General features: G+C 43.8%; 2 protein-coding genes across 8 annotated transcripts; one reads left to right on the plus strand and one right to left on the minus strand.

Annotated features, from left to right (window-relative positions):
* The first annotated feature begins 8,191 nt into the window (after positions 1-8,191).
* Positions 8,192-52,497, plus strand: LOC140453182 (microtubule-associated tyrosine carboxypeptidase 1-like). Of its 7 annotated transcripts, none has more exons than XM_072547676.1 (7): positions 8,192-8,523; positions 20,261-20,872; positions 25,272-25,415; positions 41,763-41,895; positions 43,027-43,332; positions 48,522-48,619; positions 49,182-52,497. In XM_072547676.1, the coding sequence occupies exons 2-7, from the start codon at positions 20,315-20,317 to the stop codon at positions 49,344-49,346; spliced, it is 1,404 nt and encodes a 467-aa protein (XP_072403777.1). In that variant the 5' UTR covers positions 8,192-8,523; positions 20,261-20,314; the 3' UTR covers positions 49,347-52,497. The 7 variants fall into 7 exon arrangements, with proteins under 7 accessions (XP_072403777.1, XP_072403780.1, XP_072403776.1 ...); XM_072547675.1 differs by lacking the exon at positions 8,192-8,523 and adding an exon at positions 8,538-8,955; XM_072547673.1 differs by lacking the exon at positions 8,192-8,523 and adding an exon at positions 9,039-9,472.
* A 33-nt stretch (positions 52,498-52,530) lies between these two features.
* Positions 52,531-113,485, minus strand: LOC140453184 (endonuclease/exonuclease/phosphatase family domain-containing protein 1-like). Its single transcript, XM_072547680.1, has 8 exons — positions 113,289-113,485; positions 90,714-91,569; positions 82,918-82,969; positions 74,990-75,100; positions 69,143-69,277; positions 59,271-59,391; positions 57,277-57,471; positions 52,531-54,954 (listed from the first exon to the last, which is right to left on the minus strand). Exons 2-8 carry the CDS (start codon positions 91,553-91,555, stop codon positions 54,809-54,811), a joined length of 1,602 nt encoding a protein of 533 aa, XP_072403781.1. The 5' UTR covers positions 91,556-91,569; positions 113,289-113,485; the 3' UTR covers positions 52,531-54,808.
* Between the last annotated feature and the right edge of the window lie 29,530 nt (positions 113,486-143,015).

The raw sequence follows: 143,015 nt of genomic DNA on the forward strand, positions 1-143,015 counted from the left end.
AAACAGCCTACAGCTTCACTAGACACCAAATTGTCCCAATTCCTATTTGAGTAAAGGACCACCCATCATGCATCATTAGGGATAACTCCAGCAGAGTTGCTAATCGGCAGAAGATGCTACACCAGGTTAATTCTGATCTTCCTGGACCTGGGGGGAGGATTAAATACATCAGAATGCCAATGTCAGACGTAAGACTCCATTAAGCGAGAGAGGCAGTTTACTTCAGGGCACCAAGTTTGGTGTAGGAACCACGGCAATGGCTCTGCTTGGATAAGGGCATGGTCAACGTAAGGTCAGGTCTAGTGACGTATAAAGTTCAGGTAGGTGCAATGGTCCTGAGCAAACACGTGGACCATATGAAAGTTGAAAACTCGCAAACGGTGTGGAAGCAAAATGTGCCTGGCCTCTCGACTGTCTTTCCTACTGCTTTAGAATCCATGTGTTCTCCCTCTCCATCAACTTGGAATCTGAGATGGACACGATGGATGCTGCTGCCTCAGCAGAAGAATGAACTTCTTCTGAGACAGTCCGGGCACAAGAGGTAAGCTACACGCTGCCTGTATCTGAGACAAAGTTGGAGGAACCTGACCCTGTGCTAAAACACCCCAGGAAGACCTACAAAAACAGCTATGTCCTCAGACTCTGGGATGGTGAGAGATGTAGCAATTGTAACAAGGTCAGCAAGGTGGACCCTCATACAATATGAGTTCCCTGATTGGGGCTCTTAACCTGGTCCAATCAGGGAGCCCTGGCTGACAGAGATAAACCAGAATATCAGAGGTTCTGTTCACTCTGAAAGCTGGCTCTGAGGGAGCTGGATAAGTGTCAAGGATTCTCTATGTGTACATATTGGGTGACTTGGAGACTAGTTTCTGTGGATTTAATTGAGTTCCCTGTCTTCAATTCTCATTTCATTAAACTCAGATAGGTATCCTTCTGAATTGCCAACCATTTTAAGAGATCTGGTAATCACTAAACCCAATATTTTAAATATGTTACCTCTCTAAAGATCAATCTCTTAAAGCAGCATGACCTCAAAGACCTTCAAGAGCATTCAATCCACTTTCTATGATTAAACTTTAATTTCTAAAACTAAAAATGATATACTGAAATACACGAACCAAGAATAATATATTTGCAACAACATTGTGTACATTCCTGGATGAGTGCAGTTCCAATGACTCTTGATGAGCTGAATGCATTCTATTCTTGCTTTGAACAGAAGGTCAGGGTAACGATATCACCTATCCCAACAGCCTCAGCTGTATCTGCACTCTCGGCCATCACCGCAGACGTCAGACTGGCCTTCTTGAGAGTGAATCCATGGAAAGTGACTGACCCAGATGGGGACCCCTGGTATGGACTCAGATCCTGTGCAGGCCAGCTGGCGGAGTATTTGCAGACATCTTTAACCTCTTCTTATTCGATATGAAGTCCCCACCTAAGAACACCACCATGATCCTGGTGACAAAGCAATATCATGCAACATGCCTCATTGACTACTGTCCAGTGCTCTGAGCTCCACAATTATGAAGTGCTTCAAGAAGTTAGTCATAGCTCATATCAACTCCAGCCTCCCAGATTGTGTTGATCCCCTGCAATTCACCTACTGGTACAACAGGTTCATGGCAAATGCCATCTCCTGGCCTTACACACATCCCTGGGAGCATCTGGATAGTAAGGATACCTATATCAGGTTCTTACTTATTGACTAAAATTCCACCTTCAATGCCATAATTCCAAACAAACTCATCTCCAAGCTCTGAGACTTAGGTCTCAGCTCCCTCCTCTGTAACTGGATCCCCAACTTCCTGTCCCATAGACTGCAATCAGTAAGAATAGGCAACAACATCTCCTCCACCATAGCCCTCAACACTGGTGCCCCACAAGGCTGTGTACTCAGCCCCCTTACTATATTCCTTATACATGCACGGCAGTCCGTGCCAATTCCATTTACAAGTTTGCTGACAACACCACGATTGTAGGTCAGATCTCAAACAGTGGCGAGATGGAGTACAGTAAGGAGATGGAGTACTTGCCGCCATGGTGTAAAGACAACAATCTCTCCATCGACATTAGCAAAATGAAGGAGCTGGTCATTAACTTCAGGAAGTGAAACAGAGGGCACACCCCGGTCTGCATCAATGGTGCTGAGGTGGTGATGGTTGAGATGTCAAGTTCCTGGGAGTGACGATCACTAACAAACTGCGCTGGTCCACCCATGTGGGCACAACGGTCAAGAAAGCATAACAAAGCCTTTATTTCCTTAGGAGGCTAAGGAAATTCAGCATGTCCACAAGGACTCTTAGCAATTTTTAGAGATGCATCCAATCTGTATGCATCACAGCGTGGTCTGGCAACTGCTCTACCCAAGACCGCAAGAAACTACAGAGATTTGTGAACACAGCCTGGTCTTTTTTTTTTGTTATTCAAGGGGAAAGCAAAAGAAAACTCTCCTCCAAAACACTGGAACCAACAGTAGCAGGAACACACTGACTGTGACCCAGACAGCACAGAGTCAGTTCCCTAAACTGAGGATCCCTGATTACATTTTTTTTTATTTTACGCCCACTACTGCCTAACTGCAGTATTGCTTATATTTTCCCCAGCACCCATGTGTGTGTGTGCAGGTGTGAGACACAGTGAAAGACAACAGCTGTACAAATCTTTATTCAATTTCCACCACCAGGAAGAAAGGAAACACCCAAGTGACAACCCAGTGACAAGCAATGCCCTTCTTAACAAAGGCAATGCTGTGTGATCAAAAAAGTGAAGGAGAGAGGCAGGGATTAAATCAAAATAGAGTTGGAGGGGGAAATAAAACACTCTACTCCCTGTGGTGCCCACCTCTCCCTGAACAGCTCAAGTGAGGTGGTATACACCACATCCTCGTTCTCCAGAGACACCCGGGGTCGGAGAAGAGGGGCAGGCAGTCGGCCCTAATGACTCCCTCCGTGGCCCGCTGCCTGAACCTGTTTATGGCCAGTTTGGCCAGTCCCAGGAGCAGACCCACGTGGAGATCCTCTGACCTACCCTCCACCCTCCGCACTGGGTGCCCAAAGATCAGGAGCGTGGGACTGAAGTGCAGCCAAAAGCAGAGGAGAAGGTTCTCTACAAAACTGAAAAGGGAGTGCAAAGACCCAGACCCCGTACATACATGGTCCACGGACTCCACAGCACCACAGAACAAGCAGTTGGGCTGGGAGTCTGTGAACCACTGCAATCTGCAGTTGTAGGGGACTGCTGCGTGCAGCACCCTCCACCCCAGATCCCCAAGAGAGAAAGGGGGAGGACTCCCACGTAGAGAGCCCTTCACTGGGGATCCCCACTACCCGGTGGCAAATGGGCACGCCAAGGTGTGTGAGGGAAAAGATGGTGTGCAGCAGCAGACTGTACAGGGCTCTCTATGATACGTTCCTGAAGGGGAAAAATTAAAATTCCAGATGTGGCTCAGGTTGTGGGGCACTGGTTCCTGCGAGAAGTATGGGGCCTTGGGGCCAATGTGAAATTCTGTCCGGGCTGGGGTGAGCGCAGATGGGATTCCACCACACACCTGAGCATCCTCCAACTGGTGCACTATGTTGGGTCCGAGCCCCGCCATCTTAAGGCGTCGAATGGCAGTGGCCACGAACCGTATGTCTACTGCTGCCCTGCTCGCTATATCCTGTGGCAGCATAGAGCCCAGACCCCCGCCACACAGCACATCTCCGACCCTGTTCACCCCCGCTGCCCCAGCCCTCCCCTCTGACAGCCGCTTGAACCTGCGAGAACGGATTCCTGATGACAGCCGCTAATCCTGTGATTCAACCACATTCCAGATAGTGATCAGGTCCTGGTAAAAGACAGGCAACATCCTGAGAGCGACCTCCAAACCATCATGGTCGATGAACAGGAGCTGCGTGTCGTTGTTGAGGTTATGCACCTGACAGAAAAAAAACGTCGCCAGGGTGCACCACCTAGGAGGAGGCGCTACATAAAGGTATCGCTGCAAAGTCTGAAGGTGGAAAATCCCCGCCGGGGTATGAACGCACACCAGCGACTGACTACCCTCTTCAATAGGGAGACTCAGGACCTGTGCAGTGACCCAGTGTGTCTTTTTGTCACAGCCCAGTCCATTTCGCAACCAGCCTTCCATCTTTTTTTTTGTGAGACACAGTGAAAGACAACAGTGATACAAATCGTTAGTCAATTTCCACCACCAGGAAGAAAGGAAACACTGGAGTGGCCAGTGACAAGCATTGCCCTTTTCATCAAAGGGCAATGCTGCGTGATCAAAAAAGTGAAGGGGAAGGCAGGGATTAAATCAAACTAGAGTTGGAGGGGGAAATGAAACTCTCCACTCCCTGCTGTACCCACCTCTCCCTGAACAGCTCCCAGCCTTCCATCTATTGGCTCCATCTTTTCACTGCCTCAGAAAAGCAACCAAAATCACCAAAGATTCCTCCCACACCTATTGTACACTTTTCCACCTTCTTCTACTGGGCAGAAGATAAAGAAGTTTGAATACACATATGAATAGATTCAAGAACAACCTTTTCCCCACTGTTATCAGACTTTGAATGCACTTCTCACATGGTAATACTCCAGCTGTGCACCTTCTCTGCGGCTGTAACACTGTATTCCACACTCTGTTCTGTCACCCTGATGCACCTTGTATGGTACAATCTGTCTGCACAGCATGCAGAACAACACTTTTCACAATATCTCGGTACATGTGATAATAATAAACCAAATCAACTCCAGGAGTTTTGATATCATCCAAGACAAAGCAGGCCCCTCAATTGGTAACCCATCCATCATCTTAACATTCTGCCTGATACGGTTTGTCAGCATGTGCTATACATTAAGGACCAGGTTTCTTAGACTGTACCTTCCAAACCCATGCCATTTACAACCGAGAAGGACAAGGGCATCAGACGCATGGGTGCATCACCTTGTACAGGTTCCTTCCATCACACCATTCTGACTTGGCACAAGGTCACTGTTCGCTGTAACTGGATCAATTCCCTTCAAATGCCACAACAGTAGCATTCACAAAAGTAGCTCAGCTACTCGCACAGGGACAATTAGGGATGGACAACAAATGCTGCTTTGTCAATGATATTCACATCCCGCAAAGAAATAAAATCAAAACTATTGTGCTGTGATGTATATTGCTCTGCCGTTCGCTTTGCCAAACATGGGCTCACTACCTGCATCCCCATGAGCATCAGAAAACAGTTAGCTTTGTGCCATAAACATGAATGTATCTCACTGCAAACATTGAAGACTGATACTTCATGGTGCAAAGATCCCGTCAATTCCATGATTTAAGTCCACAGAATGAAGCTCAAACTTGCAGTCCTGAAATGGCGAATAATTAAAACTGTCAGGTCTCACTTCAGCAGGCAGTAAGATGTTCATAAGCGATTTTTTTTCTGAATCATTTTCTTTCCATTTCTTTATTTGTCATTCTATATCTAATTTGACTGTAATTCATCCTTTCCCCACTACTGCTTTGTTCCCTTCTCTATCCTTAATTTTAATTCACTTTATAGATGGATCATTGGATTTAATGTTCAGGTTGACCTCACTTGGGGGGGGTTGTTATCAGCTAGACTTTTCAACAATTTGTGGCCAAACTAATGCCGTCACTAGTCACAGTTAAAAGTGCACCCTTTCCTTCTTTTATTTTTGTAGCCAGGACTTCATTCTCAGAGTAAGAAATTGTCACAAGGGAACAAAAGAGGACCGAGAATGGGAAGGAAGGACTACTTCTACTTGTCCCCAATTTAAGTAACTCCCTTTAAGGGCTGCATGCCATAGATTTATGATATTTGTAAAAACTCTTAACATTTTCTGTACCTATTAAAGTTAACACAAGTAACTGTTAAACTTTGATGTTTGAAGCTTGTGGTCATTATGAGTGTAGTAGGGGTACTGACTGATGGTGGTGAGGTGAGGGAGAAGTGGTATCGGAAAGAGGAGTGATAGCAATGAACACTGTTGCAGTTGCAGGGAAAGAGGAGTGAGCTTTGTGGGGAGGACGCAATTGAGGCGGACCAATGTTGTCAGGGCATGCAGTTTCATGGGTGTGTGAGGAGAGTGCTGCTGGGGGTAAGCATTATTGGGAGGGAAGGAAGCAGTGTATTGGGAAAATGAGGAGGTGGTCAGCATTGTGAATGTTAATTAGGGCATGGAGCAGGATGAACATTGGCCTGGATAAGGGGGAATAGCGTTGTTAGGAGGAGATCGGGATCTAAGCATAATGGAAGGTATTGTGGAGGTGAGCCATGTCAGGAGAGACGTGAGGTGTGAATATTGTTTGGAAGGGGCTTGGGGTGGGCATTGCTGAGGATATGGGAGGTCAGTTAGAGGGTGGTGGGTTGCTAGGCCTTCATGAGCAGCTCCTGCTGTTGACCACTGTCCGTCACCTCAGATTAACAGTAGGACAGTCCCAGGATAAATATCCAGGTAGGTATAGGCATAAAGCCCAGATCTCTACCTCTGAGGATGCCTACAGTGTGGAAAGAGGTCATTTGACTCATCATGTCTGCACCAATTCTCCAAACAGCAGCCCATTTGGACCCCCCCATCCTATCCCTGCAACCCCACATCTCCCATGGCTAATTCACCGAACCTGCACATCCCTGGACTCTATGGGGCAATTTGGCATGGCCAATCCATCTTTGGATTGTGTGAATAAACCACAGCACCCGGTGAACCCACACAAACATGGGGAGACTGTGCAAACTCCACACAGTCACCCAAAGGCTGGAATTGAACCCTGATCCCTGGTACTGTGAGGCAGCAGTGCTAACCACTAAGCCACCATGCCCAAGGTCAGGGTCTGGGACATTCTTCGAAGACCCTTGTCAGTGTAATTTTGCCCATTGAAAGTTTAACATTCCTGAGTTAACTGTACAGGTCACACCCCCCTCACACACCGCTTTGCAACAGCATCTGAACAAATGCCTCTGGTGCCACTATGAGATCAAGATCAAGGGGCTGATATTTTGCAGTCAAGGGTGAAGATATAGCTCAAGTCCCTGATCTTGAATAAAGTACTCTGCAAAATCTGGCTGTCTCAATGTCAAAAGTTTCACCTCTGTCCTTGTGTTATTGAGTGTAGCTTGATAAATGTGGGAAGGATTCATCCATAAGCCCAGAGCCCTCGCAGTATCTGATGCACCAGCCATTGTCGGGCCTACCTCTTCTTTACAGGCATGATGTGAAGGTACCAGTGTTGGCCTTGGGCGGACAACGTCAGAACACACCATCAGGTTTTAGTGCAACAGGTTTATTTGAAATCACAAGCTTTCAGGGCACTGGTCCTTTGTCAGGTGAAGTGACTGATGAAGGAGCAGTGCTCTGAAAACTTGTGATTTCAAATAAACCTGTTGGACCATAACCTGGCGCAGTGCGACTTCTGACTTTAGTTACAGGCACTAGTCCTGAACGCTGAAAGTGTGTGCAAATTCAGACGGGTGATGGCAACGTTAAAAAAATACCCTATGAATCCTGACTCTAACTCAAATGTGTATGAAAATGACCAATTCACAATGCTTAGTGAGGCATTTCATTCATTCATTTCTGTTCCTTTGTTTTACTGATATTTACTGATATTTACAGATACTACTTAGTGGACAAAATGTCAGCTTCGGCAAGGCTAACAAAACAGAGTGAGGTGGAAAATGGGGACCTCACTCTCTGTAGCACTCCAACTTGTTGGACTATTTGTTACCACTGAATATAGGAAAAGAGAGAAAACAAGACCGGAGTAGGCCAATTAGCCTTCTGCGCCTGCTCCTCATCTCAACACGAACATGGTTGAGGAAACAGTTTCTATCTGTTCCCCTCCTCCTCCCCAAAATACTTTATTCGTAAAATTTGTACCCCCCCAAAAAAATCCATTCCAATATTACAAAACTTGCAAGGAAATTCGGCTGGTAAAAGGTAAAGTCGCCACAGTCCCAGAGGACCATCTGTCATTAAAGAGAGACGACGGTGGTCGGTTTAACCCGTGGGCTTGCTGCATTCCGTACCATTGCCAAAAATCTGACGGTGCCACAAGCCAAGTGTGACCCGCCAGGATCGGTAAAAGTGGCGAGCTGGCAGAGGAGGGCTGAATCTCAGACTCTCCTGGCGTTTTTTTTTCAATTCATTCGTCCGCGGCAGCCGCAGTAATCCCCGCCCTCTTGGCTCAGAGCTGCGGCTGCTGTGTGTGAGTCTGTGTGTGTATATGGGGACGGTTAAGGTGGGCCGCACTGTGAATCCCTCTGAATCTCATTCCTGTGGGAACGGGGCAAGTCGAATATCCTGCGATCGTCTGCTCCATGTCTTGAGTTAATAATAGCAAGCGTTGTCAGCTGCTTCCCTTCATATCCTTCCCCTACTCTGTCTTAGAATAGCGCCTCCTGCTTCCTCTGCACAGAAGATAAATCCTGCAAATGGAAGGTTTTTAAGCCAAGACTCTCTCCACCGCGAGAGGCTTTATCTGTATATGTATTTTTGGAGGGAGCACGCTTTTATAACGGCTGTCATGTAAGTGGGACGATTTTATATCCTCTTTCCCACCTCCAAAAAAAAAGTCCCAGATGGGACATTTATCCAGGCACTGTCGCTTTTCTTAAGGAAAGTGATATTTTCAGATATGTCTGGGGCAGTTTGTGGGGGAGAATTCTGCGGCAGGTGGGATTACAAAGAGTGCTAAAATCGGCTGAGGGAGAGCCAGCATCGATCGTTCAGTGTGTAAGAGAGAAAGGGACTGTTTATTGTGGGGAATGATTCCCGCTCTGTACTGTATGAACGGCATTGTCTAACAGTCTGTTAATTGGACAATCAGCAGGCGGGCCCATTGTGAGACCCGCCCTTACACACTTTTGCCACAGAGTTCACTCTGATTCCTATTGTCCGCCGGGCTTTGTTTACCAAGGAGCGGTGCAGATGCTGAAATGATCTGGCAAGCGGAGCAGTGTAAGTTTATGTTTTGCTTGTCTGTGTTTTGTGTTTTATTTACCTGCTGTCCAGGGCTTGACTCCCCCCCCCCATCCCTTCACCATCTGCTTCTATTGTTTGTCCCTGACCCACACCCAGTGTCTGAGATTGACTCGGTGGCCGCACTGAGGAGCAGTTGTCAAGTTGCAAGCAAAGGCGATGACCAGGGCTCCAGCAGACTGATGTATGTTTGTGGAGCCCGGAGTCAGGCAAAATCAACGCCCAGTGTTATTGTCTGCTCAGCTTTGAAAGGGTTCAAAAAGCTCTCTATTTCCACATTGTTTCAACAACAAAAAAGAACTATATTCTAATCTGTATGATGTCGACTGACAGATCTCAGCAATGCCTAAACTACGGGTCGTAGAATGGCAAGTTCGTGTCCGTGATTTTGAAAGAGGGAGAAAGATTTTCAAAAGATTGATGTAGTTGAGTCTACAATTAGAGACACACAAATACTGGTACTCAGGATTCAATCCTCTCGACCTCCAGAAGTATGGTATGTGCAATCTGGATATGTACAAAATGTTTTTTAAAGTGCAAGAATTTATTTAAAAAGCCAGAACATACAATATATGCAATCTGAATATGTATAAAACCTTTTTAAAAATTCAAAAAAAAGAGCATGCAGTGCGTGCATTTAAAAAAAATCAAGATTTTATTTAAAAATTCAAAACATACAATATACAAATTCTTGAAAAAAAAGAATTTATTTAAAAATTCAGAAGAGTCACTAGGTTGCAATCTGAATGTGCACAAAACGGTTGATTTTTTAATTTAAAAATTTCATGAATAATGGTCAACATTTCTGGGATTTCGGATCTTCAAAAGCCCACAGTCCCTCTGGAGCGCTGGACTGAAGGATAGAGAACAGCTTATTAAAACAAAGAGCAGAACAAAGAACATGGGGAGGGGGCGTGGGAGACAGCGCTTGTGCGGACACGAGAGGAAAATGGAATTTCCCAAGAAATGCTTCAGTAGCGGTTCGGAGGGGGTTACGTTACAAGGACGGGCGAAGGAATGAGGGACTGAACAGCTGGAGGCGACACAGAATATGAGAACAGTGCAAGATTGATAGGAGAGTCGAAATGGTAAGAGCGAGAGAGATTTGATCCGGGCTTGAGGGCAGAAGATGTGCTCATCCCAACAATCTCCGAATTTGTGTGCAATGTGAAGGAGATCACACTCTGCAGGATCTGCCATATTCCAGATTGGAGAAAGTCAGGGTAGGCAGGCAGATAGTGCAGTTCCTGTTACTCGCACGGGAAAGCGCCTGGGCTATAATAGAAGCTGGGGTGGGAGAATGATCTAAGAGTTTCGCATTGGGACTGGTGCTATTTGAATGCTGGCGCTGTGCAAATGCAGGATATAACGGAAGAAGGTTGGCCGTATGCAGAGTTTGATGGGTATAGAAGATTTGTTCTTGCGGTGCACAACTGCTCCCACCCCACTGTCTGGCATCCAAACTACTCCCTGAAAACAGAGACTGAGCAAAGTTTCTTTTCTCTCTGGTGTGCCTCTGGTACTAATCTTTCTGAAAAGGTGCTAGCAACTTGAGTCCTTGAGTAGATAGAGTTTTGAGGTTACAATCAAGGCTTGAGTGTCCGATTTGTACTTGGCTCCACTTTCCTGCCTGCTCTTTCTATCCCTTCTGAGTTAGAACCTGGAAACAGGCCATCAACCCACCCCCACCCTCTGAAAGGCATCCCAACCAGACCCAAGCCATCCCTGTGACTCTGCATTTCAACCTAGGCTGCACCTCCATTGACACTCCAGGCCAATCAACCTAACCCACATACGTCATTATGAGTGTGGAGGAAACCCACATAGAAACATGGAGAACGTGCAAACTCCATACTGACAGTCACCCAAAGCTAGAATCGAATGTAAGACAGCAATTCTAACCACTGAGCCGCCATGCTGCCCATTCCTTGGAAGTCCAATGATCTGTTTATCTCAGTTCGAAATATATTAGGTGATGCACATCCACAACCCCTGGGGTAAAGATTTCCAAAGATCTCAACCCTTTGACTGAAAACTTCCTCCTCATCTCAGTCCTAAATATTTGGCCCCTCATTCTCAAACTTATGCCTGATTGCCGAACCAGGCAAGAACATTTCAGTATTTACTCTGTTTAGTCCCTTCGTAACCATGAAAATTTCAGCAAGATTACCACTCCATCCTTCTAAGTTCACATCAAGGGACAGCACTGTCATCACTGAGACAAATTATGTGATCTTTTACAGCCTGCAATCCAAGTACTGTCCTCCTTTAAATATGGAGACCAAAACTGCACACCACTTTCCAGATAATCTCACTGTAGAAAGATGTTGTACAGCTTCTCTTCCAATCTGGCTGTGATTAAAAACCAACATGTGATTTGTATTCCAAATGGCTTGTTGTACCTGCATTCTGATGTTTTTTACACTGCATGAACAAGTGCACACAGGTCTACCTAGATGTCAACTGTTACAATTTTCATGCTTTTGGGGAAAACAAACCTGCCTTTCTATTCGTAAAACCAAAGTGAATACCCCCCCTCTCTTAACATAATTATACTCAATCTGTCATCTTGTCCACATGCCTAACATACATGCAATTTTCAAGGTGAAAGTGGGGACTGCAGATGCTGGAGATTAGAGTTGGGAGTGTGGTGCTGGAAAAGCACAGCAGGTCAGGCAGCATCCGAGGAGCAGGAAAATCAAAGTTTCAGGCAAAGGTCCTTCATCAGGAATGAGGCTGGGAGTGTCAGGGGGTGGAGAGATAAATGGGAGAGGGGTGGGGCTGGGGGAGAAGATAGCTGAGAGTGCAATAGGTGGTTGGAGGTGGGGGTAAAGGTGATAGGTCAGAGGGGAGGGTGGAGTGGATAGGTGGGAACCATACTTGCAGCATCAGTCAATATATTGCTCTCTGTTTCTTTGGATAAGTCATTAATATTGTCCACTGTACCAAATGTGGTCATAATCTGTGAGTTTTTGTTGCTCATTAGCCCCCTTCTGGTTTTTCAAGCTTTCAAATTTAAAAATAACCAACAGCAAAGTTTTAGTCTTAAAAATGCTAAAAGTTTATTTTATTGCACAACTATTGTTGCATGTTATTGAGTAAAGTGTTCAATTTATTCACCCCCAAACAGGTACAAAGATTAAAAGTAGGTCTAGATAAGTGACACTTATAAGGGTGGAAATAAGATCAGCCTATTGTCATTGCAAGCCTGGGTTGATTGAAGGTTTTTCTTTCCAATGTGAAGGGGTTGCAAACTTGAGGTCAGAATTCAGCCGCCACAATGCCTTCTGTATTTGAATAGTTGGAGGTTTATTGTCAGAGGTACTGCGTGGAAGAGAATGCTCCTTTTATTTTGCTTCTGAGGCATCCAGATTGGTAGACTATTTCAATAAGGCAGATCTTAGCTGGTTTGTGATTTTCCATCCTCCCGTCCAAGACTCTTTCTCTCTGATTTTGTTCCTCAGAATTCTTCTTGCAGTTCTGATGAAATGGTGTCTCACATAGCTTGGCTTTATCACAACCAAAGCAAAATGGCTGCTAAGTCAACTTTTGTAGTATTTTTCCACAAAACAAAGTCACTTCATACTGCAGTTCCCTCACGTTTCTAAATGTTTATCACTTTTAAGAGCAAACATGTACCAAAATATAATAAAATTTGATACAATGTTCAGCAAGTGAAACTCTCAGATTCCCTGTGTCAAATATGGTTCAGTGGCAGTGTTCTTGGCTCATGAGATAGAGGTTTCTGGGGTTAAATCCAACTCTCCAACTTGAGTACCTAACCCTGTGTGTCACTTGAGAGAACACTGCACCAACTAGGAGATAGTGAGGACTACAGATGCTGGAGAGTCAGAGTCGATAAAGTGTAGTGCTGTATAAAGCACAGAAAGTCAGGCAGCATCTGAGGAGCAAGAGAGTCAATTTTCCAGGCATAACACTTAATCAGAACTGGGGAGGGGAAGGGTGGCTGAGAAATAAACGGGGTGGGGGGTGTGGGGCTAAGGGAAGGGTAGGAGGTGATTGTTATGGGTCAGTGAGAAGTGTGGAGCAGATAGGTGGGATGGAAGATGGACAGGTAAGTCAGGCCAAGAGGGTAGAGCCGAGTCGGAGGGTTGGATCTGGGATGGGGTGTGGGGAGAGGAGATTTGGAAACTGGCAAATTCAATATTGAGGCTGTGTGATTGTAGGCTCCTGAGGTGGAAGAGGAGGTGTTCCTCCTTCAGTTTTCATGTGGCCTTGTTTAGGTGGTGAAGGAGGCCCAGAATGTCATGAGGGGGAGTGGGATGGGGAGTTGAAATGGATGGCCACTGGAAGGTGGGGATGGTTGGTGCATACAGACCAGAGATGTTTTCTGAACCATTCCGTGAGTCCTACCTGTCCATCTTCCTACCCACCTATCTGCTCCACACTTTCCACCGACCTATCACCATCACCTCCTACCTTCACCCACCTATTGCCATTCCACCTACCTTTCCCCTATACCCATTTATTTCTCAGCCCCCTTCCCCCTTCCCAGTCCTGAAGAAGGGTTATGCCTGAAACGTTGACTCTCTTGCTCCTCAGATGCTGCCTCACCTGCTGTGCTTTTTCCAGCGCTACACTTTTTCAACATAGGCACTGCACCATCAGAGTTGCTAACTTTTGGATGAAAAGTGAAATCAGAATTGTGCCTGACCTCTCTGTTAGGTGCAAAAGATACTGTGGTGCTATTCAAAGAAGACCAGGAGAGTTCTCAGTTGCCCTGGTCTACATTCATCCCTCAACAGATACCTAAAGCACATTAGAAATTGAGACCCTTCTTCTTTTTATTCATTTGGGGGGGACATGCTGGCTAGCCAGCACTTATTGTCCATCCATAGCTATCCTTGATTTAGGTGGCGTGGTAGGCCATTTCAGGGGGCAGTTGAAAATCAGCCACATTGCTGTGGGTTTAGAGTCACATATGGGCCAAACCAAGTGAGGACAGTAGTGAACAAGATGGGGTTTTCCAACAACCAGCAATGGTTTCATGGTCATCAGTAGATGCTTAACTCCAGACTTTTTTTATTGTTGAATTCATCACATGGAATCATCTGCCATGGCAGGATTTGAACCCTGGTCCCCAGAACATTAGCTGAGTCTCTGGATTAATAGCCCATTGATAATACCATTAGGCCATCGCCTCCAAGTACGAGGGCTGTGTGGAATTCAGTAGAGCCACGAGAGCAAGATCAAATGTAATGGAGCCTAAGTGATAACAAATCCTTCTTTATGAAGGTTGAAAATGATGTATTGTGTTTGCTGTGATGACAAGGCACTAGAAAAATGGAAGGTTATTCATGGTAGCTGCCCCAAGGAAGGCTTCCATTATCAGAGAGATCAGCTTTAAAAGGAATTTTGAAAAGCACATCAGAGTTGATCTTTCTGAATCAGAGCTTCTTACAGAACAAAGAACAAAGAAAATTACAGCACAGGAACAGGCCCTTTGGCCCTCTGAGCCTGCGCCAATCCAGATCCTCTGTCTAAACCTGTCACCTAATTTCTAAGGGTTTGTATCCCTCTGCTCCCTGCCCATTCATGTATCTGCCTAGATACATCTTAAATGATGCTCTCATGCCCGCTTCTATCACCTCTGCTGGCAATGTGTTAAAGACATAATTGCAGCATGTGGAGTTATTGATTTTCATTAATACATCATAGCCATTTCCAGCCCATTATATACAATGAAGAGCAAGATATTATTAGTAGTCAAACAAATGTCTGATAGTTTAAGGGAACAGAGCATTTATGGACCGAATACCAATCATCATTAGCTATCTGCATCAAAAATAATTATGAGCTCTTTCTCCTGCCTCTGTTAATCACAGATAGCCAGTCACATTTCACAAATGAACTCAGCAGCTTTGTGTTCTACTAACTATGGCTTCAGATCTGTTATCTCTCTCCTAGTTCAGGAATTTTTTTTGATGTAACTAGTTGACAGCTTTTGCTAAGAGATTTCTCCCCATATTTTTTACGTTGTAGTTGGAAAATAAAATTCTCCAGTGTCCAGTGTGTGGCTTAAAGACTAACTTAAACTCTCATCTCACCCAGTATTTTCTTAACAGCAGTTCGACTTGAAGGCCTGAAAGGCATACATTCTGCTGTACATTGTCTTCATTAAACAGTCTATAGCACAAGGTACTGTGAGAAACCTATATCTGTCCATGTCCACGGTCGATACTGTAGCTCATCAAGGAGCAGTAAGGAGATCAGGAGCGAATTGCAGCGAGAACTTTACTTATCGACTGGGGAAATAACTGTGTAATAAGCAAAGGGTTAGAGACAAAAAAAACTGCAAATGCTGGAATCCAAAATAGGCAGGCCTGAAGAAGGGCTACACCTGAAACATTGACTTCTCCCCCTCCTGATGCTGCCTGGCTTGCTGTGTTCTTCCAACCTCCTGCCTGTCTATAATGAGCAAAGGGGGCAGGAACTCCTTAAAAGTGTACAATAATAGTTTTCATCAGTGTACTTTCAACCCAATGAGGAAAGAATGAGTGATAGACCTGGTTTGGGAAATTACATGGGACGAATGGCATATATTTCTTTGGAGTGTGTTTTGGACACAGTGGTCAAACTGTTACAGCACAGAAACAGACCCTTCGGTCCAACCAGTCCATACTGAACATAATCCCAAACTAAACTATTCCCACCTACTTGCTCCTGGCCCATACCCCTCCAATCCTTTAATATTCATGTACTTATCCAAATGTTTCTTAACCGTTGCAATTGTACCCACATCCACCACTTCCTCAGGACGTTCATTCCACACGCGAACCACCCTCTGTGTAAAAAAGTCCCTCATGTCTTTTTTAAGTCTCTCTCCTCTCACCTTAAAAAAATGTGCCCCCCTAGCCTTGAACCCCTCCCCCATCCGAGGAAAAGGACAATTACCATTCACTCCAGCTATACCTCTCACTATTTTATAAATTTTTATCTGGTAGGCTGTCAACCTCCTACAGTCCAGTGAAGAAAGTCCCAGCCTACCCAGCCTCTCTTTATGACACAAACCCTCTGTACCCAGCAACATCCTGAAAAATCTCTCCAGCTTGATGTTATCCTTCCTAGATAGAGTAGCCAAGGAAAGTACAAAGAAATTCAAATGTGGAAATATTCAGATGGGAGCAGGGTGAATTTTACTGAGTTATAAAGGGATCTGGATTGGAATTGAAAATGATCATGTTCAACAGTAAATGAGCAATGGGAGGTCTTTAAAGAGGATGAAGTTGTGGGAACAGGACTTTAGGAAAGATGTCAAAGCTTTAAAGTGGGTACGGAGAATATTTACTGACATGCTATCAGGGGATGAGGATCTTCAGTTGTGTGCAGATAGAGTAAAATAAGGAGAAACAATTTCTAATGGTACGAGTGGTACTATCCAGAGGACACAGAATTCAGGTTGACAAATGAACCCAACGTGACAGGAAAGAGCAATAAAGCTAAAGAAGTTCTTTGTTGTGATTTGGAAACAAAATTGGATAGTTTATTCACAGTGTGGGAATGGGCACGATAGGCCAATTTGGTTGCCTTTTAGAGTTATAGAGATGTACAGCACAGAAACAGACTCTTTGATCCAACTTGTCCATGCAGACCAAATATTCTAAATAAATCTAGTCCCATTTCCCAGCACTTGGCCCTGTCCCTCTAAACCTTTCCTATTCATATACCCATCCAGATGCCTTTTAAATGTTGTAATTGTACCAGCCTCCACCACTTCCTTTGGCAGCTCATTCCATACACGTACCACCCTCTACGTGAAAAAGTTGCCCCTCAGGTCCCCTTTAAATCTTTCCCCTTTCACCTTAAACCCATGCCCTCTGGACTCCCCCACCCCATGGAAAAGACCTTGTCTATTTACCCTACCCATGCCCTTCACAATTTTATAAACTTCTATTAGGTCACCCCAAAGCCTCTGATGCTTCAGTGAAAACAGTCCCAGCCTATTCTGCCTCTCCCTCTAGCTCAAACCCTCCAATCCTGGCAACATCTTTGCAAATCTTTTCTGAACCCTTTCAAGTTTCACAAAATCATTCCTATAGGAGGGAGACCAGAATTGCACGAAATATTCCAAAAGTGGCCTAACCAATGTCATGTACAGCCGCAACACGACCTCCCAACTTCTATACTCGCTGGTCTGACCAATAAAGGAAAAGATACCAAACCTCTTCTTCACTATCTTATCGAACAGTTACTCCACTTTCAAGGAACTGTGAACTTGCATTCAAAGTCTCTTTGTTCAGCAACACTCCCCCACTCCTTACCATTAAGTGTATAAATCCTGTTCTGATTTGCCTTTCTAAAATGCAGCACCTCACATTTATTTAAATTAAACTCCATCTGCCACTCCTTGGCCACTTGGCCCACCTGATCAAAATTCAATGAAATAAAAAAAATTGAGGTCATTCACATCCCAACAATAAAAGGGGAGGTGATGACCAAGTGATATTATTGCTGGACCATTAACCCAGAGACCCAGATAACATTCTGGGAATATGTGTTCAAATCCCATTGTGGCAGATGGTGACGTTTGAGTTCAGTAATAAATCTGGAATGAAGAATCTCATGATCGTGACAACCGTTTCCAATCATTAGGAAAATCCCAGCTGCTTCTCTAATGTCCTTTAGGGAGGGAAACTGCCATCCTTACCCGCATCCTGGCCTGCATGCAACTCCAAACCCACAGCAATGTGGTTGACTTTTAACTGCCCCCTGGGATAGGCAATAAAACCTGGCCTAGCCAGCGAAATCCACATCCCATGAATGAATAAAAACAACCTAACACATATAGTGGGAAACCTTTGGGTTGAATTATCTGAATACTTTTTACATCTCAATGTTTTTGTTTATTGTTAACGCTGCTGGAAGTGGATACGATCCCATCATTTTGTTGAATTAGTTTTCAGCCAATTCAGCACCAGGTATTTGGTTCTTACTTTGACTTCCAAATGGCAATACAGCTTTGTTACTTCCTAACAGAATCGACTGAAGGCCAAATCATGGTCCTCAGACAGTCACACAGTTTTGACTGGGACTCTGGGTCCCCCTCATTGTTGAAGTATCAAAGCTGCATTGGTTCAATAGTGAGAATTTGGGAAGTGACAGGAAATAAAGCTCCTAACAGCTGGTGCAGTGCTAAAGCCAGCAGCAAGCAGCCTCCTCCAAATGTAGACTTATCCGGACAGAAGCAGATTTTAAATTTAGATCACTTGGACTGCAGTCAAATGTAAATCAGCACACCTCTTATTGAAACATGTGTTTTTCTTAACTGGTTGAATAACTGCATACTGTTTATGCCACTGTAGATATCTCCTCTTTCAAGACATTCATTTTTGGCTCACGCTTTTGACGTAATAATGTCAAATTTAGTCTCAAACTTTTATATCGGATATAATGCACAGAAACCAGCCATTTGACCTAACCAGTCCATCCTAGTGTTTCTGCAGGACCGAAGTGTTCTCTTTGGTGGAGACAGGGGTGCGGTGACAATGTCACTGGACTAGTACGTCTGCTCTGGAAATACAGGTTCAAACCCTACCATGGGATTTAAGTTCAATTAATGAATAAATCTGGAATTAAAAGTGAGTCATAGAGATGTATAGCGTGGAAACAGACCCTTCGGTCCAACTCGTCCATGCCGACCAGATATCCTAACTCAATCTAGTCCCACCTGCCAGCACCCGGCCCATATCCCTCCAAACCCTTCCTGTTCATATACCCATCCAGATGCCTTTTAAATGTTGCAATTGTACCAGCCTCCACCACTTCCGCTGGCAGCTCATTCCACACACGTACCACCCTCTGTGTGAAAAAGTTGCCCTTAGGTCTCTTATATCTTTCCTCTCTCACCCTAAACCTATGCCCCCTAGCTTTGGACTCCCCAACCCCAGGGAAAAGACTTTGTCTATTTATCCTATCCATGCCCCTCATGATTTCTCAGTGATGGTGACCATGATACTACCATTGGTCGTTCCAAAAAAAAATCCATCTGCTTCACCGATTCACTTTAGACAAGAAAATCTACCACCCTTACATGGTTAGGCCTCCATGTGATTCCAAGTTTGCACCAATGCGATTGAAATTTAAATGCCCTCTGAAATAGACTTGTAAGCTGCTCAATTCAAGGACAATTAAGGCTTGACCTTGCTGTTGATGCCCCACATCCCATGAAAGAATAAGGAAAATGAAAATGCTCCCGTGAAGGGCCTTGAGCTGTTCTGCTTCATCAGAGGTCCTGTGTTAATTGTTGTTGTAAAATACAACACAGCAAGACCCAACGAGGCAAAGGAATTACCTTTCGATAATCTACGTATGCACATGTTGATCTGCCAGTATTTGAAATACACTTTACAAGTATTTGAGAATATGATGTTGCATAAAGTCAAGAGGATTAGACCACAATCCACAATGCATTATCCTGCTGGTGAGACAGAGATGGCCATGATTCGACATGGGGACTTCCTTCTCATGCACTGTAACTTTTGTGAGCCCCTGCTGGGAGACTTCATGGAGGCCCAATTTGAACCCTTTGTCTCAGTGCCATAGGAAGTTAGCCACACCCGGAGGATTTCCAGGGTCTGCTGTGTGCTTCCCTTTTAAGACTCTGAAGTCTATTTGCTTTAGAGTTCTCATTTTGCTGTCCAGTTACAGAATGGAACCTGCAACTTCCAAAGTAAGGTCAGAGAAGCGTTAACTGTTTTCCGCTCTCCGCAAATACCTGCTGAGTATTTCCAGCGCTTCCTGTTTTTATTTCAGGTTTCCAGTACCTGCGAAATTTTGCTTTTGCGAAAGACAGTGTGTTGTCTCATTGTTGCTAAGTGATCGGGAGTGATTTCTGAAACTGACACTGAGCCACTTTGCCAGATGGTCAATTTCAGTCTCGAAAACAGTGCTAAAGATTCCAATCATGTAGCTTTCCTACAGCTTTCTTGCAAGATATTGACGAGCAAAGCCTCTGATTCAGAGTGGCTTAGTGACATTCTGGAGGAAGGCTTGTGTTGGAAGGCCATAAAACCTAGTTATAATGTCCATAGACTTTAATAAAACCAATGTGTAATCCAGCACGAGGATATCTGGCTTTCTGGGGTATTGGAGGAAGCTTTGGTGTATTTTTAACTTTAATCATGGACTGAGGTCATAGTTTCCAGCTCATTTTAAGATGGCCAATTCCACTTCCTTGGGCAGGAAGTGAGGTTTCAAGTTAAAGTGGATGTTGACTCAGTTTCACAGAGGACGTGATTTCATTTCTTTTCTTCCATTTGTGCAGAGGGGTAGATCGTTAAAGTTCCACTTCCCAAAATACTGCCTCCTGGCCTCGGCGATGGTGCTTGACCCAACGGCTCAGGCCTTGGCTGGGCCTCAGAAGAACAAGAGGGCGGGTCCGGCCAAAGTGCTGAAGAAAGCAGCCGAGAGGAAGAGCAGCGAGAAGAACGGGGTCTGCTCGCAGAGCAGCCCGGCTGCTCCACAGGCGGAGGGGCCTTTAAGGACTGCGTCACAGACTACAGGGTCGCTCACTTGCAGCCTAAAGGTCAACCGGGCCCTTGGAGCAGGATCGTGCCTTGTCGGTAATGGACACTGCAGCTGGATGAGGCGAAGCGAGAGCTCGTACAGTGTAAACAGCATGGGCTCTGATTGCCCCAGGACCAGGATCAGGAATGCCACGTCTCTCCCGCACATAGCTAGGTACAGTGCCCGAGAGCCACCACCCGTTAAAAGCCCCTGCCTCTTGGTGGCGCTGCGACCAATAAACGTCGACAAAGAGAAAGAGCTGTTTTTCCAGTCTAACTACACCTACAATCCCCAGTTTGAGTACTGCGAGCCCCTCAGCAGCAGCATCATGAGCAAGTACAGCGTGGCCTCTGATCGCTTCATTGAACAGGTACGAACTTCTTCTCAAGTCACGAGAGTCATAGAGTCCTAGAGATGTACAGCATGGAAACAGACCCTTCGGTCCAACCCGCCCATGCCGACCAGATATCCCAACCCGATTTAGTCCCACCTGCCAGCACCCGGCCCATATTCCTCCAAACCCTTCCTATTCATATACCCAACCAAATGCCTCTTAAATGTTGCATTTGTACCAGCCTCGACCACTTCCTCTGGCAGCTCGTTCCATACACATACCACCCTCTGCGTGAAAAAGTTGCCCCTTAGGTCTCTTTTATATCTTTCCCCTCTCACCCTAAACCTATGCCCTCTAGTTCTGGACTCCCCGACCCCAGGGAAAAGACTTTGCCTATTTAGCCTATCCCCCTCATGATTTTGTAAACCTCTATAAGGTCACCCCTCAGCCTCCGACGCTCCAGGGAAAACAGCCCTAGCCTGTTCAGCCTCTCCCTGTAGCTAAACTCCATTACTTCCACACTTTGGCCAGCTCCAGAATTGACTGTCCAAAAACTCTCTCGGCCCAACCCATGCTCTCTCGTTTTGTACTCCCCTACCCCGGGGGAAAACACCTTGGTGATTTACCCTGTCCAAGCACTTCATGATTTTATAAACCTCTATAAGGTTACCCCTCAGCCTCTGATGCTTACCATGCATTTCAGCTCATTGATGAATCCTGCTGCCCACTTCCTAACTTACACCATGCCCCGTTCAGCCTTCGACCTTGCTCTCACTGACCCACATTGGCTCCAGGTCTGTCAACCCCCTAACTTTCAAATTCTCCTCCTTGCGTTCAATCCCTCCACAACGTTCATAGAGTCATAGAGATGTACGTCATGGAAACAGACCCTTCGGTCCAACCCGTCCATGCCGACCAGATATCCTAAATTAATCTAGTTCCAATCACTAGCATTTGCCCCATATCCCTATAAACCCTTCCTAATTATATACCCATGCTGGTGACTTTTAAATGTTATATTTGTTATAGCCTCCACCACTTCCTCTGGCAGCTCATTCCACACATGCACCATCCTCTGTGTGGAAAAAGTTACCCCTTAGTTCCCCTTTAAATCTTTCCCCCTCACCTTAAACTGCGCCTTCTAGTTTTGGACTTCCCTGCCTTGGGAAAAATACCTTGGCTATTCATCCTCTCCATGCCCCTTATAATTTTATAAATTTCTATAAGGTAATTTCTTGACCTCTGAAGCTCCAAAGAAAGTAGCCGCCGCATATTCAGCCTCTCCCTTCAGCTCAAACCTTCCAACCCTGGCAACATCCTTGTAAATCTTTTCTGAACCCTTTCAAGTTTAACAACATCATTCCTGTAGCAGGGCGACCAGAATTGAACACAATATTCCAACAGTGGCCTTACCAATGTCCTGTACAGCTGCAACATGACATCCCAACTCCTATACTCAATGCATTGAAGTGTACCAAATGCCTTCTTCACTACAATGACTTCAATGCTCCAATTCTCTCTACCCTCCTCCAGGTCAACAATTTTTACTGATCTTTGAACTTCCCTGATTCTGGGCTTCTGTGTGCCTCTAAATACCAATGCTCCACCTTTCAGACTGAGCCGAATTCCCTCCTTAAGCTTTGTCCTCTCCCTATTTTAAGACTTTTCTTCCAACCTACCTATTTTGTTTTATCATTTGTCCTCATAGAGTTTTATGTATTATTCTGGTGATGAGTCACTGGACCCATAATGTTCACTCTGCTTTCTTTCTCCACAAGTCCGGCCAGACCTGCTGAGTTTCTCCAGCTATTTCTGTTTCCTTCCAGATTTTTTTTTTGTGTGTAATCTTATTTGCTGATCTGGTGAAAGACCTTGGAAATGTTTACTACATACAAACAGAATTAGGCCACTCAAGCCCATTCTGCCATTCAATACAATCCTGGCGGACAGAGCACAGCAATGCCTTTTGCCCACCCCATCCCTGTACACTGGTAGTCAGAAATCTATCAATTCCTCCCTCAAGCATATTCAAAATGAGCTTTCATTGTGATAGAGATTACAGTACAGGCACTACATTAATTTATGTTGCTGTTTTAGTAGTGTGCTTGCCATCAGCTGTGTAAGAACTGTGTGAATGCCTCAGGAAAACAAAGTCACTGTAAATAATTCTGATGGCAAATTGGGCATATGGCATCGTCTGGTATGGTACTAGTTTCCACAGGTCAAGAAGATAGCAGGTTCTGTGATGTTTGGCTATACGCCCTGCTGGGTGATGGGTAGAGGGAATGAGGTTCTGAGATGGTGTTTACAATTGGGCTACAGTTGTCTGCAGTTTCTACCTCGGTTTACATTAGCACCATCTATCCGTTATTTTGTGGCTCATTTGGACCTGTCAGTCCGCAGTTTCGCGTATGATTCAATTGGACAATTAATTCCAAACTGCAGTCTGAAGAAAATTTTGTACTGCCAGGACAATTAGATTTGCTGCCTCTCGCTGATCATAGGTTGGGTTTAATGGGTTTAGTTTATCAACTTTAATTTTCTTTGTGCTGCTCTGAAGGCTGAGTCATGGAAAGATTGAGGTGCACCCTGTTGCTGAATAAAGCCAAATTTAGTCCTTGATCTTTGCCCTGTTCAAAGCACATGACCGGGTTATCGGTGGCGCAACTACAAGTGATATTATTGCCCTTTGGTTTGCCACGTACAGTCCATTAAAAACAACAAATAAACAGCAGAGTCAAAGAGCATAGATTAAGAAAGGTTTGTTTAACAAAACAATATTACCAAGGTAAGTTATTGCATTGAAGGTCTTATATTTAATTCAATTTTACATGCATATGCCTTTATGTATTTTATTTCTGCTTGTATCTTTTACTACCACTATCCATCTCTGTTTTTCCCTCTCAAATTTTTTCATTTATTCCTTGCTCTCCTGCTTCCCCAACAACACCCTCCACCCCAATCCAACTTTGCTTTCTCTGTCACAATCTCTGTTTAACTAAAAGACCATAAAGCCATAAGCTGTAGGAGGAGAAGTAGGCCATTCAGCCCATCGGGTTTGCACATTACCTCATTGCAATGTGCTGCATTTCCAATATTACAACACTTCAAAACAACTTCATTTGTTGGAAAGTGCTTGGGCATACCTCAGGTTCCTAAATGGCACTATATAAATTCAAGAGTTTCTCAAGGGCTATTAAGGGTGGGCAATCCAGTGATGAATACAAGCCAGGACTTTGTTACATGTGATATCATTGCCCTTTGGTCTACCACATATAGTCCATTAAAAACAACAAATAAACAGCAGAGTCAAAGAGCATAGATTAAGAAAGGTTTGTTTTTTAACAAAACAATATTACCAAAGGTAAATTATTGCATTGAAGTGAAGGCACAGGACTTACATTTAAATCGGTTTTACATGCATGAATTGATGTATTCAGTGAGATCATGGCTGATCTATAGATGCTTAATCTTCTTCTTTTCTTCTGCTACAGATTTCCAGTTTGCCATTTGCCTACTATTGGTATAAGGCGTGCAAATATTGTAATTTCTCCAGAATGTTTGTCCCTTATGTTTCCTGTGTATTTGAGAATGGGGGCATGGGCCTCGGCTTGACGAATGGTCCAAAAGCTGTCCTGTCAGCCCGAACAATATGGCATCCCACCATTGCATTTAAAAAAAATTCTTAATTTGTTCACAGGAATTGTATATTACTGGGTAGGCCCAGCATTTATTGTCTCCCTTTGTTCCTATCCCGAACTGGGCAGTTAGAAGTCAACCACATTGCTGTCAGTCTGGAGTCACATGTAGGCCAGACCAGGCAAGGTTGACAGATTTCCTATCCAACAAGACATTAGATTTATGATGATCGGGAGCAATTTGGTTGCCGTAGAGCCAACTTTTCCCAGATTTATTGAATTCAGTGCTGTCATTCAAATCTCATGCGTCAGAGGGGGATTTGAACCCATATCCCCTGAACATTAGACTGGGATTCTGGATGACCTGACCTTGACACCATTGCACATGTTCATTCTGTCCAGCAGTGGTGCCGGGCAGAAATCAAGCAGTGGAAATCCTGGCTGATTTTCTTATCCTCTGAGCTTGAGGATGTCATTAAGGTTTCTCCCCTGCCCCCAACTCAAATTGATTTCACCTAACTCTGCATGACACTGATATCTGTTAGTTGGCAGTGCTCAGCACTGCAGCTTCCCTTGTGCATATTCACTGAGTTGTAGGTAACCAAGGAAAACTATTTACCAGTTTATTGACTCCTTGTTAGACCTCCATCTTTGGAAAAGTCGAGTAAGAAGTAAGGAGTGCTCCATCAGATCATTAGAAACCTGTGTAAGACTAGATGGGACGCGACTAACTGTGGAAGAGTCTGCAGAAGATGCTGTGAAGTAACCAAAACTCCATTCCCTCATCTTTCTTCCAGGCTGTTCGGATCATGAAGAGTGTGGTGAAGATGTATGGCAGCTATGAGAACTTTGAGGTGGCCACCGGGGGCGCAATGCTGTCAAAGAGTAAAATATGGACCTGTATCAGAAGTTACATGAGGAAAGAGGGGTGCTCTGGAGAGGTGAGGGAGATGATATGTCGAATATGTCTGAGTCATCATGAAATGTGCATGCCTGCACACAAATATCTGACTGTTTCGTGTGTGTGTGTGTGTCTGTGTGTGTGTGTCTGTCTGTGTCTGTGTGTGTGTGTGTCTGTGTGTGTGTGTGTGTGTGTGTGTGTGTCTGTGTGTGTGTGTGTCTGTGTGTGTCTGCACGTGCATGTTTGCTTTTCCAAACACCAGTTAGTGTGAGTCATACTTTGTCGCTGGTGTTTCTCTTCAATGTGATTCGTTCATCCTCGGCTATGGTATTTCATCATTTAAAGAATTTTAAAAATCATTTCCTGGCTTGTATTCATCACTGGGTTGCCTATCCTTCATAGCCCTTGAGAAACTCCTGAGTTTATATAGTGCCGTTTAGGAACCTGAGATCTGCGAAAGCACTTTACAATGAATGAAGTTGTTTTGAAGTGTTGTACTATTAGAAATGCAGCACATTGCAAGGCCCCACTAAGGGCAATGAGGGCAATGACCTGATAATCTGATCATTTTTTATTTCATCTTTCAAATGATCTCAATTGAGGGATAAGTATTGGTCTGAACCCCTTTACTATTTTAAAGTATTGGTATTGGATCTTTATGAAAGATAGATCCGAAGGACCCTCTGTCTATCATCTCATTTAAAAGGCAGTATCTGCAGAAGTGTACCATTCAGTAGGGCTTCGCTTTGGTGACTTTCTCAAATGGACGCAAAAGATCTCTGTTTTGAAGAAAATCGAGGGAGTCTCCCTTAGAATCACCATCAACATTGAGCCCTCAGTCAACATGTGAGAAAGTTAAAAATCACACAATACCAGGTTGTAGTCCAACAGGTTTATTTGGAAGTACTAGCTTTCAGAGCACTGCTGCTGCATCAGGTAACTGTGGAGTAGGATAATAAGACATAGAATTTATAGAAAAAGGTCACAGTGTCATGCAACTGAAATGATATGTTGAAAAGATGAAGTGATCACCACTATTACATTACTCTTTGGTACTCTGATCTTTTTTTTTATCTCCCTGTTCCCTTTCTCTCGCTTTCCTGCTCTTTAGTGTGAACCTTTCCATGTATAGATTGTCTGCCTCCTTTCATATCACAGCAGTGACTACACTTCAGAAGTTCATTGGTTGTAAAGCAGGTTTATGAAGACACGAGGCTGTGAAAAGTGTTATGTAAACATAAGTTTAAAAAACATCTGAGTTTCTTTCACATTTTCTTTTCCTCTGTTCTGCTTTTGGGCTATCTAAATTTTGTTTTCTATTAACAATGTTTTCTATTGCATTTTGATCTCTTTTTATATCTCCCTGTTCCCTTTCTCTCTACCTTCTCCTTTTATACTCTCAAATTTCCTTTTCAACTCATTCCCTTTGTTGCTCTTACTCATTTGAGCTTTCCCCATTCCTTTTTTTCTTTCCTTTCCTTCCGTCCTGTTCTACCTTAACTCTCAGTTCTTATCTCCTTTTTCATCTCCTTGCTCCATTCTTGCCTTCCTGCATTGCAATATTTCTCTAGTGCCTCAGCTGAATAAGGCATTGTCGATTTAAAGTTGAATCCGGGAGCCCCAGACAAAGCTTCCCTGAGTGCTATGCAGATTCTTTGCTGTATAAGTTACTGTCTGCTATTGTTGAGTTACTGAAGTACGGGGGTGTGTCACAAGTGAATGTCGATGTGTCTTGTTGCTGCAGTTCTGACAATAAAACTGGGAATCTGACGTCAAGCCTAAATGCTGCAGTTTTCCATCATTCTGGTGACAACAAAATCTGCTCAATCTCCTTTCAAGATCAGTTAGTCAGGAGCATCCTGCGTGCAAAAGAATGTGCACATCTGAACTCAGTCACTCTGTGTCTGCCTTTCTTTGTATCATTGTTGCTGAGACTTATTAATCATTATGTACAGATTGTGCACTACAGCTTTTCTGTCATTGGTCTCTTGCCAAGGTGGTCGGTAGCTCTGCTTCTCTGCAACTTTGACCGAGTGCCAGGGAGTATCCACCAGAGAGCAGACAGAAGCAGACAGCTATATTCAACTTTCATCCACCTGGATCTCTGCCTGTGTCTGATTTTTTTAGGCTATTTTGACTGAGTTGAACTTGTGCTCAGTCTAAGGCAGTCTGTATGTGGAACTGCTCTGTGTTTTAATGAACTGCCGTTGTCTCACTGAACTCTATCTGAACCATGAAATTAAATAGCGAGTTTCCCTCTCACCGCTAATCCTGGTAAACCTGTTCTAGCCAGGAGAGAAAATCTTTTTGCTATGTTCATAATGTGGAGTGAACTGAATGCATCTAATTGACTGATAGGGATACTGGAAACTCCATGTATCTATAACTTATCTTTGTAGCTTAAGCCAGCGCCAATCTTTTCGCTAATGTTGGGTCCTCAATCGAAGGTTTGTGTATTCAGTTTCTGTATTGACTGTGATCTAATATAGTTTCTTCCCTTGAAGTGTAACCTGTTCAGTTTGCAATCAGATAACATACTCTGTTAGAGATTCTATGATTGAGACTCAACACCACCTCCCTTGACCCTATATTCACTAACTTAATGATCAACCAGTTTTCTGTCCCAACAACAAAGGTTACCTGGTATGAACAACGTTGTCCCTCTGCCCTCTCAAATATGCTGCAATCACCTGTTTCAAACAGCTTGTTCCACTCTCTTTGTAATCTAGTATCCCATCTCCAATACCATTTCCTCTTCCAGTTCACTGAATGTGTCGTTAACTTCCCTTGTATTTCCTGGAATTCCACATTGAAAGCCCTCCAGTCAGCTTTCTGTTCATCACTGAAATAGTCTGGCCAAATCGCCAATGTGTGACTATAGCACAAGTCCTTCTTGACCTGTCTGCAGCCTTCGATATGGCTGACCACACTACTCTCCTCCAACACCTTCCCACTGTCATGCAACAGGATGGCACTGCTCGTCTAGTCTGATCCAATTGGGCATGGTGGCTCAGTGGTTAGCACTACTGCCTCACACCATCAGGCACCTGGGGTTGATTCACCATTGGGTGACTGTGTGGAGTTTGCACACTCTCCCTGCATCTATGTGGATTTCCTCAAGGTTCTTCAGTCTCCTCCCACAGTCCAAAGATGTGCAAGTTTGGTGGATAGGCCATGCTAACCTGTCTGTAAAGCCCAAAGATGTACAGGCTAGAGGTATTAGCCATAAGAAACGCAGGCTTACAGAGATTGGGTAGGAGTCTGGGTCTGGGTGAGACGTTCTTTGGTATTCGGTATAGACATGATGGACGACATGGCCTCTTTCTGCACTGTAAGACTCTGATTCTATAAAGCATCGATTGCAAACACATCTCTTCCTATTCCTACAGCATTACTATTAGTTTCCCCAAGCCATCCATCCACATTTTCATCTACATACTGTCTTTAGGTGACACCATTTTGAATCAAGAGTGTGGTGCTGAAAAAGCACAGCAGGTCAGGCAACATCCAAGGAGCAGCGAAATCGATGTTTCAGGCAAAAGCCCTTCATCAGGAATGAGGCTGGGAGCCTTGGGGTTGGAGAGATAAATGGGAAGGGATGGGGCTGGGGGAAGATAGTTGAGAGTGCAATAGAGGTGGGGGTAATGGTGATAGATCGGAGAGGAGGGTAGTGCAGATAGGTGGGAAGGAACAGATGGGACAGGTTAAGAGGGCGTTGCTGGACTGGAAGGTTGTAACTGGGATAAGTTGGGAGGAGGGGAAATGAGGAAATTGGTGAAATCTACATTGATGCCTTGGGTTGGAGAGTTCCGAGGCAGAAGATGAGGCATTCTTCCTCCAGGCATTGGCTGGTAAGGGAGTAGTGATGGAGGAGGCCCAGGACCTGCATGTCCTTGTTGGAGTGGAGGGGGAGCTAAAGTGTTCGGTCACGGGACAGTGGGGTTGGTTGGTTGATGCGGGTGTCCCAGCGATATTCTCTGAAGCACTCTGTGTGTAGGTGTCCTGTCTCCCCAATGTAGAGGAGACTGCATTGGGAGCAACGGATGCAGTAAATGATGTGTGGAAGTGCAGATGAAACTTTGATGGATGTGGAAGGCTCCTTTGGGGCCTTGGACGAAGGTGAGGGGGAGGGCGTGGGCACAGGTCTTGCAATTCCTGCGTTGGTAGGTGAAGGTGCAGGGATGGACACCATTTTGAAGCCTAGCACCATGCCCTGCATACTGACAACACCCAGCTCCATCTCACTTTTACCCTTGCTTACTCCTCTATTGTCTACAAATTTTCAGCCAGCTTTCAGCCTGCCATCCCGTGTTGGATGAGCAGAAATCTTCTCCGCTTAGATATTGGGAAGACCAACACCATTGCTTCTGGACTCTGCCACCAACTCCAATCCTTAGTGACGAACCTCATAAGAACAAGGAGCAAGTGTAGGCCATCTGGCCGTTTGAGCCTCCTCCGCCATTCAATAAGATCATGGCTGAGCTTTTCGTGGACTCAGCTCTACTTACAGTCATAGAGTCATAGAGATGTACAGAATGGAAACAGACCCTTTGGTCCAATGCGTCCATGCCGACCAGATATCCTAACTTAATCTAGTCCTATTTGCCAGCACATGGCCCTTATCTCTATTAACGCTTCCTATTCATATACCCATGCAGATGCCTTTTAAATGCTGTAATTGTACCAGCTTCCACCACGTCCTCTGGCAGCTCATTCCATTCTCATACCACCCTTTGAGAGAAAAAGTTGCCCCTTAGGTCCTTTTTATATCTTCACCCCTCACCTGAAACCTATGCCCTCTAGTTCTGGACTCTGCCATCTCAGGGAAAAGACCTTGTCTATTTATCCTATACATGCCCCTCACAATTTTATAAACCTGTATAAGATCACCCCTCAGCCTCTAATGCACCAGGGAAACAGCCCCAGCCTATATAGCCTCTCCCTATATCTCAAACCCACCAACCCTGGCAATGTCCTTGTAAATATTTTCTGAACCCTTTCAAGTTTTACAACATCTTTCCGATAGGAAGGAGACCAGAATTGCATGCAATATTCCAAAAGTGACCTAACCAATGTCATGTACAGCCACAACATGACCTCCCAACTCCTATACTCACTGGTCTAACCAATAAAGGAAAGCGTACCAAATGCCTTCCTCACTATCCTATCCACCTGTGACTCCACTTTCCAGGAACTATGAACCTGCACTCCAAGGTCTCTTTGTTCAGCAACACTCCCCAGGATCTTACCTTTAAATCAGGACCTGCTCTGATTTGCTTTTCCAAAATGCAGCACCTCGCATTTATCTGAATTAAACTCCATCTGCCACTCTTCAGTCCATTGGCCCATCTGATCAAGGTCCTGTTGTAATCTGAGGTAAACTCCTTCACTGTTCACTCCACCTCCAATTTTTGGTGTCATCTGCAAACTTACTAACTATAGCTCCACTTACCTGCACTCTCACTATATCCTTAATTCCTTTATGTTTCTAAAAAAATTCTCTCTTATTTACTGAAATAGTATCAACAGCTTCCCTGGACAAGGAATTCCATAGATTTACAACCCTCTGGGTGAAGAAGTTCCTTCTCAGTTCAGTCTGCTCCCTCTAATTTTGAGGCTATACCCTCTTGTTCTAGTTTCCTTGTGGAAACATCCTCTTTACTTTTATCCTATCTATTCCCCATCATAATTATATATGTTTCCATAACAATCCTCTTCATTCTTCTGAATTCCAATGAATATAATCTCACGCTACTCAGCCTCTCCTCATAAGCCAACCCCCTCAACTCTGGAATTAGCCTAGTGAACCTCCTCAGCATCCCCTCCAGTGCCAGTACATCCTTTCTCGAGTAAGGAGACCAAAACTGCACATAATACTCCAGATGTGGTGTCAGCAGCACCCTATACGGCCGCAACATAACATCCCTGCTTTTAAACTCGATCCGTTTAGCAATGAAGGATAAAATTCCATTTGCCTTCCTAAATACTTGTTGTACCTGCAGACCAACCTTGTGTGCTTCATGCACAAAATCACCCAGGTCCCTCTGCATAGCAGCATGTTACAAGCCTCTCCCTGGCAAATGCCTGAGACTCAATCAGATTGTTTGCAAACTTTGTGCCATACTTGCCCCAGAGGAGAGCTTCTGAACACATATTGAGGCATTTTTATTGCTGTCTATTCCTACTTCCATAGTATTGCATGATTTCACACTCTCTTCAACTCAACTACAATGGAAACTCTCATTCATTTCTTTTTTGTAATCTCTAGACTTGTCTCTTCCAATACATCTCCAATCCTCTAAACTGATTATCCTCTAAAATTGTGCTGTCTCTTCCTAAATTTTACCCATTTACTCACCACCCTTGCTCTCACTAGCATATGTTCACCTAGTCAACATAGAACATAGAACATAGAACAATACAGCACAGAACAGGCCCTTCGGCCCACGATGTTGTGCCGAACTTCTATCCTAGATTAAGCACCCATCCATGTACCTATCCAAATGCCGCTTAAAGGTCGCCAATGAATCTGACTCTACCACTCCCTCGGGCAGCGCATTCCATGCCCCCACCACTCTCTGGGTAAAGAACCCACCCCTGACATCTCCCCTATACCTTCCACCCTTCACCTTAAATTTATGTCCCCTTGTAACACTCTGTTGTACCCGGGGAAAAAGTTTCTGACTGTCTACTCTATCTATTCCTCTGATCATCTTATAAACCTCTATCAAGTCACCCCTCATCCTTCGCCGTTCCAACGAGAAAAGGCCGAGAACTCTCAACCTATCCTCGTACGACCTACTCTCCATTCCAGGCAACATCCTGGTAAATCTTCTCTGCACCCTCTCCAAAGCTTCCACATCTTTCCTAAAGTGAGGCGACCAGAACTGCACACAGTACTCCAAATGTGGCCTAACCAAAGTCCTGTACAGCTGCAACATCACCTCACGACTCTTGAATTCAATCCCTCTGCTAATGAACGATAATACTCCATAGGCCTTCTTACAAACTCTATCCACCTGAGTGGCAACCTTCAAAGATCTATGTACATAGACCCCAAGATCCCTCTGTTCCTCCACCTGACCAAGAACCCTACCATTAACCCTGTATTCCGCATTCTTATTTGTTCTTCCAAAATGGACAACCTCACACTTGGCAGGGTTGAACTCCATCTGCCACTCCTCAGCCCAGCTCTGCATCATATCTAAGTCCCTCTGCAGCCGACAACAGCCCTCCTCACTGTCCACGACTCCACCTATCTTTGTATCATCTGCAAATTTACTGACCCACCCTTCGACTCCCTTATCTAAGTCATTAATAAAAATTACAAACAGCAGAGGACCCAGAACTGATCCCTGCGGAACTCCACTTGTAACTGGACTCCATGCTGAATATTTACCATCTACCACCACTCTCTGACTTCGACCGGTTAGCCAGTTTTCTATCCAATTGGCCAAATTTCCCTCTATCCCATGCCTCCTGACTTTCCGCATAAGCCTACCATGGGGAACCTTATCAAATGCCTTACTAAAATCCATGTACACTACATCCACTGCTCTACCCTCATCCACATGCTTGGTCACCTCCTCGAAGAATTCAATAAGACTTGTAAGGCAAGACCTACCCTTCACAAATCCGTGCTGGCTGTCCCTAATCAAGCAGTGTCTTTCCAGATACTCGTAAATCCTATCCCTCAGTACCCTTTCCATTACTTTGCCTACCACAGAAGTAAGACTAACTGGCCTGTAATTCCCGGGGTTATCCCTATTCCCTTTTTTGAACAGGGGCACAACATTCGCTACTCTCCAGTCCCCTGGTACCACCCCAGTTGCCAGTGAAGACGAGTAGACCAATGAGTAGATTTCAAAATTCTCATAACTGTTTGCAAATTCCTTCATTACCTCTCCCCTCTCTTTTGGATTCTTCCCGTGTTTGAGGACCTGTTTGAGGAATCTTTATGCAAAGGTCAGAAAGAAAGGTTCAATCCTGTTACCCCAACAATAATCTCACAGATACTTAAACCTCCATGAAGAGTCGCCCCACCTCCATTCTAAAGCTTCTTTCACAGTTGGCATAGCTATTAATCACTTGCCTTTTGGCAGATTTCTTCTGTGAATTCATACAATGCTATTTTCTTCAATTAATGTCTCCCCCAAGATCCTTAAAACCAACTGCTAACTCAGCTCACATATTGCTTAACATGGGTTCCCTAAACTCATGTCTTTACAATGTCCTCCTTCCTGAAACGTCTCCAGCCATCTGCTTCTGTAGTTTGTTTTTGTCCACTGATTTCTGATCAACTTGGGACTTCTTCCTGGCCTGGGCTGTTTGGAGATTGCTAATAATTAATACTTCTGTTGTTATGAATGTCTTTCTAAGTTGATCTGCTTTTGGCCTTTCTCCCTCTAACTCTCTCTCTCCCACACACACACACACATTCTTCCTCTCCCACCCCCGTGTCTCTATAGTGGTTTTAAAACTGAAGTCAGCAATGACCTTATAGCAATTATCTCCACATGTAACATCCTGACCATTTAGCTGAAGTCACATAACTTCTAAGAGATTTGGCTTGACAGGCCTGTGAAGGATGAGGTGGATCTGATTGAAGTGTATAAATTCTAATCGGGCTGGACAGACTAGATGCAGGGAGGTGGTTTCTCCCGGTTGGGGAGTTCAGAGCCAGGGACAGAGTCTCAGGATATGGGTTTAGACCATTTCAGACTGAGGTGAGGAAAACTTCCTTCACCCAGAGGATAGCGAACCTGTGGAATTCTGTACCACGGAAGACTAGAGGGGCCAGGCCACTGAATATTTTTAAGAAAGAGGTAGATCTTAAAGGTGTCGAGGTATATGGAGAGACAATGTGAATATGGGACTGAATTAGAGAGACAGCTGAGCTCATTTTGAATGGCACAGGAGGCTCAATGGGTTGAATGGCCTACTCCTGCTCCTAGTTTCTATGCTGTATTTAACTCAAGGTCAGAAAGTCAATTTGAACATTAAAAGAAATTAGGATTTTCTGAAAAATAATGAATTAAAATCTATTTTTCATGCATTTTTGTAGAATCGTAGAATCCCTACAGTGTGGAAACTAACCCTTCAGCTCAACAAGTCCATACAAATCCTCCAAAGAGTATCCCACCCAGACCCATTTTCCCATTACTCTACACTTGCCCCTGACTCATGCACTTAACCTACATATCCCAAATGACTATGGGCAGTTTAGCATGGCCAAATCGCCTAACCTGCACATCTTTGGATGATGGATAGTGAAAGTTAATGAACTTCAACCTGCAGAAATGGACTGAGATCAGATACAAGGGGCTGCCGCACACAAAATAGTGAGTCTCTGAATAAGCCACAAAACACAGAGATGCACATTTTAATGATGGATGGAAGAGTTTGCACCCAAAGATTTGGGTTTTGGCAGAATCGGCCGATGCATCACATCCCACACGACATTCATTAGCAGAGTGAACGGCCAGTTCCTGACTGCTCACTACACTGCATTAACAAGAGGTGTGCAATGAAACCGAGAGACGGCAGGGCAGCAGTAGATGTCCGATTCGTGGCCACTGCCATTGGACGCCTTAAAATGGCGGGGCTCGGACCCGACATAGTGCACCAGTTGGAGGATGCTAAGTATGTGGTGGAATCCCGTCTGCGCTCACCCCTGCCCAGACAGAATTTCACATTGGCCCCAAGGTCCCGTACTTCTTGTGGGAGCCTGTGCCCCACAACCTGAGCCGCCTCCGGAATTTTAGTTTTGTTCCTTCAGGGACGTATCACAGCGAGCCCTGTACAGTCTGCTGCTGCACACCATCTTTTCCCTCATACATCGCCGGACACACTTTGGCGTGCCCATTTGCCACCGGGTGTTGGGGATCCCCAGTGAAGGGCTCTCTACGTGGGAGTCCTCCCCCCTCTCTCTTGGGGATCTGGGGTGGAGGGTGCTGCACGCAGCCGTCCCTTACAACTGCAGATTGCAGTGGTTCACAGACACCCAGCCGAACTGCTTGTTCTGTGGTGCTGTGGAGTCCGTGGACCATGTATGTACGGGGTCTGGGTGTTTGCACTCCCTTTTCAGTTTTGTAGAGAACCTTCTCCTCTGCTTTTGGCTGCACTTCAGTCCCACGCTCCTGATCTTTGGGCACCCAGTGCGGAGGGTGGAGGGTAGGTCAGAGGATCTCCACGTGGGTCTGCTCCTGGGACTGGCCATAAACAGGTCCAGGCAGCGGGCCGTGGAGGGGGCCGTTATGGCTAATTGCCTGCCCCTCTTGCTGCGGCTATGTCTGAGCCCGGGTGTCTCTGGAGAAGGAGCTGTACAGGGAGAGGTGGGCACCACAGGAAGTGGAGTGTCTTGTTTCCCCCTCCAACTCTATTTTGATTTAATCCCTGCCTTCCCCTTCACGTTTTTGATCATGCTGCATTACCTTTTGATGAGAAGGGCATCGCTTGTCATTGGGTTGTCACCCGGGTGTTTCCTTTCTTCCTGGTGGTGACATACAAATAAAGATTTAAACACCTGTTGTTCTTCACTATGTCCTACACCTGCACACACACGACATGGGTCCTGGGGAACAATAAGCATTTCTGCAGTTAGATGGTAGTGTGGGGGTAAGAAGAGAAAAAAAGTGACCGAGAGAGCATCCACCCACCCCCCAACGCTCCTTGTCCAGGGAAGGGATGTCCCGAGCATGTTTGTCAGGTCCCAGCTGACTGGTGTCTTATTCACGTTTCCAAATAATATTAACATATTATAAATATTCCCTTCCCTTCTCTTTAATCCAGCTTCCCTTTAATATGACTTGCGTCAGTCACTCCCAAATTATCCACTTCCACTCTTGGTGTGAAGACGTTGCTTCAGTATTGGATTTCTTGCTGTCTCTTTCTTTAATATTAGGAAGTGCTGTCATTGTTGCAATTATAGGAAAGGTGGCAGCCAATTTTTGTGTAGCAAGATCCCAAAATAGCAATGAGATAATGACCAGCTGATTTGGTTTGGTGCTGTTGAGGGCAAAGACAGGCCTAAATACAGGACCAGAAGTTTGCTGCGATTAGTTATATCATGAAGACAGTAGTTGGAAGTTAGTAGTTTCAGGATCCATAGTCAGTGACACTACTGATGATGGAATGTTGTTCTGCTGTTTGTCTCGGGCCAGGTATATAAGGAGTGATCACTTTTTTAATCCATTTGTGTGACATGATTGTCACCGACTGGGCCAGAATTTATTGCCAGTCTCTTGGCAAGCTGCCTTCTTGAACTACTGAGTCCATGTGCTGGAGGTAGACCCTGAGGGAGGGCTCCTCTGTAAACACTGACATCCTCTTAAAAACGGATGTGCGACATTCCTGGGAGTGCATCCGTATTTCCAGGGGATTTGGGTGTGTGAGAGAATTTACAGAGGGTTTCCGGCAGTGCCAGAGGAGTGGGAGTGTGCTAGCATTTGCAGGAGATCCTCAAGAATGTGACAGCATTGAAAGGGGGTCTCCCGCAAGTGTGTCAGTATTTACAGGAAGTCCCTAGAAATATTTCACTCTTTAGAGTTGCATCAGGATTTTGCCCCAGGAGTTGTGGGGAACTCTACAAATAATGAGACATCAGCCCTTTTTAATTCCTGACACACATCCAGAGACCCCTATCAATACTGTCCTACTCCTCAAATCCTCTGTTAAGAGGTGACACACCTTGCAGGGATTCCCTTTAAATGCGAATACATTTTTGGAGTCTCCCTGTTAAAAGTGACACATCCCTCAAGACCCCTTGTAAATACTGTCCCACTTCCAGGGATCAATATTCCCTCTATTTTTTTTCCATCCATCTGCAGAATGATTTTTTTTTGTGTACATCAATATTAAGGTAATGTACTGATGTACAACACCATAGAAACAAGAAAACCCTTTGCCTTTGGTAAGACCTGGCTGTTAACAGTATATGCTGCAACTATCTTCAGAGACTTACTCAAACCAACACAAGCTCACTATACCCTATCAAATGTAGATGAATTCAAATTTACTATCAATGCTCACTAGTTGACAGTATGATGGTGTGAAAACTTCTGGAAATTCAGGGTGTACAAAAGGAAGATGGGTGGAATGGTGGTTCAATGGTTAGCCTTGCTGCCTCACAGTGCCAGAGACCTGTGTTCGATTCCAGCCTCAGGTGACTGTGTGGAGTTTGCACATTTTCCCTGTGGCTGTGGGTTTCTTGTGGGTGCATAGGTTTCCTCTCACAATCCACAGATGTGCAGGTTAGGTGAATTGGCCAAGTTAAATTGCCCCATAGTGTTCAGGGATGTGTAGGTTAGGTGCATTAGTCAGGGTATATGTAAGTAATAGGGTGGGGGAAATGGGTCTGAGTGGGATGCTCTTTGGAGGGTCCGTGTGGACTTGTTGGGCCAAATGGTCTATTTCCACACTGTACAGTTTCTTTGATTTATATATTCTATACTTATTCTATATTTATACCCTATCCCTATAACCCCGCATTACCACAGACAATCTGCATAACCTGTGCATCTTTTGACTGTGGGAAAAAAACCCATGCAGACACAGGAAGAATGTGCAAACTCCGCGCAGTCACCCAAGGCTGGAATCAAACACAGGTCCTTGGCACTGTGAGGCAGCAGTGCTAACCACTGAGCCACCATGTTGTTTTTCACCACATCAGGAGATCCCAAGATGCTTTACAGCCAGTGGATTGCAGCTGTCCCTCATTTAGTATTCCTGTGACTAGGAAAATCTCTATCCCATGAGGAGATATGTAATAAGGGTGTGCCATGATTCAGACCTGAAATTTTTACATTGAAAGCCTATTGGTTGCTTTGAACCTGAGTGGCCCCAAAATGCTTTTAATAACTGACCTCCTAATTTTCAGATGCCATCTCCAGCTTCACTGCCTGTCCTTCCTTGCCCATCTTCCCACACTCATTACCTCCCTCCTCATCAACCCTGCCATCTGCCACTTATCTCCTGCTTGCTGCCTCTTTTTTCTAGTTGATGCCACCCATTTGCCATATCTCTTGACCAGAGCGCATTCTGTAAATCTTCACATCTCGCTGGGGTAATATTAAAATTGAGCCAAATAAAAAGTTGGGCCAAATTTTGCTTTAGGAGAACATTATGTCAAACCTTGGAGTTCACAAGCCCTCAGAGAGAGCTCACTGGTTCACAATGAGTCTCACAAATATCCCAACTCTTCACATGGTGTCTTGTTTCCTCTACACTCTCCCACTTCCATCCCACTGTCTCTCCTTGCACTATTATTGGGTAAGCTGCCATCCAGTCTACTGTTACTGTGTGGTTTGGTCGGCCACATTGACTGGAATTAAGGCATCAGTGGACTTTTGTGCAGGACGTGTGTGTATATGGTATTAATACACGTGACAACTTAGTGTATGACCAATCAGTAATCAGCTGAAAGGGAAGGTAGCCAGGAATCCCATCATCACCCCTCGTTACAGTAGAAATACAGACACACTCCCAGAGAACCCCATAAATGCTGACAACTCATGAGGACTTCCTGATAGAGATCCCGAGTGTACCCCATTCACTATCTCTTCCCGATGAAGAGAGAAGGATCTCTGGGAAGGAGATAGAACAAAGAACAATATAGCACGGTACAGACCCTTTGGACCACAATGTTGTGCCGAGCATTTATCTTAATCTAAGATCAACCTTACCTACACACCCCAGTTTTCTGCCAACCGTGTGCTTGTCCAGCAGTTACTTAAATGTCCCTAATGTCTCTGAATCTACCACCACAGCTGGCAGTGCATTCCACGCACCCACACTCTCTGCGTAAAGAACCAACCTTTGACATCTCCCCTATATCTTCCTCCAATAAACCTTAAAATTATGACCCCTCATGCCAGCCATTTCTGCCCTGGGGAAAAGTGTCTGGCGATCCACTCTGTGTCTCTCGTTGCCTTGTATACTTCTATCAAGTCACCTCTCTTTCTTCTTCCCTCCACTGTGAAAAGTCCTAACTCACTCAACCTCTCTTCATAATTCTACACTTCCATTCCAGGCAGCACCTTGGTAAATCTCCCCCTACACCCTCTCTAAAGCATCAACATCCTTCCTATAATGAGGCGACCATAGAGACTGTTATGGGTGAGATCAGTGGTCAAGAGTGGGATGAAAGATATTTTCATCAGGAAATGAGAGGCAGAATGGATACAGAAGAAGCAATTTAAGGGTCAAGGCAGTGACAGCAAAAGCCTTCATCTGACCTTCCTCCATTTTTGTGACATTTGTATTGTCCAGTTGGGAATTCAGAACCAAAGATTACATTCTAAGCAAAGGTCAAACCAACCTTCCAGAAGGACATAGCCAGCGGATCACAAAGCTTACGGAATTGGATATTTTAAATTTATCCCTGGAGAGTTGCTCTAAGAATAGATGTTACTGATGATCAGTAACTCTGTACAATAATTGACATGAGTGATTAAACTCTCCTGTTTTAAGTTAGTAGTCAGCTGACCTGACAAGCCAGTAAAATCATTGTTTCAAAATCAATTATTGGCGATGGAATAGTTCCAGAATCTTAGGACGCTGACTATCCTGAAGTTTCACTCCTTTTCTTCAATTGCATTTGAATGCCGCTGCCCCCATCCATGTGCCTTTAGAAGACCCCTCCCTGCCTCAATAGAAAAGTGTACCTCAGCATTTGGCTGCATTTCTGTGCCCTATCCCTGCCAGTTCTCCTTGGCCAGTCTGTGCTGATCCATTAATTGTTTCCATATCTTAATCGATCTGAAGCAGATCTTTCTTGCGGAACTGAGTACTGAGTGCTCACTCTCTGCCTGTTCTCAGCTATAAAGAATTAACCGCTTCCTTGCCACCAGAAAAAGGACGTTGATGGTAGAATTGTTCTGAATAAATATGATTAATTTACTCACATATTTGAATAACTATTCCCTCATATTTTTCCCCTTGTGAAAGATCCAATCGTACTATTTACAAAGGATTGAGCTCTCTTGCGATCTTGGTCGAAATTTAACGAGCACAGAGGTGATGAATAAGCAGAAACTGAGCACTTCTCAGAATGAGTCTTTTGGATGAACTGAAGTTTATAGAGAATGTAATATGGGACCTGTAAAGAGTTGGAATAGTCATGGCTGCAGACGATGGAAAGACATGGAAAAAGCAGCAGATAGAGTAATAGAGTTGTACAGCATGGAAACAGGCCCTTCGGTCCAACTCATCCCACTGACCAGATATCTAAACTATTCTAATCCCACTTGCCAGCATTTGGCCCAGATCCCTTTAAACCCTTCCTGTTCATGTATCCACCCAGATGCCTTTTAAATGTTGTAATCGTACCAGCCTCTACCATTTTCTCTGGCAGCTCATTCCGTCCATGCACCACCCTCTGTGTGAAAAAGTTACCCCTTAGTCCCTTTTAAATCTGCAAGAGCAGATCTGAGCATCATTACAGAATTAACAGTGGATGGTCTTTGCAATGGAGAGGACGTGGGGCCTGAAAGTCAACTCAGTGTCAAGTAGCAGTTGGAGATTGCGTCTCATTCAGCCTGAGATAATGATAGGGATGGAATTACTGGTGAGGGAGCTGGGTTTGCTGCACATACCAGAATTAATGGTCACTGTTTTAGCAATGGAGATCTGTGGAGAAACTGTTTCTTCAGCAAGGACCAGATGTTGGATGAACAATCTTCCAACAAATGCTATGAAAAGGGGAGCATTACCAACACACACATGGACGCTGATGGAGGACGCCTTCGAGGCAAAGCATGTAGGTAAGGATGAAGAGGGAACCGAAGATAAATTCTTGAAGGATTTATCTTGCAGGAAAATGAATCATTGCTGGAATTACTCTGGCTGTGAGTGCACTCAAACAAGGCTGGGTTGTAATTCCCGTATGAATTTTTTCCACAACCCTACCATACCTTCCTCCTTTACAATGCCTTTTAAAACCTACCTGTTTGAACAAACTTTTGGTCATCTGCCATAAAACAGCTTTATGCAGCTTAGTGTTTGTTTTGTAATGCCTCTATATAAAGGAAATGTTATTCCTTTATTATGTAAGTCGCACTTTTGTTTGCTGTTACCCAAAATCTAACGCAGATGATTGGGGTAGCTGTCTCCTTGTTGTTTGTGAGAGCTTCCTACATTCCTGTGGGTGACAAGAAGTCACCAATACTTCACCGGCTGTAACCTTAGTGCATCCTGAGGTGGTGACAGGGAATGCAGTTCTTTCTTTCATTGAAGCAGATGGCAGAGGCAGGTTCCAGAAGAAGGGATTGAGTGAAAAGCATGCAGGCATGGTTAAAAGGGACACTCTTTCTGAGCATGTTGATGAGTTCCTCTGTATTAAATGGTTGCCTGACTGGAATGCTCTCTCTCTCTCTCTCTCTCTCTGCAGGTTGTGGTGCGGCTCAGTGAGGACCTTCTGTCTCAGGCGGTGATGATGGTGGAGAACTGCCGGCCCACACTGACGATTAACCTTGCAGGGGCTCGTCAGTACTGGCTGGAGGGAATGTTACGCCATGAGATAGGTCAGTTTTACAAGTGACTCAGTAGGATTGAAAGCGAATTTTGGATTTTATGGTCTCCCCCACACAGCTTATCTTTCTGCCCTTTCTCTTGAAGAATCCTAACGATATACCGGGCCCTATCAGCTCCCATCTGTCCTTTGCTTTTGAACTCTCCGTGTGAGTCTGGGTGTTTGTTCCACTGAGAGCAGTATCACAGCTGAGTCTCGGCTGGCCCGGGTGAAACCTCTGTACAGGCACCTGCACCAGAGTCACTGTAACCAAGCAAGGAGCAGGAGCACCAGATGTGTTCTACCAATTCTTCGCCAGAGTCTAAGGGTGTTCAGGCAATTGCAGTGGCTCTCTTGCAGGTCACATTTGTACATCCTGCCCTGTTTGGCTCTGTTGCATGCTCAGCCAGTGCACTGAGCCATTCTGTAGAGCATTCCCTCATTGGCCAGTTGAAATTCATTGTCATTCACTGACTGAAATTCACTGTAGTTTACTGATTGAAATTTATTGTAGCTCACTGACTGAAATTTACTGTAATTCACTGACTGAAATTTACTGCAGTTCATTGACTGAAATTCACTATGTTGTTCACTGACTGAAGTTCATTGTCGTTCACTAGTTGAAATTTACTGTAATTCACTGAAATTTATTGTAGCTCACTGACTGAAATTCACTGCAGTTTACTGGTTGCAATTCATTGACTGATATTCACTTCAGTTTACAAAGTCAGTCACTCTGCCTGATCACTATGCAAGCCCTAAGGGAGAGCATTTAAAGAACTCCTGTCTTCATAATCAAGTGTGGGACAAAATATTTTTCATGTAAAACACTATGATGTAAATCGTGCCCAACCCTACCATTGTTAGGTGAACACTAATGCTTTCCCTGCTGTCGCTGTATAGTGAGCTGAGAGGTTCCCCCTCCCTTTTAGTTACCCTCAGTCCAAGGTCTGCTCTTGATTCCTGCCCATGATGGAACTGGCTGCTCTCAAACAACTGGTACCACCCTGATCTGTACAATGTCCTGCTAATTATTGACTGAAATAGCATCCTGTGACTGATTCTGGGACAGAAACTCGCTCTGTGACGTGGTGATACTTTCTTTTTGCCCTTGCTCCTTTTAAAAAGTATTGTCTGGCATCAGGGACACACTACATTCGAGGAGTTAACAACAGCCACCAGCCCTGGCACAGTGCAGCAGGCAGGAAGCTGTATGGTTTGAAGCCAGCCAACCCGACTGAGGAAGGCCTCGCCAGCTTGAACAGTGTCCTCTACCGCAAGTATCCTTTCCTGTGGCGGGCTGCCCTGCTCTACTATACCGTCTTCCAGGCTAGCCGCATGCCCTTCTGTCAGCTCTTTGAAGACATTGCCAAGTTTGTAGAGGATCCAAACACTCGATGGGAGTATTGCGTGAGAGCCAAGAGAGGTCAAATGGACACTTCTCAACCAGGTCAGACATATTTTCAACTCACATCTTTTAAGCCGAAGCTGGAGTGACGCATTGTTGTTTTATTCATACTGGGCTAATAATCCAGCATTCTAAACTGAGAAGAACACATGAGTTAGGAGCAGAAGAAGGCCATTTGGCCCCTCAAGCCTGCTTTGCCATTTAAAAAGATCATAGAATCTCTACAGTGGGGAAACAGGCCATTTGGCCCAACAAGTCCACACTGACCCTTTGAAGAGTAACCCACCCAGACCCATTCCCCTACCCTATTCTACCCATTCCTCAACTCTACATTTTCCCCTGACTAATGTACCTAACCTATACATCCCTGAACACCATGGGGCAATTTTGCTTAACCTGCACATCTTTGGATTATGGGAGGAAACCGGAGCACCTGGAGGAAACCCACCCAGACAAAGGGAGAATCTGCAAAATCCATACAGACAGTCACCCTAGGCTGTAGTCGAACCTGATCCAGAAATTGGAGGTGAAATCTTTCTACAATCGCTGGGAAGTTTACTTCCTGTTAATTAAAATAAAATGTGGGATAAAAATTGGCAAAGGGGCCCAGGTAATCACTGCTGGAAGAAAACTCAATATGATGAGAAAAGGAAATTGGTTGTCCTGATCCACCCTGGTCTATTTGAGACTCCAGATCCTCAGCAATATGGTTGATTTTCTTTTACTTCCCCACTGAAGTGGCCAAGCAAGTGGCTTGGTTCTCAAGTTGGGTGGCTCATAACCATTTTCTCAAGGGCAGTTAGGGATTGGTGGTAAATGACACAATTCTTTGAAGTTTGTGTCACATATAGACAGGATGGTTAAGAAGGCATTCAGCATGCTTGCCTTCATTTGCTGAGACCTTTTGAGTATAGGAGTTGGGATGTTATGTTGACGTTGTACAGGACATTGGTGATGCCTCTTCTGGAGTACTGTGTGCAGTTCTGGCCGCCCTGCCAAAGAAGTGTAATATTAAACTGGAGAGAATTCAGAAAAGATTTACCAGATGTTGCTGGGAATGGAGGGTTTGGGATATAAAAATAAACTGGTAAGGCTGAGACTTGTTTCACTGGAGCGTAGGAGGTTGAGAGGTTGACCTTATAGAGGTTTATAGAATCATGAGAGGCATTGATAAAGGTGAATGACAAGGGTCTTTACAATAGGATGGGGGAGTTCAAAATTAGGTTTAGGGTGAGAGGAGAAAACTTTAAACAGGTGATGGTGGTTAGCTTTTTTCCACAGAGAGTGGTTCGTGTGTGGAATGAACTGCCAAAGAAAGCGGTGAATGCAGGTACAGTTACAATATTTAAAAGACATTTGGATAAGTACATGAATAGGAAAGGTTTGAAGGGATATGGGCCAAATGCAGACAAGTGGGACTAATTTAGTTTGAGAGCATGGTTGGTGTGGGCTGGTTGGACTGAAGGGTCTGTTTCCATGCTGTATGACTCTATGACAGCGATAGTGGATGAAAATTTGAAAGTAATGAATATTTACACACTTTATAAAGTGAAGGTTGGATAGTACCAGAGATGATTGTTTCCATGTTTAGGATGTGCCCAGATGAGCTCTAGCAGAACTAGCGTGTAGAGTGAAGCTCCCTCTACTGCAGCCCATTCACTGTTTCACTGCCCCACCCTCAGAGCAGCACTCCCTACTGAATCAGCAGTGTCACCCTCATGGTCATCCCTTATATACAATGTGGACTGTATTCCTCATGCAAACTGATGATCGCCCCTTCTATTGGGTGTCCCCACCATTAATCCGAATACAGTACTGCAGTAAATCTATTTTAGTGCACTTTCAAGATCAAGGCCCAAGTAAGTCGGAAACAATTCAATCTCCATTTGTTGAAGCCTCTCACAATTTGGTTGCCCCTGAGCTGACCTTTCTAGCCCAGGTGCAACTCATTGGTAAACTTGATATTCTTTTACTTTGGGAATATTGTTCCTTCCATCTTACTTGTCTGCAAAAAAAAAGCTAATCCATTTCCTTACCATTCAGAGTAACCTCCCATTGTTCCTTATCTAAATGTCTGTGCTCCAAAGTATGTTCCCGTTCTCCAACACCACCCCAGGCTATCCCGACTTCCTTGAGCTCCGAAGTATTGATTTGAAAGTTCTTGACGTTGCCCTTGCTGTCTGTTATCCTTCTTGCCTCCTGTTCTGGGGATTGGTGTACTCTCCACACTTTTTTACTTCACGAATGTATGATTTTTCATCCTCTATCCCAGTCCTTTGGAACTCTCCAAAATCATGTCTTCTTATCACGTCACTTATGCAATTGATCTTACTTTCAGTTTTCAATTTGTTTCTCAGCTCAACATCCAGAGGTATTGTGATTGTGGGCACATCTTAAACAGCTGCTGAATTAAGAGTGATTTTTTTACTGTTAGCCTGCTTCATTTGCCACTCCTTTAACACACTATTTAGACATGCACTTAGGAAGGATATTAAGCTGGAGAGTGTTTCGAAGAGGTTTAACTGGACGTTGCCAGGACTGGAGGGTTTGAATTAAAAGGAGAGGCTGGATAGGCTGGGACATTTTTTTCATTGGAGTGTAGGAGGTTGAAGGGTGACCTCATCGAGGTTTATAAAATGAAGTGAATGGTAGGTGTCTTTTCCCTACAGTGGGAGATTTCAAGACTGGGGGCATATTTTTAAGGTGAGAGGGCAAAGATTTAAATAAGACATGAGGGGCAACTTTTTTACACAGAGAGTGGTTTGTGTGCAGAGTGAACTTTCTGAGGAATTGGTGGATACTGTTACAACATTCAAAAGACAATTGGATAAGTACATGAATAAGAAGTGTTTGAAGGGATATGGGCCAAACACAGGCAGGTAGAACTACTTTAGCCTAGATTATGGTTGGCATGGACTGGTTAGCCCAAAGGGTCTGTTTTTCTGCTGTGTGACTCTGTGACTCTAAGCTGCACACTCGATGGACTGAAGGGTTTTTCTCTGTACTGTAGACTTTTAAAGCTTTAGATGTCTCAGGGCCATGACCTACAGCAATGTATAAAATTAAAGGATAGGAAAAGACCAGCTGGGCCCGTGAGGTTACCCCACAATGAAATGCATGTGATTAAACATTTAGTTCCACCCATCCCTCACCTCACAGTGCACCATAAATCTTCAGGGACTTGCAAAGAAGGAAGCAAAATTCCCAAGATCTAATAGGAAAAATTATACTCTGGAAAATCCCTACTAAATCCCTTGAAGATTTGAACAACATTATAGCTACAGCTGTCCAGTGGAAAACAAGGACCTGAACATAGACCACCCAATGGTGGCCACTTAAATGCCTGAAAAACACTAGATTCTGTTAAGTCCCTTGGATCTCAGACTCCCCTCAAAAAATACCGTGACTCAGTGACACTTTGCCCAGGCAGCGGTTCCCCAGCTATACTCCCACCAGTGGATTTGACAGAATCAAGTGCTTTTCAGGCACCTAAGTGGCCACTATTGGAGATTCCCCCATGACTAAGGATGCTGATGGAGTTCCTGTCTGCTGAGAGCTGTCAGCCAATCAATCTCCGTCAATGAGAACCATTCTAGTTTCAGAATACTTTCATGGGACATGTGAGACACTGGCAAGGCCAATATTCCTTGCCTGTCCCTAATTTTTTTTCTTTATTTGTTTGTGTGGGACATAGGTGTCGTGTCGGTGGTTGGGCCAGCATTTATTGCCTATCCCTAGTTGCTTATGAGAAGGTAGTGGTGAGCCACTGCAGTACACATGCTGTAGGTTGACCCACAATGCAATTAGGGAGGGAAGTCTAGGATTTTGACCCAGCAAAAGTAAAGGAATGTCGATATATATCCAAGTCAGGATGGTGAGTAGCTGGAAGGGAAACTTGCGGGGGTTGGTGTTCCCATGTATCTCCTGCCCTTGTCCTTCTAGATGGAAGTGGTTGTGCATTTGGAAGGTTCTGTCTGAGGATCTTTGGTGAATTTCTGCAGTGCCTCTTGTAGATGGTCCACACTGCTGCTACTGAGCGTTGGTGATGGGGGCAGTGGATACTTGTGGATGTTGTGCCAATCAAGCAGGCTGCTTTGTCCTGGATGGTGTCAAGCTTCTTGAGTGTTGTTGGGGCTGCACCTATCTAGGCAAGGGAAGAGTATTCCATCACACTCCTGACTTGTGCCTTATAGATGGTGGACATCTTAACTGCCCTCAAATTAATGCTTACTAGTACACAGTAGTTAAGAGTCAACCACATTACTATGGATCTGGAGTGATTTAGACCATACCAAGTAAAGAGGATAAATTTGGACATTAGTGAACATGGATTTTTTCAACAAGTAGTGATTAATGTGAAGTTTTATGAAATCAAATTTATTAATTGAATTTGAACTCTAAACATTGTCATGGTTCTTGTGTCAAGTCTAAGAATTAGTTTCCAATATACCATCAAGTAACATGCCTTAAATTCAGTTAATACATCTCACTTTTACTGGGGGCGCTTGCAACTAGCTGAGATATAACAGCAAAGGCAAGATTTGAACCCATGACCTCAGAGCATTAGGTCTTGGCCTCTGGATAACTAATAAAGAAACGTGGCATTAATATCATGCTGCTGTCTGTTCAAAGGGGAACCCAGTGACGAAGAGAGTTTAAAATCATCGGTGCAAAGTTATCTGCTCTTGCCTAGCTTTGCTGCAGTCATGACATGGCATGGATAAGGTGAATAACAAGGGTCTTTTCCCCTGAGGTGGGGAAATTCAAGACGAGGGGGCATATTTTTAAAGTGAATGAAGAAAGGCATGAGGGGTAACTTTTTTTTAACGGAGAGTGGTTCATGTGTGGAATGAACTGCCAGAGATAGTGGTGGATGCAAGTACACTGACAATGTTTAAATGACATTTGGATAAGTTCAGGAATAGGAAAGGTTTGGAGGCATTATAGGCCAGGAGTAGGCAAGTGAGATTAGTTTAGTTTGGGAACATAGTTGGACCAAAGGTTTCCATGCTGTATGACTCATATACTGCAGCCCAAATAAATCTTACCTAATTGTTAATTGAATGCATTAATGCTAATTAACTTAGCGGTCACCCAAAATTAGCCTTCACATTGAATAGGGAGTCGTGTCAATAATTCCTTCAGGTGATTTGGGGGCTGGGAGGGAACACAGTCAGTGATTACTGTTCTCCATGTGCTCTTGGCTGTGCCTGACTGCTGTTTCCTTGCAGGTTGTTTCAGTAAAGACCAGGTGTACTTGGATGGTGTGTTGCTCCTGCTTCGATACAGAAAGACCATTGATTTCAAGATGCTGGCAGCACTGGGCAAGGTAATCGTCATTTAACCTTTCATTTCTGAGGAGAGAAGTGGTAGAGCATAGTTTCGTTCATGGGATGAATGGTTGGCCGATGGTAAGAGGCCAAATAAATTGGGCCTTTATTCCCTGCAGTCCGGAAGACTGAGAGGTGATTTAATTGAAAGGTACCTTAATGCTACAGGCATTTGACGGGGTACGTACTAACAGGTTGTTTCCATTGTCTGGGGAATCTAGAACACAGTTTCAGGATAAGAGGTCTATCATCTGAGATCTGAGACGACGATTTATTTTTACCTGAAAAGGTTGTGAATCTTTCAAATTTTCTACAAAAGTAGGGTTGTGGATTCTCCATTGTTAAATATCTAAGGCTGGGATAAACAGCCCTTGAATTCTCTCCTGAAACCTCTTTGCTTCTCTCCTCTCCCAGTATGTGGCGCCAGATTATTTTCTGATGACTCCTCTGGGAAGCACTGGGGGCATTGCATTACATTGACACATGATATCGGTGCCAGTGATCTTACTATCCACTTGTCAGTCTCTCTGTTTAATAATAGTGCTCAATAATGTTAACCAGGTCTCCTTCGAAGACGTGGAGCATCTGAAGAAATGTGCGATCCTCCAAAACACGCGCATCCCGCACTTCATGAGGGATCAGGCCCGCTACCTGGATCAGCTACACCACATCACTGCGGTCAATGGACTGACAGACGAAGAGTTGCTGCGGCTTATTCCCAAGTAGATGGCACTGGTGACGGAAGTGTATGGGGATGGAGGATGGAGCCTCTCAACGGGCTTTCCATCCAGTCTGCTTTTCAACGCGCTGCTTTATTGTAGTGCGCACACACACACTCACACACACACATACACACACTATGAACCCAAAGGCACAGTGGCCTTAAATTTTTTTGGCGATGCATTTGAGCATCGGTGGACATTTGTATGAAAAATTGTGGAACTGTTTCTATTGGAAGCTAAAGCCTGGAGCTGCAGCTTCACCCTCTGTCCTTTGTTTGCCATGCATTTCCTATTTAAACTTGTATTTATTGTTTGCAAAGGTGCTGCTTTTAAAAAAAAAAATATTTTAAGCTAGAAAGGTTGGTTTGGGGCTGGGGGGGCGAGGGGGTTGAAAAAAATACAGATTTTTCTTCCAATATTGTCCATGTGCATTCTATCTGTGGTTGTGATAAGGCTTTGCTCAGGCAGAGTAAAGTCATGATGTTGGTTAAATTACAGAGTCATTACAAACAGAAAGAAACCACTTGTCCTATCAAATTCATTCCAGCCCCTCTGGAACAAGCCAGTCTTCTGTCAGAGCCGTTGTATCTTTGAGCCAGTATCTGCATCTGTGTCTTGATGAAAACTTTAGGCTCAAATGAAATTTTAAAAATAAAGACAGAAAAAAAAATGCTGGAAATGACTCAGCAGAAAATGTCACAAGTTATGTGGTGAATATTAGCAGGACAGAGATACCACGATGAAACAGGCAAACAATTGGAAGATGCAGTTTAACCCAGAGAAGTGTGAAGTAACAGCTTCAGCTGTAAAAAGTGGCAAAAGGCATTATTATCCAAGTATTGCCATTTTAGATGTCACAGAGACTTAGGGATATCTGCACATGAATTTCTGAAGGTCACAGGATAAGCTGGTTAATAAGGGAGTCAAACAATATCAGGAGGGAGCAGGAAAGAAGAATTGAGGCCAAATCAGATCAGTCATGATCTTATTGAATGGAGGAGCAGGCTAGAGAGGCCAGACAGTCCCCACTCCTAATTCAAATGTTCAATGTGTAACAGTTGGGAAGACAGTTAAAAAGCTTGTGGGATCCTTGGCTTTATTAATAGAGTGCAAAAGCAAGGATGTTATACTGACCCTGATCAAGGTCAAAAATCACATAACACCAGGTTATAGTCCAACAGATTTGACAACACCAGCTTTCAGAGCACGACTCCTTTATCAGATGTTAGTGAGAGAGGAAGACCTTAGACACAGAATTTATAAGGAAAAGATCAAAGGGTTATACAATCGTGCAAATAAATTGAACACACCTAAGGTGGCTTTTAAATCTTTAATCAGTTAGAATGGAGGTGAAGGTTTTGATTGATTAATATGCAGATCCCAAAATTTTTTTCAAGTCACTGCCCCGAGATTACTTAAGGTGTTATCAATATAAAGGAGGTGACACTTCTGGTCAATGTATTTTAGGCATAGAGGTCCATTTTGGAGTCTGTCTGTGTCTTAACCTGGAGTCAGACTGGTTTTATTTCCAAAGTAGAAGTTTATGAAATGCTACATTGATTGACTGTCTGCAGATTGTGTGCTTTTTAAACAAAATAGAATGTATCTGCAAATACGAATCTGCAAATGCAAATTCACCCCACAAATTTATACGTGTGTGCCTGATCAAATACTGGTTAGGTCTCAGAATACTAGTTTCAATTCCCTGCACCACACTTTAGGAAGGATACTAATCACTTAGAAATGAAGAAGAATGGCTTTACAAGAATGGTACCTCATCTGACTCAGTTAGTGAAGCTGGTGGGGTTGTCTCCATTGAGCAAAGATGGTTAAGTGGAGGTCTGATAAGAGGTGTTCAAAATAATGAAGGGGTTTTGTTGGGACAAAGTAAGGAGAGAATCAGAGAACATTTTGCAAAAGGACCGAAGGCAAGATGACCGTCAAAGTTGTTGCGATCTAGATATCACTGAGGATGGGAGTAGATTTAATAATACCATTCAAATGCTAATTGTATGAATTCTTTCAGGGAATGCGTCTGGAACTATGGAGAAAGAGCAAGGGAGTGAGATTTATTGAGTAGCTCACCAGATTGGGCACAATGGGTTGAATGGTCTCCGTGCCATATTGTTTTGTGATTTATTTGGAAAGTCTAAAACTAGGGCAGGGGCAGGCTAGGATCACAGTTGGACTTCTGAAGGTTGGTTGAAGACAGTGAAACCCCAAAATATTTTTAGTAGCCTTGTAATGATGACTACCATATCAGAAAGTGGAGAAGCATCTAGGGGTAAAAACAGCTGTTTCTTTAAAAAAAAAGTGTATTTTTTGTGGCCTACCTTTGATTATACATCTCTGGATATATGAGGGTTGAGGTCAGAACTAGAAAGGTGGCAAGTCACTGATGCTGAAAGCATTTGTAAAGAAATGATGCAAACTCCCCTTTACATATGTTATGTACTGGGGCTCTTTCCTAAACATGAGCCCTGAGCTCCCTGACACAGACCAGATCCAGATCAGAGGATTGAGCCTGTCCAGACTGACCGGCACCCAATCAGCTGGTTGTGCCAGAGTGTACATTCTCTCTCTGGTCCAAATACTGCCCTTGCTTATAATGGATGTTGGATAACATGCCAATATTCTATGACTCGTTTGGAAACCTCATGAATAGGGAGGTTAAAGTCTGACAGCGTCCAGGAATTAAAGATGGAGGATACTCCAGGAGAAACTCACTGTCATTAAAAGACTCACTGTATTATTTTCTTTTCATTTCCTTTTGATTTCCTTTTGATCAATTTCATGTACTAGGTGATTATAGAGGTAATGGAAAATTTGGGTAAGGCTGTTTAATTAGGCAGGGCGGCTGGAGTTGGGAAATCACCTTTGTGATGGAACACCCAGCAGTACATTCAACCGGAATTTGTTACCCTGGGTTCACAGGTCATGCTTCCTTCATTTCCTGGCAGCACAGATACTGAATACAATGGGAGAGCAAAACTTAATGTCAGAATGGAGGAATATTCTCCAAGTTTTGAAGCTAACTTTTCCCTACAACATTGAAAACCAGTGGAAATGACTGAAGCTTTTATACATCATGTCTGGAGTTCTGTATCGTGTTGTGTACAATAAACTTGAAATGATCGAGAGTTCCAGTGACATAACTTTATAATATAACAAGATATTTATTATACGTTTTCAAATTGTACATTACACAAATTGTATGAAATTTCTGGCACTCGACTTCAGTGAAATAGCGGACTGCTCTTTCACATCCATGACGTGGATCCGAATGCTGCCCAGGTAAATAGGCTGAAGGTTTCCTTCCATTAAAATCAATTAGTACCCACTCCGTTACCAAGCATGAGTAAATGGTACTGCATTGTCTGTAAACTGTTAGTCTGTTCTCAGGAGGGCTGCAAAGATAGCTGTGAGAAATACTACACTGCAGAAATAAGCGGGTATTACTCAGCAGTAACAGTTAAGACCTGTGCGAGGGGGAGACGGGGCTTGGTTTACTCATGTTCTATGTTACTCCTGGTTGTGTTTCACATCGACACCAGATGAGTGCAAAAGACAGAACAGAAAATAGAATACCCATTTAAAAATATTTTAAATTCCCATTTTCAAGGAGTAAAAGTCCTGGTTACTGCTGTGATTTTTCAGCAGTGCTCTTCTACCCAACTTGTGCAACTTGTTCCTAAGACGGTTGAAGAACTTGGGCAGCATGGTGGCTCAGCGGTTAATACCGCTGCCTCATAGTGCCAGGGACTTGGGTTCAATTCCAGCCTCAGGCGACTGTCTGTGTGGAGACTGCACATGCTCCCCGTGGCTGTGTGGGCTTCCTTCCACAGTTTGAAGATGTGCAAGTTTGGGTGGATCGGCCATGCTAAATTATCCATGGTGTCCAGGGATGTGCAGACTAGGTGGATTAGCCACAGGATATGGAGGGCTACAGGGTAGAGAGGTGGGTCTTCGGAGGGTTGGTGTGGACTCAGTTGGATGAATGGCCTGCTTCCACACAGTAGGGATCCCATGAAAATTGGGGGAAGAGCAAGATCAGTAAGAAAGAGCTCAGTGATTCAGTTGATTACACACAAGAATAACAAACAATCATCTAAATAAAAGTGGAAATAAAGAATGATCAGAACACAATAATTTAGGAAGCCCCCTGCCATTAAACCTTGTGGTGATATTAATTCTAACACAGGCAAAAGAAATGACAACAGTCACTAAAAGTGAAGCAAACTGTTAAACAACAAACATAATTGTAAACATAAAGTGCATAGCTTTGAATGACTGAACAAAAGTGCATCAGGTGCAAACAAGTTACATTAAGTCAGTTTGTGGTTTAACAGAGTAAGAGTTTAGTCCTATTATCTGTGGGAAAGTGGAATACTCATTGCATTGTTTTAAAAGATTTGTGAAAAAGTTGTTTTACTAGATTAAGTTTCCTGATTTTCTTCATTTTCTAGCAGTCTCTGCTGAGAAACAAGCCGTGAAGGTATACTAACACCTTTATGGCTCCAAAATCCCATTCATTCTTCATAGTCAGGCTCACAGATAGAGAATGACCATTTGATGCTGGAATGAGAGAGCTGCCAATGTCTATGGGAAAAAACCCTTCCATTTATACAAAGAATTATATTTGGGCTTTATATTGAGGAGAGAGGAAGAGAACCCTGAAGATTGTGTCAAACACAAAAAGTAAATGCTAGAAATCTATTTAAAAAAAAAACAGAAAATGGGGAAATGTACAGCAAGTCAGGCTGCAGAAAAACAGAATGAACTTTTCAGGCATATCAATGACTCCTGGAGGGTGGTGTTCAACATCACTTGCGGGAAACACGGAGAGCGGCCATATCACTGGATATACTCTGAGCTATAATGCTGGCTCCAGTTTTGATGAGCAATTGTTGGCATTTTCCCCCAAAAAAGGAATGGACAACAGAATTAAACTAACCTGGAAGGTGCATCCTGTGGAATGCAGGCCAGAATCTGAAAATCTACTGACGTCCATTAAGGTCAGTCGTTATGATGATCTCCAAGATAAGAAGAGCCAGTATTGAGATTCCTCTCCGTTTTCAAATCGATTGGTATTGAAGGCTTTCTAAGACAGTGTTGGATCACTCTGCTACCCAGAAGTCCAAAGACAATAATTAAAATCCAACTCGGATCCAACTTGAGGGTCTTCTGAGAAGTTTCAGACACTGTCTAAAAAGATTTTAACCAGACGACCATACAGTTGTCAAAATCAATATTTTCCATGTCAAGGGACAACTCAGAGCACCCTGTAGTCTGCATAGTGATAGAGATTTACAGGAAACCAAGATTGTCTGCTGGTATCTGAATTCTATCCGGTCAGTGAAACAGCCTGCATCATGGCTGAATTATCTTGTTGGATTGGAAACCAAACAACTAACTGTTTGAAGTCGTCCTGCTAGCCCATTCTCTCCATCACTCTTGACAGCTGTTTCAGTGTAAATCAATTTTCACAGTTTGTTTCTCACCAGTGAAGATCTCCATCCAAACTGGGCAATGCTGGGAAACGACTCCTCCCCATTTCCAACCGTCTGGAATCCAGGGGCTGTTGAGGCCCTGCCGAATCACACCCCATCTCCCTGGGAAAGGCAGAAAGAAATGAGACACGGGTTTCTGCTAGGCTGAGACAACATTTAAGAAAAATCTCAGACTTTCACGGACAAGTTCGCAACAAGAGATTTTTTTTCCCCATTTAACAAGCTCTCGTGAAGATTGCTTGGCTTAACAACAGTCTCGGCCTTTGTGCATTGAAGCACATAGGATATTAAAATCATCGGCTGAACTTTCTGGACCCAAATGGAGGAACAGCTGTTGTTGTACTCTTTGCTTGGGAATAATGTGAAATAGCAGAAGGATTTGTAGACTGATTAACAGTCTGACAATATGTTATGTGAATGTTCTTTCCAAGCCTGTAACCATCTTTATAACAGCTGATAGCATGACTATCACTATATGACCATCAACAGGACTAATGTCACTAGGTAGTAATCAGAACTCCAGGCTAGTACTCTGAGGACATGGGTCTGAATTCCACTATGGCAAATGGTGAAATTGGAATTCAATTTGAAAACAAAGACTCAGGGGCATTAGGTGAGAGGGGAAAGACTTCAAGAAGACAAAAGGCGAAATCTTTTACACAATGGTTCATGTGTGGAACGAACTTCCAGAGGAAGTGGTGAATGTGGGGACAGCTACAAGGTTCAAATGTCATTTTGATAAGTACAGTACATGAAGAAGAGATGTTTGGAGGAATATGGGTCAACGGCAGGCATGTGGAACTAGTTTAGTTTGGGATATGGTCAGCATGGGCTGGTTGAACCGAAGGATCTATATCAGTACAGGAATTAAAAAGCTAGCCTAATGGCGACCATATAACCATTGTCATAAAAGTTTCGTCCAGTTCACTAATGTCCTCCAGGGAAGGCAATCTGTTGTCTTCACTTGATCTGGCTTACATGTGACTCCAGACCCATGGCAACATGGTTGACAATTAGGAAATGGGCAATAGATGCCAGGCCAGCTAGTGATGCCCACATCTCATGAATGAAATTTTTAAAAATGCCAGGGGTTTCAGTGCTCAGGCTGAAGGGGGAGTTCTGATGGAATAGTGTTGGCAAGGACAACAGGATGACAAAGAGAATCCACATCTGTAAGACATCAACCTCCGACTGAATGCATGCTCTCTGAGCTAGGGCTGGCTTTATAAAGGGGCCAAAAGCAATTGGGTGTGCCACTTGGTCTCCAAGACAAGAAGTAGGAGGCAGCCTGTTTAGGACTGTAATTTCAGGGGTCTGTTAAAGGCCCTGTTTCTGAACTGCCTTGCATTTCCAGTTGGCAGCGAAAGCACACTGTGTTGGTGAGCCTGCACATAGGTGCTCAGGGCAGAAAATGAGGGAGAAGGCACAAGAGATCTCCTCCCCTCCAGCAGGGACCCATAATTGTTGCCAACACATTTAAAACAAACTTAATCACAGGATGAGGACATCACTGGCTACGCCAGCATTTATTTACCCATTCCTAATTGTTAAGAGTCAACTGCATTGGATTATGCATCTGGAGTCACATGTAGGCCAGACCAAGTAAAGACGGCAGTTTCCTTCCCTAAAGGACATTAGTGAACCAGATGGGTTTTTCTGACAATCGACAATGGATTCATGGGGGGGGTCATCATTAGATTCTCAATTCTAGATTATTTTAAAAAACAGAATTGAAATTCCACCATCTGACTTGGCAGGATTCAAACCTGGGTCCTCAGAACATTATCTGGGTCTCTGCATTAACAGTCCACTAATAATACCACTAGGGCATTACCTTCCCACTGTCCCTTTGTGCCACAGTCAATGTAGCTGTGGCTGTTTTAAAAAGTAAAAACAAAAATGATGTCCGATCCCTCAATACTTCCATGTTCACAGCAGCAGCTCGCATCTTTACAGTCAGAATACAAGCTCAATTCCAGCCTTTTGTTTGGAGAACTGAACATTACAGTGCACATTCCTAAAGCACCATTGTGCATGATTGAGAGCCATTACTAGCACCCATTCCAATTCCCAAGCCGGGGTTCAACATCTGGCCTCTGGTCTCCCCTTGCCTAGACTATCTGAAGCAGGGTTCAAAACCTGCTCCTTCTCATTCAGAGAAGGGGTAAGCTGTCACATTATGCTTGGGAGCAGCCAGTCCATCAAGTTATTTTTGCATGTCAAGCAGGGATGAGACAAGGAAAATGACTGGAGTTTTGGAACTAAGTTATTCTCAAAATTATTTATTCGCAGAATGAAGTGACTCAATGCATGTTCTTCATTTGCTGTTGAATGTGATTCAATTGTTTTCAGAGGAGACTATCTGGTGAATGATAATGATTTGCTTCTTAACAGGAAGGGGTGGGGTAACAATATTTGTCTTACCTGTGTAAGCATTTGCAACTTCTTGGTTCCACCAGATGTTGCCCTGGGTGAAGTCACTATCCTTGTCCTTGCTGCTGATGTTGGTGTTTACGTCACAGGGAACGCAGTGTTGAAAGTGGTTCTCTCTCAGTATATTGAACTCAATTGCATCGGGTTGCAAACCAAAATGCCCCATAATGATGAGCTGCTTCTGTTCTGGAAAGAGCAAAAGAATTTCCTTCAGCTCAGCAACTTAAATCAGTCAGAACTTAATTTCTTTTTTCCTCTGTTTAAATCTCTTGTAGCATCCTAAAGTGCCAAATGAGGCCATTCAGCCCATTTGACTATGCTCATTGAAAGAGCTGTCCAATAGTTGCCATCACTCACTACTCCAGTCTGAACACATTCCCCTTTCAATTATTTCTCCAGGTTCCTTTTTACGAGTTGCTGGTGGATCTGCTTCCCCTATTCCAGAACTTACTGGTTAATAATGAAATTCTGCCCATATTTCCTCCTCACTGGTTATCAATTGTCTTAACTTGTGAACTTTATAAAAAAGGTATGCCATCTGATCGCCCCTGGAGCAGGGAAATCAAGGTTAGTTTCCCAGATTCAGCAAATGCTAAGGGTTGACAGCCTCCTAAGCAGCTAATGCATTCACAACTGGGTGGCATGGTGGCTCAGCGTTTAGCACTATTGTCTCACATCGCCAGGGACCTGGGTTCAATTCCACCCTTGGGTGACTGTTTGTGTGCAATTTGCACATTCTCCCCATGTCTGCGTGGGTTTCCTCTGAGGCTCCAGTTTCTTCCCACAGTTCAAAGATGTGCCAGTCAGGTGGAGTGGCCATGCTAAATTGCCATACAAGGATATGAATGCCAGGTGGATTAGCCAGGGGAAATGCAGGGTTAGTCGGGTCTGGGTGCACCGCTCTTCAGAGGGTCGGTGTGGACTCGACGGGTTGAATGGCCTGCTGTAGAGATTCTATGATCTATACCTCCTAAGAGTATTGACAGACTATTGATAGCCATTCCCCAACAGACATCTCCAGGACACATGCACGAAATAACCCCACTGCCCTATGGCTGAACACTCTAACTCACCCTTCCACTCCACCAAGGACATGTAGGTCCTGAGCCTCCTCCACCGCCAAACCCTTACCACCTGACGAATGCCTCATCTTCCACCTTGGAACCCTCCAACCGTACGGGATCAATGTGAATTTAACCAGTTTCCTCATTTCCCCTCCCCCCGCCCCAACCTATTCCAAATCCAACCTTCCAACTCGGCACTGCCCTCTTGACCTGACCTACCTGTCCTTCTTCCTTCCCACCTATCTGTTCCACCCTCCTCTCTAACTTATCACCTTCCCTCCCAATTTCATCTACCTATCACATTTTCAACTACCTTCCACCCAGCCCCACCCTCCTCCCATTTATCTCTCAGCCCCCTTGAGCCACCCCCATTCCTAATGAAGAGCTCATGCTTGAAAGGTCGATTCTCGTGCTCCTCGGATGCTGTCTGACCGGCTGTGCTTTCCCATACCAAAGGTAAAACAGGTTCAACAGCCTACTCCTCCCATTTCTACATTTCTTTCTTTAAAATCATCTCAACACGCCTTTTCTTGCAACCCCAAGCCAAACTCCCATCCACTGACTCCATCTATACTTCCCACTGCCTTGAGAAAGCAATCAAAGGCTCCTCGCACCCCAGTTATACTCTCTGCCAACCTCTTCTGACCGACAGCAGATATACAAGCTTAAACGCACCTACCAACAGATTCAAGAACAGCTTCTTCACCACTGCAATTAGACTCGTGAATGGACCTCTCAAATTTTAAACTCTATCTCGCTCTTTGTGTGCCTTCTCTGCAGCAGTAACATTGTACTCCTTACTCTGTTCTTATTGCCCTCATGCACTTGGTACGGTCAGATCTGCCTGTACTGCACTTGAAACAAACCTTTTCTTGTGACAATAATAAATCAAATTAAGTCAAATGAAATTAATGGAAATACCTGCAAGATGCGCTCGGAGCATGTCCACTGGCAGGGTGTTTTGTGGCGTGCCTGCCCCGACTCCAGGGTCTGATTTGGACTGAAGATGAACATTGATGATGTTGAGCGGGAGCATTCCTACCTGCGCGAGTCAGACGTGGGACAAAGTCAGCAAAAAAGCTGGTCAAACTTCCAGATCCATAACTTTGGCAAACCCATGATGCAGCTTTACCCTTAAGATAGTAGCAAGGACCCATCAATCCCACACAATTGTCCCGACAGGTTGGCCTATTGAAGACTGTGCAGATAAGGGTCAGTGGCAGGGCACCTTCGTATCATGGGGGAAGGGGGGCTGACAGGTTGGCACAGTGCTCACTTTGGCAGGATTGTTTGGAGACGACCTGCCCCTAGCCCACAAACATTCACTCACTAGCTTGCCCACGGTAGAGCAGCGATTATGTGGCCAGGAACTCACCTACCCTTTCCAAAACCAGATTGGCCCTACAAGAGAAGTTCTGATCCAGGAAGAAATTCTCACACGCTTTTGAGATCCAGATCACTTATGAGGCACAATGCTCACCCATGAGCCTTATGTGGGTAGTTGTTTCATCTTTCTTGGCATACCAGAGTCATAGAGATGTACAGCATAAAAACAGACCCTTCGGTCCAACTCATCCATGCTGACCAGATGTCCTAAATTAATCTCATCCCATTTGCCAGCATATGACCCATATCCCTCTAAACCCTTCCTATTCATATACCCATCCAGATGCACTTTAAATATTGTAGTTGCAGCAGCCTCCAACACTTCCTCTGGCAGTCCATTCCATACATGCACCACCCTCTGCATGAAAAAGTAGCCCCTCAGGTCCCTTTTAAATCTTTCTCCTCGCACCTTAACCCTATGCCCTCTAGTTTTGGATTTCCCTATCCTGGGGAAAAGACCTTGGCTATTCACCCTATCCATTCCCCTCATGATTTGATAAACCTGTATAAGGTCACCCCTCAGCCTCTGACCCTCCAGGGAAAACAGCCTCTCCTTATAACTCAAAGCCTTCAACCTTTTGTGTGTGTGTGTGTGTGTGTGTGTGTGTCTCATATATGGGAGGGCCAATAACCCGAATGGAGGTGGGAAATCATACAATCCCTACAGTGTGGAAAGCAGGCCATTTGGCCCATCAACTCCACATGGCCCATCCAAAGGACAACCCACCCAGTCCCATCCCTGTATAGTACTCTATCCCTGCAACCTTGCACTTTCCATGGCGAATCCACCTAGTCTGCACACTATGGGCAATTTAGCATAGCCAATCCACCTAAACTGCACATCTCTGGACTGTGGGAGGAAACTGGAGCATCTGGAGGAAACCGCAGCACCTGGAGGAAACCCACACAGACACAGGGAGAACGCGCAAACTTCACACAGACAGTCGCCCGAGGCTAGAATCAATCCTGGCTCCCTGGCGCTGTGAGCTAATAGTGCTAACCGCTGAGCCACCATGTTATGGTCAGGAGCAAACAGAGTAACAGTGTAGCCAATTTTCTGACAGAGTTTCTCTTGAAGTTATGATGGGAATTTGGCAGAACACAATGCATTTTTGGCCGCCACGGTTTGCCCCTCATCTTGGTCAAGTGTACACTTTGATTGGCTGGAAGTGAGATAAATGCACTTTCTTGCAATTTGATTGAATAGACACTACATGACATTGAACACTTTTCTGGAGATAGATGGCAGGGTATGATTGCAAGGCAGTAACTGTGTATATTGAAGATAACAAAGTTTAAGCTAATTATATTCATTGAATGCTCAGATGAGTTTATCACCAGGCAGCCTGTTAATATCTGGTTTATCACACTTTCAAGGTCTTTATTCAAGGTAAAGAGAAATAGGCAATGTCTATTCATTGTTGAAAGCACATAGACATAGGGAGCAGATGTGACACAGAGTATGGAAAGTGAGGGGTAAGACTGAGGAAGTCAATAAGCTCTCCCCTCAAAAAGCAAACACACGTGTCTTGATTTCAATCTCACCTACTGGCTTGAGATCTGTTAACTGTGATACCACAGCATAACACAGTGACTCAGTAGTTCAGTGACTCAGGGACCTGGGTTCAATTCGAACCTCAGGCAACTGTCTGTGTGGAGTTTGCACATTCTCCATGTGTATCCTCCCACAGTCCAAAGTTACACAGGATTAGTTACGCAAGGTTGAATAGACTGGGGCTATTTTCCCTGAAGCATCAGAGACTGAGGGGTGACCTTATAAAGGTTATAAAATCATGAGGGGCATGGATAGGGTAAACAGCCAAGGTATTTTCCCCAGGGTAGGGAAGTCCAAAACAAGAAAGCACAGGTTTAAGGTGAGAGTGGAAAGATTTAAAAGGGATGTGGACAACCTTTTCATCCAGAGATTGATACGTGTCTGGAATGAGCTGCCAGACGAAGTGGTGGAGGCTGGTACAATAACAAGTTTTAAAAGGCAACTTCATGGGTACATAAATAGGAAGGGTTTAGAAGGATATGGGCTAATGCTGGCAAAGGGGACTAGATTAATTTAGGATATCTGGCCGGCATGGACATGTTAGACCGAAGAGTCTGTTTTCATTCTGTACAGTTCCATGACTCTATGAGCCAATAAAGTGCCCATAGTGTCCAGGGATGCATGGGCTAGGTAGATAAACCATGGGAATTGTGGGGTTACACGGATGGGGACAGGGGTGGGAGGATCAGTGCAGGTTCAATAGCCCAAATAGCCTCTCTGCACTGTTGGAATTCTATGACAGCAGAGGAGGATTGCTTAATGTGGAGCAGAGGATTCTGAGTTATCCAAGATGGAGGATGGGATAAATTTCTGGTTGTAACAGCTACTCCTTTTTTGAGGTATTTTAGGTGTTGGAGGTGATTTCCTCGAATTCCAGGAGCAGCAATTACTGTTTTATATGCTGTTGCATTGTTTTGGAACTTTGGAGAAAAAAAAAGTCAAAACTTCAGCACTTCTAAAAGGGAGAAGATCAGACAAAAGAAGCACATGGCGACGTCAGTGCAGGAGAGAGAGAGAGAGAGAGAAAAAGAGAGAAAGAAACCCACATTGCTAACTGACAGCTAGCAGTTACTGCCTTCGCTGTTGAATTCATGTATCACTGTACATCGGAGTGCGTCTGGGAAAATTAAAAAAACAGTGAACTGATCTTGGGTGAACCTGTTTGGGAGCGGTCATGGTACAGAAGCAGATAAGTAGATTTTAAGCGTGGCCTTCAAATAAGTCTGCAGTATTGAGTAGAGCAGGTTCTTTCTTGATTATATGTTTTATTGAGCAATGTCTCTTGATTAAACTTAAAATATAAGCCATAAGTACTAATTTAACCTGAAGAAGTGTTTTGTAGAGGAATAAGACAGTGCTATTTTCTGGGTCTGTAGTTGACCCTTAGTTGAGTGATATGCTCTACTTGTTGGATGTGGGAGTTTAGGGAGAGTTTACGTGTTATTGAGGACCATATCTGCAATAAATGCTGTTGGTTGTGAATCCTATCACATTGAATGAATCGGTTGAAGAGGCAGTTAGAGGCAATGAGGAATTTACAAGAGCAAGGGGATGTGATGGATGGCAGTTATAGGAAGGGGGGAAAGTCTCAGATACAGTCACATAGATGGGCTAACTCCAGGCAAGGTAAGAGAGGTAGGTAGGTAGTGCAAGAGTCTTCTGTGGCTATCCCCATTTCAAACAAGCATGCTGTTTTGGAAAATGTAGAGGGTGATGGATTCTCAGGCGAATAGCCAAGTTTCTGGTATTGAGACTGGCTCTAATGTAATGAAGGGTATGTCGGGTTCCAAGCGATTGATTGTGTTAGGGGATTCTCTAGTCTGAGGTACAGACAGACGTTTCTGTGGCCAGCAGCGAAAAATCAGAATGGTGTCTTGCTTCCCTGGTGCCAGGATCAAGGATATCTTAGAGAGGGTGCAGAATGTTCTCAAGGGGGAAGAGAGACCAGTACAAGGTCATGATACGAGGTTATGGAACCAACGACATAGGAAGGGAAAAGGTACAGATTCTGAAGGGAGATTACAGAGAGTTAGGCAGGAACTTAAAAAGGAGGTCCTCGAGAGTAGTAATATCTGGATTATTCCCAGTGCTATGAGCTAGTGAGGGCAGAAATAGGAGGACAAAGCAGATGAATGCATGGCTGAGGAACTGGTGTCTGGGAGAAAGATTCACGTTTTTGGATCATTGGAAGCTGTTTTGGGGTAGATGTGACCTGTACAAGAAGGACGGATTGCACCTAAATTGGAAGGGGACTAATATACTGGCAGGGAGATTTGCTAGAGCTGCTCGAAAAGATTTAAACTAGTAAGGTGGGGGTGGGACCCAGGGAGATAGTGAGGAAAGAGATCAATTTGAGACTGGTACAGTTGAAAAATTAGCGAGTCAAACAGTCAGGGCAGGCAGGGACAAAGCAAAGAACAAGGTGGGACTGATAAATTAAACTGCATTTATTTCAAAGCAAGAGGCCTAACAGGAAAGGCAGATGAACTCAGGGCATGGTTAGAAGCATAGGACTGGGATATCATAGCTATTACAGAAATGTGGCTCAGGGATGGACATTGGCAGCTTAATGTTCCAGGATATAAATATTATAGGAAGGACAGAAAGGGAGGCAAGAGAGGAGGGGGAGTGGCGTTTTTGATAAGGGATAGCATGACAGCTGTACTGAGGGAAGATATTTATGGAAATACATCCAGGGAAGTTATTTAGGTGGAACTGAGAAATAGGAAAAGGATGGTCACCCTATTGGGATGGTATTATAGACCCCCTAATAGTCAGAGGGAAATTGAGAAACAAATTTGTAAGGAGATCTGAGTTATCTGTGAGAATAATAGGGTGGTTATGGTAGGGGATTTTAACTTTCCAAACATAGACTGGGACTGCCATAGGGGTCAGGAGTTTAGATGGAGGGGATTTTGTTAAGTGTATACAAGAAAATTTTCTGATTCAGTATGTGGATGTACCAACTAGAGAAGATGCAAAACTTGACCTACTCTTGGGAAATAAAGCTGGGCAGGTGACTGAGATGTCAGTAAGGGAGCACTTTGGGGCCAGCGACCATAATTCTATTAGATTTAAAATAATGATGGAAAAGGATAGACCAGATCTAAAAGTTGAAGTTCTAAATTGGAGAAAGGCTAATTTTGACAGTGCTAGGCAAGAACTTTCAAAAGCTGATTGGGTGCAGATGTTCCCAGGTAAAGGGACGGCTGGAAAATGGGAAGCCTTCAGAACTGAGATAACGAGAGTCCAGAGAAAGTATATTCCTGTTAGGGTGAAAAGAAAGGCTGGTAGGTGTAGGGAATGCTGGATGACTAAAGAAATTGAGGGTTTGGTTAAGAAAAAGAAGGAAGCATATGTCAGGATAGATCAAGAAAATCCTTAGAAGAGTATAAAGGCAGTAGAAGTATACTTAAGAGAGAAATCAGGAGGGCAAAAAAGGGACATGAGATAGCTTTGGCAAATGGAGTTAAGGAGAATCCAAAAGGCTTTTGCAAATACATTAAGGACAAAAGGGTAACTAGGGAGAGAATAGGGCTCCTCAAAGATCAGCAAGGCGGCCATTGTGTGGACCCGCAGGAGATGGGGCAGATTCTAAACAAGTATTTTGCATCAGTGTTTAGTGTGGAAAAGGACATGGAAGATATAGACTGTAGGGAAATGGATGATGACATCTTGAAAAATGTCCATATTACAGAGGAGGAAGTGCCAAATGTCTTGAAACACATGAAAGTGGATAAATCCCCAGAAGCTGATCAGGTGCATCCTAGAACTCTGTGGGAAGCTAGGCAAGTGATTGCTGGGCCTCTTGCTGAGATATTTGTATCATCGATAGTCACAGGTGAGGAGCCGGAAGACTGGAGGTTGGCTAACATGGTGTGACTGTTTCAGAAGGGTGGTAAGGACAAGCCAGGGAACTATAGACCAGTGAGCCTGGTGGGCAAGTTGTTGGAGGGAAGCCTGAGGGACAGGATGTACATGTATTTGGAAAGGCAAGCACTGATTAGATTAGATTAGATTACTTACTGTGTGGAAACAGGCCCTTCGGCCCAACAAGTCCACACCGACCCGCCGAAGCGCAACCCACCCTTAGCTAACACTATGGGCAATTTAGCATGGCCAATTCACCTAACCTGCACATCTTTGGACTGTGGGAGGAAACCGGAGCACCCGGAGGAAACCCACGCAGACACGGGGAGAACGTGCAAACTCCACACAGTCAGTCACCTGAGGCGGGAATTGAACCCAGGTCTCTGGCGCTGTGAGGCAGCAGTGCTAACCACTGTGCCACCGTGCCGCCCATTTAGGGATGGTCAACATGGCTTTATGCGTGGGAAGTCATGTCTCACAAACTTGATTGAGTTTTTTGAAGAAGTAACAAAGAGGATTGATGAGGGCAGAGCAGTAGATATGATCTATATGGACTCCAGTAAGGCGTTTGGCAAGGTTCCCCATGGGAACTGGTGAGTAAGGTTAGATCTCGTGGAATACAGGGAGAATTCGTCATTTGAATACAGAACTGGCTCAAAGGTAGAAGACAGAGGGTGGTGGTGGAGGGTTGTTTTTCAGACTGGAGGCCTGTGACCAATGGAGTGCCACAAGGATCAGTGCTGGGTCCACTACTTTTTGTCATTTATATAAATGATATGGGAGCATAAGAGGTAGAGTTCGTAAGTTTGCAGACGACACCAAAATTGGAGGCGTAGTGGACAGCGAAGAAGGTTATCTCAGATTACACAGGATCTTGCTCAGATGGGCCAATGGGCTGAGAAGTAGCAGATAGAGTTTAATTTAGATAAATGTGAAGTGCTGCATTTTGGGAAAGCAAATCTTAGCAGGACTTATACACTTAATGGTAAGGTCCGAGGGAGTGTTACTGAACAAAGAGACCTTGAAGTGCAGGTTTATAGCACCTTGAAAGTGGAGTCGCAGGTAGATAGGATAGTGAAGTAGGCATTTGGTATGTTTTCCTTTATTGGTCAGAGTATTGAGTACAGGAGTTGGGAGGTCATGTTGCGGCTGTACAGGACATTGGTTAGGCCACTGTTGGAATATTGCGTGCAATTCTGGTCTCCTTCCGATCAGAAAGATGTTGTGAAACTTGAAAGGGTTCAGAAAAGATTTACAAGGATGTTGCCAGGGTTGGAGGATTTGAGCTATAGTGAGAAGTTGAATAGGCTGGGGCTGTTTTCCCTGGAGCGTCAGAGGCTGAAGGGTGACCTTATGGACGTTTATAAAATCACGAGGGGCATGGATAGGATAAATAGATAAATAGGTGGGGGAGTCCAGAACTAGAGGGCATAGGTTTAGGGTGAGAAGGAAAAGATATAAAAGAGACCTAAGGGGCAAGCTTTTCACGCAGAGGGTGGTACGTGTATGGAATGAGCTGCCAGAGAAAGTGGTGGAGGCTGGTACAATTGCAACATTTAAAAGGCACCTGGATGCGTATATGAATAGGCAGGGTGCTGGCAGGTGGGACTAGATTGGGTTGGGATATCTGGTCGGCATGAACGAGTTGGACAGCAGGGTCTGTTTCTCTATAACTCTATCAGGAAGAAAAATGTCTTTCAGGCAGAAGGTTGTTACTGGAGTTTTTTTGGAGAAAAATGACTGAAACCAAGTGTGAAGTATCAGTGTGTGATTTTCCACTGATTTCTTGTGAATTACCTTCTTAAAATTAATGGTAACATGAAGTGCACCTGTGGAGGAAAATGTTAAGTATGAACTTGGCACAATCATTTACTATGAGAAGCAAAATCAGATAAATTATCTTCAGAGCGAGAGGCTTAATAATTGGACATGAGGAAGATTTGGAAATTCTATCAAAATTTATGGACCAAATTTATGAGAAACTTGACATTAAATAGATATGAGGCATTGTCAGACTTTGATAAATTTTAAAAACTGGATGGATATTCGACAGAACAATATATGCAAGATTGCAAACATTTTTCTTCGAGAATCCTAATTCAGTGCATGTCTTTACCTTGTTGAATTGAAAACAGTAAAAGAGTTAGACTTTCAGATAAAAAACACCTTTGGAACAAATGTCAGAAACCTTTAACAAAAGAAGGCTCTAAGATAATATTAGTTTCCAGCAGCTTTCCTGACACAAATGAGACATTCAGTAGTAACATAGGAAATGGAGGATTCAATGGTAGTGGCATTTTGAGGTTGTCCTAAATTGGAATGCAAGCGCCAATTTGAAAGATGGATCATACTCAAATGGAGTGATGATACAGGCACCTTGGTGAATGAAAGAATGAAAAGACTGATCATTCCATGTAAAATAACCGGGATAAGGCACATTATTAACACAACTGTGTATGAGGTTGGTACCGAGCGAGTCATCTATGCAAAAGGCTCAAATAAAACTGCATATGGAAAATAAGGTAATTGTTTTTGGGAAGTCATTCAATTTTACAGATTACACAATCATAGACATTACTGTATCCTCTTAAGGAGACCCCGTTTCTCAAATCAAATTATTAAATAAGTATTAGTAGCATTAGGGAATAGGAGCTAAAAAGTAAAAAAAAAGCTAACTATTTCAAAATAACATCAGCAGCTTGCCCATCTATCCCCTCATAGGTTCAAACCCCAATTAAAGGATGCAAGAGTAAGGGAAAACTAGTTCAGTAAATTTACAGAAGGTATCAATAATATGAAAAACATAGAAGAGGACATGATCACATATCAAAGGAATCTCCCATTAGTAACAGACTTTAATGAAGTTGTAGCAATGGACTTGAAGATATGAGGGAAGAAAAGAAAAATTTTCATTTTGAACTTCAGACAATGCAACTAAATTTCAACTAGGTTTAAATCAGTATACAAAAAATGTGTTGTTAAGATAAAGCTTGATCATGGACAAGATAATGGAGAAGAGGCTAAGAATGCCGTGGTGAATAACTTCCTGACCACCCGCCGCGCCCCGCCCGCCCCGCCCCCCCCCCCCCCCCAAAGCCTGTCCACTATCTACAAAGCACAAGTTTGATGGAATACGCCTCTCTTGCCTGGATGAGCAGCAACACTTGAGAAATTCGACACCATCCAAGACAAAGCATCCCATTTGATTGGCAACACATCCAGAAGCATCCATTCCCTCCACTCTTGACACTCAGTTGCAGCAATGTGTACTGTCAACAAGACGCACTGCAGAAAGTGCAGGCGCCAACAAAGGAGCACAACCTTTGTGCATCACTCAACCAGTATTGCAATTTGTGTCAGGCTTGAGTCTGCGGTCTGGAGAGGGGTAAAATTAGCTCAATTATACTGAGCCTGTCTGGAGGACAGAAACTCGGAAGGGGTAAGCTTCAAGGAATGAATGAGACAAACAGAACCCACATAACATTTCAAATTGTAAGCCTAGATTTTCTGCCTCAGCCCCCATCTGTGGCGTCCTGATGATGCAGGGTGGACAAGGCAGTGTGACTACTCAGTGACACTCCATGGGGAGTTACCCCTGCTGCCTCACCCAGGTTTGATTCCACCCTCAGGTGACTGTCTATGTGGAGTTTGCATGTTCTCGTCATGTCTGCGTGGGTTTCCTCCAGGTGCTCCACTTTCCTCCCACAGTCCAATGATGTGCAAGCCATGCTAAATTGCTCATAGTGTCCAGGGACATGATGGTGGATTAGCTATTAGAATGCAGGATTATGGCGTTAGGGTTGGTAGTGTGGGTCTGTGTGGGCTGCTCAAGGGAGGGGGTGGTGAAGATGCGATGGGCTGAATGGCCTGTTTATACACAGTAGGGATTCTATGTGGAATCTTGCCCTTTGCCGTCCTTTGATGCACAATTTAACAAAGATAGCCACAAGTCACAGCAAAGCCTTTTCAACTGTATTTTTACCTTAAACAAGCCGAGCAAAGGTTGGCTGTATGGCTGGTGTCCATTGTACTGCTCCAGCAGCTTCTCCAGACTGATGGCCCGGTCCAACTCAAGGCCTGAGGTAGTGTCCCAAAGGAAGGCCACCCGTTCGACATTCTGTGGTAGGTGTGGGAGTAAAAGTTGAAACCTGTGAGTTTCCACTTAGAAAAGAAAAATATCAAATGAATCATGGTCAGGTGACACTGCACAAAGTGAGAAGTGGTGCAAGTAGTAATTGCCATTCAATTACTGAAGTGCATGCTATCTCTGAATTATTTTACAGACTTGAGGACTTGCTTTTACGTGCATTCTACATTGAGCTTTCCCAGAATGAAATCCATGCTTCCTTCATACGAGAAAAAGATGAAGCTGCGTTAGCAGCAAAGAAAGATGCCAGTAATGAAAGGCCTCATCCAAAAATATTAAAAGAAAAAAAAATTGCATTTGTGTAGCACCTTAACTAATGACAGAACATGCCAAAAGTACTTTCTGGCTAATGGAGCACTCCAGAAGTTAAGGCGCTGTTATCATGGAGGAAACTTAGCAGTCAAGTTGCCCACAGCAAGCTCCCACCAGCAACAACAATCTGATAATCAGATAAACTGTTTTTGTGATATTGTTTGAGGGATAAATATTAACCAGACTCTGGAGAAAATCCCTGTTCTTCTTCCAAGTAGTGCCACGAGCCTTTTATGACCAAATGAGAGGGCATTGACGGGAGACTTCATCTGAAAGATGGAAGTTCTGATAGAGCAACACTCCCTCAGTCCCACATTAATTTCTTTGCGGTTAGGTCTGGAGTACAATTCAGTAAGTTTAAAAGTTGGATGGTCAGGCAATGCAGGATAGACCTGCATATGATCTTTATAAGTATTTACTTGAAGAGAATCACATGGCAAACATGGATCTCCTAACCTGACAACTACATTTTCAGGCAGTTCCTACTTATAGGGATGCAAAATGAATGCCTATTGCCTGCGTAGAGGTAACAAAATCAGTCACCTCAAACTAAATCAACATGGGAAGGTGAGACCTTATAAGCAGATAGCCTGAGGCAGCAGGAGCGGGAGTAGGCATCATGGGGCCATGGTGGGGTCAAGCCTTTGTGAGGAAATGGTGATTAGAACCATGGAAATATGCTAAATAAATGTTCTTCCTTTCATTCAGTCATTCAAGCTCTGCCAATTATTTGTAGGGTAATCAAAAACTATTCTTATTGCTCCATTCTCCCTCTGTAGAAATCTATCTTTCTCTGCTTCACATGAGCGCATAATCTTTCCTGAGATGATACACTAGTCTATGCTTCAATGATTCCTCAAAGCATTCCAGGCTACATCAGCTCACAAACCAACAGAGCTAAGTTGTTGGGGTTTAGGACCATTCGGCGCAGCCATTTTGGCGTGAGCGATTTGGCGTGGCCTATTTGGTGCAGCCCATTTTCCCGCAGACCCATTTACGAACAGAACTGTTTTGGCACAGATATACAGTAGTCATCAACGAAAATCAACATAATAGTAGAATTATTAAATGGGTAGTTTCCAGTAGTTTGTAGTTATTATTAAAATAACTAGTCATCAACCGTGGTTCCTCAAAATTTCTAAAAACAAAGAAAATATAACCCTATAAAATGCCATCAACAATTTTGTCAAAATGTGGAAAGGAAAAGTGCTCATACAATGGCTATATGTACGTGTTTGATAGATATGCTGCTGATAAGATAACAAAGTTTTGGAGATGTGAGAGGAAGGACATTTGCAAAGCTCGAATTCACGTTATAAATGGTAACCTAGTGAAACAAATTAATGAACATTCGCATGCAGCTTCGGCATCTCAGGTGGAAAGAGATACTGTTATTTCAAAGATAAAAGTACGAGCTGCTGAAGCTGTAGAGGGAAGATTACAAGTGATTAATGAGTGCCGAGAAAATTTGTTGGAAGCTTGCCAAGGAATGCTGCCTAACAACAGAGCACTGAAGAAAATGGTTTGTAGGACAAGGAAAGAAATTGCTGCTTACCCAGTAAATCCAAGAAATTTAGAAGAATTTGTAATTCCAAAGTTAAAAATCACACAACACCACGTTATAGTCCAACAGGTTTAATTGGAAGCACACTAGCTTTCGGAGCGTCGCTCCTTCATCAGGTGATAGTGGAGGGCTTGATCCTAACACACAGAATTTATAGCAAAAAGTTACAGTGTGATGTAACTGAAATTATACATTGAAAAATTGATTGTCTGTTAAATCTTTCATCTGTCTGAGTACCATGATAGTTTCACTTCTTTCGTGTGTAAATCACAAAATCTTTTTTAAAAAAGGTTGCATTCTCAGGTTAGCTGTTAACAATGGTGAAAGCTAGACAATATGTTGAAGGTGTTAGCCCCCTGTGTTCTCTTTCTATGCCATGAGGTTTAGATTGATTCTAATCTAAAAAGTGAGATAACGGAGTTTTACATGAATTCATGCAGTTTCTGAGCTCAGAGTTCGACATGAATGCATGCAGTTTTTGAGCAAAGTACAATGTAATCTTGCAAGTACAAATTCACCCCACAAAATGTGCATGCGCATGTGTGTGTGTGTGTGTGTGTGTAAGAAAGTGTATGTGTGTGCGTAGTGAGTGTAGAGTGTCTTCAGTCTGTGAGGGGGTGCATGTGTGGGTGTGGTAGTGTGTGTGTCTGTAAGGGTGTGTGTGGGTGTCTGTGTGCGTGTCTGTGTATATGTGTGTATAGTAGTGCCTGTGTGTGTGTGGGATCCTCCAAGGCAGACTTTGGGACAGGCAGCAGCGAAAAGTGGCCGAGCAGAGGCTGATAGCGAAGTTCAGTATCCATAGGGAGGGCCTCAACCAGGACCTTGGGTTCATGTCACATTACAGGTAACCACCATTGCACTATACACACACACTCCTACACACACACTCCCACACACAGGCACTCCTATATACACGGACACACATATACACAGACGCGCAGACACCTAAACACACCCTTACAGAGACACACTCCCACACTCACACAAGCACCCCTCACAGACTTAAGACACTTTACACTCACTACACACACACACACACACATACACTTTCTCACACTCACAACCCCCAACTCCCACATGCACACATATATTTTGTGGGGTGAATTTGTACTTGCAGGATTACATTGTACTTTGCTCAAAAACTGCATGCATTCATGTCGAACTCTGAGCTCAGAAACTGCATGAATTCATGTAAAACTCCGTTATCTCACTTTTTAGATTAGAATCAATCTAAACATCATGGCATAGACAGACAACACAGAGGGCTAACACCTTCAACATATTGTCTAGCTATCACCCATTAGTAACAGCTAACCTGAGAATGCAACTTTTTAAAAAAGGTTTGTGATTTACACATGAAAGAAGTGAAACTATCATGGTATTCAAACAGATGTTATTTTAGGGGAAATACATAAAGGTGTGTTCCCACTGTATGCTTAACTCCCAGATAAGTTATGAACAACATATGATTTGAAATTATTTGAAATGGTTCTGGAAATACAGCCTAAATGCTGCCTTGACATTATCAACTGTGACTTTGAACTTGCAAATTTAAAAATTATAGTAGCATTTTCCTTCTGCAGAAATCCAGGGATTTTTTTTTCACCTGGCTCAAAATATGAGAAAACATCTTGGCAGTTTGGGACACTTGAGTAAGTATAACATTGACTTGGAGTTTTCTTCGAGAGCTAAAATGATAATCGGTCTTTTGGTCATGTATTCCTATTGAAAACATTGATTAAGCTATTAACATTTGGCTGAAGCGCTTCCAGATGAACTGCAACCGCTGCTGGATTGGTTCGAGGATAACTATGTAGGTAGAAGATTACACAGAGGAAATGATAGGCGTCCACCACTTTTTCCAGTTGGAATGTGGAATTTATATGAAAGAACATGAAAGAATATGAATATGAAAGTGGCGGCACAGTGGTTAGCACTGCTGCCTCAGTGCCAGAGACCCAGGTTCAATTCCCGCCTCAGGTGACTCTCTGTGTGGAGTTTGCACATTCTCCCAGTGTCTGCGTGGGTTTCCTCTGGGTGCTCCGGTTTCCTCCCACAATCCAAAAATGTGCAGGTTAGGTGAATTGGCCATGCTAAATTGCCTGCAGTGTTAGGTGAAAGGGTAAATGTAGGAGTATGGGTCTGGGTGGTATACGCTTCGGCAGGTTGGTGTGGACTTGTTGGGCCGAAGGGCCTGTTTTCATACTGTAAGTAATCTAATCTAATCTAATCTAACTTTAAACAATGAAGACAGAACAAACAATCATGCAGAAGCTGCCCACAGGAGATTACAATTCCAACTTGGAGTGGAACATCCAGTTATTTGGAAATTTATTGACAGTTTATGAAAAGTTCAGAGAGGAAGGGACATTTACTATGAGCGTCTCATAGCAGGGCACAATATTCCATTGAAATTAAAGAAATTCAGGGAAGCAGACTCTAGAATACAAACACTCGTAAGAAGATTTAGTGAGAGAAATGATGTTGAGTATTTACGAGGGATTGCCCATAATTTTGAATAAATGTCATATTTTAGATTTTTCGTAATTAACTTATTTCTTTTTTTTAAACATTTTTACTAAAGAGAATAAACATTATTTTTATTTTTATTGCTTTCATTAATGCTTTTAACGAAGCCTGAAAAGGAATAAATATGAGCTGTGCCGAAATAGTTCTGCGCCTAAATGGGTCTGCGGCAAAATGGGCTGCACCAAACGGGCCACGCCAAATCACTCGCGCCAAAATGGCTGCGCCGAATGATTCCAGACCAAAGTTGTTGTGTGGTGGGCAGGAGGAAGGCAATGCACAAAAAGGAATGCACAAGTTTCTCCTCGTCATAGATAACAATCGATAACTCCTCGTCATAGCCTCCTTTGCTGGAGGACAAAATATAGTATATCCCTTTGTTTTCGTATTTGGAACTTTATACCTGATTTGTACTTCTTGAGTAAACACATACAGAGTGAGATGTTTCCACACAGTCCCTAAAAGTAATGAATTGTTAACATATTCACGGAATTTCACTGTACAAAAAGAGCCTCTTTAGCCCAACTCTCCCATTTTACTCTCAAAAGTGAAATCCATTTGGGTCCATTGTCATACACTTTTAAATTTTTATTTTTCCAAATAGTATATCAACTTCCCTTCCAAAAATAACGATTGCAGTTTTTCTTTTTATCTCAACTTCTTGCACTAAAAAGTATTTTAGGGAGAGGTTCTCCCAGCTTTGGCTGAAGATTACTGGACCTTTAGGGTGCAGTTGTTTCACTTGATGTTCAGGGATTTCTGCTGATCTGCCAATGAAGATATAGTAGGCGATCAAGAGAATTCAGAAGAATTTTTCTCCTATTATTCCAAGTTCACCTAAATTAAATGTTTGCATCTGCTGAGTACCATCTCTTCTGTCTTTGTATTTCATACTAAGTCTTCATTTCTACTACTGCTGTTGAATCAGACGTCTTACTTTGACCCATCTTACTTCTGCAAACACCTCCGGTCCATGAACTCTACAGATCAATTCCACCTCTTATGCACAGCAATGTGTCACTGTAGTGCCGCAGTGACTCTAGTCATTGTGATATACCTTCAATTGCCAGAGCCTTAGGCATTGAAATTCCCTCTGTAAACTTTTCTTCTTAAGGTTCTCTTTACAACTTACTTCTTAAATAGGTTTTTCGTTACGAATCTTTTTGAGTGGCTTGGTGTGAAATTTTTTAGGCTAATACTCATGAGAGACACCTTGCGTTGCTTAACTCCATTACAGACAGATTGGATAATTTATTAAATATGTTTGCTTATGAGTATACCTGTTTTTCCTGTCCTAGTGAGGTATCTAATGCAACATATTTCCACTTGCCACGGTCTCCTTTCCATTCTTGTACTGTAGCAACGGTGGGTTTTTCAAGCTCCAGGCATATCTGAGGAAATGAAACATTGGAGAAGGTTAATAATGTGAAGGTGCTGAGCTGGTGCCCTCTATCAGTGGAGATGTTGGAAGGCACAACAGCCTGCCTGATGGTGGAGATGGAAGAGCTATATTTGCGGTGCTACTAGGTCAGAGAATAGGAGATCCCCGATTGGGGCTGTTAACCTGGTCCAATCCAGAAGCCCTCGCTGACAGATATAAACAGGAGTGTCAGAGCTTCCGTTCACTCTGAGAAGGACTCTCCAATTTGTGTCAGGGAGGGGACTAGCTCTGTGCTGGCTGGACCACAGTCTGTGTGTCACTGCTGCTGTTGGTTTCTGCTTTGTTTTGGAGAATCTGATTCTGAAACTGGCTGGTTTGCAAGGCCAGTTTTGTTAACTGGTATCCCTTGTTTTTGTTTTCCTTCAGGAAAAACAAACACACAAAAACAATAAAGAAAATCAAAAAAGAACAAATATCTTCTCTGGCAAAGGGCTGGGGGGTGGGGGGCGGGGAAGGGGAAGAAACTCTCCTCCTCCAAAACACAGAGATGGGCAGCAGGAACACACTGACTATAGCTGAGCCAGCACAGTCAGTCCTCTAAACTGAGGAGATTCTAAATCTCCTGGTTATATCTCCCTCCCACCCCACTACTACCGCTTCACAGCAGTAGTGCTTATATTTTCTCCAGTACCCATGATATGTGTGTGTGTGTGTGCGCATGCGCGCAAGTGTACAACACACTGAAAGACAACGGATGTAAATCTTTATTCTTTTTCAACCACCAGGAAGAAAGGAAACATCAGAGTGTCCAGTGACAAGCAGTGCCCTTCTCATCATAGGGCAATGCTGTGTGAGCTATTCCTTTTTTCCAAACTGCTTAAACTTCACAGTCAATGTGTTTTAATTCTCATTAGGGAACTGTTGTCTGACTGGCTGGTTATAGCCTGTGTGTTACTCTTTTCTGTTGTACTTTGAGAAAAGGATTATAGAGTCCTAGAGATGTACAGCATGGAAACAGACCTTTCTGTCCAACCTGTCCATGCCGACCAGATATCCCAACCCAAACTAGTCCCACCCGTCAGCACCCAGCCCATATCCCTCCAATTCGTATACTTATCCAGATGCCTTTTAAATGTTGCAATTGTACCAGCCTCCACCACTTCTTCTGGCATCTCATTCCATACACATACCATCCTCTGTGTGAAAACGTTGCGCCTTGATTTTGTGACAGGGCTTAGCCCTTGCACTCTGGTTTTCTTTGTTTTGGTTTGGAATGTACTTTCACATTTTTGGTGTTTGGACTGAGCCCTTGTGAGAAAATACATCTTTCCAGATGAGCTGATCTGTAATGGTAGGCCTGGCCCTTTGTGGCTGACTTGGCCTCTACAAAGATTGAACACCTGTGTGCGTGTGCTTGGAGGTGAGAAATTGCTGTATCCTGGAGTGGACTCTGCATCCTGGAGTGGACCAAACCCCTGTGAGTTAACTGCGCCTTTACAATGTACTGTGTTCCTGAGAGTGGGCCTGGTCCTTTAGATGGACCAGGCCTCTGTGGAGCCTGAACACCTGCATGTGTGCTGTGGACTCTTTTTCGGGAGTGGACCAAACTCCCATGAGTTAACTGCAGCTTCACAATGTAATGTGTTCCTGTGAGTGGACCTGGTTCTCGATGTATGGGCCAGGCCTCTAAAGAGACTGAACACCTTTGTGTGTGCTGCGGGATGTGCATTTTCTGCCTTTAGGCATGGACTCTGCCTTGGTACTGGAAACTGTATTGTGAGGATTTTGTGAATTCTGTCAATGTATGTGGATTATGTAATTAATTGCATTGGAGTGTGGGCCAGTCGGCTAGTCAGTACGTGGGGCGGATGGGAGTTGGAGGGTCGATGATTGGTCTGGGGGACAATGGGCTGGGGGTGTCTGTTAGAATGCAGAGTGGCTGGGGAATAGGCAGCTGAAAACGTGCCAGTAGGAAAGCTGGATAGGGGAGGAGCAGCCAGTACGCGAGCTGGCTAGGGGTCAGAGGGTTGATGACCGGCCTGGAGAAAAGCAGGAGGGGCCTGTCAGTACATGGGGCAGGCAGGGCCAGGCAACTGATAGTGTCCTTGCACGAAGTCTGGTATAAGGCAGGCCGGTTAGTATGTGGGAAGGCTGATCCAGATGGTTGATGGCAGCCTGTAGGAAGGCCGGGGGAGGACTGGTCATGATGCAGGGAGGCTGGGAATTGAACAGCCGATGGCCGGTCTGAGGGAACGCTGGCCATGGGAAAGGGTCAGTCAGTACGTGGAGTGACTGTGTGCTGGAAGGCTGACAGCCCAACTGTAGGAAAGCAGGTCAGGGGTGGCTGGTTAGTAAGCAGGGTAACCGGGAGCTGTTGGCCATCAATTGTGCCGGAGGAAAGCAGGCCGGGGAGGGTCAGTCAGTACGCAGGGTGACCGGAGACCGAAAGGCCAACAGCGAGCTCGTAGGAAAGCCGTTCGGGGTAGTCTGGTCGGAACGTGGGGCGACTGGGAGATGAGTGATTGATGACCAGTCTGGAGAAAAGCGAACCTGGGAGGGTCAGTTTGTATGCAGGGCGGCCAGAGACTGGAAGGCCGATGACTGTCCTGCAGGAAGGCTAGCCAAGAACTGTCTGATCAGTATGGGGTGTGGACTGGTGTCAGGTGCCTTTTTTTTATAGCTATAGTGGGTCTGTGTTCTAAGCACTGTTTCCTATTTGATTGCACTGTCTTGTCTGTGCTTGTTACTGTTACCCTTGACTGGAAGTGGGATTTGAGGATTGTCCTCATCTCCCTGAAAACTGGTTGAACAATAAAGTTTGGAGTTTGGCTTTGCAGCCTTTTCCCCTATATATAGTGGGTTTTTTTGTGAACTGCTTCTTTCTCTTTATTGTTAACTGCATTTTGTACTGTTTAACAAAATAGAGGAGTGTCAGAAGTTCCGTTCACTCAGAGGTAGCTCTAAGGGAGCTGGCTCAGTGCACATGTAAATACAATAAAGTGTAACATGATGACAGGATACCAACTTCTGTGGAATTATTTCAGATCCATTTCACGTTCAGTCACTGTCTTAATAGTCAAACATAACTATCACTTTCCACATTGCAAGTTCCCAAAGGAGTGGAATGAACAACTCTGACTTTTCTGATTTGAGGAATGTTGGCTGATTCACAGAGAATTTAGGCTCAAATCAGGTCACGTGAATTCTTGCTTTGAATTTTCATCCAGGAGTAGGAGAGATCCACATCCAGGTCATTCTGCTATAATGTGCATTCTGTTATTTCCGAAATGTGATAGATGAATTGGGGACCTGTTTCTAAAATGCAAACTTTTGAAACGTGTTGGCTGTAATGTGATTACATCGCCAATGCGTCAAGCGCTGCTTCTAAAATGCAATTTTTCTATAATGCGGGGTTGCACAAGAACGCAATCATTGTGGTGTAGAAGAACTATGTGTAGTTCTTTCTTACTCCTGATAATTGTTGTTATCTTAGTGGGTGAGATTATTTTCTCTTCATCCCCTTCCTCCAACTCACAACAATGTGGCTTGAAACAAACTCCAACCATTCATGTGTTGTAACCAGTCACAATGGTTAAGGGTCAACTCACTGGAAATGCCCAACAAACGGTTTAAGCCTGATCATTCCTACTGCTTCATGGTGGACAAACCTGAGTTTCACTGAGTGGTAGCCAGGCTTCCACCCACCATACGGTAAAATAAAAATGTCACTCCGAGGTTCAGGCACCACTATATTGCAGCATCATGTCAGAGAATCACGGAATGAAATCTGCATACAAGCAGGCCAATCATCCTGTCAGGTCAGACCTGGCTTTCTGTAAGAGCTGCCAAGCCTGTCTTTTCCCTGTAGTCCTGCTGTTTAGATAACTATCCAACATCTGTCAGAAGGCAAACGGCTGACTCTGCCTTCAGCACATTGTCAGGTACTGCATTCCAGATACTCACCACTCACTGCGCAACAGTCTTTATCCTCCTGTTGCCTCTGGCTCTTTTGCCGACAAGCTTAAATCATTGCCTTCTGCTTTTCAATCCTACCATCACAGAGACTCGTTTCTATCCATGTGTCCAAATGATTCGTGTCATGGTGCTTTAAAGGATTCATTGATTTGGTGTACTCTGTTCTCTACTCTTCTACACCCATTTTAAAATCACTCCCTTAAACTTGTTTTTCCTGTTGTAATTTATTTGACTTGTGAGTATTTTCACAAGCCTTCAATTCTACACAACAGACACCTCGGTCAGTATCCTCTTTGTGCACAGTTGTTGTAAATATTTAAAATGGTCTAAAGTTGTTTAGAAATAAAGGACTTCCAAAGAAACCACGGAAATAGTCACCGCAGGCCCACAACATGTCCAGTGAACTGATGCCTGTCTTTGGAATAAGCTGACAGAAGGGATTTCCCTCATCTACCTCCCTCAGCATGCTACTCAATCCCAGGCAGCTTGCTGGGTTGGAGTTGTGTGGAGCACCTCATTAATTAGGAGATTCTGAAAAAGGAACTGCAAGAAGATCTGGCATTAGATCAGGGAAGTAATTTGTGGTTTGTGTGGAGTTTGTGGATTCCAGGCACCTTGGCTATAGCTCGCTGAGACTGACTGGGATTTTCCCGAGCTAGGAGAGCTCCTGGTCACTTGCCAAAATCCTGCTGAGTATAATGTAGACACAGAATACCATGGGTGTAACGCCCCACAATGGCAACGGATGGTTGTGTGTCAAAACAAGCAGTCCATTTGGGCACAGTCCGCTGTCCGTTGGCTTGCCTGGGGAATAGTATTTCCCTTCTAAGCAGTTGAAGGTGGAATCAACGGAGATACACAATGAAGGTTACTTTACTGCTTCAGAGGCATATTTGGAGCACAGATCAGGATGGTTTTGCATTGTTGTTGGAGATTTAAAAAATTACGGACCAAGATTACAGAACTTCCTCAGTGAATCCCTACAGTATGGAAGCAGGCCATTTGGCCCACTGAGTTCACCTTCATCCTCCAAAGAGCATCCAACCTGACCCACCCCTGCAACCCCCCACTTCCCATGACTAATCCACCTAGCCTGCACATCCCCGAATACTATAGGCAATTTAGCACGGCCAAACCATCTAACTTGCACATCTTTGCAATGTGGGAGAAAACTGGAGCACCCAGAGGAAACACACACCACACAGTCAGTCGCCCAAGGCTGGAATCAAACCGGAGTCCCTGACACTGAGGCAGCAGTGCTAACCACTGCGTCACCAATCCATCCAATCAATTAGCAGAATACATAAAGTCTCGTTCACTAAACAGGAATTGAAACCCGATTGTGGCAGGAAAGCGCCAAATCCTAACCATTAGACTGCCAGGGAAGGTGGTAGGTAGAAGGTTCCTGATCTGCATTTCCAGGCAATACCAAAGCCACACAAAGAACTGGTCAGACAGAAAGGTACCAGCAAGAGCAATGCTCCCAGGACAAGACAATGGAAGTACCTCACCACTTCAGGAGGAGAGATTAACACCTACCTGCGAAGAAGAAAGAAACCTCCAGAACCAGAGATACTATCAGAATGTTGCTTGGGGTAGGGTGGGAAGAGGTGTAATTCATCCTAGCTCTTGCAAAAAATGCCATCCCGTATTCCCAATTCCTCCGCCTCCGCTGTATCTGCTCCCAGGAGGATCAGTTCCACTGCAGAACACACCAGATCGCCTCCTTCTTCAGAGACCGCAATTTCCCTTCCCACACGGTTAAAGATGCCCTCCAACGCATCTCGTCCACATCCCGCACCTCTGCCCTCAGACCCCACCCCTCCAACCGTAACAAGGACAGAACCCCCTGGTGCTCACCTTCCACCCCACCAACCTTCGCATAAACCAAATCATCCGCCGACATTTCCGCCACCTCCAAAAAGACCCCACCACCAGAGATTTCCCTCCCCACCCCTTTCCGCCTTCCGCAAAGACCGTTCCCTCCGTGACTACCTGGTCAGGTCCACGCCCCCCTACAACCCACTCTCCCATCCTGGCACTTTCCCCTGCCACTGCAGGAACTGTAAAACCTGTGCCCACACCGCCTCCCTCACCTCTATCCAAGGCCCTAAAGGAGCCTTCCACATCCATCAAAGTTTTACTTGCACATCCACTAATATCATTTATTGTATCCGTTGCACCCGATGCAGTCTCCTCTACATTGGGGAGATTGGGCGCCTCCTAGCGGAGCGCTTTAGTGAACACCTCCGGGACACCCGCACCAATCAACCACACTGACCCGTGGCCCAACATTTCAACTCCCCCTCCCACTCTGCCAAGGACACGGAGGTCCTGGGCCTCCTTCACTGCCGCTCCCTCACCACCAGATGCCTGGAGGAAGAACACCTCATCTTCTGCCTCGGAATACTTGAACCCCAGGGCATCAATGTGGGCTTCAACAGTTTCCTCATTTCCCCTTCCCCCACCTCACCCTAGTTCCAAACTTCCAGCTCAGCACTGTCCCCATGACTTGTCTGGACTTGTCCTACCTGCCTATCCCCTTTTCCACCTATCCACTCCACCCTCTCCTCCCTGACCTATCACCTTCATCCCCTCCCCCACTCACTCATTGTACTCTTTGCTCCTTTCTCCCCACCCCCACCCTCCTCTCGCTTATCTCTCCACGCTTCAGGCTCACTGCCTTTATTCCTGATGAAGGGCTTTTGCCCGAAACGTGGATTTCACTGCTCCTTGGATGCTGCCTGAACTGCTGTGCTCTTCCAGCACCACTAATCCGAGCATGTCAATATCATCCGATCTAGTTTGTGTGGTCTCTATTGGACAAAATTTTTCCGACAGTCAACCTCCCACAACAGTCGTACTGCAGTCAGGACTCCAATTCGAACAAAGCCTAAAATCTAAGGTTTGGGCCTCCTGAGCTGATATTGACCAACATTTTGGATCTCTTGAATTCCCTATTTTTTTTTGTTTGATTTATAGGAGTAATAATTTTGATCGCTCTGAAACTAAACACACTCTGTGCGCAAAGTTCTCCGTGTGCATAGGGTGAGTGAACTGTCTGTCTCCCAAGTCCCAACTGGGAGTTGTCACGTGTTATCTCTGCCAGTTTCTCCAAAGGTTGATTGTCGACTACAAATGGAAAATGCTGGAAATATTCAGGAGGTCAAAGTTCATAGTGCAACTCATGACTGTGACTTGCTAACCCCAAGATAACAGGAATACTTGACTGGACTGTCATATGCTGGAGCCTCAGTTACACCCTGCCACTGATACAGAAATGCCTTGAATGGAAAATGTCCCACTACGTCGATGTTATCTTGTGGAAATGGCAGAAACCACAGGAGGTAACAGCCCAGTCAAGGCAAACATTACACTGTGGAAAATTCCCCTTTAAAGTGAGTAAGATGTTGGGAGTATTTACACACATGAGATTCCAGGGATGAGGAACTTCAGGCATGTAGATAGATTGGAGAGGATGGGACAATTTTTTTTTCCCTGAGAAAGAGAAGGTTAACGGGAGATGTGATAGACAGATTAGACAGGGAAAAACTGCTTCCATTGGTGGTTCTACTGCTGCTGCAAAAAAAGGACACTTGTTTCAAGGTAATTGGCAAAAGCAAAATTGGAAACATGAGAAAAAGCTTTTTCTCAAAGCAGTGGTTAAGCACTGGAATGCACTAAGATGACTAAATATTTTCATAATTTTCCAGGTACAGGTTCTGTCAAAGGAAAGGATTGGATTATCTTAAAAAGAATGGCCTCTTTCAGCTTGCAATTATATACTATACATTATGTATTTATGCTTTTCATGTAAAACACAGTTAAATATAAAAACCAGCGGGGACTTACCTTTTCCAAAGCATCTTCATCCAGTATTTCCTGTACCGCCAATAATTTAATCCTGCCAAAGACACAACCTGACATCAGTCATTTTACCGAGAGGCCGAGTGAATGTTGCTCATTCCCAGGGAGGCAGGACTGAGATCAGAACTACAGAATCTTACATTGTTGGAGAATGCAGAGTTGTGGGACAGAGAACCTCAACTCTGCAAGGTGCCTGTGTCCAAGATTTCGCTGAAGACAGAGTCTGACTGGCACCAGTTACCCACCAAGGATGCCTAGCTAATTTGGCTTTGTTACAGCCACAGTTGAATTGGTGTCACTACTAAAACGTGCAATTGCAAACAAATGCCACCCCCCCATCCCATCCGACCCCACAAATCAGTGAGGCCGAAGCCCGGAACTGGTTTTTCCAACAACATCACTTAATTCCACCCCTCTTCCACAGAGCTGTGTGTATCACAGGGTGAAAGACAGGCTCCCCTCCACATCGTGGCCACCTCTGTCAGGTCAGTGTTTTGTTTTACAATGGTGTCATTCTTCAGCAGGCATTTTCTGCCTAGTGCCTACAGGAAGTGTCCAGCCAGACATCATGAATTGTCCTCTGACCTGGCCTCCCAATTCTGCTGCATACTTAATCAGTCTTGGCTCCTGGGGGCAGCTTTGTACCTGGTCACTTCCTGGATAATTGCAATCGATACCCCACTCGGCCATTTTCTGGTGTTCCCAATATGGGAACTGAAGCCACTCATGATCCTGGACCCGATTTGGAAAACCCAGCCCCAACTAAATCACTTGACAAGCAAACATCAATGGGATTACATGTAGAAAGGGCAACTTGGCTCATTTGGTGAATGCCAGTTGTCATGCTATATATGAGTCTCCTCTCATTCTAGTTTATTTAACATTAATAACTTGGACGATGGGACCTGAAGGTATTCCTAAAATACATCAAAGAATCCCTACAATGTGGAAGAAGGCCACTCAGCCCATTGAGTCCACAGCAACCCTCTGCATCCCACCCAGACTCATCCCACCCCTGTAACCCTGCATTTCCCATGCTAATCCACCTAACCTGCACAGCGAGTCAGAGGTGTACAGTCTTGACTGGGAAGGATGTTCCCTCATGTGGGAGTATGTCCTCATTTAACAAAGTAAATGTTCACCCATTTAAGACAGCAATCAAGAACAATTTTTTTTCCTCAAATGCAATTGGAACGATCTGCCCTGAAAGGCAAAGCAAGCAGAATCTTTGTACATCTTTAAGCAGAGGTGGATAGATTTTGGATTAGCAAGTGGGACAAAGGATATTGGAGAAGGTGGGAACATGGACTAATCAGATCAGCCATAACTTTACTGAATAGTAGAGCAGGCTCAAGAGGCAAAAACATCTACTTCTGCCCTACATTCATATGGTTAATCTGATCAACAAAAATGTCTGTTCCTTTCTCTCTCATTTACTCATTCAGCTTCTGCTTAAATACATCAAAATTAATTTGATCTCCTCTTACTTTAGTTTTGATTATTGTTTACCAAATAACCATATCCAGGGATAATTTGGGGAGCAAAACTAAATTTTATTCAGGCAAGTATGTACAGACAGAAGTTAATAATTAAGGGAGAAGAAACACAAAGAATGGTTGATCAAATCGTCATTGGGTAATACAGAACTGGAGTATTGCTGAAAACAAGCACTTCTTATTGAAACGTTTCATTTGCACTCAAAAGCACAAATCACAAGATCACCAATAAGGGGAGGTATCGGAAAAGTCTGAACAACAGGTGAAACTCGCTGTTTCATGCTCTTGCAAATGAACTGTGTTCACCCTAACTGGATGCTGTCAAACCAAAAAGACACACTGCCAATCACACAAATAGTAATATGGCATAAGAATTGTAATGCTACTGTGACGCTAATATGTAGACTGTACAGCCCAAAGACTGGCTGATCATATTGCAAAAGCACGTTCCTTCGACTGTTTGCACCAAGCAAGGTACTGACCATACACAACAAGCCTGTGTTTGCAAAAACCACTATAGCATCCATCATTAGATGTGATTCTGCAATTGAACAACATTTTCTGGATAATCCTGAGTGTGTTAAATGACAACCAATTTCAGATTGCACTCTTGTACATTTGCATGCACTGGAAATGATGTATATTCACACACGTATTTGCTCTGATCTTTGCTAACAGAAAGAACATGTACATTTAATGTGCTTGTTTCAACTCAAGTGACAGCTAACCACTGGTTCATTTCTCAGGACAATGCTGTGACCAATTAGATCATAGGGTTTATTACAGTAGCAACGAAGTCAGGTTATTAATAAGGACTAGCCTCTATTGTATCTGAGACTAAAGCTCTTCAGTAGGACACAAAGTCATGAATGAGCCATGGGAAGAGTGGAATTCCTGAAGTAGGAAGTACCTGACTCAGCTCTCCCTTCTTGGGATCATGACCATGTAAGAGGAGTGTGACTATTCTGCCACTCACAACGTTTATGGGGACCTCCAGCGTCAATGGAACCCGATCCAACTAGTTTTAGCCTGTGGAATCGGCAGGGATGTTGAATTTCAGTTAGATTCTGTTGTGAACCTTGAGGAAAGTTAGGTTCACAAACTTTGAAAGACAACAGTTTTGAGGAGCTTTAGAAGTTAAAACATTGCTGCTCTTTGATCCTCAAATCAAAGAGCAATCAAATGGTTGCCAGAAGACTGGCTACACTATGCCGATAGCCCTAATGTTGGAAAATTGGTCAGCTGACTGACCACAGGGACGGGTGGGAGGATAAAAGAGCATTACTGATAAATATTTTGATAAATAATAAACTGCTGAAGAAATGCACTAGATTTGGTAGCATCAGTGGAGAGGGACACAGAGTTAATGCTTGAGCACAAAATGACTCTTCTTCAGAAAATGACAGAACTTTTAATTTGATTTCCTTCCACTTCACCAGATTTGCTTTCTTGAATATGGTGAAGGTAGTCCCAAGATCTGACCGAGTTTGGTGGATGGGTGGAATAAAGAATTTTGACCTGTTTATTAGAATATCCACCCTAGGGCAAATACTGAACTCAAACTGGTCTCTCAAATGCTGGATAGAGCCTTCAGTTATTCAGCACAGCATCGTCGTAAAAGCAGAATTGCTTTTACTTATGCAGATTTTAAGAGGAAATTCAATGTGTTGTGTTGACTCAATAATGTTAATTCACCTTTCTGTAATGGGTCAATTGTGATTACTTCATGTTGTATTGATCGAAACAGCCACGAGCATGGCTAGCAATATGTAACTGCAACTCGTTGCACGGTTACAACACATCAGTGAGGACAGATTGCTTTGTACTGGAAACACCTTGACATAGATGAACTGGTTATATGTCTTAATGCTGTTACATATGTTGGTTAGGAGAAGGTGAGGACTGCTGATGCTGGATATCAGACTTGAGAGTGTGCTGCTGGAAAAGCACGGCCGGTCAGGCAGAATCCAAGGAGCAGGAGTTGCAATGTTTCGGATAAAAGCCCTTCCTCAGCAATGAGGCTTGTGGGCCGGTTGGGTGGGGTGGGGGGTGGGTGGATGCTGAGAGATAAATAGGAGGGAGGTGGGGTTGGGGGTAGCTGAGAATGTGCTAGGGAGATCAAAATCATAAAAGATGATTTTGATATAAAAATCACAAAGAGACAGACCCTTCGGTCCAACTCAGCCATGCCGATCAGATATCCCAAGCCAATCTAGTCCCACCTGCCAGCACCTGGCCTGTATCCTTCCAAACCCTTCCTATTCATATACCCATTCAGATGCTTTTTTAAATGGTGTAATTGTACCAGCCTCCACCTCTTCCTCTGGCAGCCCATTCCAAACACGCATCACCCTCTGCGTGAAAAAGATGCCCCTTAGGTCTCTTTTATATCTTTCCCCTTTCACCCTAAACCTATGTTCTCTAGTTCTGGACTCCCCCACCCCAGGGAAAAGACTTTGTCTATTTACCCTATCCATGCCCCTGATAATTTTATAAATCTCTGTAAGGTCACCCCTCAGCCTCCGATACTCCAGGGAAAACAGCCCTAGCCTATTCAGCCCCTCCCTATAGCACAAATCCTCCAACCTTGGCAACATCCTTGTAAATCTTTTCTGAACCCTTTCAAGTTTCACAACATCCTTCCGATAGAAAGGAGACCAGAACTGCACGCAATATTCCAAAAATGGCCTAACCCATGTTCTGTACAACCGCAACATGACCTCTCAACTCCTGTACTCAATACTCTGACCAATAAAGGAAAGCATTTCTTCACTATCTTATCTACCTGTAAATCTCCTTTCAAGATGCTATGAACCTGCACTCCATATTCTCTTTGTTCAGCAACATTCCCTGGGACCTTAACATTAATTGTATAAGTCCTGCTAAGGTTTGCTTTCCCAAAATGCAGCGCCTCGCATTTATCTAAATTAAATTCCATCTGCCACTCCTCAGCCCTTGGCTCATCTGATCAAGATCCTGTTGTAATTCAAGGTATAATTCTTCACTGTCCACTACACCTCCAATTTTGCTGTCATCTGCAAAATTACTAACTATACCTCTTAAGCTCACATCCAAATCATTAATATAAAATGACGAAAAGTAGTGGACCCAGCACCGATCCTTGTGGCACTCCACTGGTCACAGACCTTCAATCTGAAAAACAACCCTCCATCACCACCCTCTGTCTTCTACCTTTGAGCTAGTTCTGTACCCAAATGGCTAGTTCTCCCTACAGAGGAGATGATAGGTTAGAGAGGAGGGTGGAGCAGATAGATGGGACAGGTCAAGAGGGTGGTGTCGAGTTGGAGGCTTGGGACTTGGATAATATGGGGGGGCGGGGGGGGGGGGAAGGAAAATGACGAAACTGGCGAAATCCACATTGATCCTGTGTGGGGGAATATGAGGTGTTCTTCCTCCAGGCATCGGGTGGTTAAGAGTTTCGCGATGGAGGAGGCCCAGGATCTGCATGTTCTTGGCTGAGTGGGAGCGGAGTTGAAATGTTCAGCCACGTGGCGGTGGGGTTTGTTCATGCGGGTGTCCCAGAGATGTTCTCTGAAACGATCCACAAGTTGGCGCCCTGTCTGCTTGATGTAGAGGAGACCACATTAAGTGCAATGAGTACGGTAGATGACATTGGTGGAGATTCAGGTCCTTCCACGTTCGACAGAAATTTACCGGTACCTCCACCAATGTCATCTACTGTATCCGTTGCACCCAATGTGGTCTCCTCTACATCAGGGAGATAGGATGCCAATTTGCAGATCGTTTCAGAGAACATCTCTCAGACACCCGCACCAACCAACCCCACCCCACTGAACACTTCAACTCCCCCTCTCACTCTACCAAGGACATGCAGGTCCTGGGCCTCCTCCGTCGCCAAACCCTTACAACCTGACGTCTGGAGGAAGAACGCCTCATCTTCCACTTTGGGACCCTGCAACCATTCGGGATGAATGTGGATTTCACCAGTTTCCTCATTTCCCCTACCCCCACATTATCCCAGTCCCAAGCCTCCAACTCGGCGCCGCCCTCTTGACCTGTCCATCACCTTTCCCATCTATCTGCTCCACCTTCCTCTCCAAATGATCACCTTCTCCCCCACCTTCATCTACCTATCTCATTCTCAGCTACCCCACCCCCTCCCATTTATCTCTCAGCACTATGTCCCACAAGCCTCATTCCAGATGAAAGGCTTATGTCTGAAACGTTGGTTCTCCTGCTCCTTGGATGCTACCTGGCCTGCTGTGCTTTTCCAGCACCACATTCTCGACAGATGTTGGTTCGTGTGGTATGACTATTACATTGGTCTACACCTCAACAATTATAGGAAATTAGTTTGATTTAGACATTTTGATCGCATGGTGAGGTGTTAGGTAACCAAATATTTATTTACCCTTTTCTTTCCATAGGGCTTTTATTTTGAAAAATCATTCACATTTTGGGGCATTTTAAAATTATGTCCTTCTGTTTTTCACCTTGATTGGTTCTTTCCAAACTCAATCACCATCTTCTATCTGTATTCAGTTTTGAAACAATAATATGATTCTCAAGGTGTCTTTCACTGACTGGGTGAAAAGTCATTCTGGGAAATTAGCTGAAGCCAGAAATCGAAAAAATCTGTTCATAACTGATGTTAAGGCTATGATGAAACTAATGGGGGTGGTGTGGATGATATTTAACTTCTGTGGCAGCGTGGAGAGGGAAAGAGTAGATCAGCTGCTGAAATAGAGAGCAGTTTGGGTGATCTTTCTATTCATTTCTTATCATCTGTTGATGATAAAAGGTGCTTATCACCTTATTTCACCAGGGTTTCTACTAAAATTGTGTGGAAGATTTTTTTCTCATTATTTATTTGGGATGTGGGCATCTACCTGGGATTTACTGCCAATCTCATCCAAACGACTTAGAATGTAAGAAAGTAAGAAATAGGAGCAGGAGTACACCGTCTGGCCCCTTGAGCCTGCTCCGCCATTCAGCAAGATCATAGCTGATCTTTCCGTGGATTCAGCTCCAGTTATCCATCTGCTCACCAAAACCCTTAATTCCTTTACTGTTCAAAAATCCATCCATCTTTGCCTTAAAAACATTCAACGAGATAGCCTCAACTGCTTCAGTGGACAGGGAATTCCACAGATTCACAACCCTTTGGGCGAAGACGTTCCTTCTCAACTCAGTCTTAAATGTGCTCCATTTTATTTTGAAGCAATGCCCCCTAGTTCTAGATTCACCTGCCAGTGGAAATAACACCCCTGCTTCTTACCTATTGCCTTCATAATTTTACTTGTTTATATAAGATTCACCCCTCATTCTTCTAAATTCCAATCAGTTTAGTCTCAATCTACTCAATTTCTCCTCAAAAGACATACTGGGTCACCTCAGAAAGCAGCTCAGAGCCAGCCATATAAAATGTGGAGGAGGTGAGACCAGACCAGATTTGACCAGCAGGCCTGTTTTATGAAAGGAACCCTGTGAACAATTTAGGGAATCACGACCTCCTGCCAGCTACACAATCCCATTTCCTGAGCCAGAGTTATTCTTCCAGATTCTCCCTCAGACTGAACTCAATTCCACACTGCCCTTTCTGGTTTTCCAAGTTAAGCAACTACGGGCAATACTCTCAGTCCATTCAGGAGAAACCTTCTGGAAATTCCAGGTTACTGTTCTGAGGGAATTGATGCATTAAAGGGGAATATAGACATACTTCTGTGGAGAAGAATTATTTGGAAGGTTCAGCTGATTGGGTGAGAAGTGGGGGGGGGGGGGGGGGGGCAGGAGGTTCAAGTCTGGATGGTTTGAGTTATAAGGAGGGGCTGGATAGGCTGGAATTTTTTTCCCCTGGAGCACCAGAGGCAGACGGATGATCTTATAGTGGTTTACAAAATCATGAGGGTCTAGATAAGTCTAGGTCTTTTCCCCAAGGTAGGGGAGTCCAAAACTAGAGGGCATACTTTTAAGGTGAGAAGGGAAAGATTTAAAAAGGTACCTGAAGGCAACTTTTTTTTCCAGAGGGTGCTGTGTGTATGGAATGAGCTGAAAGAGGAAGCGGTGGTGGCTGGTACAATTATAACATTTAAAAGGCATGTGGATGGGTACATGGATAGGAAAAAGGTTTGGAGAGATAAAGGCCAAATGCCGGCAAATAATACTAGTTCAGTTTAGGAAACCTGGTCAGCTTGGACGAGTTGGACCGAAGGCTCTGTTTTCGTTCTGTATGACTCTAAGTGGCAATTGGACCAAATAGTCAGAACTAATTTAATTCTACAAGTGAGTGAAGTTGTGACGAACCCATTTTCCAGCAGTGTCAAGCAGATGACTTCCCTCACTCCCGGATTATTGATCTTGTCCAATGTGAGGCTGTGCAGGTTCCAAGTGCCAATACGGACTACCTTCCTCCCGTCAAAAATCCCAGTGAAGGCCTCCTCAGCCGGGTTCCAAACCGGGGTGAACCGATCGCAAGTGCCGTGGCTCAGGCTGAGGTCCTGCAGGCTGTAGTAAGAGGACATTGGTTTGGGCCTGTCGCCCAGCCGGGCACACGAATGAGAGGGAGCCAGCCTGGGAAAGGAGACGCTGACTTTGGGCCTGATCGCGCTCAGCAAAGGCGCGTCCAGGCCGTCCACCTGCAGCAGGCCGTCCACGTGCTTGAAAGGCCCGTGCAGGGCGCGGTAACGGACGATCCGCTGCGCGAGATCCTGGGCGATGCCCAGCGACGCCACGAGCTGCTGCTCCGAGGCGACGTTGGCGTCCACTCGGGTGGAGGACAGCAGGTCGAAGCTGGACAGGCTGCCCACCGGCTGCGAGGAGCCGCGGCTGCTCACGCAGATCTCCGGCCGGATCTGTTGGAGCCTCGCAGCCCCTACCCCCGGCGCCAAAGCCATGTCCTCGACTTTGCGGAAGCCCCCGATCTTGTGGCGGTAAACCACGACGTTGTGCGCCAGGGTCCGGTTGATGCCCTGCAGGGTCATCAGCTCCTCCTCGGTGGCCGTGTTGATGTTAACCCGGTTGTAGGAAGCGTCCGCAAAGCTCCACGTCCCGCTGAGGTAAGGCCCTTGGTTCCGTCTTCGGCCCTTCAGGTGCGAAGGTCTCGGTTCGTGCTGGAGCGGCTGGTGACGGCTCAAGTGGTCGCCCATTTCACTTGGTCTTCCTGTAGGAGAAAGGCACCATCATTCCTTTACACTCACCAACAGCAGGCACAGAACCCACTCAATTGGCCAATTCTAAAAGCAACTTTGGTTATATCCTAAGCAATTGCTGGACCTGGGAAACAAGGAATTGGCAATAAATCAGTGCACAAATTACCCACATGCCCCTTCCAGTTAAAAGCAGTGATACAAGGCACGAGTTCTCCAGAGCAGTGAAAAGTGACTAATCCATCTCCACATTGTCAGTCCAGAGACCCGGGTAATGTTCTGGGGACACAGGTTCGAATTCTGCTGTGGCAGATAGTGGAATTTGAAAGTGAGGAAAATCTGGAAGTAAGAGTCTAATGGTGACCATGAATTCATTGACTGATTTTTGTCAACAAAAAACAACCTGATTCCCTAATGTCCTTTAGGGAAGGTAACTGCCATCCTTATCTGGTCTGGAGTCCACACCCGCAGCAATGTCGTTGACTCTTAACTGCCCAGAAAGATTTGATAGTGCCTCCTTTTTAAAAATTATTCGTGCATGAGATGCTATCTAGGCCAGCATTTATTACAGTTAATGTTGCTGAACCAAAAGACCTCGGGATGCAAGTTTATAGTTCCTTGAAAGTGGACTCACAAATAGACAGGATGCTAAAGAAGGCATTTGGTACATATACCTTCATTGGTGGTACGTGTACTGGGTATTGGAGATGGGATATCATGTTGCACTTTTGGAATACTGGCCTTAGTTCTGGTCTCCCTGCTACAGGAAAGATATTGTTTAATTTGAAAGGGTGCGGAAAAAATTAACAAGGATACTGCCAGAAGTGGAGAGTTTGAGCTACAGGAAGATGGTGAATGGATGGGTTATTTTTCCTGGAGTGTCAGAGGCTAAGGGGTGATCTTATAGAGGTTTATAAAATCATGAGGGGCATGGAGAGGGTGAATAGCCAAGATGTTTTTCAGGGGTAGGGGAATCCAAAACTAGAGGGAATAGATTTAAAGTGACAGAGGAAAGATTTAAAAGGGACCTGAGGGGCAACGTTTCCACAGAGGGGGTGGTGTGTATGGAATGAGCTGCCACAGGCGGTGATGGAGGTGGATACAATTACAACATTTAAAAGGCATCTGTATGGAAGGGTTAGAGGGATATGGACTAAAGTCTGGCAAATGGGACTAGATTGGTTTAGGATACCTGGTCTGCATGGATGAATTGGATCGAAGGGTCTGTTTCCGAGGTATAACTTTATGACACTATGAACTCAATGAGTCTGAAGAGTTAATAAATCAATTAGTATCATAATTATTAAGCAGACTAGTATTTTAGTCCAGACATATTAATTAATTGAATTTTAAATTTCCCCATCAGTCATAGTGAGATTTGAACTCATCTGTGAAGTAATAATTCAGGCTATAGATTGCCAGAACAGTAACATTGATACTGTCCCATCGTTGTCCCCTCTGGCGTTTATGTCCAACATGCCACTTGAATAGAAAACTAGTACGACTTGAAATTTTGGCTAGCAATGACAGAAACCACTGATTGCATTGATTTTTCACATTTGATACTGCAGTAAACACTAGGATTGAGCAAGGGCATAGGGCGGAATGTCCAACAATGGACGTCTACAAAAATTAGAGCTGAACATGGAGCAAATTAAAACAAAAAGCAACTGTAGAGCCGAAAAGGCCTTTAGCTACAATTAGAGACTAGAATTTAAACAAATCAGCTCTGTAATTGGAGCTCTCCTGTTACCTCCCCCGCCCTACCACTCCCAGCTGAACAGTTTGCAGGTTAAACCTCGAGAAGACAAGCCCTTAATGATAGGCAGTTTGCTATTAAAACTGTAGTTGGTCTCAGGGGTATGGTTTCCCTCCAGTTGGATGCACTCACAATTGAACTAATAATCTTGGCGCCCTGTTACAGAGGAGAATTGGGAGCCTTCCATACTTCCTCAATCACCTGCCACTCCTCTGATGCATTCAAATATAAATTTACAGTAAGAAACTGCAAAGTAGTAAGCTTATATCCCACATTAACAATAATATTTTGTTGCAACAGTTACAAGTGATTTATTCATAAGCCCATGAATTAGTTAATGTTTTCACTTCAGTCCAATCCAGGCAACCAATCACAAGAACCGAAAAAAGATAGATCAAATCAAATGAAGGTTTACTCCATTTAGAGTCAAATCTTTAGTTTGGTGAAAGCCTACCTCTTGATTTTTTTTCCACTTAATTTAAAATTGTTGTTAATATACCAAACACTCCCCACCACATAAAAGCAAAATTTTGAGGATGCTGGAGGTCTGAAATAAAAACGGAAAGTACTGGAGAAACTCAGTAAGTCCGGCAGCATCTTTGGAGAGGGAAACAGAGTGAATGGTTTGAATTCAATGACTTCTTCAGAATTGAATGGGGCTAAATGATTTTTTTAATGTTGTTGTTGGCAAAGGGGAGGAATGGTGTATGGAACAGTGGGTGAAGGTATCCAGAGCAAAAGAAAGAAGTGAGTGCCAATGATAGGAAAGGAGTGATGTCAATGCAAAATAGGTGTTAATAATAGCTATCAATAGTCAAAAATAGGTTGGCTTTGCTGAGAACAAACCATGCAAACGAAATGGTGGAGAGGGGTAGATGTAATCTAAATGGAGGACAGTGTTCATGGTCAGAAGTTGTTGAATTCGATGTTAATTTTCAAAGTGCCTAAACAGAAAAGAAGGTATCATTCCTCTGTCTTGTATTGGGCTACACTGAAACACTGAGGCAGAAATCATAGCACAAGAGCAACGCGTTCCATTGAAATGGAAAGTTGCGGTCATTTTTACAGACAGAGCACAGGTGTTTGGCAAAACAGTCATTCAGTCTGCATTTGGTCTCATGAAGGTACAGGAGACCGCAGTATGATCAATAAATGTCATAGATTAGATTGAAGTAAGTATAAATAAATTGCTATTTTACTTGGAAGATATGTTTGGGGTCTTGGACACTAAAGAGAGAAGAGGTAAAAGGCAAGTGTTACACTTCTGCAATTGCATGGGAAGGTGCCATAGAGCTGGGTAGGGGCAGGACTAGGAGTGATCGAGGGGTACACCTGGGTGTCATAGAGGGAATGGTCCCTGTGAAATGCTGTTAAGGGAGGGGAAGGGAAGATGTACTTGGGGGTGGCAAGCTGTTGGTTTTGGCGGAAATGGTGGAGAACCATCTTTTGAAAATGGAGAACATGAGGGAGAAAGTGAGGACAAATTGATCCCTATCATTGTTCTGGGAAGGTGCCAGTGCCGAAGTATTATAAATGGCTCAGGAATTATGCAGCCCTTTGTCTTCAGTTGAAGGTGACGGAGGACATGGTGGTGCATCTGTTGGAAGTGGAATCTTTTGAAACAGATGCGATTGACGTGGAGATACTAGGAGAATAGAATGGAGTCCTTGTTGGAAGCAGTAGGTGCAGATGTACAACGAGAGTAAGTATGGGAATCTGTGACTTTGTAATGGATATCATTGGCCATCCTATCCCCAGAAGTGGAAACGGAACAAAAGAATCAGAGATGGACCAGGTGAAGGTGACAGGGTGGGAATTTGAAGCAAAACTCTCAATTTATTCAATTTCCAGACAAGGGTGCAGCACCAATAATGTCATAGGCATACTCAAGATAGAGTTGTAGGTACGGGCATGAGTAGGATTGGAACGACGAACTTTCCATTTGCTCCAAAAAGAGACAGGTAAAACTGGGACACGCGGGTAGCTGTAGCTACACATTTGTGAGGAAGTGAGATGAGTTAAAGAAGAAACTGTTCAAACTGAGAACAGGCTCAGGCATTAAAGGAGATAATGGATGGAGACTGTGTAAACCTTCTATCAAGGAAGGCAGAGAGCCTTCAAACCATCCAGATGGATGCACATCCATGGTGAAGTTCAGTGGGGCAGGCTAAAACAAGAAGGCAGATTACTACCTAAATAGCTGTAAATTGGAAGAGTGCAGCATGACCTGGGTGTCCTTGTGCATCAGTTGCTGAAGGTAAGCATGCAGGTGCAGCAGGCGATAAAGAAGGCAAATGGTATGTTGGCCTTCATTGCAAGAGATTGAGCACAGGAGCAGTTATATACAGGGCCTTGGTGAAGCCACACCTAGAATATTGTGTGCAATTTTGGTTTCCTTTTCTGAGGAAGGATGCTTTTGCTCTCAAGGGAGTGCAGCAAAGGTTTACGAGGCTGATTCCGGGGATAGCAGGACTGATGTATGAGGAGAGATTGACTAGGTTAGGATTGTTTTTGTTGGAGTCCAGACGAATGAGGGGGGAATCTCCGAGACATATAAAAAGGGTAGATGCAGGGAGGATGTTCCTGCTGATGGGTGTGCCCAGAACCAGGTGTCACGGTCTGAGGATTTGGGGTGGACCGTTTAGGATGGAGATGAGGAGACATTTCTTAACCCAAAGAGCGATGAGCCTGTGGAATTCATTACCACAGGAAGTATTTGATGTCAAAACATTGAATATATTCAAAAGGCACCTAGATATAGCACTTGGGGCGAATGGGATCAAAGGTTATGGGGAGAAAGTAGGATTAGGCTATTGAATTGGATGATCAGATATGACCATGGTGAATGGTGGAGCAGACCCAAAGGGCTGAATGGTCTCCTTTTGCTCCTATCTTCTATGTTTCTATGAACCAATGTGTCTACCAGGGCAGTGCTGTTTATGGATTTTGGGAAGGAGGTAGAAGTGGGCTGTGCGGGGTTTCTGGAAGATAGGGAGAAGATAAGTCCATGACAGCCCTGGAAACAATACCTTGACATTCAATGGTGGGGTCATGATCCGCAGGGGGACATAAGAGGAAGTGTTGGCTCTCAGCATTTGCAAGGTTGGGTGGGGGCGGCGGCGGGAGGTGGGGGGAGGCAGTGTGCCAGATGACAATAGCACTATTCCTATTGGTAGGTTTAATCACAACATCAAGGTCAGAACTGAGAGAATTGAACCATGTTCAAATAAAGGCAGGTTAGAGTGTGTAAGGGGAGCAAGAAAATATGTCATGTTGACAATTCCCCTTGACAGAGATCAAGCATAAAGGTCCAAGGGAGTGGGAACCTATTGGAGAGGGCTCCTGTTGAAAGAAATGGGCACAGAGGCAAAGAGGATGGAAAGAGAGTTTAACATCATCTTGTGCGTGAAATGCATTGAGGTTGGCACATTAGGCACATGTAACATCTTCTTTTCTGTTTTGGGGAGTAGTGGGGGAGGTAGTGAAGGATTACCCTTATAATCAACCCAATGAACCAGGTCATGAACACCCTTTCCATGGGGACTAAGTCTTAGGATATGGGACTTGAGCTTGGGAGTTTCACGACATCACAACAGTTCCGGGAGAGTTCTGCTGTGCTGCTGTTAAAGTATAATTAGATCTTCACAGTTATTGTTTTGGCTCCAACTTGTGGCCCTACATTAGATGGCTGTAACTCAAATGTTAACCAGATAGCGGGGAGAACAGGCTGGAATTCTTTCCCTGATTCTGTTGTGGAAGCACTATCACCACGAGGACAGCAGCAGCTCAAGCTGAAAGCCCATCAGTAAAATCCCATTATGTAAATGGCACAGCAACCTGAAGCTGTCAACACAGGCCATCCCTTTAAGATATCTTGTGTTGCTGCACTAAAAGATTTAAAGGGACTACAAGTGCTCTAATGTAGGGAGTCACTGCAGAGAATTTTTACATATCAAACACTCATGGATGACAATGAAATAAATGAGGAGGGTTGCTTTTCAGACTGGAGACTTGCGACCAGTGGTGTACCACAAGGATCGGTACTAGGTCCACTGCTTTTTGTCACTTATATACATAATTTAGATGGGAATATAGGAGGGATAGATAAGTTTGCAGATGACACCAAAATTGGAGGCGTAGTGGACAGCGAAGGTAGTTACCTTAGATTACAACAGAATCTTGATCAGATGGGCCAATGGGTTGAGGAGTGTTTAATTTAGACAAATGTGAGGCGCTGCATTTTGGAAAGGCAAATCAGGGAAAGACCAATACACTTAATGTTAAGGTCCTGGGGAGTGTTGCTGAACAAAGAGAGCTTGGGGTGCAGGTTCATAATTCGTTGGAAGTGGAGTTTCAGGTAGAAAGGACAGTGAATAAGGTGTTTGGTATGTTTGTCTTTATTGGTCAGTGCATTGAATATGCAGATGGAAGGGCATGTTGCAGCTGTCCAGGACATTGGTTAGGACTCTTGTGTGTCGTTCTAGTTTTCCTCTTATAGGAAGATGCTGTTAGAGTTAAAGGGTTCAGAAAAGATTTACAATGATGTTGCCAGGGTTGGAGGCTAAACAGGCTGGGGTTGTTTTCCCTGGAGCGTCAGAGGCTGAGGGGTGACCTTATAGAGGCTTATAAAATCATGAGGGGCATGAATGGGGTAAATAGACAAGGTCTTTTCCCTGGGGTGGGGCAGTTCAAACTAGAGGGCATACGTTTAAGGCTAGAGCAAAGCATTTAAAAGTGACCTAAAGGGTAACTTTTTCCACAGAGTGTGGTGTCTGTACAGAATGAGTTTCTAGGAGAACTGGTGAAGGATGGTACAATTACAGCATTTACAACACATCTGGATAGAGGGACATGGGCCGAATGCTGGCAAATGGGACAAGATTAATTTAGGATATCTGGTTGGCATGGACGAGTTATACTGAAGGATTTCTGTGCTGTACATCTTTATGACTTTATGACTCTAAGTGCCATGATGTGGGGAGTCACTTTAATGAATTTGTACTTATCAAATACTCATAGATGACAATGAAATAAATGAGTCGTGACTGTGGTGTTGGAAAAGCGCAGCAGGTCAGGCAGCATCTGAGGAGCAGGAGAATCGACGTTTCCAGCAAAAGTTCTTCATCAGGAATGAATGATGAAGGGCTTTTGCCTGAAACATAGATTCTCCTGCTCCTCGGATGCTGCCTAGCCTGCTGTGCTTTTCCAGCACCACACACTCAACTCTAAATCTCCAGCATCTGCAGTCTTCACCTTCGCCTAATTAAATAAATGAACCAGCTCATTATTTAAGTTGCTGATTGAGGGATAAATCCTGGCTAGGGCACTGGGGCGAACTGTCCACTTCTTCATGTTGTAATATGGGATCTTTTACATTAATCCATTAGGTTTAAAAATACATCACTTTCAACAATACAGCCATCCCTCAGTCCTACATAGAAGCGCCAACCTAGAATTTGTTTAAGTCTCAGTAATGGAGCAGGAGCTCACCAACTGAGTGTGTTTAAAATGCATTATATGTTCACTTTGGGAATGGCGTACTAGATGTCCTCATGATAAGAGTATGCACAATGCAAATACAACCCAGGATTTTATCATACATTATTTGTTTTGCCTAAAATGTGAGAGTCTGTGAACATTGCATTATCACGCAAATCTGCATGTGTTTGAGTGCTGCTTCATTAACTCAGCTACTATAACCACATATTAAAAGCATTGAAAAATAGATATAGTGCAGTAAAAGGTGTAAAACTCGGACAACAGCCTCATGGCAGACTGATACAGAAGGTGAAGTCACATGTGATGTGTGGTCAGTTGCTAAAATGGTTACAAAACTGACTTGGTCATAGAAGACGCAGAGTACCAATAGAAGGGTGTTTTTCTGTATGAGGATCTGTGAACAGTGATGTGCCACAGGGATTAATGTTGGGATTGCTGTTGTTTGTAATATAAATGATTTGGAGGAGAATATAGGTGATCTGATTAGTACATTTGTGGATGACACAAAGATTGGGGGAGCTGCAGAGAGTGAGGAGAATTGCCGGGGGATACAGCAGAATATGGATAGGCTGGAGACGTGAGTGGAGAAATAGCAGATGGAAATTTAATTTGGACAACTGTAAGGTGATGCATTTTGAAAGGTTTATTTTCGGTTTCAAGAGCAGTTACAGAGAACTGTGAGGATGATTCCCTTTACTACAGGTAGTTGGCCAGTTTACACTGGGGAGTGTGATCATCTATGTTAAGCTCTTGCTACAAGAAGCAGCAACACACATGATACAAAAGCAAAAAATGCAGCAGTAGGGAGCGCAACTGGCAACCTCAATCAGCTTGCAAACTTTAGTAAATTCATGGATCGATCAAAGACAAACTGTGATACTTGAAAGAATCAACAATAATTCTATCTGGAATAAACTGTTTCTTGAGATGCAAGGGAGAAAGACAAGCTGTTACACAGAGACTGAAAGCAACATGTGAATTAACCATCCCCGGTAAGAAGCAAGATGAACCAACAATCTGCTTCCTGGCAGAAAGGAGATAACAACTGCTTCAACACCTGCTTTATAAACTGGATACTTTATTGCCACAAAGCACAAGGATTGCCTGCAGAAGAATTTAAGGAGCTAATTGTAGGCAAAGCTGTAATTTAAACAAATAACTAATCCTGATTGAATCAAAGAACAGGAGAGCTACTTCTGATACTGAAGGCAAGTTACACACTTGAGGTCTCCGAAAGAATAACCTATGCTGGGGAGGAAGGAATCTACTTTAATATCAATAATGTCACACCATAAATGTGAAAGAGAAAAAATTGCATAAAAATCAAACACTAGAACAAGTTAGTAACAGAACTTTGAACAACAACACTGTACAAATATCGAACCCTTAACACTTCCAGAGTCAGATCCCATTGGTGAAATCATGGCCAGATTCCATAGTTAATTGGGTAAGAGCCAAGTTCTGAGGCTTATTTGAGGGGTCTTATTTTGGTTGCTACATGCAATAAACTTCAAGTCATTGTTTCAGTACTTGATTGTCTGTGAGATTTCTTAATAAGTAGCCGAATTAAAGGTGATTTGTGGTGAGTTTACCCACAAGCTGCAATCCTTTCTCGGGATTACAATCTAGTTACTGGACCGAAACAGGCCCATCAGCACAACAGGTTTAGGTTGGTGTTCCTCTCATCCCTCTTTATCTGACATCATGACCATATCTTGTTTTAATATATATTGGGATGACATCTCCTGTCCACCAGTCCTCAGACACTCTTCTTTTTCTAATTACTGTTTAAGTTTTACAAAGGTATCATATTTTCAAAAGAGCACTGAATATATATTTGAAAGTGATGAATTTAGAAGTTTATAGAATTAGGGTTGGATAGGAAGTTTACAGAGATAGACTACAGACACGATGGGCCAAATTACTTCCTTCTGTACTGTAAAACTCTATGACTCTAGTGCCTCTGCCATCACCTCCCTAATTTTCTCTAATATACATGGAGACAATCTGTCTACAGCAGGGTTTTATCTTCTCTAATTAATTTATCGATTCTTTCCACGCTTCCTATCTGTGTTTTTATATCCTTTTCAATCTCTTTTTCTAATGTTCAGTCAACCATGGTAGTTTCCCTGATAAGTCTCTGGGCAAAGTAATTATTTAGTACTCAGAGCATAGAACATTACAGCCCAGTGCAGGCTCTTCAGCCCTTGATGTTATGTCGACCTGTGGAATCAACCTGAAGCCCATCTATCCTACACTATTCCATTTTCATCCATATATTAATCTAATGACCACTTAAATGCCCTTAAAGTTGGTGAGTCTACAACTGTTGCAGGAGGTGCGTTCCATGCTCCTACTACTCTCTGGGTAAAGAAATTACTTCTGACATCTGTCCTATATCTATCACCCCTCAATTTAAAGCTCCCCTCGTGCTAGCCATCACCATTGGAGGAAACTCCTGCCAGCAGTTCCGGGAGTTTATCGTGCATAGTTCTTAGAAGTCCTAACCAATCCTATTTTCTGTTTTGTAATTTTTGTATTAATAGGAGTACTTCACTATTTAAAATTCCATCATAATTTGATTTTGTAATTCCTTTTTCGTTCTGCTAGTTATGTTTTGCTTTCCGAACCTAATCATTTTCCCTTTTAATTTTCCTCTTTTTGTACTCAGTTCATACATTTTACTTTAGTTTCATCTTATTTCTGTCCTGGTGTGTTCTCACTGACTAGGTGTGTTCTTGCTTTTTAATGGGATAGATTTTGCCTTAAGTTCCTTCAATTCTGCGAAAGTATAACAGGCAGCAGAACAAGTGTCCCCAGAGTCTATTGTGCTTACTAATTGTTATTCTGTTTTGGAAACTTCTAAGATGGATGGTTCCTCGGGAGTGTGCATCAAGAACCAAGTCTGTGGTATCATGAACGTCTCAACTGGATGGGAGAGGAAGAAGAATAACAAGAGTTTCTAGAGGGATAGTCGGACATTTCTCTATCATCAAAAGTAATGCAGGATCGTGAGTTGCCTCGGGGTGGGGGGAGGAGTTAGCCAGAAATGTAGTTCACAGTCGTACTAACAAAATAGGCAGGAAAAAGGGATGATGTCCTTAAACCAATTTATTTCTCAATTACTTCAAATCTAAGAAGCAGGATTTTAAGAACAGTAACCTCAGGATTACATTGGCCAGCATGGTGGGCTTAGTGTCATAGAGTCATAGAGATGTACAGCACGGAAACAGACCCTTCAGCTGAACTCGTCCATACCGACTAGATATCCTAAATTGATCTAGTCCCATTGGCCAACACTTGACCCATAGCTCTCTAAACTTTTCCTATCCATATACACATCCAGATGTCTTTTAAATGTTGTAATTGTACCAGCCTCAACCACTTTCTCTGACTGCTCATTCCATACACACACTACCCTCTGTGTGAAAAAGCAGCCCCTTAGGTCCCTCTTGAATTGTTCCCCTCACCTTAAACCTATGCCCTCTAGTTCTGGACTTGCCCAACCTAGGGAAAAGACCTTGTCTATTTATCTGATCCATGTACTTCATGATTTTATAAACCTTTATAAGGTCACCCCTCAGCCTCTGACACTCCAGGGAAAACAGCTCCAGCCTATTCAGCTCTCTAAAGAGCTCAAACCCTCCAATCCTGGCAACATCCTTGTAAATCTTTTCTGAACCCTTTCAAGTTTCACAACACCTTTCTTATAGGAGGGAAGATTTGCACACAATATTTCACAAGTGGCCTAACCAATGTCCTGTACAGCCGCACATAACCTCCCATCTCTTATATTCAAGGCAGTGACCCATAAAGACAAACATACCAAACATCTGCTTCATTATCCTATCTACCTGCAACTCCACTTTCACGGAATTATGAATCTGCACCCCAAGGTCTCTTTGTTCAGCAACACTCCCCAGGACCTTACCATTAAATGTGTTGATCCTGTCCTGATTCACCTTACCAAAATGCAGCACCTCATATCAAACGCCAGCCAGTCCTTGGCCCATTGGCCCATCTGATCAAGCTCCAGTTATATTTTGAGGTAACCACCCTCGTTGTCCACTACACTTCCAATTTTGGTGTCATCTGCAATATTACTAACTATGCCTCCTCTGTTCACATCCAAATCATTTATTATAAATGACGAAAAGCAGTGCATCCAGCACCAATCCTTGTGACACTCTACTGGTCATAGGCCTCCAGTCTGAAAAGCAACTCTCCTCCTCCACCACCACCCTCTGTTTTCTACTTTAGAGCCAATTCTGTATCCAAATGGCTAGCTCTCCTTTGTTCCATGTGATCTAATTTTGCAAACCAGTCAACTATTAGCCTTGTCGAATGTCTTACTGACGTCCTATAGATCACGTCTACTGCTCTTCCTTCATCAATCCTCTTTGTTACTTCCTCAAAAAACTCAATCAAGTTTGTGAGACATAATTTCCACGCACAAAGCCATGTTGACGATCTCTAATCAGTTCTTGTCTTTCCAAATACATGTACATCGTGTCCCTCAGGAGTCCCTCCAACAACTTGCCCATCACCGATGTCAGGCTCACCAGTGTATGGTTCGCTGGCTTTTCTTACCAGCTTTCTTAAATAGTGGCTTCACGTTAATGAACCTCCCGTCTTCCGGCAACTTACCTGTGACTACTGATGATACAAATTTCTCAGCAAAAGGGCAAAGCAACAACTTCCTTAGCTTCCCACAGAGTTCTAGGGTACACCTGATCATGTCCTAGGCATTTCTTCACCTTTCTGCATTTTAAGACATCTAGCACCTCTTCCTCTGTAATATGGCCATTTCTCAAGATGTCACCATCTATTTCCCCACATTCTGTATCTTCCATGTCCATCTCCACAATAAACAATGATGTTAAAGTACTCATTTAGTATCTCCTCCATTTCCTATGGTTCCACACAAAGGCTGCCTTGTTGATCTATGAGGAGTCCTATTCTCTCCCTAGTTACCCTATTGTCCTTATTGTGTTCATACAATCCCTTTGGTTTCTCCTTAACCTTATTTGCCAAAGCTATCTCATGTCCTCTATATGCCCTCCTGATTTCCCTCTTAAGTATAATCCTACTGGCTTTATATGTTTCTAAAAATTCACTTGATCTCTGCTGTCCATACTTGACATATGCTTCGTAGAATCACAGAGACATAGAGATGTACAGTATGGAAACAGACCTTTCAGTTCAACTCGTCCATGCAAACCAGATATCCTAAACTAATCTAGTCCCACCCACCCACCAGCACATGGCCCATACCTCTCTAAACCCTACCTTTTCATATACCCATCCAGATGCCTTTTAAATGCTGCAATTGTACCAGCCTCCACTACTTCCTCTGGCAGCTCATTCCATACATTCACAACCCTCTGCATAAAATAGTTGCCCCTTTAGTCCCTTTTATATCTTTCCCCTCTCACTCTAAATCTATGCCCTCTAGTCTGGACTCCTCCACCCCAGGGAAAAGACTGTCTATTTATGCTATCCATGCCTCTTGTGATTTTATAAACCTCAATAAGGTGACCCCTCAGCCTCCGACGCTCCAGGGAAAACAGCCCCAGCCTATTCAGCCTCTCCCTATAGCTCAAATCCTCCAGCCCTGGCAACATGGTTGTAAATCTTTTCTGAACCCTTTCAAGTTTCACAACATCCTTCTGATAGGAAGGAGACTAGAATTACATGCAATATTCAAAAGTGGCCTAACCAATGTCCTATACAGCTGCAACAAGACCACCCAACTCTGATACAGAATACTCTGACCATTAAAGGAAAGCATACCAAACACCTTCTTCGCTATCCTATCTACCTGTGACTCCACTTTCAAGGAGCTATGAACCTGCACTCCAAGGTCTCTTTGTTCAGCAACACTCCCTAAGACCTTACCAATAAGTGTATGAGTTCTGCTAAGATTTGCTCTTCCAAAATGCAGCACCTTGGCAGGTGGGACTAGATTGGGTTGGGACATCTGGTCGGTATGGATAGGTTGGACCGAAGGGTCTGTTTCCATGCTGTACATCTCTATGACCTCACATTTATCTAAAACTCCATTTGCCACCTCTCAGCCCAGTGACCCATTTGATCATGATTCCATTGTAATCTGAGGTAACCTTCTTTGCTGTCCACTACACCTCCAATTTTGGTGTCATCAGCAAACTTACTAACTATACCTCCTATGTTTGCATCCAAATCATTTATATAGATAATGAAAAGCACTGCACTCAGCATCGAACCTTGTGGCAATCCGCTGGTCACAGGCCTCCAGTCTAAAAAGCAACCCACCACCACCATCTTCTGACTTTTACTTTGCTTGACCAAAGCCTCAATTTCACTCGTGATCCAGCACTCCCAACATCGACCAGCCTTGCCTTTCACCATAATAGGAATATACTGTCTCTGGACTCTTGTTGTCTCATTTTTGAAGGCTTCCCATGTTCCAGCTATCCCTTTGCCTGAGAACATCCACACCCAATCAACTTTTGAAAGTTCTTGCCTAATACTGTCAAAATTGGCCTTCCTCCCATTTAGAACTTTAACTTTTAGATCCTATCTATTGTTTTCCATCACTATTTTAAAACTAATAGAATTATGGTCATTGGCCCCAAAGTGCTCCCTCACTCAGTCACTTGCCCTGCCTTATTTCCCAAGAGAAGGCAAAGTTTTGCAGCTTCTCTTGTAGATACATCCACATATTGAGTCAGAAAATTTTCTTGTACACACTTAACAATGTCCTCGCCATCTAAACCCTCAGCACTATGGCAGTCCCAGTCGATGTTTGTCGAGTTAAAACCCTTACCATTATCACCCTATTATCCTTGCAAATAACTGAGATCTCCTTACAAATTTGTTTCTCAATCTCCTACTGACTATGAGGTTTGGTCTAAAATATAATCCCAATAAGGTGATCATCCCTTTATTTTTCAGTTCCACCCAAATACCTTCAGTGGACATATTCCAAGCAATATCCTTTCTAAGTATGCCATAATGTTCTCTCTCACACAAACACACCCTCCGCTGTCCCCCATTCTATCCTTCCTTTAGCGTGTGTATCCTGGAACATTAAACTGCCAATCCTGTCCATCTCTGCACTGTGACTATTGATGATACAAATATCTCAGCAGGGGGCCCAGCAATCGCATCCCACAAAATCCTGGGGTACACCTGATCAGGTCCTGGGGATTTATTCACTTTTTTGTGTTTCATAACATCCAGCACTTCCTTCTCTGTAATTTGGACATTTTTCAAGATGTCACTATTTATTTCTCTACATTCTATATCTTCCATCTCCTTTTCCACAGTAAACATTGATGCAAAATACTCGTTTATTATGTCCCCCATTTCCTGTGGCTCCACACAAAGGCCCCCTTACTGATCTTTGAGGGGCCCTATTCTCTCCCTAGTTTCTCTTTTTTCCTTAATGTATTTGTAAAATCCCTTTGGATTCTCCTTAACACTATTTGCCAAAGCTATCTCATGTCCCCTATATGCCCTCCTGATTTCTCTCTTAAGTGTACTCCTACTGCCTTTATACCCTTCTAAGGATTCATTCAATCTATCTTGTATATACCTGACTTATGCCTCCTTCGTTTTTTTTAACCATCCCTCAATTTCTTTAGTCATTTACACCTACACCTACCAGTCTTTCCTTTCATTCTAAGAGGACTATACTGTCTCTGGACTCTCACTGGGGTTGGCTAACGTGATGCCACTGTTTAAGAAAGGTGGCAAGGACAAGCCATGGAACTATAGACCAGTGAGTCTAAAGTTAGAGGGAATCCTGGGGGTCAAGATGTCCATGTATTTGGAAAGGCAAGGACTGATTGGGTATAGTCAACATGGTTTTGTGCGTGGGAAATCATGTCTAACAAACTTGATTGAATTTTTTGAAGACGTAATAAAGATATTGATGAGGGCAGAGCAGTGGACGTGATCTGTATGGATTTCAGTAAGGCGTTCGACAAGGTTCCCTATGGGAAACTGGTTAGCAAGGTTAGTTGTCATGGAATACAGGGAGACCTCGCCAGTTGGATACAGAACCTGTCTTGAAGGTAGAAGACAGAGGGTGGTGGTGGAGGGTTGTTTTTCAGTCTGGAGGCCTGTGACCAGTGGGGTCCACTATTGTTTGTCATTTATATTAATAATTTGGATGTAAGCATAAGAGGTATAGTTAGTAGGTTTGCAGATGACACCAAAATTGGAGATGTAGTGGACAGCAAAGAAGGTTATTTCAGATTACAATGGGATCTTGATCAGATGAGCCAATGGGCTGAGAAGTGGCAGATGGAGTTTAATTTAGATAAATGCGAGGTGTTGCATTTTGGGAAAGCAAATCTTAGCAGGACTTATACACTTAATAGTAAGGTCCTAGGGAACGTTGCTGAACAAAGAGATCTTGGAGTGCAGGTTCATAGCTCCTTGAAAGTGGAGACGCAGGTAGATAGATAGTGAAGAAGGTGTTTGGAATGCTTTCCTTTATTGGTCAGAGTATTGAGTACAGGAGTTGGGAGGTCTTGTTGCAGCTATACAGGACATTGATTAGGCCACTTTTGGAATATTGCATGCAATTCTAGTTCTCCTTCCTATTGGAAAGATGTTGTGAAACTTGAAAGGGTTCAGAAAAGATTTACAAAAATGTTGCTAGGGTTGGAGGATTTGAGTTATAAGGAGAGACTGAATAGGTGAGGGCTGTTTTCTCTGGAGCATCGGAGGCTGAGGAGTGACCTTATAGAGGTTTATAAAATCATGAGAGGCATGGATAGGATAAATAGACAAAGTCTCTTCCTTGGGGTAGGGGAGTCCAGAATTAGATGGCATAGATTTAGGGTAAGAGGAGAAGATATAAAAGAGACCTAAAGGGCAACTTTTCCATGCAGAGGGTTGTATGTGTTTGGAATGAGCTGCCAGAGGAATTGGTAGATGCTAGTATTATTGCAACGTTTAAAAGGCATCTGGATGGGTATATGAATAGGAAGGGTTTGGATGGATATGGGGTGGGTGCTGGCGGGTGGGACTAGATTGGGTTGGGATGTCTGGTCGGCATGAACGAGTTGAACCAAAGAGTCTGTTTCCGTGCTGTACATCTCTATGACTCAATGTTTCTGTAATTGCAATGATATCCCAGTCCCATGTCCCACCCATGCCCTGAGTTCATCTTCTTTCCCTGTGAGGCCTCTTGCATTGAAATAAATGCAGTTTAATTTATCAGTCCTACCTCATTCTCTGCTTTGTTCCTGCCTGTCCTGACTGTTTGACTCGCCCCTTTTTCCTAACTGTACCAGTCTCAGACTGATCTCTTTACTCACTGTCTCCCTGAGGCACACCCCCCCCCACACCTTACTAGGTTAAATCCTCCCAAGCAACTCTAGCAAATCTCCCTGCCTTTATATTAGTTCCCTTCCAATTCAAGTTCAGTCCATCCTTCTTAAACAAGTCACTTCAACCCCAGAAGAGATTCCAATGCTCCAAAAATGTGAACCCCTCTCCTTGCACCAGCTCCTCAGCCACACATTAATCTGGTCTTTCCTCCTATTCCTGTCCTCACTCCTTTGTAGCACTGGGAGTAATCCAGATATTACTACTCTCGAGGATCTCCTTTTTAAATTCCTGCCTAGCTTCCTATATTCTCCCTTCAGAATCTCATCCTTGCCCCTTCCTATGTTGTTAGTTCCAAGGTGTACAACGGCATCCTGCTGGTCCCACTCCCCTTTAAGAATATTTTGCACTCTCTCCGATCGTGGCACCAGGGAAGCAACACACCATTCTGATTTCTTGCCGACAGCTGCAGAAATGTCTGCCTGTGCCTCTGACTAGAGAGTTTCCTATCACAATTGATTGTTTGTAGCCTGATGTACCCCTGGTTACTTTACAGCCAGTCAGCTGTGAATTTCACTTTTTGTTAATTTTTCTTCAGTGCATTCTTGGCATCCAGAAATACTTGAACTCAACAGCAAAGGCAGTAACTGTGCAGATTCACTCCTGTGTCGGACAGCTTTCTCTCTCTCTCTCTCTCTCTCTCTCTCTCTCTCTCGCTCCCCCTCCCCCCCCCCATCTCTCTCTCTCTCTCTCTCTCTCTCACTCTCTCTCTCTCTCTCTCTCTCTCTCTCTCTCTCTCACACACTGACCATGTGGTTGCTGCCTTTGTTCTCTTACTTTCTTTCAAAGTGCCGTTGTTTAGATTTTCTTTCCCCCAAATTTCCAAAACAATCGAACGGTTTATAAAGTAGCAATTACTGTACCTCACATTTGAGGAAATCACCTCCAACATCTAAAATACCTCAAAAAAGGAACAGCTCTTAGAGCCACAATATTTTCCTGTCCTCCATCTTGTACTGTTGCCTCACCTTGGGTGAGTGACTGTGTGGAGTTTGCACATTCTCCCTGCGTCTGCGTGGGTTTCTGTCAGATGCTCTGGTTTCTTCCCATAATCCAAAGATGTGCAGGATAGATGCATTGGCCAGTGGAAATTGTCCACAGTGTCCAGGGCTGTGCAGGCAAGGTGGATTAGCCAAGGTGAATACAGGAATAGGATAGGGGACTGGGTCTGGGTACGATGCTCTTCAGAGGGTTGGTGTAGACTAAATTGGCCAAATGACCTTTTTCTGCACTGTAGGGATTCAATGATTGTTTTAAATGATACTCCCAGTGCCACACATTGGTAGAAATAAGAACACGCGGGATTGATTGGTTGGAGAACTGATGTAGGAGGGAGGGAAATCAGATTCATGTGTCATTTGGACCAATTCTGGGACAGATGAGCTCTGTATAAACTAGAAGGATTACATCTTAACAGTACTTGGACAGATATCTTTACAGCGCAATTTGTTAGTGCTGTTGGGGTGGGTTTAAACTAGCTAGTCAGAGGACTGGGAACACATGGGTAATGTGATTGGAAGAAAGTAACGCTGGCAATAGAAAGTCAAAAAACTGCTTGAAAAACTGGATTACAGGACAAACAAAGCCTCACATCAAGTATGCTTCAAAGGTAGAATTATGTCAAAAGGACAAAGTTAAGGGCTCTCTACTTGAATGTGTTCACCATTCATAACAAAGCAGATGATCTAAAGATACAAATAAAGGTAAACACATATGAGGGAATTGCAATTGCATAAACATGGTGACTGCGGCTCAGAACTGAATATTTAACACTTAGAAAGGACAGATTTGATTGATAAGGCAGTGGAAATGAACTAATAATAAATGATGGGATTAGTAAGGGAAGAGCTCAGATCAGAACAAAAATGTGTGGAGTCTGGGTGAAACTAAGAAAAGCAAGGGGGCACAGACATTGGAGTCATTTATAGAGCACCAAATAAGAGTGGGAGTGTAGGGGATTCTATTAGTCAGGAGATGGGAAACGTGATAATCATGGGTGAATTTTATCTACATACAGACTGGGTAAGCAAGCTGACTACTAAAGCTGAGAGGACAAACTGCTGGATGAGTTTCTGTTACAAATGCAGTATGTCGAGCAGCTGACTAGAGGACAAACTATTTTAGATCTCCTATTATGTAATGATAAAGGGCTAATTAATAATCATGCAGCAAAAAAAAACCTTCAGGATGGGTGATCACAATGGGATAGAATTTTACATTATGATTGAAAGTGAGGTAGTTCAATCTGAAGCAGGGATGTTAAATTCAGATAAGGGAAATTATGAACATGGGAGGCAGAATTTGGCCGAGGTGGTTTGGGAGATGAAGTGCCATGAAGGTTCACTTATTACTGGATTGATGGGACTGACTCATGAAGAGAAATTGGGCAAACCATCGCTGTATTCTCTAGAGTTTCGAAGTATGTGATTGAAACCCGACAAATTATCTAAATGGATAGACAGGATAGACGCAAGTGAGATGTTTACCCCGGTTAAGGAGTCTAGAAACAGAGTCACAATTTAAAACTTAGGATTGATATGAGAAGAATTATTTTTACTCAAAGGGTTGTGAACATTTGGAATTCTTTACCACTGAGAGATGTGGAAGCTCAGTCCTTAAACATGTTTAAGATAGATGTGATATAGAGTTGCTGGTGTTGGACTGGATTGGACAAGGTCAAAAATCACACTGTTATAGTCCAAGGGGTTTATTTGAGAACACTCGTTTCGGAGTGCTGTTCCTTCATCAGGTGGTAGTGAGAGAGGAAGACCTTAGACACAGAATTTGTATGGAAAAGATCAAACAGTGATACAACTCATGCGAACGAATTGAACACACCTAAGGTGGCTCTTAAATCATTCATCAGTTAAAATGAAAGAGCAAGTTTTGATTGATTAATGTGCAAATCCCAGAATTTCTTTCAAATCATTTCTGAATACCAGAGATGTAAAAGGGTTATGGGATGGAGTAGGAAAAGGCATTGAAATGTTCAATAATTTATGATTGTATTGAATAGTGGAGCAGGTTTGATGTGTTGAAAGGCCTACTCCTGTTCCAATGTTCTTTTGAAGGATTAGAATCTCAATTTTCTTTTCATCAGTGGATCAAAACAGCATTTCTAAGAAATTATACAATTTAAGCTCAGTGACGAGATAAACTACCTGTGATATAATGACTGAAGTATTTATCAAGTTGAGCTTTTATAATGTATAGAAGGAGAGGCTAGAGGCCAGAAGCAGGTCGAGTTCAGAAGAAGTGGTTTGTAACAGCAGAATGCCTGTTATCTTTTGGCAGGGCAAAAGTGAGGACTGCAGATGCTGGAAACCAGAGTTTAGATCAGAGTGGTACTGGAAAAGCACAGCAGGTCAGGCAGCATCTGAGGAGCAGGAAAATCGGCGTTTCGGGCAAAAGCGTTTCATCAGCAATAGAGGCAGGAAGCCTCCGGGGTGGAAAGATAAATGGGGGTGGGGGTGCTGGGGAGAAGATAGCAAAGAGTACAATAGGTGAATAGGGTGGGGATGGAGGTGATAGGTCAGAGGGGAGGGTGGAGCGGATAAATGGGAAGGGAGATTGGCAGGTAGGACAGGTCATGACATCATTGTGGACTTCAGCTTCCTCATTTCCCTTCCCCCCCAGCTACCTTATCCCAGTTCCAACCTTCCAGCTCAGCACTGTCCTCATGACCTGTCCTACCTGCCAATCTCCCTTCCCATCTATCCGCTCCACCCTCCCCTCTGACCTATCACCTCCATCCCCACCCCCATTCATCTATTGTACTCTTTGCTATCTTTTCCCAATCCCCACCCCATTTATCTCTCCACCCTGGAGGCTTCCTGCCTCTATTCCTGATGAAGGGCTTTTGCCCGAAACGTCAATGTTCCTGCTCCGCGGATGCTGCCTGACCTGTTGTGCTTTTTAAGCACCACTCTGATCTAAAAACTGTTATCTTTTGGCAGATCTGGCCATCAGAATTGGAAGGAAATCTTAATCTGCTTTAGCAGTCCAACTTGACAAGACATGTAAAAGCCCTGAGATAGTCTTATGGTTGAGTGGAAACATCTCCCTAACATCTACTCTGTCCAGGCCATTCAGTATTCTGTAAGGTTCAATTAGATTCATCCTCATCCTTCTAAACTCCATCGAATAAAGACCCAGAGTACTCAAACATATCTCATGTTAAGCTTTTCATTCCTGGGACCATTCTCATGGACCTCCTCTGAACCTGCTCCAGGGCCAGTACATTCTTCCTGAGATAGGGCGCACAATACTCCAAATATAGTCTGAGGGGAAGGGAGGTATAATAAAGCAATTGATGCTCTGAGGCAACAATTATAGGACACATTTCCACTTCTACTATTCCTGTCCCACCTGTTTGGAGTGATAAAATGACAGAGCATTGCATGTCTGGCAAAACCTATCCCCCCAGCCGCTTCCGTGGAACTGGCTGTCAGATTCTCGGAATAATAAAGGCTGTAAACACCCAGTCATTCAGGCAGCGTCATTAGGGAAATACTCAGCATTTCAGGCATGAGGAGCCGTCCCCAAAATCAGAATTTCGCTATAATTTGGCTCCTACTGGTATCTGTGCGCTGTGAGTGTCGTTGTCCCACATCCCCCGAGCACCTTGATGGAAGTTTTGTTTTTTAAAAAACAAGGAATGTGCTTAGATTAGCCCGGAATGAAGTAAGGATTAATTCACACCCTCGCCCATGACATTCAGATAAACCAGTCAATGCCGCCAGTGCAACACCAGGAAACTGAGGCACGGCCCGTTTGAATGGTATTCAACATTATAACTGATGCACTATGCGTGTCTCTTTAAAATTTTAAAAAAAGTTTTTTAAGAAAAGGAAGATTCCCATATTCTTTAAAGAACAACTCCAAGGTGCAACTTGCCAGACCCAAACTCTCAGCTCAGAGGGTTCGTAAAATCTGAAATAAGATAAATCCACTTAAATTCCGATAAAAAGTAAAATAAAAAGCCTCTTTCACAAGCTTGTGTTAGAATCAAAACGTCTTTCTCCGCCACAGTGTTTGTAACTTTACCCCAACTCCCCAAACGTTGTCCGGTGTATCAACTGAAAGAGTTACCTGTTCGCTGTTGGTGGGAAAATGACTGCTTTCAGATTTCCCCTCTACTAATCGAGCGATAATTACTTGTAGTGAATGTTGGAAATGCTACAGCTACTTGCAGAAAGGATCTGTAATGCAATACATTTAGCCTTCAAGCTGACAATGCAGCTGTACAGACCGGTTACCTGTTTGTTTCTCAATCTCTCACACACATAGCTTCCCGGGGTGGGAACTGGGAGAAGGTGTGGTTTTGCAAACAACAAGTTGATGTAATTTTCGAGGACACCGCCCCTTACGGCACACGGTCCTCCTCATGGGCGGATTGTAATTTGAACCTCAGCGTCAGAATATAGTTTCTAGCTGAATGGCATATCACTGTAGGGTTAAAACGTTGTGCAAAAGGAGGATAGAATCCCTACAGTGTGGAAACAGGCCATTCGACCTATTGAGTGCTCACTGACCATCCAGGAAGATCCAACCCAGACATATCCCCTATCCCTGTAACCCTGCGTTTCCCGTGGCTAACCCACCGAGCCTGCACACCCTGGACACTATTTAGCATGGCCAATCCACTTAACCTGCACATCTTTGGACTGTGGAAGGAAAGGGGAGCACTCGGAGGAAACCCACGCAGGTACGGGGAGAATGTGTAAACTCCATACAGATAGTCGCCCAAGGTGGAACTGAATCCAGTTCCCTGGAGCTGTGAGGCAGCAGTGCTGCCCCAAATGGGTGGCTTGAGAAAGATAAACTATTTTCACACAGCTGGTATTTGGGGTATGAAATGCATTGTAATGTTCAATTGAGGCATTCAAGAAGGCATTGGATGATTATTTGGGTAAAAATGGTGTGGAAGGGTATGGGGAATACAGAGGGTAAGTGACTGGTGCAGGCATGATGGGCTGAATGGCCTCTTTCTCTGTAATAATTCTGTGATTCATTGCTTAATGTTTCTATCATGTCAAGTGCTGTGTTGGCCAAAGTCCTATCCAGAATAATACATTCATCTTTAGCACCTCCTGAAATATTAGAGAGGCTACAATGTCAACAGATTGACACTGAGGCCTCAAGTGTTAAGTCAGGAGCACATAAGATTGTAATCCCTTGACTTTAGAAAGCAGGCCATACCTAGTTGCTCGTATGTACTTGTTTACTCTAAGAGACTTTTAGTTAGACCATCAAATTTTCATCTGTCACACCAGATCAAGCATGCCCTCCAGTTTCTTCCACTTACAAAGGATGATGGTAACAACATTCATTAAGAGCAGCAGCTCATATAGCTTTTTGAGCTGTACTGCTGGTACCCCCATATAACAAGGTGAACACTAGGTGGCACTAAGTTTGCAGGTGCAGCCATTGACAGCAAGTGGGCCTCTCCTTGGACATAGAGCTTCTGGAAGGGACAGTCTCTCTCCATTTTGACGTTAGGGAGTCATTGAAAGACCGCCTCCGTGTAGCTGGCGATTTCCACACATGATTTCAAGATGTGATTGCTGTTCTGATCTGCAAATTTGCTGGAGTGTTATCGCAGAATCAATCAAATTTAGAATTCAGTTGTCTTTCTCAAGACGTAAGAATCCAAACAGAACCAGAAACTGGACGAATACTGCAAGAAATTTCAGCATAATTCACTTTGCTTTGAGGAGCGATGCTACATTGCAGTTGACACAGTGGCCATTTTGTTTTGGTTGTGATGAGACTGAAGACACCATTTTGAGTAGAACTCTGAGTCTCCCAACAGAGAGAAAAAGAATTCACCCAAGGGATAGGTAAAGGAAAACCAGATGAAGAGCTGCAGTGCTGAACCTGCACAAAAAAAAACAAGCCTTCAGGCCTTCCCAGAAACTTTTCTATTCTGTTCCAACTGTGGGGGAAACCTCAAATTAACTACACAAGCTATTGCAGCTGCTGAATTCTGACTTCCAGATTTTCAATCCCTTCATCTCGAAAAGAGAAATCTTCAGTCATACCTGGCCTGCCATGATAACATTTCTTGATTTCATCTTTTATAAATTAGTTGTATTTGTACCTACTTTTAAACTTTATTTTGTTTGCTAACAACTTTATCACACTTAATTGAATGACCAACCAATGTATGTAGTTTTGAAATAAATGAACTTTTGTCTCCTTTTAGCTAAAAGATGTGCAGCTGGTTATTTTCAAATTGGAAAACTTGAAAAGTAAAAGAGGGGGTGCTAAATGAGCTACACAAATTCACAGCTCACAGACCGCTCTGTGTATGTGCCAGATTTGGCTGTGGCAGCACCCATGCAGACGTTTAATCTTTTCAAAAAAATCTTTTCAAAAAGGTTGTTTCTCAAGGCAGCTGCTGGTCTTGGCAGATGGTGTTTAATTTGGATAAATGTAATCTATTACATTTTGGCAAAACCATCGAGGGCAGGACTTATACATTTAAAAGTGGGGCCCTGGAGTGTAGTAGAACAGAGAGATCTTGAGGTTCAGGTCCATCATTTTTTGAAGTTTGCTTCACACATAGACAATGTGGTTAAGAAGGTGTATAGTACATTTGCCTACATTGCTCAGATCTTTCAGTACAGGAGTTGGGAAGTTATGTTGAGCTTGTAAAGGATGTTGGTGAGGGCTTGTTGGTGAGGGCTGTTCTGGAATACTGTGTGCATTTCTCTTTTCCTTGTTATGGGAAGGTATCATTAAGCTGGAGAGGGTTCAGAAATGATTTACCAGTACTTTGCTGGGAATGGAAAGTTAAAGTTATAGAGAGAGACTGGATAGGCTGGAACCTTTTTCACTGAAGCAGCTGAGATTTAGGGGTGACCTTATAGAGGTCTTCAAAATCATGAGAGGTATGGATAAGGTGAATAGCAAGAGTCTTTTCTCTAGGATGGGGGATTTCAAAACCAGGGGGCTCATTTTTAAGGTGAGAGAGGAAAGATTTTAAAAGGACGTGAGGGACAACTCTTTTACACAGAGTGGTTCACATGTGAAATGAACTTCCAGAGGAAGATGCAGGTACAGTTACAATGTTTAAATGAAATGTTTGGAGGGATATGGGCCAGGCACAGGCAGGTGGGACTGGTTTTGGGATTATAATCAGCATGGACTGGTTTTGGGATTATAGTCAGCATGGACTGGTTGAATTGAAGGGTCTGTTTCTGTGTGGTATGACTCAATCTCACGCTTATTTGGAAGTACTAGCTATCGGAGTGGTGCTCCTTCATCAGGTGGTTGACAATCACCTGATGAAGGAGCAGCCCTCCAAAAGCTAGAGCTCCCAAATAAACCTGTTGGATTATAACCTAGTGTTGTGTGATTTTTTTTAAATTTAGAGAAAGGGTGGTTGTGTTGAATCAGCACAGTACAGAATGAATTGTGAATTCTGGGTACATTTCAATATGCTTGTTTACTTAAGGTGGATATCAACAAAATGAAAAGCATGTTTATCATCCATTGCTATGCTGGTATCAAGGATTCCATTGTGATGATGGGCTTGTATTTTTGACGTCAACACTACCCATACTGGAACAAGATTAAAGTATTTCACAAGCTCTGTAGTAAGTGTCAGTTATTATCTCCTCCAATTATACCAGGCCTTTCATGCACACACTGATTCATGTTGGCCTGCAGGTTCTGCTTGTTCACTTTGTTGTCTTGTCTATTGTTCCTACAGATGCTGAAGCAATAAGAGAGGAATTTGAACTCCACCCTCAGATGACTGTCTGTGTGGAGTTTGTACATTCTCCCTGTGTCTGTGTGTATTTCCTCCAGTGCTTTGGTTTCCTCCCGCAATCCAAAGATGTGCAGGTTCGGTGAATTAGCCATGCTAATTCGCCTAAAGTGTTCAGGGATGTATAGGTTAGATGCATTAGTCGGGGTAAATGTCGAGTAATAGGGTAGGGGGATGGGTCTGGGTGAGTTATTCTTCAGAAGATCAGTTTGGACTTGGGTCAAATGGCATGTTTCCACACTGTAGGGATTCTATGATTCTATCTCTTAAGTGTATGAAGCAGTGTATGCTGACGTAAATTAGGATGAATCTCTGCGTCTGGGAAGGATCTTGTTGCCCACAATGGACTCTGGTCCAGGTCAGAAGACTGAAGAGGCCCTATCCAGCTATGTTCAATCGAGAGTGAGCCTTCAGTACCCATAAGAAAGGGCGTTTCCTATGTCCTATCCTGCAGTCCTGACCCCGGCTGTGAACAATTATCTGCCCCAAATTCTAGGTCCTGCATTTAACTTGGACCAGCAGCTTCCTGACTTTCTGCCACTTCCCAGCATCATCTTGCCACTCATTTCAAGAAAGAGGTCACCAAGCCAGATAAGAGAGAGGTGATAGCCGAGTAATATTATTGCTGGACTGTTAATCCAAAGACCCAGGTAATGTTCTGGGGCCCCAGTTTTGAATCTCGCCCTGGCAGATGGTCGAATCTGAATTCAATAAATATCTGGGGTTAAGGGTCTAATGATGCCCATGACTTGATTTTTGGGCAAAACCCATCTGGTTCACTAATGTCCTTGAAGGAAGGAACTGCCATCCTTCCCTGGTTTGGCTTACATGTAACTCAAGATCCACAGCAATGTAGTTGACTCTTAACTGCCCTCTGGGCCATTAGGGACAGGCAGTAAATGCTGGCCTAGCCAGCGACAGCCTTGTCCCATAAATAAATAAAACTAAAATCCTGTGAAAAGTGAGCTGGCAACCCCTGACAGGCTGAAACTCACTGACTGATGTTCCCACCCAGTCATTGGAATTCCCATGTGAGTGTTGCTGAGCTGTTGTTCCATCCCTATGACTTATTTGCATGCATGCACTCCAGTAAAGAGTGAACGGATAGCTGATGTGGAGTCCATCCTAACAATGTCCAGACTTGATCCAATTCTCAACTCTCTGACAACTTGAACTAAGCAAGAATCCTGCGGTTTATATCCTAACATGCATCTTCGTGTTTGCCGTTCATCCTTACACTCGCCAAACCACATTGGGTTTTGGACTGGCAAATCTTCAAATTAAAAAGGCATCCACCTTTTAAATCTTTCCAGAACTTGCCCTCCTCTATTTGTAACCTCCTCTAACCTGCCACCCTCTGAGAACACTACACAATTTCACAGAATCATTCTGTATACAGAAGGGGCCCTTTTGGTCTATTGAGTCCTTACCACCAAAAATATGCTCCTACTTTTAGTAGTTCCACTTTCTTGCACTAAGCCCATAGCCTGGAATGTTATGACACATCAAATGCTCATCCAAGTACTTTTTTAAAAGTTCCACATTTCCTCCCTCAACTATCCTTCCATGCAGTGCATTCCAGACCCCATCACACTTTGGGTGAAAAGGTTTTTTTCTCAAAACCACTTTAAACCTCCTGCCTTTCACCTTAAAATTATGTCCCACTGTTATTGACCCTTTGACCAGAGGAATTAGCTGCTTTCTATTCACCTTGTCCATGCCCCTCATATTCTTATACACATCTATCAGGTCTTCCCTCAACCTTCTCTGCTCCAAAACTCTTTTGCATCCTTCCGTCCATTATCAATGCCCTTACATACAGCAGTCTAGAATTTAAGCACTGGAATTTCCCTTCTAAGTCTCTCCATTTCCATTTCCATATTGAAGTCCACCTTAAAGTCTCTCTCTCTCTCTCTCTCTCTCTCACACACACACACACTCTCAGCTTTCACCTCTTTCATCTATCAGTGTCAATTTTATGTTAGAACAAAGAACGAGGAACAGGCCCTTCAGCCCTCCAAGCCTGAACCTATTGCCCAATTCCTACGCATCTGTATCCCTCTGCTCCCCACCTACTCATGCATCTGTCCAGACGCACCTTAAATGAATCTACCGTGCCTGCCTCTACTACCTCTGCTGGCAACGCATTCCAGGCACCCACCGCCCTCTGAGTAAAGTACTTGCCACATATATCCCCCTTAAACTTTTCACTTTTCACCTCTCACCTCAAACGCGTGAGCTCTTGTTATTGAATCCCTCACCCTGAGAAAAAAACATCTCTATCTACCTGTCTATACCCTTCATCATTTTGTAGACCTCAATCAGGTTCCCCACCGCCCATCTCCTTTTTTCTAATGGAAACAATCCTAACCTACTCAACCTCTCTTCATAGCTAGCACCTTCCATACCAGGCAACATCCTTGTAAACCTTCTCTGCACCCTCTCCAAAGCGTCTTCATCCTTTTGGTAATGTGGAGCCCAGAACTGTGCACAGTATTCTAAATGCAGCCGAACCAAAGTGTTGTACAATTTTAACATGACCTGCCAGCTCTTATATCAATACCCTGTCCGATGAAGGCAAGCATACCAAAAGCCGCCTTGACCACTCTATCCACCTGTGCAGCCACGTTCAGGGTACAGTAGACCTGAACTCCCAAACCTTTCTGCCCATCAACTTTTCCCAAGGCTCTTCCATTTACTGTATAGTTCGCTCTAGAGTTAGACTTCCCAAATTGCATCACCTCACATTTGCCTAGATTAAACTCCATCTGCCACTTCTCCGCCCAACTCTCCAATCTATCTATATTCTCCTGTATTCTTTGACAGTCTCCTACGTTTTCTGCTATTCCACCAATCTTCGTGTCATCTGCAAACAAGCGCCATAAGGATTTTGAGTGATTTGAAATATTGAAATTGTGATTTAAATGCAAGTTGTTGTTGCCGTGCTCATCTGTGGGAATTATCTAACCCAAAGCAAACAGATTCAGATAAGAGCCTGGTCTACTGTATGTAGCTCAATACTGCACTGTATACTTAATGGTAGCAATGAGCTTTGTTTTGTTGCCACTGGTTCAGTAAGTTCTGCACACCTCTACTCAGCAATGGGTCTAAGAAGTGCTCTTTCCCAAACCTATTTGTAGCCCGTTAATGGATAAAGGCTATCCAATAGCCATAATATAAGTTTATCTTCTAAAAGTCCTGTAGTGACGGTTTTCATGTGAGGATTTTCATGGGCATCTCAGTGGCATGGGGGTGGCACGTTGGCTCAGTGGCTAGCACTGCTGCCTCATAGTGTCAGGGATCCATGTTCGAATCCAGTCTCAGCGACTGTGTGGAGATTGCACTTTCTCGTTGTGTGTGCATGGGTTTGCTCTCACAATCCAAAGTTGTGCAGGGTAGGTCGATTGACCATGATAAATTGCTCGTACTGTCCAGGGATGAGCAGGCTAGGTAGATTAGCCAGGTGAGATGCAGGGCAACAGTGATATGCTGAGGAATCTGGGTGGAAAGCCCATTTGCAGGGTTCATGTGGATTCAATGGCCGAATAGCCTGCTTCCACACAGTAGGGATCCAATGATCCATCAATTGAGGACTTGACTATAAATCGCTAAAGCGAATCTACATTGTCGAGAGAATGGAGAAGGATGATAATAGGGGACAAAATCCATGCTAGGAGAGAAAGTGAGGACTGCAGATCAGATTCGAAAAGTGTGGCACTGGATAAGTATAGCAGGTCGGGCAGCATCCGAGGAGTGGGAGAGTCGATGGAAGGGCTTATGTCCGAAACATCAACTCTCCTCCTCGTCCTCCTCCGATGCTACCTGACCTGCTGTGCTTTTCCAGCGCCACACTTTTCAGATCCATACTAGGAGTCCAGAGATGGTTAAAGTCAAAACTGTCTGTTGCAAGGATGCAGACAAGAGATTCAAACTCCAAATTATCTTCTTCACAGTTTATCTCTCACTGTCTCGCTCTCACTCTCTTGCTCTCTCGCTCTCGCTCTCACTCTCGTTCTCTCTCTTTCTTACTCTCTCTCCCTTGCGCTCTCTCTCGCCCCCTCATTTGAAGTTTCCCAAAATCACTCTTTAAACATCCCAAGCTTCTCTCTCTCAAAGTTTCTGAGAGTCTGTTCCTCAGCTCCTTGCTGTTGCACATTAGGCAAAGGGAGACTTATTTATACATAATTCTAAAAAGAATGGACACAGCTGGCTTCAAACATTCTTTGGCTTCGCTGCATCACTGTTGGCTTCTTCATCATCTTCTTGGTTAGGTATATCCTGTCACATTCTCACAGACAAACATGCTAATAGAAAAACACAGAGGAACAGCTCGAATTGGATTTGCCTTTTCCTTTTACATATCAATCCTTATCGGCTCCTGGTTAATTTATGATTCTCTTACAGCTTTTGCTGGACATTCTAGGTTTGGAACCTGAATGACCAAATTAAATACTATAAATACGTCCTATAGATTACCATACTCATAGAGTCATAAAGTCATACAGCACAGAAACAGACCCTTGGTCAAACCAGTCCGTGTCAATTCCAGACTAAACTAGTTCCATCTGCCTGCGCTTGGCCCAGATCCCTCCAAACATTTCTTGTTTATGTACTTATCTTTTGTACATCCACCACTTCCTCTGGAAGTTCATTCACACATGAACCACTCTCTGTGTAAAAGAAAGTGCCCCTCATGTCTTTTTAAAATTTCTTTCCTCTCACCTGGAAAAATGTATGCCCGCTAGTCTTGAAATCCCCCACCCTAGGCAAAAGACACCTGCCATTCATCTTATCCATATCCCTCCTGAATCTGGATAGCAGTAACAGGATAGGTCAGAGTCAGCATGGATTTATGAAGGGGATATCATGCATGACTAATCATCTGGAATTTTTTGAGGATGTAACTCTGAAGATGGACAAGGGAGATCCAGTAGATGTAGTGTACCTGGACTTTCAGAAAGCCTTTGATAAAGTCCGACATAGGAGGTTAGTGAGCAAAATTAGGGCGCATGATATTAGGGGTAAAGTACTGACTTGGATTGAAAATTGGTTGGCTGACAGGAAACAAAGAGTAGTAATAAACGGCTCCCTTTTGGAATGGCAGGCGGTGACCAGTGAGGTACCACAGGGATCAGTGCTGGGACCGCAGCTTTTTACAATATTTATTAATGATATAAAAGATGGTTTTAATAGTAACATTAGCAAATTTGCTGATGATACAAAGCTGGGCGGCAGGGTGAAATGTGAGGAGGATGTTAGGAGATTACAGGGTGACCTGGACAGATGCATGGCAGATGCCGTTTAATGTGGATAAGTGTATGGTTATCCACTTTGGCAAGAACAGGAAGGCAGATTACTACCTAAATGGAATCAATTTAGGTAAAGGGGCAGTACAGAGAGATCTGGGTGTTCTTGTACACCAGTCAATGAAGGCAAGCATGCAGGTACAGCAGGTAGTGAAGAAAGCTAATAGCATGCTGGCCTTCATAACAAGAGGGATTGAGTATAGAAGCAAAGAGGTTCTTCTGCAGCTGTACAGGGCCCTGGTGAGACCACACCTGGAATATTGTGTGCAGTTTTGGTCTCCAAATTTGAGGAAAGACATTCTGGCTATTGAGGGAGTGCAGCGTAGGTTCACGAGGTCAATTCCTGGAATAGCGGGACTATCTTATGTTGAAAGATTGGAGCAACTGGGCTTGTATACCCTTGAGTTTAAAAGACTGAGAGGGGATCTGATTGAGACATATAAGTTTATTAAAGGATTGGACACATTGGAGGCAGGAAACATGTTTCCGCTGATGGGTGAGTCCTGAACCAGAGGACACAGCTTAAAAATCAGGAGTAGGCCATTTAGGACAAAGATGAGGAGAAACTTCTTCACCTAGAGAGTGGTGGGTGTGTGGAATGCTCTGCCCCAGAAGGCAGTGGAGGCCAGTCTCTGGATTCGTTTAAGAAAGAGTTGGATAGAGCTCTCAAGGATAGTGGAATCCAGGGTTATGGAGATAAGGCAGGAACAGGATACTGATTGAGGATGATCAGCCATGATCATAATGAATGGTGGTGCAGGCTCGAAGGGCAGAAAGGCCTACTCCTGCACCTATTGTCTGTTGTCTCCTGATTTTATAAACCTCCATAAGGTTAGCTGTCAACTGTTTACACACTAATGTAAAAAGAGCCAGCCTGTCCATCCTCTCCTTATAACTTAAACCCTCTATTCCCTGCATCATCATGGTAAATCCGTTCTGAACCCTCTCCAGTTTAATAAAATCCTTCCTGTAACAGGGTGACCAGAACTGGACTCAGTACTCAAGAAGAGGCCTCACCCTGTCCTTTACAACCTCAACACAACATCCCAACGTCTATACTCAAAGGTCTGAGCAATGAAGACAAGCATGCTTAACATCTTCTTAACCACCCTGTCTACATGTGATGCAAACTCCAAAGAATTATGTACCTGAACTTATCTCTCTCTCTCTCTTTCTTCTCCCCCCCCACCCCAGTGACATTCTTCACCCATTTGTCAGAGTGGTGCTAATTTCTAGACTTTTGGCATGCAAGTATGGACAATTAAGTTGGTAGCTAATGCCTGGATGTAAAAGTTTCTCCAGCTCTCCCTTTTCATGTGTCCATCTATTGGATAATTCTTATGATTCATTTTTCTTCTTGGGCTGCTCTTGTTGCAACCCATAATTGCTTTTCACTCCCTCTTACCATTACCACTTTGATTGTCTTAAAGCCAGTTTTCCTATGGATTGGGTATCAATGTCTTGATTATTGATAATGTGCTTTCTTGGTCCTCAGGCACAATAATTATTTTGTACATATATGAGACCTGTCTTCACTGAAGCTTCATGCCTACTCTTGTATGGTAGTTACTTTCCATGTAACAAATCACTCCTGCACTGGTATTCCAATATATGAATTTACATACTAATATACACATTAGGAGCAGAGGTAAGCTATATCATCCCATATTTTCTTGACTTCAAAGTAATTGCATCAAAAGGTCAAAGATAGGGATCTCTGTCTCACCTCTGTAAAATCTTGATGTCTCCAGTGGTGGCCAGACTAACAAATTCATTTCGTTTTTAAAAAAAATTCAAAGGCCACATAAGAAAATCTCAAAGAGGAAGCTCTTGACTTATGAGAGTCATCTGGACTTTCCTTTCACTATCGCCTGCTTGGATGACAAATATATTATACTGAAATACACCCAAGGTGAGTTATTCCCATCGGAAGTGAGAAAACCTCTTTTCTACGATTCTGTTACATTCAAGACTAATTTTACTGTCCACTAAAATATTTTCATGTCTTTAAAATTGAAATCAGATGTTCCCACGTGGCTTCAGGCATTAATCCACTTTGCTTGTTGTTCTTTATTTTAGAAAGGCATTATTTTCTCAAAAGTACCTTGTTATATTACTATTGACTTTTTCTTACTTAAAACTATGGACAACTGCCAATGTAATAGCCTAATTGAAAAAGGAGGGAGACCATAACTGGTAACTTTAGGCCAGTTAGTTTGACGTCTGTCATTGGGAAAAAATTAGAATCTGTATAAAGGAAAGAATGGCCGAGCATTTAGAAATAAATAATATAATCAAGCAGAGTCAGCATGACTTCAAGAAGGAGGGATCAGTACCTGACAAATTTATTAGAATTTATTTGATAAGGTACCATACATTAAACTACTTTAATATGATAAAAGCCCGTGGTGTTGGAGGTGGTATATTAGCATCGAGAAAGAATTGTCCAACTAATAAAAGACAGAGTTGATAAGGGGGCGCCTTTCAGGATGGCATCCTGTAACTAGTGGAGTGCCACAGGGCCACAGTTATTTACAGCATATATTAATGAGTTGAATGAGGAATGTGAATGTTTGGGGATGATACAAAAATAGGTGGGAAGGCAAGGATGACAAAGAGTCTGCAGAGTGATATAGACAGGTTAAATAAGGGGGCAAAATCTTGGTAGATGGAATATAATGTAGTAAAATGTGAAGTTACACACTTTGCCAGGAAAAATGGAGCAGCTGAATATTATTTAAATTGAGAAGCAGTTAGGAAAGCCAGAAGGTGGGTAGGCTGTTGTGAGCTCTGTCCTCCCGAGAAGGGGTAATCGGGACGGGCTGTCCTAGAGTTGGTCGGAAGGTGTGTCAGAGCAGCCGAGAGCCAGAAGGCGTGTAGGGCCAGGCTGAGATCCGGAAGGCTTATGGGCTGCCCTGCATGCTGTCGTCCCAGGGGAGGGGATGGGCTGCCCGAGAGGTGGCTGGAAGGTGTGTCAGGGTAGTCCACATGGCGCATCGGGGTGGGTGAGGGCCCAATGGTACGTAGGGGCAGACTGAGAGCCGGAAGGCAGGTAGGCCGTCCTCCGCTCTGTCACCCCGAGCTGGTACCAGGACAGGCTGTCTGAGAGGTGGTTGAAAGTTGTGAGGATGGACCGAGAGCTGGAAACTGCGTAGGAGCGGGCTGCGTTGGAGTGGCCAGAGGGTGGGAGGGACGGTGGGGAGGGGGCAACTTGCTGGGTTTCTGGGGGTCTGTATTGTATGCACTGTTTTTTATGTAATTGGACTGTCTTTTATGTACAAATGTCATTGTTACTGTTTTGTGATGATTGAAACTGACATTTGAGGTTTATCCACATTTCCCTGAAAACTGTTTGAACGGTAGGGTTTGGGGCCTGGCTTTGCTGATCCTCTCTCTTGTAAAATTGCTGTTTCTCTGTATATAGCTGTTAATGTTAATTGTTTTGTAAACTGTGAATTGTTTAATAAAATTTAAAAAAAAACAGGAGATTCAGAGTCTTCTTAATTTAGGGGACTGACTCTTGGCTGGATGGGCCACAATCAATGTGTTACTGTTGGTTTCTGCTTTTTTGGGGGGGGACCCGAATTCCTGAACTGGCTGAATTCTTTAACCAGTTTGTTAACTGGGATTTCTTTAGTGAGAACTGATTTCTAAACTGCCTGATGCACACAGTCAATGTGTTTTAGGTATAACTCAGTTCTCATTAGGGGATTGTTTCACTTGCTGGATGCAGCCTGTGTGTTACTCTTTTTCTCTTTTACTTTGAGAAAAGGACATTGTTGATTTTGTGGTGGGGCTTAGCCCATGGACTCTAGTTTTCTTTGTTTTTTTTGTATGTATCTTCACTGTTTTTTGATGTTTGGACTGAGCCCTTGTGAGAAAATACACCTTACCAGATGAGCTGTTCCTGTGGGGAGGCCTAGCCCTAGGTCTGGGCCGCAGAAGATTGAACACCTGTGTGTGTGCTGGGATGTGAGCACTTGCTGTATCCTCGAGTTTTGGAGTGGACCCTGCCTTCAGGAGTGGACCAAAGCCCTGTGAGTTAACTGCACCTTTACAATGTACTATGTTCCTGTGAGTGAGCTTGGTCCTCTTTGGATGGCCCAGGATCCATGGCCACTGAACACCTGTGTGCTGTTGGATGTGCATTTGCTGCCTTAAGAGTGGACTCTGCTCTCAGTTGTGGACTGTTTTTAGCGATGGACTCTGCAGTTTGGAGTGGATTCCATTTCTGACAATGCACTTTGTATACTGAAAGTGGACTCTGTTCCTGGGAATGGACTGTACATCTTGAAGAAAACTGCTTATGGTAATGGACTCTGTGTGTACCAGTAAGGACTCTGTTTGCTGATAATTGACTCTGTGATGTTGCTTGTTGGGATTATCACCTGAACTGTTTTGTGTGTCCCTGGGTCTGGCAGGCCTTACTGTGAGCTGGGAGGCTCATAGGTCGTCCTGAAAGCTGTCCCCCCTGAGAGCCAGAGGGTGGGTAGGCCATCCTGTGAACCTGAAGGTTGATAGGCTCCCCCAAAGCTGGAGGGTGGATAGGCCATCCTGATGCCGGTCGTCCTCGAGAGCCAAAAGGTGGGAAGGCTGTTGTGAGCACTGTCGTCCCAAGAAGTGGTAATCAGGATGGGCTGTCCTAGAGGTGGTCGGAAGGTGTGTCAGAGCAGCCGAGAGCCAGATGGCGCTTCGGGTTGGGTGAGACCCCAATGCTACATAGGGGCAGACCGAGAGTGGGGAGGTGGATGAGCCATCCTCAGCGCTGTCACCCCGGGCTGGTACTGGGGCAGGCTGTCCTAGAAGTGGCCAGAAGGTGGGTAGGCCGTCCTGACTGCTGGCGTCTTGTGGGGTTTGGGGAAGCACGACGGGCTGTCCTTGAGGTGGTCGGAAGGTGTGTCAGGGCAGACCGAGAACTGGAAGGGGCATGGAGTGGACTGAGAGCCGGCAGGTGCATAGGGGCGGGCTGCCTTACAGTGGCCAGAAGGTTGGAGGGATGGCGGGGGAGTTTGCTGAGTTTCTGGGGGTCTGTATTTTATGCAATTTTTTAAAAATGTAATTGGACTGTCTTGTACGTACAAATGTCATTGTTACTGTTTTGTAATGAGTGAAACTGGGATTTGAGGTTTGTTCTCATTTCCCTGAAAACTGGTTGAACGGTAGGGTTTGGGGCCTGGCTTTGCTGCTCCTCTCCCTTTTGTAAAATTGATGTTTCTCTGTATACAGCTGTTAATGTTAGCTGTTTTTTGTAAACTGTCGTCTTGTTTAATAAAATAAAAAAGGAAAAAAAAAGCTGATGGGCTAACCTACCTAGCCTGCACATCCCTGGACACTGAGCAATTTAGCATGGCCAATCCACCTGTGGGAGGAAACCGGAGCACCTGGAGGAAACCCACGCAGACATGGGGAGAATGTGCAAATTTCACAAAGACAGTCGCTGAGAGTAGAATCGAACCTGGGTCCTTGGCTATTTCATGTTCCATTGGCACCTTACTTACATTTGAATGTTTCTTTGTAAAGTACTGGAGTCAGGAAATGGGAATCTATGGGTTCAGAAAAGATTTACAAGGATGTTGCCAGGGTTGGAGGGCTTGACCTCTAGGAGAGATTGAATAGGCTGGGACTATTTACCTTGGAGCGTTCGAGGCTGAGGGATGACCTTACAGAGATTTATAAAATAATGAGGAGCACAGACAGGGTGAATAGTCAAGGTCTTTTTCCCAGGTTAGGGGAGTACAAAACTAGAGGGCACAGTTTTAAGGTTAGCGGGGAAAGACATAAAAGGGACGTAAGGGGCAATTGTTTCATAAAGAGAGTGGTGCATGTACGGAATGAGCTGCCAGAGGAAATGGTGGAAGCTGGTACAATTACAACATTTAAAAGGCATCTACATATGAATAGGAAGGGTTGAGAGGAATATGGGTCATATGCTGCCAAGTGGGAAATGATTAATCCAGGATGTCTGGTCAACATGGATGAATTGTTTTGAAGGGTCTGTTTCCATGCTGTTCAACTTTGACTATGACTCTCTGCCAGTTTCATAACCGATGGCAAGTCTTATAATTGGCATTTGCCAGCTGCTGTAGGACAAGCACCTTCTGAGATGAAGTTGAGGCTATTCAGTCTATCGTGTCTACTCCTTCCATGGACCACACACAACACATCCTGTGGAAACTGCGTACAACGTCTGCCCTCCTGGGAGGAGAGCTCAGTGATAAAATATACCAATGGATAACACTTGTAGGCTGCAGCTTAGAAACAACCTGCATCATTTGACCAATTCAGTCTCCACCATCATTTCCCAGCACAAGACACAACCTCTCTCTGAAGGAAGTCTATGATCAAGGTCAAGTGCTTTTGCTGGAGGAATTTATTCTAAATATTGACTACCATGGGGAAAGAGCTCCTCTTCATTTTTAACCTAATTTAACAACTACTCGTGTTAAAGTTGGTGTTAATGTTTCCCAGCCCGTACGGTGTCAGTGGGTGAGTCATCTCCTCTGGCAGTTGAGGAGCAGTGTTTGTGATACTTTCACAGATGTCCACGCCTGGTGTCTTAATGCATTTGTCACCTCTAGCAATAGGTGGTACCGGGTAAACATTATTTCAGGTAGTTCAGTTTGTCTTTTCTTAGCTCATGATTAGTGATACAGCACTGTAGGATGTCCACAAGACATGCTGTGCTTTGATAAGAAGATGTATGGCACAGTAACAATAAGTACAACTACATTTGGTCAGATATAAAAACTTTTAGACTGCTGTTACAGATCCATCTCCTCCCTCTGAAAACTAGAGTAGAAATCCTTGTCTCCATCTTCGGACTGTGGGTGACATCAGTAAAATGGGTAGAACCAATATAATCATAAAAGTCTACTAAAAGAAACTACAACCCATTCAGTCTGCCTTGGCCAAAAACAGCCACACTCTAACCATATTCTAATCCCATTTTCTCACATTTGGCCCACAGTCTTGTATGCTTTGGCCTCACAAGTGCACATCTAATTACTTCTGAAATGTTATGAGAGTTTCTGCCTCTACCAGCCTTACAGACAGTGAGTTCTAGATTCCCACCGCCGTCCTCACATTTCCTCGAATCCTTCTGCCTGGTACCTTAAATCTTTGCCCTGGTCATTGATCCATCCATCAAGGGGAATTTTATACATCTCAATCATGTCCCCTCTTTAATGTCCCTGTCCTAAGGAAAGCAATCTGTCTATCCAATCTCTCTTCACCCGAACATTAACTCCTTCAGAGCCATTACTTGATTTAACAGTCTCTTGTGGATTGTCTTATAAAACCTGACAAACCAATTTTGTTATCCGACTTAATTCTCAGTTGACTAAAGATCAGGGTTTGAACTGCAACTGCAGGGAAACAACGACAATCAGTTGACAAGCAGCTATAGAATTTTTTCTTATTTCAAAAATATACTTTATTCATAAAAACAAATTTATGTAAAAATGTAGTCATCAGAGCAGTTTGATTGTGTATATAGTCTTTGCACATTGAGGACAAACAAAACTCAAGGCATTTCTTACCTGTACAGGATTCTTTTTACATATATTTGAGGCACTGGGAGGGTCTGATAACTGAATGAACCCACATTTACCTTCAGCAGAAAGACTTCAGACGGTGGCCTTTTCCCCACTGCGCTTTGGTGGCAGCTGCCGCGTTAGTGTGTCCCTCAGCACGTAGTCCTGGACCTTGGAAGGTCCCAGTCAGTAACACTCGGTCAGGGTTAATTACTTGCTCTGGAAGATCAACAACTTTCGGGAAACCAAAGAGCAGCATTCACCATATTGATGATTCTCCAGCACAGTCGATGTTTGTTTGTCTTGGCGTGTGTCCCAGGGTGGGTGGGACACAGACTGTAGAACACAGAGTCCTGCCTCACAGAGCTGCTTGGGATGGACCTCAACAAAACCCACTGCATCTTCCTCCAGAGTTCTTTTGCAAAGGAACATTCCAAATGGAGATGTATGACAGTGTCAACCCCACCATAGCCACTTTGTGGGCAGCGTGCAGTCGTGCAGGGTGACTGGGCATACATAAAGGATGTCACAGGTTGTGCCCTTCTCATCACCATCCAAATGATGTCTTGGTGCTTGTTGGAACATCCTGGCAATGAGGTGTTCTGCCAAATGACTTTGACAGTCTGTTCAGGGAACCACGCACCAGGATCCACCCTCTCCTTTTCCCTCAGGGTCTCGATGACACTACGTGCTGACCACTTCCTGATGGACTTGTGGCCAAAGGATGTTATTCTTTGCAAATTTCTCAATGAAGGACAAGTGATACAGGACAGTCCAATTATTTGGAGTGTTCCATGGTAGTGAGCCAGTCCAATTGTATGCAACACTGGGGACAGGTAGAACCTCAGTATGTAGTGACACTTTGGTGTCTGCTTACTGAGGATCTATGCGCAGCTTGAAGCAGCTGCACACTAAGTGGCCATCAGGATGAGTACAACATTGGATATGTTATAACACACACACACACACACACTCCCCCACTCTTATCCAGAATTTATTACATGGAGTCTCTGCAGTCTATTTTAGACTTCCAGATGAAACAGAAGATGGCTCAGGTGACTGAAACAGCAGTTCTGAGGAATGGGCTAGACCTGTGCCACATACAACAACAGAGTGTGGCTCACCCCTGATGACCAGGTTTTTACCTGCAATGGAGAAGGGGCGGTGCTCCCAAAGAGCAGTTCCTGCTTCACTTGGGCTATGAACTCCTCCCAAGATTTTGCACATGCCTTGGATCCTCTGAACTATATTCCCAGCACCTTCCGATAATCTGTCCTGACGGCCAAGGAAATGAAGGATCGGTTAGCCCAGTTCCCAAAGAACATGGCCTCGATCTTGCCTCAATTTTCCACGGTTCCCGAGGCCAGTTCAAACTAGTTGCAGATGCTCATGAATCTGTGCACTGACAGCAGATATGAGCAGAGAACAGTAATGTCATTCACGTATGAGGAGGCTTTGCCTGGAAGCCTCCACTGCTTGGAAATGTCATCCCTTTCAGGCTCACACGCTTATTGTGATGGACTCAGCAAAAGGCTCTATACAACACACAATCAAGATAGGTGAGAGTGGGCAGCCCTGCCTGACTACACATTTGATGGGGAAGCTTTCTGGTTTCCACCCATTAATTGAGACTGTGCTAATGATGTTGACATAGAGCTATCGGATCCAATTACAGATTCCCTCCCCAAAGCCCATTTTGGAGAACACGTCCCACATATACGCTTCCGATATCCTTTCAAAGACCTTCTCTTGGTCCAGGCTGATGAGGCAGGCATCCACCTCTGTGTCCTGCGTGTAGGCAATCGTATTCCTGAGTGGCGCAAAGTTCTCAGAGATCGTCCTGCCCAGTGCAGCACAGGTTTAGTCAGGGTGAATCACCATTCCTACAGCAGACCTGACCCGCTGAGTGATGACCTTAGATGGGATTTTGTAGCCTGCATTCAGCAATGATATTGGCTGCCAATTTCTAATTTCCCCCCTTTTCCCTTTCTGCTTGTAGATGAGGGTGATGCTACCTTTCCTCATAGATTCACTCATGAAGTCTGACAGAGCATATGTTGTACATCTCCAGCAGATCCTGGCCAATTAAGTCCCACAGAGCCGAATACAACTCAGCTGGTAAGACATCACTTCGGGGTGGTTTTTTTGAGGACCTTGGTCAGCTCATCCAGAGATAACAACCGGCCCAGCCTCTCCCACACGCTGTTGTACAAGATGTCCATGATAGAGGACAAGAACGACTGGGAGGCCTCACTATCTGTTGGCTTCATCTCTACAGTTTGTGACTGTCAAGTCATGTGACCTCTGGGAACCATTTTGTAAAAGGCCTATTGTCAGTTAGCCTCCATGTACAAAATATCATAACTACACATTCATGACAGGATGCTTAATTCTAAATTATGTGCAAAGCTCTAACAGGATTTAATGTAATTTCCTGAATTCAATGAGTGTTGTCCACCCTCCCATGCCTTTAGTTAACCACTCAGTGAAAGCTGAGAATGTGCAAATAGCATCTCTGTGGAAGTTCTTTTGACATCCAGGAGACGGCGTCACAGGGTAACCTATTGATGGTGGGGATTTCTTCTCTGTGTGGAAAAGGCAGACAGCTCAGTTCCTGAGGCCCGTAGCATCAGGCAGGAAACCCACTTCAGACTGAAGGACAGAACTGTAAAGTGGCAGTGTGCAGTTGAGGTACCAAAGGGCCATTCCTTAAATTGGTATCACATAATCGAGGAGCTGAGAGGCAAAAGCCTCGGAAGCTGCCTGTAAGGGACAGGGAAAAATTGGGAAGCATCCACTCATCCCTTCACCATCCCCTGAGCGCTGATGGGTATGTATGTTGCACAGGAACCGGTGCTGGCTTCCCTGCACTCAGACAATGGAGAAATGCAGAGGCAGATGGAGATGTCCAGTATATGAGTTAGCCAGGCCACAATGATTTACCTGCAAGTGGCAGAAAGAATGACAGGAGAGATTCTCATAGATCTCTGCTCCATAATGCAGGATTACCTGTACTGTAAGGAACACAGTGAGCGCCTGATACCAACAGGCCTGACCTTCACTCCAGCTTCACATTTGTACCTCTTTGCTACCAGTGTTAACTGGCCTGCTGCCACATTGGGTCCTGAGTGAACCTGCTGGCTTCCGGACAATTAAGTCCCATGTGCAGTTTAGGAAACAAGAGACCTTGTACGCCATCTCTCTGAGTTCCCTTTAGAAGAAGATGATGAAGGGTGTTCGTCCAGACTTTCCAGCAAATCAGTCCAGTCATTGACCATTGTTATGGCTTGCCTTCACAGCAGCCCAGTCAGAGCATCAATCTTTTCATCTGAAGGTCCTGAGTCCTCTCCTTGTGGAGGGTGGGCTGACATGCACAATTTTGGCAAAAGAAGCAAAAGTTATTTGAGGACAAAATCTTTGATCAGACCTCTGGTATTTAGGGACTGGAATGCACTGCTGGAGAACTGTTGATGGTCAGATTCAACTGAAGCATTCAAAACGGAGTCAGATTGTTATCTGAAATGATCAGCAGTGTTATGCTGAGAATTGCACGTGGTGAATTGCACTTTTGCAGCAGACAAACTGGACCGAATAGCCTCATTCTGGCTGTGATAATTCTGCTTTTCTGTGTTTGTCCTATTTGTGGGAGCTTGCTTTGCACAAAAAGCCATCATTGTGACTTCAACTGTGTTATAACGATAATATGGAGTTTTCTGTGATTGTGTCAAATAGGAGAAAGGCCTTGGCAAATGATACATGGTGCAGCAGTGGCCTCTGCTGATAGAACTTGGTAATACAGGAATGTGGGCATGTTTGGAACAACATACACTAGATCTCATAGTCAACATTTATCTTAAAGTCAGAGTTTTAGATATTGTGTTCGAAGAAATATATTTTTTAGATTTTAGTTTGAATATTGCTGCAAAGAGAAACATGTTGCCAAAGCCTCTCTCTTGCACTCATCAGGGCAAATGCAAACATGCCAAATTTCAGACAATCACAACAACTGAAAGTGCAAGAGAAATGGGTGCCAACTCATCTGCAAATTGACTCTACTTGCCTGAGGTATTACAATGGATAAAATAACAGGCAACTGTAGACTTCACAAACTTCCATGGACTGAAAAAGAAGAAAGTTTGAACAAATTCCTTTTGTTTGTAGAGAGTAGATCACCTACTGAAGGAGCAGTACTCCGAAAGCTAGTGCATCCAAATAAACCTGTTGGATTATAACCTGGTGTTGTGACTTTTAACTATGAATGTATGATCCTCAAATAAGCCGTAAGACATACGAAGTAGGCCATTCAGCCCATTGAGTCTGCTCTGTGCTTCAACGAGATCATGGCCAATCTGATAATCCTCAATTCCACTTTCCTGCCATTTCTCTTGATACCCTCATTGATTAAATACATATCTCAGCCTTGATTGTACTCGATGATCTGACCTTGACAGCCCTCTGCAGCCAAGAACTCTACGGATTTATTACCCTCTGAGACAAGAAATTCCTCCTCATCAGATTTTGGAGAAACTTTGTAGCTCAGGTTGTAGATCAGGTTGTAAATTTGCCCACTGAGCTAGTAGATTTGTTCTCAGATGTTTCATCACTATGCTAGGTAACATCATCAGTGAGCCTCCATTGAAGTGCTCAACTTCTGTCACTCTTGCTATTTATCTGTCTCAGTTTGTTGTGGTAGTTGTTGTGGTGACATCATTTCCAGTTCTGTTTCTAAGAGATTGATAACTGGGGTCCAAATCCATATCCAGGTCAGTGGTATTCATAAACACAGACGAAGAGGGATACCAGTTTGACTGGGACAATACATCCAGCCTAGGACAAGCTAAATAAAGACATACATGGGAATGTCTAGAGGCCTGGCATTCAAATTGGAGCTCCATGAACAAACACATCAGCTTGGGCCCCATTTACCAACCTCTCAGAAACAGAACCAGAAATGATATTACCCACCACAACAAACCGAGACAGATAAATTGCAAGTGAGGCAGAACACCAGTGCTTCACCGGAGACTCACTGATGATGTTACCTAATATGGTGACGAAACATCTGAGAACAAATCTATCAGCTCAGCGAGCAAATTTCCAACCTGATTCCTTCTCATCTCTGTCTTAAATGGTTGATCACTTATTCTAAGGTAATATCCTCTGGTCCTAGACTCTACCACAAAGGGGAGACAACCTCTTGGAATCTACCCTGTTATGTCCCCTGAGAAGCATGCGTGTTTCAATTACAGTATATATGCGAGTAATAGTCGATCTCATGTAAAGGTTGATCTTTTGTCAAAAGAAATCTGGAATTTTCCATATACCTTGTGTAAAAGTTGACCTAGTTCTTCACAGAGAACAGATCAACATTTATGCACCAGTGTGTCGCTCATTGAGCTCTGCACCAGGTCTTCCAGTGTGCAGGCTGTCACACTCTCCCCTGGGTTTTCAGCATTACTGTAATTCATTGTTTTTTTTCTCTTTATTTGTTTAGAGTTCAATTGGGTTTCTGCTCATGGTATGGTGTGAATTTTGACGGGCATGAATTTCAGCCACTTAAAAGTAATATCCATGTAATAGCCAACCACATAAATTTAACCTTAAAAAGTAGTCAAAAAATATCTGACTATTACTCCAGTATATATGGTATGTTGCCTCTCATTTTACTAAATTCCAATGAGTATAGGCCAAATTATTCAACCCTTTATCATAAGAAAATTCCTCCTCAACTGGAATCTTCTGTTTGACTGCCTCCAATGCCAGCATATCTTTCTTTAGATAAGGAAACCATAAACTATGCACAGTATTGCAGCTGACTGTGTAATTTTGGCAGAACCTCCCTATTTATATAAAGATCAGCATTGGGGCGGCATGGTGATTCAGTGGTTAGCATCGCTGCCTCACAGCACCAGAGATCTGGTTTCGATTCCTCGGGTGACTGTGATGGAGTTTGCACATTCTCCCCATGTCTGTGTGCTCTAGTTTCCTTCCACACTCAAAAGATGAGCAGATTAAGTGGATTGGCCATGTTAAATTGCATATAGAGTGCAGGCTAGGTGTATTAGTCATGGGGAATACAGGGTGGGATGCCCTTCCAAGGGGTATTCAAGACTCAATGGGCCAAATGGCCTGCTTCCATACTGTAGGGCTTCTTTGATTCTAATATTCTGTTTGCCTTCTCTATTACCTTCTGAACTTGTAATGCTAGCTTTTTGTGATTTATGGAGGACTCCCAAATCCCTCTGTGCTGTAGTTTTCTGCTAACTTTCGCCATTCAAATAACATTCAGAGGAGGAGGAGAAGAGATTTCAGTGGAAGGCCATATTCACCTAGAGTTTTCAGGGAGCAATTCTCTGTCAACCACAACATCACCACGGAACAATGTGCTTGACATCTCTTTTTTTTTATTGAAATCTCTCAGTGGAGAAGCACTGGAGCCCAGTCAATCATGTGCCAATAGTTGTTATGACCTGGAGTTATTTTGACTTGAACAGTAGAGGGAGGAAGCATCTCTACTATCTCTGTTCACTGTCGTAGTAATGTGAGGAGAGCTGTATACATCACATTCTCTTTATCCGAAGAGAGACAGTTATTGTAAAGATGTAACTTGGACAGGTTTCCTATGGTGCAGATTGTCAGTGCACACATCACTTTGTGGACAATATGTGTGCATTTGCTATCCAGTCCCTCAATATTCAGTTGGTATGTCACTGCACAACTGGTTAGTGCCCAGTATCCTGGCAGCAGTCCCAATGCTTATAATACCCTCTGGTCCCCTGGACTGTCAGCATTTGAGCGACATAGGGAAACCAGAGGGAGTCTACTGGGTGATGATAGCTAACTGCTGATCATCTGTTTCATGGTTCCCATGTACAATTTATGCACTTGGTGTACCATATGTACAAGGAAAAAGCCACGCTGCTGCATGAAGTATCACATTGGAGTGCTTAAGCTGAACCTACATTGTCTGGATCACTTTGGAGGAGAGCTGGAATAATCGCCACAGTCTGTGTTGTCATAGTCTGTTGTGCCTTGCACAGTCTCGATCCAAAGATGTGCAGGTTAGATAGATTGGCCATAGGAGATAATGGGATAAGGTGGAATGGGTGAGATGCTCTTCGAGAGGGGATCAGTGCAAAATCATTGGGCCGAATGGACACTTTTCACACCCAAGGGATTCTATAATTCTACAATCACAAAAGCACAGCCTTGGCCACCAGTTGCAACTGAAGAGGATGAGCAGTGGGGAGGAGGAATGGCAGACTCACACTGGGTGCCCTGCGATGAGCTCATCTGGCTACAATTTCAGTGAATGCAATCCCAGTTTCCCATCTGTTAAAGACCCTCACCTCGTCATCCCACTGTAACTGATTCTCATGGTGTTCTCTCAGTCACAATATTGAAATAAAAGCCACTATCAAACAAACGTCCCCCAAAAGCTTTATCGAACCATCCACGATTCCAAGAATTAACTGCTCACTGTTGTGTGTTCACTTTGTGCCTGTCTTCCAAGTGTTTTTGTTTATTCTAGTGCTCTGACACAATATGGATGGTAGAGTGTTCTTGATTGTGAATGGCGAAGGCTGTAAATGGCCTTAGAGGATGACCACAAGCAACCAAGCCCGGTTTCAGACTGCACCAACTCCTGGAGCTGGACAGCAGCCATCTGGGCAGGCTGGCAACATGGTGACAGTGGGTGGGAGGACGAGCGCCCGTCATCTGTTGGAGGGTAGCTTGCTGACTGGTCTGCAGTCTCTGCAAGGCAAGAGGACTGCCTTGCAACAAGCTGGTCTCAATCTGAAGCATCAGTCTGATCTTCCACTGCAGCACTGCACTGTTATATGGCTTCTGCTGGTGCTCTAATGGATGCTAAGGTATCTGTCATCAAAAGGCTGCGTTATACTGGGTCATATCGCAGGCCACCATCTTTACTTTACAAGCGATGGGCTGTAAGTTCTGCACAGTGCCTGATGTCAACCTCTCCTCTATTCTCCTTGATACTGATAACAGGTTTTGGCACAGAGGTAAATATAAGAGTGTTGCTTCCTATACTTGTTTGTCGCACTGCGTGATCCCTTTCATGCTCTTATGCAGCCATCCCTGCTTCTGTCTTAAAGGGAGGGTTGCTCATTGTAGTGAATTTGTTCCCTGCATGGCTTTGTCCTGATTTGTGTGCAGCATTTCTGTGTCTATGTCCATGAAGCTTTTCAATGAGGTAGTCCCATTGGTGCCTTTGCCTGAGTTCCTCTGCTGCAGAACTTGCAATGAGACTTTGGCCTCTAGCTGGGCTGGTGCTTACAGTTACCTTTTCCACTGTGCAGGCTGCAGTCTACATTCCTACTGTCTCACCATGTCAGATGCTGCTTCTCAACTGCCCTCCAAAGCAAGGTGAGATTTGCAATCTTCTAGATGTCTGTGAAAAGATTTTAGAGGTGCCACCAGTTCCTTTTTTTCCCCCACATAATCTCCTCTGTATGATGAATGGAACACTTCATGACCAAGTGAAGAGGCATGAATTGGCATAATCTCCGCTGTCTTTAACTCTCTCTCCAGTGGGTTGCAACAAATTATTTCATTTCTTTTTAGCAAAGAGCTTTCAAATCTCAGTTAAAACTTAGAACCTTTCACCAGTTGCTGTTTTTGAAATGATGAGGAGATTTCTGTCCTCCTTATTACCAATCCATATTTCTTTACGTCAAAAGTAGCTATTGAATGGCAATTCCTTTTGGTATTCCCATGTTCAGCTTCATTATTTTCTTATAAACTACAAACTGGCTAATCTACAGGCGAGTTTCATCCTAATGTGTGAACCTTCCAGAAATGTGTAAATCAAAAACAGGCAACAAATATCACTTATACCTGACTGAGTTTCAGTCCCTTTTGATAAAAATTGTTAATTTTAGCTTGGTTAGTTCTGTTTATCTCACAGCAGATTCACAAAGCTGGCCTCAATCTGTGGTGAGGTGACCACTGCAGCCAGTTTAGGTCATTGTTTGGTCTTTTAAAATGATTTTAATTCCATGAAGGACTCAGGTATATAAGCAGATGATGGAGGTTATAAATTGATAGTCAATATTTTATCACTATCTGAACAATAGCTTCATGGATATATAGTTTATTCATACACATTATGAAGCAAAATAGTGCTGGAAATTTTAAATCACAACAAAAGCTGTTGGGAGGTCCAGCAACATCAATGGTGACAGAAACTGAGCTGCAGTACCCGTCCCTGTGCTGGCATTAGGCCATATTAATTGAAATGCAGTGTGATTCTCTCTATTAATGTCTTCAGCTTGAGTTAATAGAATAGCTGAAGGTTCAGAGCTTTATATTCGTCTCTGTGGAGTTCACTGACAGACAAGTATGCTTAGTTTGGGTACTCATTTGAGATCCTGCCATTTATTTCTGAATGGGTTGTTGGGATACGAAAGAGTTGCGAAAGAATTTATGGCAAAGGTACTGGGTCACACAGACTCTCGTGTATTTCTCCATTTCTCTCAGTGCACCTCCACCACTACTGGATCTGTTTGGTCAAGCTGATGAGTTTTTTTAGCACTGTTCATATTTGGTACTAAAGAGGGAAGTGAAAAATGAAGGTCAAGGAGCCTGGCATTTTATCCAGTCAGGTGAAAGCGAGGACTGCAGATGCTGGAAATTAGAGTTGAGAGTGTGGTGCTGGAAAAGCGCAGCAGGTCAAGCAGCGTCCGAGGAGCAGGAGAATTGACATTTCGGGCAAAAGCCCTTCATCAGGAATCATTTTATCCAGTCAGACCGAATGTACACAAACCAACCTGTAATTAGCAATGTGCCTGTCACTCCTGGTTCACTTCCTGATAAGCAAGAGATTGATGAGGAGGACGGCTTGTTATAGCACATCATGCAAATAATGCTAAGCTCCTTTATATGCAAGTATAGCATGCTATTTCAGTGGGAGCTAGATAAGTAACAAAGGACTTGGAACTTTGTTGCAAGCGCATTCAAGGAATGCCAAGTAAGTTCTTATTATGACCATTAGCTTCAAAACAACAAAACACAAAGAATGAAAGCAGAATTTCCTTCGTAAATTCAATGCTAAGCATTGAACAGTACCAAGGAGTTGGAGGGGTGATTAAAGACATTGCCATTGACCTTGCAAATTAAGAAACTGTGCAAACCAGTACTTGAATTTCAGTTTAATTTGTGCAGGGTAGGGTGATACTGCAGTATAGAATTGGTGAACAAATATTGTTTAAGAATCTTTGGAATCAGCCAAATTATAGCAAGATTTCATTGATGAGCATGATACAAATAAGGACAAGCAATGTTTTGTTATTGAATAAAGGGCTAAGGAATGGTAGTTGTGTGAAATCCATAATCAACATTGATGAAAACATGTTACATCTCACAGAGTTGAGCAAAAAATTGCTAAAGAGAAAGATCCCAGGCGCTTGTTGGAGAAGCGATGCGAAATCTAAAAGAAAAGTTTGAAGATCACAAAGCAAAACAACACCCTGGAAAATAATCCCACCCAACAGTGTCAGACAAACTGCAGATGATGACATAGTTTTGAAGTGCATTGAATAGCTGTGTGTGTGACACTCATAATTTTACAAAAATGTGTTCCATTTAACTTGCCCCATGTGAGATGTGTGTGAAATCATGAAATGAAAGAAGATACTTTGTTTTGCAAAGAATTGAAGGCAACAGCAATGTCACATGTTACTATTGAATTGCAAAGTGCGTTCACAGCTTTAACAGAAGTCAGCTGGACAAATTGCTCTGCAGTCTGCCCTGTTGGAACTGTAGCAACGATTGAACAATTCTGGCACTGTGCAAAAGAATAAAAGCTGCTGAGCGTCATACATTTGTTCACTGAGAGATGTTTAATTGTGTATGAGATCAAAACAGACAGTTATAGTCTTACAGTCATAGAGCAGACAGCATAGAAACAGACCCTTTGGTCCAACTCTGATATGCTGACCAGATATCCTAAATTAATCTAGTACCATTTGCCAGGGTTTGGCCCAGATCCCTCTAAACCTTTCCTATTCATATACCCATTCAGATGCCTTTTAAATGTTGTAATTGTACCAGCCTCCACCACTTCCTCTGGCAGCTAAATCTATACACATACCGCCCTCTGCGTGAAAAAGTTGCCCCTCAGGTGCCTTTTAAATCTTTCCCCTCTCATCTTAAATCTATGCCGTCTAGTTTTAGGCTCCCCTACCCTGGGGAAAAGACCTTGGCTATTCACTCCACTTGAAGCCATCATAATTTTATAAACCTTTATAAGGTCACCCCCTCAGCCTCCGATGTTCCAGGGAAAATTGCTCCAGCCTATTTAGTGTCTCCCTATAGCATAAATCCACCAACCCTGGCAACATCCTTGTCAATCTTTTCAGAAACCTTTCAGGTTTCACAGCATTTTCCCTATAGCAGGGAGACCAGAACTGAATGCAATATTCCAAAACTGACCTCACCAATGTCCTGTACAGTTGCAACATGACTTCCCTACTCCTATACTCAATGTTCTGACCAATAAAGGAAAGCATACCAAAACGCCTTCAAGGAACTATGAACCTGCACTCCAAGGTCTCTTTGTTCAGCAACATTCTCCAGGACTTTACCATTAAGAGTATAAGTCCTACCCCGATTTGACTTTCCAAAATGCAGCACCTCACATTTTTATGAATTAAATGATTAATGTTATTCCATCCAGAGGAGCGAACACATAGGGCTGGATTGAACTCCTTTGAAAGCTGAAAAGATGGGTTCTTTTGAGTGTTAAAAATTGTGCCACAGGCCTGTGTTCCAATTTCCCAGCAGGACCCTGCCTTTGATGGGCCATTCAGCTCCAAGATTTCAGCAGCCATTCTTAACTGTTCAATGAACCCCTTCTCTGGCCATTAATTGGTTAATTTGCAGTAAATCAGAGCAAGTGACTCTTTCTGATAGAGTGCAGGGTCCAAAGCCCCATTTCAGCATGACACAGGGTTCAGTGGTCCAGAGTGAGAATTCAGGTCAGGTTGTTTTGCTGGAAATTGTAATCAAGGAAGTGGTTGCACAGAAGGATTCTGTTCTCAAGCAGTCAGAATCCAGGTGGCTATCTCGAGGCAGAAGGATTCCTACACGTTTCAGCCCAGACACTTGGTTATCTGCTAAGGAAACTAAACTTGTGGACATGTGGGCTGATGTGTGTCACTGAATAAACTGGGTTACCTTTAGGCATATCTTCTATATTGAACAAGCTGAATAAAGATATCTGAAGAGGGAGAACTCTTATTTTTTACAAACAGTATGAAAGAACCCATTAATTCTTTGGGGCAATTGGGGCAGGCCACAAGTGCTGGCCTTGTCAGTGATGGCCACATCTTGTGAATGAATAAGGAAAACAAATTCCAAAGAAAACTGCAAGTCTGGACAATTCCTATTTGGGCGGTTGGGGAGAGAGTGATAGTCGAGAAGAGCTATAGATAGGTTTGAGTTTTTACATCATTCTGTGAAAGAATGTAAATGACTTTGATATCATCAAACCATCACAGGTGAAGTATCTCTTTTTTGTATATTTACTTTTTCATCTGGGTGTGGGTGTCATTGGCTATAGGCCAGCATTTATTGCCAATCTGGCAATGCTGTGGAGAAGGTGGTAGTGAGCTACCTTTTCAAACCCCTGCAATGCTTAGGGTGTTAGGGACAGTAAAAGGACGCCATCATATTTTCCAGTCAGGATGTTGAATGTTTTGAAGAGAATTTGCAGGGGGGTGGTATTCCTATGTAACTTTTGCCCTTGATTTTCTAGATGGTAGTGGTCGGTGCTGTGGGAGGAAGATTTTGTTGAGTTGCATTTTGGAGATGTTACATCCTGCTGCCACTGTATTGGTGGAGAAGGCAGTGAGTGTTTTAAGGTGGTCGAAGGGGGTGTCAGTCAAACTGACTGCTTTCTCCTGGATGGTGTCGAGATTCTTGAGTGTTGTTAGAGCTGCACTCATCCAGGCCACTGGGGAGCATTCCAGCACACTCTTGACTTGTGCGTGATAGATGGTGAACAGGCTTGAGGGAGGTGTTACTTGTTGCAGAATTCTAGCCTTTGGTTTGGGAATTTCTGGTCTATGCAGCAACTTCAAACCCATTTTATAAAACTCAAGCCAGAACAATTCACTACGGTCCTGTAGACTTAAATGCATTTGGTGAGAAAATATTGATAAATTCTCCAACAGCAAGCCAT

The sequence above is a fragment of the Chiloscyllium punctatum genome, chromosome 26 (assembly GCF_047496795.1).
Source record: "Chiloscyllium punctatum isolate Juve2018m chromosome 26, sChiPun1.3, whole genome shotgun sequence".
Classification (NCBI taxonomy): Eukaryota; Metazoa; Chordata; class Chondrichthyes; order Orectolobiformes; family Hemiscylliidae; genus Chiloscyllium; species Chiloscyllium punctatum.

Excerpts from the sequence above, each read along its gene's own strand:
- LOC140453182 (XM_072547673.1), top strand. Across the intron at positions 41,896-43,026 it reads AATGTTACGCCATGAGATAG|GGACACACTACATTCGAGGA; the intron begins GTCAGTTTTACA and ends GTCTGGCATCAG. Across the intron at positions 43,333-48,521 it reads AATGGACACTTCTCAACCAG|GTTGTTTCAGTAAAGACCAG; the intron begins GTCAGACATATT and ends GTTTCCTTGCAG.
- LOC140453184 (XM_072547680.1), bottom strand. The coding sequence starts at position 91,555 with ATGGGCGACCACTTGAGCCGTCACCAGCCGCTCCAGCACGAACCGAGA. Across the intron at positions 82,970-90,713 it reads TTGACACTGCTGGAAAATGG|GATTAAATTATTGGCGGTAC; the intron begins GTTCGTCACAAC and ends TGTCTTTGGCAG. Across the intron at positions 54,955-57,276 it reads AGTTGCAAATGCTTACACAG|GGAGATGGGGTGTGATTCGG; the intron begins GTAAGACAAATA and ends TGCCTTTCCCAG.